The sequence below is a fragment of the Geotrypetes seraphini genome, chromosome 3 (assembly GCF_902459505.1).
Source record: "Geotrypetes seraphini chromosome 3, aGeoSer1.1, whole genome shotgun sequence".
NCBI lineage: Eukaryota > Metazoa > Chordata > Amphibia > Gymnophiona > Dermophiidae > Geotrypetes > Geotrypetes seraphini.
The window spans coordinates 26,620,635-26,764,813 of record NC_047086.1 but is presented as its reverse complement, the minus strand read 5'-3'; the positions used below and the strand labels follow the sequence as shown (position 1 = coordinate 26,764,813).

At 43.6% G+C, this 144,179-nt stretch overlaps 1 protein-coding gene across 2 annotated transcripts; it reads left to right on the top strand.

Annotated features, from left to right (window-relative positions):
- The first annotated feature begins 48,366 nt into the window (after positions 1–48,366).
- Positions 48,367–130,246, top strand: CNR1 (cannabinoid receptor 1). 2 transcript variants are annotated; one of them, XM_033935937.1, is made up of 3 exons: positions 48,367–48,851; positions 50,744–50,788; positions 126,246–130,246. In XM_033935937.1, exon 3 carries the CDS (start codon positions 126,302–126,304, stop codon positions 127,685–127,687), a length of 1,386 nt encoding a protein of 461 aa, XP_033791828.1. In that variant the 5' UTR covers positions 48,367–48,851; positions 50,744–50,788; positions 126,246–126,301; the 3' UTR covers positions 127,688–130,246. The 2 variants fall into 2 exon arrangements, with proteins under 2 accessions (XP_033791828.1, XP_033791827.1); XM_033935936.1 differs by lacking the exon at positions 50,744–50,788.
- The last annotated feature ends 13,933 nt before the right edge of the window (positions 130,247–144,179 follow it).

Below are 144,179 nucleotides of genomic sequence, written 5' to 3'. Positions count from 1 at the left end.
GCCTTTGATTGGGGGATGAGTAAAGAATGCCTGTGTTCTCCTAGGTCTGAATGTGTTGTTCCGGATCGGGCGATCGTTCAGGTAGATCAGTCCATCGCCATTTAGGGCTTTGAATAGTGTGCAGTAGAATTTGAAGAGTATACGTGCTTGTACTGGGAGCCAGTGTGTGTCTAGTTATGCGGCGATAATGTGGTCGAATTTTTTCAGTAAGTATATCAGTCTGAGAGCTGTATTTTGCACTGTTTGTAATTGTTTTATCATGATGGTGGGGCATGGTAGGTATAGGATGTTGCAGTATGTAAGTAGTTTCTTTTCCCTATTACTAAATAACTTCCCCTCCTTTTATGAAGCTGCGTTAGTGTTTTTTTATCACTGGCCATGGTGTTAAAAGCTCTGATGCTCATAAAATTCCTATGAGCACTGGAACTTTTACCACCATGGCCAGTGATAAAAAAACGCTATCGCAGTTTCATAAAAGGACGGGAAGTTATTTAGTAATAGGGAAAAGAAACTACTTACATACATATGACTAGTAATAGTTAACTGCTTAAAATATTCCGGTTACTGCAGAGAATGACACAGGGACAAATTTGTCCCCCTCCTAGCAGAGTCTATCTCCATCCCCATTCCATCCCCGTGAGCTCTGTCTCTGACCCATCCATGCGAGTCTGTCCTCATCTGCACAAGTCTTGAACATGTATGATTTTAAAGTGTCCGAGGCTTGTGCAGATGAGGATGGAGCTTGCAGGGACAGGGCAGGACCATGGAAAGAGCTTGTGGGGACAAGGCAGAGATGGAGACACTTCATGGGGACGGTGACCAATTTATCCTCATGTCATTCTCTACCAGTGAGAACTGCTAGCGAAAAATAACTGAGAGCTGTCCTGGGTCCTGAAACACATATAAATACATTTTATTGAATGTGCAACTATGCATGAATACTTTCACAGAGAATAAAATATTTAAATAATATCTAAAACAAAACTAGCTGCATGCAAATTTGAATAGTATCATGATAAATATATGTATAAAACACATTTCTGCTCTCACAGAAAAAAGAGAAGGTGGCAAATTGTGGGAAACAAAAGAAAATAGAGAAAAGTAAGAGCTATTATTTTAAATCTTTGATAACAACAGCAAAGTGTTTGAGGTGCTGGCAGTCAGATATGGTGAATCATGAGAATTTTATTTCCTGCAGTGCTTTTAAAAATTACTAAGAGAACTTTAACTAAAAATAGGTTATAGTGAACAAAGTTTTCCTGACAAGAACAAAACAAAATCAATAGGGAAAAATCATTCAGTCTGAGAGGGAGAGAGAAATTGTGAAAATTCAGATGCCATGGTAGAATAAAATATTATCAGAGAGACTGGAGAAGACTGAAATTTTGAGACTGAATAAAATTAAAACAATCTCATTGAAGAGTGATTAAAGCAAAGATACTTACCTGTAGCAGGTGTTCTCTGAGGACAGCAGGCATAAATTCTCATATGTGGGTGATGTCATTAATGTAACCTGGTATGGACACCATCAAGTGTACTATCACTTTAAATTTTAAGGCAGTGCCTGTACTGAGTGCATGCCGGTGCCTTCCCACCCGACATTGGCTCAATGGACCTGCAGTTCCAACAACAAAGCAAGAAGCCAATTAGGGGAGGTAGGCAGGCTGTGAGAATATATGCCTGCTGTCCTCAGAGAACACCTGCTACAGGTAAGTATCTTTGCTTTCTCCAAGGACAAGCAGGCATTATATTCTCACATGTGGGACTTCCAAGCAGCAAGGATCATAATTATGGAAAAGTATAATGGTTGAATAAAACATGATCCTGGAAAAAAACCAAAAAGGTTGGTGGGAAAGTTGGTGCTCAGGAAGTAATCTCTTAAATTTATTTGTATATTTTAATTTTATTCTTTTTTATTTCTTTTATATTTTTCTTTATTATTTGAATTGTACCTTTCTCTCACAATTCTTGGAATTTTGTTATATCTTTTCTATTTTAATAATTGTTTACTCAGGTACTTTAGCTAGATTGTGAACCCTTGGGACAAATAGGGAAGGTCTAAATACCTATATTTTATTGTAAACTGCTTAGATCTGTAATATGCTTAAGCGGTATATCAAATGTTAATAAAACCTAAACATAAATAGATTTTGCAGAACTGCTTGCCAAATCGACTGTCTCTTTTGAAATTTTGACCTAAACCAGACATATCAAACTCTGGCCCACGGTGCATTAAAAGTTGGCCCGCCAGACATTTACCTTTTTTACTTTAATCTGGCCTACTGGCACGAACTGCTCCTGCTGCTCTTCATGAATGTCTGCCTTCACCTGGTCTCCTCTTCAAATTAGCCTGCTGAGGATCGCCAGCTGGCTGTAGCAAACCTCGCAGGCTGCTGTCAACCTCGTAAGCACATTCCCTCTGATGCGATCCCAAATGTCAGATGAGGGGTGGGACCATGGCAGAGGGAACATGTTACTGAGGTCGACGGTGGCCTGCGAGGTTCACTACAGCCGGTCAGTGATCCTCAGCAGGCTGCTTTGAATAGGAGACCAGGAAGACGGAATGGAGGGAGGGTAGGAATAGCGGGCCCAATCTGAAGGTGAGACAGGGAAGAAGGGGGAAAACATGCAGGTCTTCAGGACAGGGGGCAGGCCCTGGTGTAGAAGTAACCAGAGGGAGAGAAGGAGGGGTCCAGATGTTCAAATGCTGGACTAAGGGGAGGGGAAGAAATAAAACAAAGGAGAGGGAGAGAGATGGTGAAAATGAGATGGAGGGAGGGAAGGAACAGAAAGGGAGAGAAGTTGGACACAAGGGTTGGTGTGGAGGGGGGATACAGATACTGGATAGGAGGGTAGTTGAGAAGAGAATGGGAGAGGTGGTGAATCCTAGGGTGGTGGGTAAGGAGGGAGAGATGCTGGATGAAAGATTAGTTGAGAAAAGGAGAGATGGTGGATCTGGGGATGATGGGGTCCATCACTGCAGCTACAGGGATGGGGATGAAAAAAAGGAAAGATGCCAGACCTCTGGGGGAGGGAAGAGAAACGGAAGGGGAGAACAGAGATGGAAAATGGATGGTTAGCACTGAGAAAGAAGAAAACGACAAATGGGCAAGAGACCCTGGCAAGCAAGTTATCAGAAGACAACCAGAGCCTGGGACCAACAAAAGGTAGAAAAAAATCATTTTATTTTCTGTTTTGTGATTACAATATATCAGATTTGAAATGTGTATCCTACCAGAGCTAGTGTTATTTTGTTTACACCACAGGGCCGGCATGGGGTTGGAGACGTTGTAACCCTATACTTCTATTAAGACTAAGGGATCCTTTTACGAAGGTGCGCTAGGGTTTTTAGCACACGCACAAAATCACCACGTGCTATAGCGCGCGGTAGCTGAAAATCTACCGCCTCCTTTGTAAAAGGAGCCCTAAGCCTTAGTCACTTAGGGGTCCTTTTATTAAGGTGTGCATTTAGCGCGCACTAAATCAGTTAGTGTACCTTAATAAAAGGACCTCTAATTATCTTAATTAAAAATTCTGCCCACGACTTAGCCTTTTTTTCAGATTTCGGCCCCTTATGTGATTGAATTTGACACCCCTGATCTAAACAGTAGTGTAAAGTAAGATATAAATCAAGGACCAAATGGCCGTTTTGCATAAGAATGTGTCCTCAATTAAAGTAGAGCGGGAAGGAGCTACTGAAGCCGCCAAAGCTCATATATTGTGAGCTGTGACATGGCATTGTAGCATCAGTCAAGCTTGAGTATTCACAAAGGAGATACAGTCTGCTAGCCAAGTGGTGATGGTTCTCTTGGTAACAGGAGCTCCAAGCCTGTTAGTGTTGAAAGCCACAAAGAGTTTGGTAGAGTTTCTGTGAGGTAGTATGATGGAGCACGTTTGTAGTCTAAAGTGTGGAGAGTTGCTTCATCTAAATGGAAATGTGGATTTGGGAAGAAAACCAGAACTATGAACTGAGATGGAAATCTAAGGTGACTTTAGGCAGAAACTTGGGATGTGTCCAGAGCGCTTTTCTGTCATGGGAAAAAATCTTGTATAGGGAGGATATGATACAAGTACTTGAAGTTCATTAACCCACCGTGCAGACATTAGGGCTATGAGAAAGACTACCTTCCAATTAAGAGGTTTGAGGAAGCAAGTCATGAGTGGTTCAAAGATAGGCTTTATGAGAGCAGAGAGGACTATGTTAAGATCCAAGGCTATAGGAGGTGCCTTAAGTGTTAATGAGTAATTGTTGGGATATAGGAGAAAGCCATCATTCTGAATGAGCAGAATTGGAAATGGTTGTATTTTGTAGAGTTCCTGAGCTGAAAGCTCTAGAAGGAGTAGGAACCAAGGTTGATGCAGCTGGCGAGGTGCAATGAGGATCATGATGCCCCAATCCTGGTGAAGTTTGAGTAGAATTTTCCCAATAGAGGGAATGCATATAGGAATCTGTTTCCCCAGTTGAGGAAGGTATCTGATTCCAGGTGATTGGGAGCATGTAGTCTGGAGAAGAAGAGTGGAAGTTTATTGTTCTGAGGGAAAGCAAAAAGATCTATATCTGAAGTCCCCCATTTGAAGAAAATCTGACATACCCAACTCTTCCTCGCCTTGACCCTTCCACCTCGCCCCCTAATTCCAAGGCCCGAAACTAATTATACTTTCCACCTTGAATCTCATGTACTGACATAATGTATCTTTATTGTAACCCACCTGCACCCCATGTACTGACAAAACGTATCTTTATTGTAACCCATGTACTGACTAAATGTATCTTTATGGTAACCCACCTGTATCCCTTACACTGACAAAATGCACCTTGATAGTAAACCACTTGTATTGTAACCCACTTTCATCCCATGTACTGACAAAATATATCTTTACTGTAACCCACTTGTATCCCATGTACTGACAAAATGAATCTTTAATGTAAACCACTTGCATCCCATGTACTGACAAAATGTATCTTTATTGTAAACCGTTTCTATCCCATGTACTGTCAAATGTATCTTTATTGTAAACCGCTTCGAACTTCACGGTATAGCGGTATATAAGAAATAAATTATTATTATTATTATTATAGGACATAAATGCTTTGAGACCATGTGTGTGGCTGAAGAAGTCTGCTGAGTTTGTCTGCTAACACATTTTGCTTTCCTGCCAGATAAACTGCGCAGAGAAAGATGCCATAAGCAGTCACCCAAGTCCAAATCTGAATAGCTTCCATGTGCAGAGGGTAAGATCTCATGCCCCCTTTTTGTCAAATAGAACATGGAAACTTTATTGTCAAACTGGATGAGAACTATTTGGTGAAGGAATGTTCTGAGAGCATTGCATATTTCTCAGAGTTTGAGAAGATTGATATGGAGATTTTTCTTTTTTTTTTTAATTCTTTATTCATTTTTAAACTTTCATCAAGTGTACAAAAATTCATAATAAACACAATTAATCTGAGCACTTGAACATCTTATAATTATAATCTATAAATACAAATGTAACCCTCTCCCCACCCTCCCTCAAAGCCCATTATTCATTATAAAATCATAAATTTGAAACCCTCCCCCTTCCTAATACTATATGGTGTAAAATTAATAGAAAAATGGCATTTAATCATGACAAAAAGATGTTAATGGCTCCCATATTTTAATAAAATTTTTATAATTTCCATTCTGTACCACTAATGATCTTTCCATTCTATATATGTGACATAATGAATTCCACCAAAACTTAAAATTAAGCCTACTTTGATCTTTCCAGTTATTAGTAATATGTTGGATGGCAACTCCAGTCATGATCATTAACAGTTTATTATTACTCGATGATATCTGACTCTTTTTTTCTCATGGACATTCCAAATATCACAGTATCATAAGATAACGCTACATGGTTTTCCAATAAACAATTTATTTGATCCCAGATTGAGTTCCAGAAGGCTAAGATATGGGGACAGTAAAACAAAAGATGATCCAAAGTCCCTACATCTAGATTAATGCCAGCATCTATTAGACAAGGAACTTTTTCTCATGAGAAGACCAGACTCCCTGAGTTGTCAAGATGTTGTCAAGATGAACCTCCCAGGCTAACATCAAAGCATCTGTGGTGAGGAGTTTCTGATAAACAGGAGGCTGGAAGGACAGACCTTGGGAAGGTAACGGAGGTCTGAGGTGACTTGGAGCAGAAAGAGATTTTGCTTTTGACTTTTTAAAGAGTAAAGAGGTAGATTTACCTCTTAAGACAAAAGGAAAAAGATCTTCTTAGTGCACATTCTTATGTATTGTTGAAAGTGTAAACAATATTTTATCTAGAAAAAAAAATACAGAAATAGCAGGTAATATTCAAAAGAAAATTTTTTTTTCTACAAAATGGATAAAAGTGGGTAAAAACTACTTGAAAAAATTGGGGCCCCTCTACTAAGCTGCAGTAAGCACTAATGCATGCTTACCTCAGGTTAAAATGGCATACTGTGGGTGCACTGAGGCATCTTGCATTACGTTTGAATGTGAGCACACTATTGGAGCATGTCTAAGGGCAGAGAGTACATAGGTCTGCATTAATCAGTTAGCATAGGTACATTATCGTGTGCTAGCTGATTAGTGTAGGATTAGAATGTGAGCTCTTGCCACTTACAAAATAGATGGCAGTAAGGAATCATGAGCTAATTTTTGTTAATGGCCACATGCTAACGGTGATACAAGTGAAGGGCCATTAAATTTAAAAAAATGGAAAATTGGCTATTTTCCAGCCATGGCAAAATGTGGTCAGTACATGGAAAAGACTCACATAAGAACACACTGCCACCTTCAGTCACAGCTTAGTAAAAAAAAAAAAATCTCTTTTATCTTTAAGTACATAATTTTAAATTTGCTCTCATCCTAGGTTTAGGATTCTTTAGAAGACTTATCTTGGCATTTCCTTATATATTCTAACTCGGGGTAGATAATGCTGCACAGCAATTACTAGACCTGTAACTTTTTTTTTTTTTTTTGCTTTACTGTCCTTATGAAAATGGGGTTCCTTTCCCTGTTAACCTTTTGTAAACCGCACTGATATTAAAGGTAAGAGTGGTCTATAACGAAGATAGAAAACCGAGAGTAGGATTGACACAAAGTTGTTAAATCACAAGAGGACCTTGAGAGACTGGGAGACTGGGCATCAAAATGGTAGATGACATTTAATGTGAGCAAGTGAAAAATGATGCATGTGGGGAACCTGAACTATAGGTATGTGATTCAGGGATTCATGTTAGAAATCACCGCTCAGAAAAAGGATCTCGGTGTCATCGTTGAGGATACGTTGAAACCCTTAGTTCAGTGTGAAGAGGTGTCTATAAAAAGCAAAGAGAATGTTAGGAATTATCAAGAAAGGAATGGAAAACAAAGATGAAAATATTATAATGCCCTTGTATCACTCCATGGTGTGGCCACACCTTGAATACTGTGTGCAATTCTGGTTGCTGAGTCTCAAAATAGATACAGTGGAATTAGAAAAAGTACAGAGAAGCACAATGAAAATGATAAAAGGTAAATGATAAATGATAACTTCCCTATGCGGAAAAGCTAAAGCTGCTAGGGTTCTTTATTCTGGAGAAATGATAGTTCAGGGGAGATATGATGGAGGTGTATAAAATTCTGAGGGCCAGATTCTCAAAACTTACCATGCCCTTAATGATGGTCACTAAACTGGTTCCAGCCAGTTTAGCATGCCAGTATTTTAATGGCTGATATCAGAACACCTCACTGTGGTCTTTTCTGAGCTTCCTAGCAGTCTCCGACTCTGCCATGCAAATGTAGCACAACAAAGTCATTAATATTAAAATGGTAGTAAAATGAGCTCATTAATATTTAAAGGAGCACTGAGTGATTTTCTATCATTGCCAGGTAATTCCCTAACCTTGTTGTGCCACATTTGCGGGCAAAATTTTCCAGCAGGGTATGAGCTGTTGTAGCCTTACAGAAAAGTAAGACTTGATAGCTCAGACCCCACCCCCTAATTTAAAAAAAAACAAAACTTTTTCTCTCCAGCCAGCAAGCCCATCAAAATTGTGGGCTTTCCCCTTCCCAGTGCATCCTGGGATGCATCAGGGAGGGGTCTAAAAATATATTTATTTACTCATTGTGTAATTAAACTCTGGAATTTGTTGCCAGAGAATTTAGTATAAGCAGATAGCTTAGCAAGGTTTAAAAAAGGTTTAGATCATTTCTTAAAAGAAAAGTTCATACACCAGTATTGACTTGGAGAAACTCACTGCCTATTCCTAGGATAAGCAGCATAAAATCTGTTTTACTTTTTCAGATCTTGCCAGGTACTTATGAATTGGGTACTTATGAACTGGGTTTGATGGACTTTCAGTCTGTCCCAGTATGGCAACTCTTATGTTCTAAAGGTTCTGATTCAGATAAAAGTACACTGAAATCAGCTAAATTATATTTGTGGAGAACTATAGGTGGCTGAACTGCTATTCAGCCTCCTAGAGAAATTTTAATCATGACCTTGGTCCCTCAAAGAATAAATCTGATTGTGAACCCAGTTCCCACTCCATGTGCAGACACTATGTAGTTGCCTAGGCACACACTCAAAACCAGGGGATGCACATTTTGTAATTTTATTCTAATATTTCTTTTTTTTATCATGTGATCTAGTGCTGAAGTGAATGTATTCCCTCAATCCTTTTCCTTAACATCACCACCTCACATCTCTGTTTATTTATAATTAAAAGTTTTATAAACAAAACATTAAACCTATATGTTGATTTTGTTTATAACCCTGTGGAGGACATGCACTATTATGTTTTTGCTCTTCTAAAGTAGATTTTAAGTGGACATCACTTTCCCCATGTCTAATTTTGAAGAAGCTGGTGAAAAATTGTTTTAAGTTTCACATCTGTGCTATTTATTTTAAACAAACAACTGAAAGGTGGAACTAGCAACAGAGAAATGCAGCTTGAAGAGGAAGATAGTTAGATATTCACCCTTTATATCATCATCATCAGCAAGCTTCAGAATTCAGTCCTATGATCTTATTTTAATTTTACTGTAAAACTATGAGACTATGCTTTTCTCCGTTTATAAATTACATTTTGGATCTTTTGTGGACTTGAGCTGATTTAAGTTAATTGGTATCCCCGAATTTATAATGTTGTGGTTTTTATTTTCTTGACTTAAAGCTTTCTGTACAAGTAAATCTTGATTTGTATTTTGAAAATTGAATAAATAAATAATTAAAAAAATTAAAAAAAAAACTATGAGACCTCAGAAAATAAACTGGATAATTCCAGTTTGTTTTGTTGTATGAATTTATAATGTTCACCATATCTTGGTGATGAATATTTAATCAGTTGTATGTAAACTGTAAATAAGATTTTATACCATTATAAATGATTCCACCCTCAGGCTATGGGATGAGTTGGCACTGTAGTCTACAGCAGGATAAACCAGTGACGTAGATATGGAGAACAAGGGTATATCTGGAAATCTGCAGGTTGGAGCATGGTGCCAGACATATCCTCAGAGGATTCTGAGTATCTGGATCAATAGCCTTCTTTACAACCCTTTGAATTCTTTCAAACTATTCTCTCTTCTTATTCTGAACAGTTTTTTTTTTTAAATTGCTGTTTATTTGTTAACCTCAAATGTCCAAATGAAAAAAAATAGTGACATTGAGTTCTCCTATTATACAATCAGTCATTTAACGTTGCCTATGTGCTGACCAGGATAAATTAAAATATAAAGGTAAATGTAAATATGTAGTTCACAGTCATTTCTTCACAAAGCCCTAATCAGTTCAATTCAGATTAATTTATATAATGTTTGCAATTTGCCTTTTTCATTATGACCCATAGAAAGTGATATAAATTGATTTGGTAGCATGCCTTAAAATGTTAAGGAGGATGTTTACTAAATCTATGAAATAGCTAACTTGGGCATTAGTGTACTATAGGTGTTAGTTTGAATCTGTGCTAATGGCTTCCACTCAGCCCCGGCAATGCCTTGGTGGGGATAGTCTTGGTGCTCCTTCCCCCATCATGCATGCACCTTCATTTCTTCTCCACCATATCTCTAGCTCTTCACCAGCGTAAGCAGCAATTCTAACCTGTTGCTTGCACCAGCATTGTCTCTCCCTCTGTCACCTCCGGGTACTGCACCTAGGAAGTGACATCAAAGGGAGAGCCGACGCCAATGCGAGCAGCAAGTTGGTGATAATGCTTGTGCCCGGAAAGTTAAAGAGGTATGGGGAAGGGAAGGGGAATGCACGAGTGGTGGTCGTGGTGGAGGTGGGGTGGGGGTGGGGGAAGGAGTGGGGGGGCTGAGAAGAGGGTGGGTGAGAGGCACCACTAAAGAAGGAGTCAAGCCCCTTGCAATATGTCTCTGTCATTCAGAGGCATATTGCGAGGGCCTTGACCCCGACCTTGGTCTCTCATGGAAGATTAGGTTTATACCTTTGATAATCTTCTTCCTGTTAGTTCCTGGAGGATTCCATACGCTAGGTGTTCAATCCCAACCCTCAGTCCGCTATGCGGTAAATAAACATTGATCTGGCGCCCATCTGGTGCAATCAATGTCCACATCCAATAAATTAAGGGTTGGGGAGTCCATCCCAATCGATTTTGAGTCAAATCAAGAGGTTTTTAAGAGAGAAATAGAAGTTAAAAAAAAGATCGATTTTAAAATCCAAGATGGTCGCCATCACAAATTCACATTGAAAACAGCAAAAATTAACAAAAAAACGAAAATAAAAAATAGCAAGTTAGGGTCTTGGGAGTGGGGACCTGAATCCTACCCACAGAAACTGAAAAATGAAGAATCCTACCCACAGAAACTGAAAAATGAAGTTTAATTTGATCCACAAGCTACCCCCGAAGCTCCCAAGGAAATAATGGAGGTACTCACAGTTTCTGTAGTGCCTTTGTCAGTGTTTTTAAAGTAGCTGAGTGGAGAAAAAGGACCTTCTGCCTCAGAAACAGCTCCAAATGCACAGAATTGAAGATCTTCAGACTGCCAGTTGGCCAGAGACTGATTACAACCTCCGCCCCTACGCATCCTCTACCATGTGACTGGAGACAGGAAAGGCAGCCTGCGCCTTGAAACCCAGGTGGGTTTGAATACTTAGCATATGGAATTCATAAGGGATGTAACAGAATTCATGTTTCTGAGCATTTTTGCATATTTAAAAAAAGTTACATAAGTAAAAAGGGTGCTGCGGTTTTTGCTTTTGTATTCATTCACTTTGGTCTTACCTGGAGTAAGCAGTTTTTTCCTAGTTTTAGTTTGGGGATTTAATATGGTACCATTTCTTTACAATGGGTATCTATTCCAGAAATTATCATAAGGTGCAGAGGATATTTCCTCCTAAAAGTCATTGGAAGTAGAGGCCAGCTGAACCCCAAACCACCACCTAAATGTTAACATCTCCCAGCATTCTCCCCTCACTGCAGAGTCATTTCATCTGTTGTCCTATAAAGTGGCATTAAGAAGAAATTTTAGTATGTTGCCCTGTACCCTTCTCCTGTACATACAGTGGTGCCTCGCATAACGGACGCCTCGCACAGCGAACGCTGCGCACAACGAACTTTATGTCTTGATCCGTACAACGAACTTCGTTTCACACAACGAAGTCGCCCGAGCTGCATCCTTCCGCGCAGGCACTGCGCTTAACTGCCCTCTCTCCGCCTGGTTCCCTCTTGCCCCCCCGACTCCCCGACACGATCGGGGCAAGAGGGAGCTCAAGCCCTCTTGCCCCCCCCCCGACTCCCCGACACGATCGGGGCAAGAGGGAGTTCAAGCCCTCTTGCCCCCCCGACTCCCCGACACGATCGGGGCAAGAGGGAGCTCAAGCCCTCTTGCCCCCCCGACTCCCCGACACGATCGGGGCAAAAGGGAGCTCAAGCCCTCTTGCCCCGCCGATTCCCCAACTCCCCGACAATATCGGGCCAGGAGGGAGCCCAAGTCCTCCTGGCCACGGCGACCCCCTAACCCCACCCTGCACTACATTACGGGCAGGAGGGATCCCAGGCCCTCCTGCCCTCGACGCAAACCCCCCCTCCCCCCAACGACCGCCCCCCCCAAGAACCTCCGACCGCCCCCCCAGCCGACCCGCGACCCCCCTGGCCGACCCCCACGACACCCCCAACCCCCTTCCCCGTACCTTTCTGTAGTTGGCCGGACAGACGGGAGCCAAACCCGCCTGTCCGGCAGGCAGCCATCGACGGAATGAGGCCGGATTGGCCCATCCGTCCCAAAGCTCCGCCTACTGGTGGGGCCTAAGGCGCCTGGGCCAATCAGAATAGGCCCGGGAGCCTTAGGTCCCTCCTGGGGGCGGGGCCTGAGGCACATGGGCCCAACCCGACCATGTGCCTCAGGCCCTGCCCCCAGGAGGGACCTAAGGCTCCCGGGCCTATTCTGATTGGCCCAGGCGCCTTAGGCCCCACCAGTAGGCGGAGCTTTGGGACGGATGGGCCAATCCGGCCTCATTCCGTCGATGGCTGCCTGCCGGACAGGCGGGTTTGGCTCCCGTCTGTCCGGCCAACTACAGAAAGGTACGGGGAAGGGGGTTGGGGGTGTCGTGGGGGTCGGCCAGGGGGGTCGCGGGTCGGCTGGGGGGGCGGTCGGAGGTTCTTGGGGGGGGGCGGTCGTTGGGGGGAGGGGGGGTTTGCGTCGAGGGCAGGAGGGCCTGGGATCCCTCCTGCCCGTAATGTAGTGCAGGGTGGGGTTAGGGGGTCGCCGTGGCCAGGAGGACTTGGGCTCCCTCCTGGCCCGATATTGTCGGGGAGTTGGGGAATCGGCGGGGCAAGAGGGCTTGGGCTCCCTTTTGCCCCGATCGTGTCGGGGAGTCGGGGGGGCAAGAGGGCTTGAGCTCCCTTTTGCCCCGATCGTGTCGGGGAGTCGGGGGGGCAAGAGGGCTTGAGCTCCCTCTTGCCCCGATCGTGTCGGGGAGTCGGGGGGGCAAGAGGGCTTGAGCTCCCTCTTGCCCCGATCGTGTCGGGGAGTCGGGGGGGGCAAGAGGGCTTGAGCTCCCTCTTGCCCCGATCGTGTCGGGGCGTCGGGGGGGCAAGAGGGCTTGAGCTCCCTTTTGCCCCGATCGTGTCGGGGAGTCGGGGGGGCAAGAGGGCTTGAGCTCCCTCTTGCCCCGATCGTGTCGGGGAGTCGGGGGGGCAAGAGGGCTTGAGCTCCCTCTTGCCCCGATCGTGTCGGGGAGTCGGGGGGGGCAAGAGGGCTTGAGCTCCCTCTTGCCCCGATCGTGTCGGGGAGTCGGGGGGGGCAAGAGGGCTTGAGCTCCCTCTTGCCCCGATCGTGTCGGGGAGTCGGGGGGGCAAGAGGGCTTGAGCTCCCTTTTGCCCCGATCGTGTTGGGGAGTCGGGGGGGCAAGAGGGCTTGAGCTCCCTCTTGCCCCGATCGTGTCGGGGAGTCGGGGGGGCAAGAGGGCTTGAGCTCCCTCTTGCCCCGATCGTGTCGGGGGTGCCAGGGACCACACGGAGTCACCCACCGTACCACCCGATTCGGGTAAGCGCAGGTATCGGTGGGTGGCTTATTTGCGGGGGGGTGCCTTATTTTACATTTTTTTCTAAAAAGGGGGGGCTATCTTATTTGATGGCCCTGCCTTATCATCGGGGAAACACGGTAGAAAAAAAAAAAAAATGAACAGTTAAGTCCCAGTTTTTGCCGCTGAGACTCTGCCCTCTCACTGTAAAATTAGACTCTACTTAGTCTGTCTTTAAATTTAAAAAATGTGTGTTGTTTTAAAAAACAATTATGTTTTTAGATGTATCTAAATAAAAATAATAACCAAAAATTTATCTTTTTTTATGTCATCTTAGCATATTTTATGCTACAGAACGAATTATTTTTTTTAACATGTATTGTTATGGGAAAACGCGTTTCACACAACGAACGTTTCACATAACAAACTTGCTCCTGGAACCAATTAAGTTCGTTGTGTGAGGCACCACTGTACTTTCTGTTACCATAAAATCCTATCTGTAGTGCAGGGAACTGCAGAACCTATTAGTGTACATGGACTCCCAGGCCACAGGTGGAATTCTCTTGTCAGAACTTCTGTTACTACAGTCAGATTCCATTCTAAAGGACATGGCAGAAGACCTGGATGACAAAATGGTAGCAGCACTCTGGTGCCTATGAAAATTTAAGAACATAAGAATAGCCTTATTGGGTCAGACCAATGGTCCATCAAGCCTAGTAATTCATTCTCATGGTGGCCAATCCAGGCACCTAGTACCTAGCCAAAACCTAAGGAGTAGCAACATTCCATACTACCGATCCAGGGCAAGCAGTGGCTTCACCCATATCTTTCTCAATAACAGACTATGTTTTCCTCCAGGAAATTGTCCAAACTCTTCTTAAAACCAACTAAGCTATCCACTCTTACCACAACCTCTGGCAATGCGTTCCAGAGCTTAACTATTCTCTGAGTGAAAAATTATTTCCTCCTATTAGTTTTAAAAGTAACCTCGAGTGTCCCCTAGTCTTGGTAATTTTTGACAGAGTGAAAAATCGATCCATTTGTACCCATTCTATTCCACTCGGGATTTTGTAAACTTCAATCATATCTCCTTTCAGTTATTTCTTTTCCAAGCTGAAGAGCTCTAACCTTTTTAGTCTTTCCTCATAATATTGAAAGCAATTGCCTATGCCTAAATCCCCAGGCCTGCCTCCATTCTTCTTCTGTTAATTATGGTATAAGCACAAAGAATTCCTGTATGGAAAGAAAATGGAATCAAAACATCATAGTTGTGCTTAAGCGGCAGATCCAGTTGTTGGGATGTAAGGCTAGTGCTGGGCAAACTACTACAGTCTGTGTCCCAATTATAGCTCGATAAATTACTACTAATAATAATCATTTCTATAGTGCTTCTAGATGTATGTAGTGCTGTACACATTATATGCAGGTACTTTTTCTGTCCCTAGTGGGCTCTCTGTTTGGACTAGAACGGGCTTCAACGGCAGCTCCAGTAACTGAAAATTAAGCCATTGCCAGGCATACTTCTATGGGCTATGCTCTGAAAATAGCATGAACAGATCAAAATCAAGTATGCATCTGTTATCATATTTACTTGTATACTAGGAGTTTATCTTGGGCAGGCTGGATGGACCATGGAGGTCTTTATCTTCCATCAGCTACTGTGTTATACTTTATGTAACTCTTTATAACTTTGAAGATAGACATTATACTGTGGTAATCCAGCCTACAATTTACTTGTGTATTCTAACATCATCATCCTTAGTTCATTTTGCTCTGACTTCATGTAGGGATCATAATTCTCACAAGCTCATCACAAAGTATTTAGTTAGTTCAATAAAAAAGTATCACCTATAATTTATTTGTTGACATATATAATTTATAATGGTGACATCCATTCAATTTTCATTTAGTCAAACAAATTCTAAAGTTATCAGCCATATGACAAATTGTTCCATTATGATAATATGCACCTTTACTTAAGACTGAATGCATTTTTTGCACAGAAACATCTTTAAGTCACAGTATATATATTTTTGTGCTGATTTAGATGTACGAATGATAGATAACCTGTATCCTCATTACTGATTTATAGTTCAATGATAAAGACACTTGCAGGAAGAGAATACTTTTCTGAAGGTTTATAATACTCCTATTGAAGGGAATGTAGTATAACAGAAGCAATTGAGAAGCTGAAAATAGTTAATGAGGGGTTTCCTCTATACTCAGAGCTCACAAACAGCAGTGATTTTCTTTGTATTAGAAGGAACAAAACGATGACTTTGGAAATCCATATTTCCAAGGTGAGAAAACTCCTATCCTGACTAATCCACTCATGCCCCTACTAGGTAACCAAGTTATCAACCAAGTAGACTGCTAACAGTTCCATTCTAGTCATTCAATAGAGACATAGTGTGGTGCTGATTGGGAAGCACTTGAGGGTCACATGACCACCGGAAGTCCTGTTCCAATCACTCAATAGTAACGCACTGAGGTGCTGATTAGGCAGCACATGAGAGTCAACGGCACTTTTATCTTATTCACTCGGCTCTCTGTGTTTGAGTGCTCAGTGTTGTTGTTTTCTCTTGCAGAGTCCCGTTCCAGTTATTCAATAGGGATGCACCATGGTGCTGATTGGGCAGTGTTTGAAGGTCACATGACCGCCAACATAAGAAGATCCCTTTAAATCTTACACTGTGGTAGTGGTTCAAGCTGAAAGAGTACTCCTTGGCATGCTCCGGTAAAGGTGGGGGAGGAACTGTGCCTAGCAATTGCTCAGAAGAGCAATCGTTAGCACAGCTCCTCCTCCTGCCTGTCAAAAAAAAAAGCAGTCCCTGCTCTCCCTCTTTGGGATGGGCCACTACTAGCATCTCTGCATTATGGTCCATCATCTTCTTTCCCTCCGTTCCCCTCCCCATCATCTTCTTTCCCTCCGTTCCCCTCCCCTGTGTTTGTGCAGAGCCTTCCTTAATCCCTCCTCCCCGGCACGCCACAATTTCCAGCGGTATATGTGCATACTTAGGTTGTGCTGTTAATGGCTCCGTCAGTCCCTCCTCTTCTAATGTGGAATGTTTTTGAGGGGTGGAACCGGCATAGCCTAGACCAGTGGTCTTTGTTAATTTTTAAGGGTCGTTTTGGATCCTAAAGGACTGAAGGAGAGCTCACAAATCTTTCTACTTGAGGAAATAACACCAATAAAACTTCACGACATTAATTCCTACCAGAAAACCTAGCCTTGGCCACATGTGCATAACACAGATAAATCCTATGCAAATACAGGACTACAAACTAAAAGTCCTAATATACCCAAATAAAAACCCTAAGATGCCAATATGATGAAACCTTCCGTTCAATGTGCGACAGCAGCCAAAAAAAGCAAACAAGATGCTAGGAATTATTTTAAGAAAGTATTATTAACAAGACTAAGGATATTATAATGCCTCTGTATCACTCCATGGTACGACCTCACCTGGAGTATTATGTTCAATTCTGGTCATTGCATGCTCACTAGTCCTAATATTTTTGGAAAGAGTAAACAAGCAGTTCACATTAACCTTTCCATTTCACTCAGTATTTTATAGACCTCTGTCATATCACCCCTGTCTCTTTTCCAAGCTGAAGAGCCCTAGCTGCTTTAGCCTTTCCTCATAGGGAAGTCATACCATTCTTTTTATCATTTTCATCACCCTTCTCTGAACCTCTTCTAATTCTGTTATATCTTTCCTGAGATATGACAAACAGAATTGCAAACAGTATTTGAGGCAAGGCCATACCATAGAATGATACAAGGGCATTATAACATTTTCATCTTTGTTCTCCATTCCTTTCCTAATAATTCCTAACATTCTATTTGCTTTTTTAGCTGTCACACATTGAGCTGAGGGTTTCAACATATCATTGCCCTTTTCCTGGGCAGTAATGCCTAACATAAAACCCAGCATCATGGGTTCCTCTTTCCCACATGCATCATTTTGCACTTGCTCAAATTAAACGTCATTTGCCATTTGATGTCCTATCTCCCAGTCTCACAATGTCCTCTTTCAATTTTTCACAATCCTCTTACGATTTAACAACTTTGTGTCATCAGCAAATTTAATTATCCCATTAGTTATTCACATCTCTAGATCACTGATAAATATGTTAAAAAGTAGTGGTCCCAGCACAGACACCTGAGGAACTGCACTATTTACCCTTCTCCATTCAGAATATTGACCACGATTTCCCCGTGCCAGTCCAGTCTGAGTTTTGCAGAACGAAAAGCAGGCAATCAGCCAGTTGAAAATCATTCTCATGAAGACAGGATACCTGAACTGGGTTAAATCAAAAGAAAAGTGAGGGAGAAAAACACTGCAGCTTTGACCGATGAATTAAGGAGGACAAAAAAACGCTTACATTCCAAAGTATACAAAGCAAGGGCTCCCGTAGGAGCATGAGGCGCAGGAAAAAACACAGACAGAAGAACTGACTGAGTGAGATGAAAACCATCAAGATGCAGAAGAGGCTTTGGACATGTACAAAGAACCACCTTGACATGATGAAAAACTGTGAAGAATGAATCTGCTAGTAATGCATGTAACTCACCGACCCTCCTGGTAGAGGTGAGAGTAAGCAAGAAACACAAGTTGAGCTGATGCCATTGTTAAAAATGGTGTAAAGAGACTTGTTAACATTCATGAGTAAGCCTCAGCCCCACCACTCCGCCACTGTTCTATCTCATGATTGCGGGGAGAATTATGTGGCACTTCATCACTGGCTGCTCATAACGATTGTATTTATCATTTTTAATCAATTTGTAAATATTTTCTAAAAAGTATTTCAATACTAATTTTATTTGTGAAGTAATATATATACTTAGCTTATGTCAGCCAACGCCTGGGAGTCTAACCCGACATGTTTCGCACCTACTGGCACTGTATCAAGGGTCTCCCTGTGTACAGTAAAAAGGAAGCCGTTAGTACCTCTTTATGTCTAACCGCCCCTACTGTTTAGCCCTCAGCTCCTAACAATTTAAAACCTGTAAGTGCTTACCGAGGTCGCGCTTGTCATCCGACTCATATCAAGGGTAAGATGGCGGCGGCGGCCAACCTCGGGATATATATACTCTCACCTATCATTCATAACTAAGCCCCTCCCCCCGGGTCTGATTGGTCAAACCACTAACCAATAACCGAAATCCACTCTATCTCCCCATTCAATCCATAAGGTTCAACAGTATCTAATGAAAAGATGTCTCTCTGCTCACTTTCATTCAGCTTTTTTTGATCAGGAGTGCCGCTAGCGCCTCGCTGCGTCCCGACATCCCGACCTTTGCAGCATCGAACAGTGTTGCGGAAGATGCAAGGAGCAGTAGTTGCAACGCCGGAAGCTATCCAGCAGAGGGCGCCTGGACTTGACAAAACCAGAGTCGCTTCTCCTGGGCCAGACACCACACTTAGCCCCAACGTAAGAGCCCCACCCCCGCAACCCTGAGTTACCAGCTCTCCAGGGGTAGAGGAAACCCCGGAGATGGGGGAGGAACTCTCCCCAGAGGCGAGAAGTCCACCGTTGGAGAGTTTGGAAACAGAGCCCCTGGTTCAGGGTGCCTCTGTAGGACAAACCGGGGGAGAGTCAGCTATTGGAGGTGAAGAAAATCAACTGGAACAAAGTCAAGAATCAGCTTCTACAGATGGTGAGCATTTCTATACCCAGCAAAGGCTCCTCATTTTGAATAAACCAGCACAAATGACTCTTGAGTCCTTATGGGATTTAATTACAAACCTTACAAAGACTATTAGCCCCAATTTCCAATATGTCGAAGCAAAATTGATTCAACATACTAAAGAGCTTAAGGTGTTAAAAGAGAATCTGACAGTTTCAAAATCTTCTGTTCAGAAGCTTGACCAGGAACTATCATTAACTAAGCAAGTACAACAGTCCCTTGTTAAAGATCAATTGAATCTTAGGAAGAAGTTAGAAACATTGGAAAATAACGCAAGGAATAATAATTTGAGATTAATTAACTTCGCAAGATTAACGATGGTAACTCCTAGGGAGATGCTTAGGAGATACCTGGTGGAAATTCTACAAATTCCAGAGGAAACATTGCCTTTTTCCCAAGTGTATTATTTGCCTAATAAAGGAGGGAATCAACTACAGATTAAAGTAACTGATCAAGCACCATTAAATGTATCGGAAATCTTGGAAACATCAGACAGAGACAGCTATACCATCTACGATGATATTAACAGTAGCACTCTCGATTGATAAAATGTGGTTATTGAGGCTTTTCTTCAAAAATAAACAGAAAGAATTTCTTGGGTGTAAAATTCAAATGTTTCCTGATCTTTCAAGGGAAACTCAAAAGCGTTGTAGAGAATTTCTTCTCCTGAGACCTGGAGTCACTTCACTGGGGGCAACATTTTATTTAAGACATCCTTGCAAGTGTATTATTTGCCACCGTTCAGTTAAATACATTTTCTTTGAACCCCAACAATTAAGTGCTTTTTTGGCAATGTTCCGGCTAGATGAAGGAAAATCATGTGCTCAATAGTTATAGAGATGCTCCTACCTCAACATTATCTTGCTATATTATAGTATATTTTCCTTTATTTTTCGTCTATGTGTAACTTGGAATCCTAGGTTGAGGACTTGAGCAACTTAGTCAAAAGGTATGATTTACATTGTACGACGTAGTATTCTGACTAATTCACTTTCTGTACAAGCATTTGTTTACTTGGTTTGTAAATATTGAAGAGAAAACCAAAAAAAACTCTGTAGAGTGACGATGTTCCTAAATGGACTTTATTTGAAAGTGTCAGAGTTCCAAAGGTACACTGAAATCATCCATATAAAATAAATTCATCCACATAAAAATAAGTTATCCACATAAAAGCCTTAAAGGACCTAGTCTGCTAGGGATACAGGACCCAACACGGTCAGCGTTTCGACAAAAAGTCTTCTTCAGGGGTCCCTGGGGGTCATATAAAGGTGAATACGTGTGAAACAATTGTGTGGTGAGCCGGAAGTGAGACAGTGCTTGCATTTGCAATAGAAAACTTATAAATAAATAAGATATAGAATAGGGGACAATAAACTAATGCATTAAACTTTTTGTTTATAGGGATAATAGCCTTGAAGAAACCCGCCAGGGTGAAACATGTTGACTTGTTAGTCCCTGTAAACCTGACCACAAATATTAAGCTAAGTACCTAAACATCTTAAGAATCTAAATAGTAGATTTAATTTAGAATTATTTAATATTTGACCCGAAGAGGATTTGATGCATAAAGCCAGATACTATGAAATTCTTGAGTATTTGGTGGCATCTATGTATATGTTCTGTCATTTTGTTCTTTATAATGGTCTCTACCATTTTGCCTGGCACTGATTTTAGACTCACTGGTCTATAATTTCTCAGATTACCTCTGAAACCCTTTTTAAAAATTGGTGTTATGTTGGCCACTCTCCAGTCATCCGGTACTATGCTGGATGTTAAAGAAAAATTACTAACAATAGCTCTGCAAGTTCATTTTTTCAATTCTATCAGCACTCTGGGGTGTATACCATCTGGTACAGGTGATTTGTCAAATGGACCCATTACATCATCCTGGGATCTTTCTCCTTTCCTTCCCCCAGTCTGGCATCTCTCTCCTCCTTTCCTTCCTTCCTCCTCCATTTGGTCTGGCATCTCTCTGTCTTCCCTCCCCCTACCTTAGTCTGGAATCTCTCCTTCCTCCTTTCCTTTCATTACATTCCATGGTCTGGCATCTCTCTCTCCATACCTCCCCCTCCAGTGTTCTAATATCTCTCTCCTTCCTTTCCCGCCTGTCTGGGGTCTGGTATCTCTCTTCCATCCTTCCCATTCATCTCCTTGTTTGGCATCTCTTGCTCCTTCCCTTTTTTCTCCTGGAGGAATGGCATCTTTCTTTCCCTTTCTTCCCCATTCCCATGGTCCAGCAACTCTCTGTTACACTTCTCATGTGATTCTTCCCTCTCCCTGCACAAGATATGGTACTTGTCACTTTTCTTGTTCTCAGCAGTGCTGATGTAGCAGAGAAAAAGTTTCTGGGCCACTAAAGACAGCGTGTTTACTTCATTCATGATGCTGGTTGCCTGAAGAATAAGTTCAGCGCTGCTGAGAATGAGAACAGTGAGCAAGCACTGGATTTCACTAAGGCGAGTGGGGGAGGGGCACTCCGGAATCCAGATAGGTGTGAGGGCCGCCCAGGTCTCCATGGGCCACCATTGGCTCACAGGCTTTGCATTGTAAACCACTGGCCTAGACAGTGTCTCAGATTTTATGTTGCATTATTATAGGCAGTAGGCAGCTTGACCACTAAGGAAGCTATGCTGTTGAATGTTGGGTGAGGAAGGAGGCACTGCTGGATGAGAACATATCCACAAAAGGTTGCCCAGAGCCCTATAGGTATTTAAAACAGCTTTGTTTACAGGATGGTATATGGCCAAATTTCTATGATGTCACTCAAAGTTGCAACATTTTCAGTGAGCAGGTTCAGTTAGCTTGAAGCTGTGCAGATCATCTTCTTGGTCTAGCCATGCTTCCCAATCTTTTTGTGACTATGAGCCCATGATCACAGTCAAATAAAATTGTGCTACCCCCACCCCCCACACCTTTCCCCAAAGGTACAGAATAATGAGGCACATGTAGAGAACTTAGCCAGGTTGTGATCACAAAGGCAGACTTTGTGACCCCATTTAGGGTCCTGACCCACAGTTTGGGAAGCTCTGGCCCACGGTTTGTCTTCCTGAACTCAGTAGTTGGATGACATTGAAGAAAATGGACATTTTTTTTCTTTCATACTTTCTTTTAAATTCTGTCATTAAATTCTGATTTAATCTTGTCTTCAAATTAATGCTGAAACATACATTGTATATTACATCCATTCAAACACATTAAACTTTTTAATTAAACTGCCATGTTACTCACTGATGATTTTCTTGAGATCTTGTAATTTGTTAAATATCATGCTGAGTCAAATAATACCTTTCCATATCCTTCTATTCCTTCTAGTTTCTGAGACTGATGTTACTCACTGGCATATTATTAAATAGAAATATGTATTTCTGTAACTACCTAAAAACTATGCCTTTCAAAAAGGCAAGGGAGCCATCTGGGGTGATAGAAACATGCTGCTAGGTTATTAATGACTTATTGACATATGAATACATTATTCTGGCAGTGGAAATATTGCAAGTTTATCTCTGTAACTTGATATGAAAGTACTGTATGTTCAGATCATATCTATTTCCCATCTTAAAGTCAAAAGGCTACTTGAACCCAGAGAGAGAAAGAGAGGGAGAGAGAACAGAATTGCATCTCCCTCTATTCAATTGCTAGTTGATCTCACAGCAAAGATTAAAAAATAAAAGGCATGTGAACAGTTCTAATACTCTAACCCACCTGGTTTTGCTTTCTAATGAGCAAGAGTGAAACATGGCATAGAAAAGTAATTACAGTTTGATAGGTGCACATGAAAGTTTATATGGGATTCAACTAAGTGGTGTTTCCTTATTTCCTGAAGGAGTTAAGTCTATAACAGTATGCCTACTTTACTTTAAATAATAGCAGCATAACAGGTGAAATATATGTTCATTATATAGCATAAGAACATAAGAATTGCCGTTGCTGGGTCAGACCAGTGGTCCATCATGCCCAGCAGTCCGCTTTCGCGGCAGCCCCTAGGTCAAAGACCAGTGCCCTAACTGAGACCAGTCCTACCTGCATATGTTCCGGTTCAGCAGGAACTTGTCTAACTTTGTCTTGAATCCCTGGAGGGTGTTTTCCCCTATAACAGCCTCCGGAAGAGCGTTCCAGTTTTCCACCACTCTCTGGGTGAAGAACTTCCTTACGTTTGAATGGAATCTAACCCTTTTTAACTTCAGAGTGTCCTCTCGTTCTCCCTACCATGAAGAGGGTGAACAACCTGTTTTTATCTACTAAGTCTATTCCCTTCATTATCTTGAATTTTTCGATCATGTCCCCTCTCAGCCTCCTTTTTTCAAGGGAGAAGAGGCCTAGTTCCTCTAACCTCTCGCAACTTCTCCAGCCCCTTAACCATTTTAGTCACTCTTCTCTGGACCGTTTCGAGTAGTACCGTGTCCTTCTTCACGTATGGCGACCAGTGCTGGACGCAGTATTCCAGGTGGGGGCATACCATAGCCCGGTATAGCAGCATGATAACCTTCTCCGATCTGTTCGTGATCCCCTTCTTAATCATTCCTAGCATTCTTATTGCCCTTTTCACCGCCGCCACGCATTGCGTGGACGGCTTCATCGATTTGTCGACCAGTGCTCCCAAGTCTCTTTCATGGGGTTCTCTACAAGTACTGCACCAGACATCCTGTATTTGTGTATAAGATTTTTTTACCAACATGCATCACCTTACACTTATCCACATTAAACCTCATCTGCCATGTCGCGGCCCATTTCTCGAGTGTGTTTATGTCCTGTTGCAGGCTATTAGTTGAAGCAGCTATAGCTGAGCTGCTTCAACTAATAGCCAATCTGTTGATCAAATCGGGAAGGATTCCTTGATTACCTTCGGATGGATGCCATCCGGTCCCAGGGATTTATCATTTTTAAGCCTATCAATCTGCCTGCATACCTCTTCTAGACTGACCGTCAACCCTTTCAGTTTCCCATCTTCGTTTCCTGCGTATAGCCTGTCAGCTTCCAGTATGTTGTGTATATCCTCTTCGGTAAATACCGATGCAAAAAATGTGTTTAGTTTGTTGGCGATGTCTTTGTCCTCCTTTAACACTTCCTTTATTCCATAGTCATCCAATGGCCCCACTGCTTCCTTCGTGGGTTGTTTCCCCTTAATATAGCGAAAGAATGGCTTGACGTTTTTCACCTCTTTGGCTATTTTTTCCTCGTAGTCTCTTTTGGCCCCTCTTTCCACCTTATGGCACCTGCTTTTATGCTGCTTGTGCTTTTTCCAGTTTTCGTCCGTTATCAGGGATCCAAGAGGAAAAAGAACAAGGAACCGGCGTGGCTCTGATCGCTTGCTTCACCGCTACAGTGAGCCACGCCGGTTCCTTGTTCTTTTTACTCTTGGATCCCTGATACGTGGTATATATAGATTTTGCGCCTCGGTGACTGTGTTCTTAAAAAGGGACCATGCTTGCCCTAGTGTTTTTACAGTGCTTATCCTCTTCTTAATCTTCTTCCCCACCATGAGTCTCATCCCTTCGTAATTCCCTTTTTGGAAGTTCAGTGCTGTGGCCGTCGTTCTGGATCGATGTTTCGCCCCCGTGTCCAGGTTGAAGCAGATCATACCGTGATCACTGGTTCCCAGCATCCCATCTACTTCTACACCTAGTCCATTTAGAATTAAGTCCAGAATTGCTTTCCTCTCGTATTTTCCTTGCCAAATTGTTCCAGGAAGCAATCACCTACAGCATCCAGGAACTTAGTCTCCCTACCGCAGCTGGAGGTGCCTAGGTTCCAGTCTATCAGAAATACATATTACATTATATTATCTAGTATTTCTATCCTGCCCATATTAGTTATAGTTCAGGTTAGTTCACAGAATAAGAATCTGGATGCAATCTTCCAGGAATTCTAACCTTGGGTTTGTGTATTCACCTAGCTAGAGTGGTAGGAACCAGGTACAAAAACAGATATATTTATTGTCAAGACCAGGGCTGGGACTGGAATGATCCAGGACTTGAATTAAGCAGTTATCAGACCAATAAAATACTTCACTCAATAACTCAGCTGATGCCAAGATATGATGTTCTGAGTCAATGCTAAACTTAGGGCTCCTTTTACAAAGTAGAGGTTTTCACTGTGGGCCTACAAGGTATATGCTCTGACTCTCATAGGAACTCCATGAATGTCAGAGCATTTACCTTGCTGGCCCATGGTAGAAAACTCTACCAAAGCTCTATAAAAGCCAGTGTTTTATCTTTTAAAGCAGGGGTATCCAACCTGCGGCCCGAGGGCCTCATGCGGCCCCATGAAGTATTTTGTGCGGCCCCGGTCGAGGGCGATGCAGTGTTTTCCTCTGCTGTCCCTGGGTGTTTACCGTCTTGCCGGCTCCCTCCTCTGTCTTGCTGCAGCGTTTGCGCGGCCCCAGAAACATTTTTTTTGGCCAATGCTGCCCAGGGAAGCCAAAAGGTTGGACACCTCTGTTTTAAAGTCACTTATAAAGGTGACAGTAAAAGAAACAACAGAGTAACAATTGTAACTAAAATATTTGACAAAGTCTCTCAAACACTTCTCTCCACTCACTTTATACCTTATGTCCTACCACTGTGGGTGGCAAAGTTTAAATATAGTTTTCCTTATCCTTGTTCCTGCTGCAGGAGCAGACAAGAAGATTAAAGCCTATAGTCACCGTGCATTTAACAATGGTACTAAACCACTGTTAAATGCACAGATTTTACCACTCAATTATTATAACGGCTCACCATGGCTTTCCCGTGCTTTCTAGCAGCCTCTAATTGTACTATACAAATGCAGTACAATGAGATCATTATTAAAACTGTAGTATACTGATGTCATTAATAATAAAATGACCTCTCTGGGTAATTTTCAAAAAGGATCACCATTCCATTTACATGGAATCGGGGACTATATTTACCGGTAGGGTCTGAGCTGTTGTAGCCTTACTTTCTTGTCAATGCCTGAGCACTGATTGGCTCAGGCACTGACAGGAAAATAAAGCAGCTCAGACCCACCACCAGTCCTGAAAGGTGCAATAAAAATGGCTACTGACCTTTATGTGAGGAAAATAAATAAAAACAAAAGAAAAAGGAAACCAATATGGTTTTCTAAACTAATGGCAGAGAAAATAAAGACAAAAGAGTTGGCATTCATAAAATATTTTTTTAAAACCTCAAGAAGTACAGAAAGGACTACCAGGTGAAACTGAAAGAAGCCAAGAGAGGTATATGTCTAGTGTAAGTGCAAACGGAAGAGCATATGGCTAGAAATGTAAAAAGGTCTTTTTTAGACAGGATATTTTCATTTCAAGCAAGTAAACAACAGTCCTGGTTGGGTAACTATATTAACGGAACCATGTTATCTTACGGTGCCTTCTGAAAAGAAATTAAGACAGTATTATTTGATAAATTTATCTCTTAATTCGATGTTTTTATTCTTAACATAATAATTTTACTGTGTTAATTTAAATTTTTATTGTCTTTTTAGTTAATATGCTGTATTCTCATTTTAATATTTTGTACTTCACTGATTGTCCAGTTTTTCTCTCTTGTGTAAACCGCCTAGAATTCTTTTGATGTGGCGGTATACAAAAATAAAGTTATGTTATGTTATGTTAAAATTATTTTCAGATATATTAGTGAAAGGAGGAAGATGAAAAATGGTATTGCGAGACTAAAAGATGCTATGAACCGATATGTGGAGAGTGATGAAGAAAAAGTAAACATGCTAAACAAATACTTTTGTTCTGTGTTCACAGAAGAAAATCCTAGAGAAGGACCAAGATTGTCTAGCAAAGTTACACACACAAATGGAGTAGATACTGCACTGTTCACGGAAGAAAGTGTTTATGAACAACTTGAAAAATTGAAGGTGGACAAAGCATTGGGACTGGATGGGATCCATCCCAGGATATTGAGGGAGCGCAGAGAGGTTCTGGTGGATTCTATTAAAGATATCCTATGTGAAGGATACCATCAAATTTTTGGAGATGGGAGTGGTTCCTGGGATTAGAGAAAAGCAGATGTGGTCTCTATTCATAAAAGTGGTCGCAGAGATGAAGCAGGAAACTACAGGCCGGTAAGCTTCATTTTGTTTGTTGGAAAACTAATGGAAGCGTTGCTAAAAGAAAGGATAGTAAAATTCCTGGAATCTAATGGGTTGCAGGATCCGAAGCAACATGGTTTTACTAAGAGTAAATCATACCAAATGAATCTGATTGAATTTTTTGATTGGGTAACCAAAGAATTGGATCATGGGCATATGCTAGATGTAATTTACTTAGATTTCAGCAAAGCCTTTGACACAGTTCCTCGTAGAAGGCTCTTGAACAAACTTGACAGGCTGAAGTTAGAACCCAAAGTGGTGAACTGGATTAGAAACTGGTTGACAGATGCCAGAGGGTGGTAGTTAATGGAATTTGCTCAGAGGAAGGAAAGGTGAGTAGTGGAGTCCAAGATTCAGTACTGGGGCCAATCATGTTCAATATATTTGTGAGCGACATAGCTGAAGGGATAGAAGGAAAGGTTTGCCTTTTTGCGGATGATACCAAGATTTGTAACAGAATACACACCAAGGAGGGAGTGGAAAACATGAAAAAGGATCTGCAAAATGTAAAGGAATTGTCTAATATCTGGCAACTAAAATTCAGTGCAAAGAAGTGCAGAGTAATGCATTTTGGGATTAGAAATCAGAAGGAGTCATATGTGCTGGAAGGTGAGAGGAGGATATTCATGGATGGGGAGAGGGACCTTGGGGTGATAAGTGTCCGAAGATCTAAAGGCACAGAAACAGTGTGACAAGGCAGTGGCTGTTGCCAGAAGGAACCTAGGCTGTATAGAGAGGCGTAACCAGTAGAAGAAAGATGGTATTGATGCTCCTGTACAGGTCGTTGGTGAGACTCCACTTGGAGTATTGTGTTCAATTTTGGAGACCATATCTGGAAAGGACATAAGAAGACTTGAAGTGGTCCCATGAAAGGCGACAGAAATGGTAGGAGGTTTGCACCAAAAGATTTATGAGGAGAAACTGGAAGCCCTGAATATGTATACTCTAGAGGAAAGGAGGGATAGGGGAGATATGATTCAGATGTTCAAATAATTGAAATGTATAAACGTAAAACAAAATCTTTGCCAGAGAAAGGAAAATGGTAAAACCAGCGGACATAATTTGATGTTGAGGGGTAGTAGACTCAAGAGTAATATTATGAAATTCTTCTTTACAGAGAGGGTGGTTGATGCCTGGAATGCACTCCTATGGAAGGTGGTGGAGAGGAAAATGGTGACAGAGTTCAAAAAAGCATGGGATGAACCCAGAAGATCTCTAATCAGAAAATAATGGGTATATATCGAAGAACTAAGGCCAGTACTGGGCAGACTTGCACAGTCTAAGTCCTGTATATGGCCATTCAGATGAGGATGGGCTGAGGAGGGCTTCAATGGCTAAGAAGGTTTAGATAGGCTGGAGTGAGCTTTGATGGAGAATCCAGTAAATGAAATCTAAGCACACTACCGGGCAGAGCTCTGGGTTTCTGGCCCAGAAATATCAAAGAAAAAGGACTATTTAAATTACATTATTAATTTATAGAGCATATACGTTTGAGCAGGCTGGATGGACCATTCGGGTCTTTATCTGCCATCATTTATTATGTTACTATGTGAAGGATACCAGAACAACAGAACAAATGAGGTAGGTATTGAATCATGTAATGCTAACATAATTGTTTCAGTACTGTGATGGTTGTGAAAGTCACCTGGTAAGGATGAAGTATGTTGGTGTCCTCAGTAAATTAAGTGAACTTGTTTAAAATCTATTTTAACATAAATCTTTGAAAAAATAGAAGATTAGAAACAGGACGAAAGTTGTTTTTTTTTAATCTTTATTCATTTTCAAATCAAATAAGTGCATAAAAATATATCATAAAAATAATTTCAATATAGCACTATATTATCTAACATATGAACTATAAGGGGCGTGGCTTAGCGCGCACACAAAATGGAAGTGTGATCGCGACGCTCCTCCGACCTGGGCAACGGTTATTTAGTCAAAAATAAGATACCTTACTTTTTTCAGCTTCAAAGAAGTGTAGTGCGGTGCAGGAGCACGGAAAGTACACAAGCTAAAAACGAAACCAGAGGGGTTGCTAAGCGCCAAAAGCTGGAACAAATTACTCCTTCAAAGGTTCCTTTTCCGGCAGGACGAAAGTTAACATAGTAAATGACACCAGGCTTTGAGCCACCTATTGAAGTCTTCTTTCTTCTCCCTTTCCATATATAGGCAGTACTTCTGAAAAAGCTACAGTCTTTACAAAAGGTTTTAAGCCCTCCACTAGCTCCCAAAAAGCTTTCTGCACTACAAGAGGGGAGTTGTTGGCCAGGTCATTTGTTCCAAATGGATAACAATATCCAGCTTTAGAATTCTTAGTTTTCTCCCTAATTATAGACAGTATTTGTTTGGTACTCCTGGTAGCCGAGGATCCTGGGAGACACTTCACTATTTTAGGCTCTGATGATGGAATCCCATATGAGCAATAATTTTCTGGTTTGAGCTTACTTACTTTTCCTTTATGAGTATTTTTCTTCATGAGTTACCTTCATTGTATCCGGTTCCATTTCAGTTCTTTCTTGAGCACTGCAATACTCTAATGGAACAAAATAATTCTATAGGTGTAACTGTGAGGGTGGATGTTTCTGTGTTACATGTCGCAGTCTACCTAACCCTACTGTGATCCATTTATTCCTTGATTGCATTACTTTTTAAGGCAGTGGTGGTAAATTGGTATGACTCTGGAAGCTGCTTTGATTGCATCCAATTCCTGTTTAAGATTACAGAGCTCCTCCTTAATACTAGAAAGCTGAGGATAGATGGGGCAAACCCTAAGTCTCCAGATGGTGTGCCTTGGAACTAAATAATGACTGCACTGAATAAAAGTCATCCTGACTGGTTGGAATGAGTATTGACTGAGGAGTTTTCCTTATTATTGTGTGGTCTATATATGTGTAGCAAACCCTAGGTTGGGTGGAGTATGGGGAGGGAGGGATTATAAGTTATAATGAGTCAGCCAAGTCCCCCCCTTCAATCTACACTGGAGGAAGGGCAAGCCCTCATAACACAATCAAAATCTGCTGGTATCTAATTTTTCCCTTTACAGCCAAAAAATCCCCAATAAATGTACAGTACTCCCCCGCAAATTCGTGATCCGTGATTCGTGGACTCAGTCATTCGTGGTATTTTTTCACTGCCTCTTCCGGGAACTAAAGTCAGGCTAAACCAATCAGGAGCTGTTTTGGCGCACCAGATAGCGTATCAAAGCAGTTCCTGATTGGTGTAGCATGACTTTAGTTCCCGGAAGAGGCGGTCAGAAAATACCACGAATGACTTACATAGACACCTGCCGCCGTCCCTAATTTGCAAGCTCCAAGGATCAGTGACAAACAAAGTTCCCCACATCCAGGTGAGTATAACAGGAAAGCTGTTCCTCACCTGGATGAGCACTCTGCAGATAACCAGGTGAGGAACAGCCAGCACTCTGCAGCACTCTGCAGATAAAGTCACAAGTTCACTAACAATTTGATTCCTGAGATTCCCCAGCTTCTCAGAACATTATTTAGCTCAGCACACCTTGCATATATTTCAATGTCGTGAATGACTTACTTACATCGCAGCCCTCTCCTGCTTCCGATCCGCTCCTAAACCGCGTCCAATATTTGCAGTTTTTCAAAATTTGCAGGTGCTCCTGGAACGGAACCCCCACAAATTTCAGGGCAGTACCGTATGCTGTATAGCAGGTTCCTGCCCAATAAATCAGCTGCAAGACTTGATATGCTACCTATTCAAGCTCTGGCAATGGAAAATAAACCTTACTGAGCTAGTCTACATTTCAAGAAACAAAGTTTGAAAAGTTTAGAAAAATTAGCAGCATGAAAAACGAGTCAGTTTGAAAAGTTAGCTAGAGAGGGAGAGAAAGCTTTTCTGTTTTTGTTTTTGAGGAAGGAGAGGTCTAGGTTTGAAAACAGAGCAGTACACTACAATATATAGAGTCAACACAATTTAACTAAGTAATTAAAATTTAGAGACTAGATATTAGGTAGCAAACCCTATAACCAGACAGATTAAAATTTTTTTTAAAATCTTTATTCATTTTCAAATCAAACAATAAGTGCACAAAAATATATCATAAAATTAATTTCCATATAGCACTATAGTATCTAACACATAAATCTAATAGTGTAAAATCCCCATCCACCCACCCTTCATCACATTCTCAACTAAAATGGAATATACTATATTATACAACATATTATAACATATTGTATTAAATTACATCCCAAATCCACCCTCCCCCTTGAGTGTGCTAGATAAAACTAAGAATGAAAATGAAAAGGAACAGAAAAGAAATGATGTCTATTCATCACAATACTTTTCCAATAGCCCCATATCTTTATAAAGTTATTATATGTCCCTTTTTGTACCGCAATTGCTCTTTCCATCTTAAAAATATGGCATAACGAATTCCACCAGAATGTATAATTAAGATTCTTGTGATTTTTCCAATTATTGGTAATATGTTGAATGGCAACCCCTGCCATAACTAATAAAAGTTTATTATTATGTGACGAGATTACAATTAAGAATAAAATCAAAGAACACTTATCAGTTGTGGTTCAGGTCTTTCAATGAGAGTGCATGGATGTAATTCTGCAGATAAACTGCTAGTAGCCAAAAGGCAGTCTAGATGAGGTTAAAGAAGAGGACACACTAGAGCTGATTTCCAAAGAGGGACAGGACCTTTGCCAAGGCTGTGATAAATCAAAGGGGATAGTAATGTAAATAAATGTTGTAATAGTTTTTTAAATAAGGAAGATGGTCAAGGGTCAGTGGCTGGAGCAGAAGAGTTTAACAGTGAGATAGCATGTAGAAAGTCCTGCGAGTCAGGGAGTTGAAGGAAGACCGTAACAAGAGGCAATGAGGGTCTAATGACATCAATAATGTCAATACTGCTGAAATGTTATCAGAAACATAGAAACATGGATGGCAGATAAAGGCCAAAAGGCCCATCGAGTCTGCCCATCTATAGAAACCATTATTTCTGCCTCTATCTAAGGTAAGTATTATGATCAAATATATTTTATTGAGCTCAGCAAAAACACCAAACAGAGAAACAAAACTAAGTACAGACAAGCTCAACTTTTTAGATTACAGAACCCCGTCCCTACACATCTCCTCCCCCTCGAGCAACCCCACCCCACCCCCAAACAAACCCCCCCCCAAAGCACCCCCTCCCCACTGAGTCCTCCTTCCAAGTACAACATTAGCAAAGAGAAAACACAAAAGGAAACAGGCATACCAATTGCAACATAATGGGACAGAAAACAGAGATTCAACAGTTAAGCAAACGGCTGCGAGCCAAAGGACTCATGGTAGTCCAAAATGGTTCCCAAGTGCGTTGAAAGATGCAGCCTGGGAGAAAGGAAAAGTCCATCACATCTCTCCTTTCCCACATCAAGAGAGTAATCATCTGAAGCGCCAAAGGGAGTAATCCGGAGCGTCATCCTCAAGCTATTTCAACAAGATACATTTCAGGGCAACGACTGTCCACTTAAGGAAAGCAGCAGCCCCCCTTGTACGAGGGTAATAATGGGGAACAGCTCCAAATAAGAACAAAGGGGAGCGTTGGATTGTAATGTTCCAAATGCACTCCACAAAAACAAAAATGGCATTCCAAAAATCTTGAAAATCAGGGCAAGTCCAGAACATATGTCCCAAGCCCGCTTCTGGAGCCTGGCATTGAAGACAGGCAGCGGTCTCACGAAGTCCAGATAGATAAGCCCTCTTAGGAGAAATGTACAAACGGAAGACCAACTTATACTGTTGCTCCCAAAAGGTGGTATATTTTCGAAAGGCAGGCAACCTACGGACAGCCTGCAAAAGCACATCATCAGGCAATTCTACTGCAAGGACACGAGCCCAAGCATCTCGCAATTTAGAATGATCAAACAAGGGGGGACTCATCCTTCAAATGGCGATGATGGAATTTAAGGGGAACAGGAAATTGGGAATCAATGGTAAAAACCGTAGACAGTATCTCTTGACAAGAGATCTGCAAAGAACGAGAAGGTAAAGAAGAAATGTAATGTTGAATTTGCATGTAAGCAAAATAATCAGTGGGTGGGAGATCAAATTTGTCTCGCAGTTGTACAAAAGACTTAAGTTTGCCATCATCATCAACCAATTGAAACACATAATGAATGCCCCTTGTTTCCCACCGAGCAAAACTTGGCCCATCTATCCCAGGTAGGAAGGAGCTATTAAAGCAGATAGGCAGAAAAGGAGTTATAGAAGCAGAAAGAGCGTGGTATTTACAGACCCAGCGCCAAACCTTCCGCAAGGGACAGTGGAGCGCCTTCGTAGAGAGAGGCTCAGGCAAAAGAGAAGGAAGAGAATGAAGATATGCACTAAAGTGAGTAGATCGAACAGGAAAGTTCCAAAGAAGTGTTGGTGAACGCTGAAATACCCCTGAAAAAATCATTAATGTGGTCCATGCCACATCCAATAGTCAGATAGCGAAGGTTCAACAAACCCAGTCCACCCTTGTACCACAGAGCTGCCGCCCATTTGTAAGGCAGTCGAGGCTGCTTCCCAGTCCAAAGAAATCTCTGAACCAAGCGTTCCAGTCGTCGTTCATCTCGAGAAGTCAAATAAAGAGGAAGGACCTGAAAAACATATAGCCAACATGGGACAATGAGCATGTTATAAAGATGCACCCGACCTAAAAGTGAAAAGGGAAGAGTTCCCCATAGCTGTAGTTTATTCTGAAGGGCCTGGAACAATGGTTCCACATTCAAACGATACAGACTAGATAAGTCCTGAGAAATAAAGACCCCCAAATATTTCAAAGTAGAGTCAGCCCAATGAAGAGGAAAGACACCCCTCCATGTGGTACGTAATTCAGGGGGAAAAGGCAAGGCAAAGGACTTATCCAAATTAAGAGACAGACCAGAATAAAAGCCAAATTCAGAAATGAGGTCCAATGCCATCGGTAAAGAATCTTCAGGCCTAGTAAGAATCAAAAACACGTCATCCGCCAATGCTAAGGTCTTTAACTCTACCCCATCAACATGAAGGCCCTGTACCGCCGCAAACCCCCGAAGAGTGCAAAGCAACAATTCTAAAGAAAGTAGAAACAGCAATGGGGAAAGGGGGCAGTCCTGCCGGGTACCACGAAGGATGGGGAAAGAATCCGTGCGTGTCCCATAAACCAGAAGAGAAGCCCTCGGGTTAGAGTAGAGAGTGCGTATTGCATTAAGATAAAAACCACTCAACCCAACATGTTCCAGGGTACGAAACAAGACCAATGGACACTATCAAAGGCTTTAGAAGCATCTAAACTGACAAACAAAGCCGGAATCTGGTGAGATTGACAGTGAGCTAGTGCAAAGAGAACCTTACGGACATTACAAACTGATTGACGTCCCCAGACAAACCCGACTTGATCCTCATGAATAATCTTAGGGAGATGGGGAGCGAGACGGTCGGCCAACATGCGCGAAAGGAGCTTAAGATCCACGTTGATCAAGGAGATGGGATGATAGGAACCCGGTGAGTCAGCCTCCTTACCAGGCTTCAGCAATAAAGAGATAAGGTCCTCATTAGCATAATGCGGAAAGGAGCCCTGAGCAATAGCAGCGTTGAAATAAACCAGCAAGGGACCACAGAGATGGGAAGAAAGAAGACGGTAAAAATCTCCCGAAAATCCATCCGGACCTGGGGCCCTATCGGAGTGGAGAGCTTTGATAGCTGATTCTAATTCAGCCGCTCTAAATGGACTATTGAGGGAAGACACTACTTCCTCTGGCAGGCGAGGAAGTCCAGAGGACTGAAGGTAGTCTGTCATTAAGTCCGGAGAGACATCACCAGGAGCATCATATAAATGTCTAAAAAAATCAAAAAGAACTGCTGAGACGTCAGCCGTATTAGTCACCATACCCCCACCCTGGGTCCGAAGAGACAAGATCGGTTTCCTACTAGTCTCAACCTTTACCAATCATGCCATAAGGCGCTCAGGCTTGTTACCAAAACGTTGGAAGCGGTGTTTATGGAAAGCCACCCATTTTTGAGAACGGGAATGAATTAACGAATTTAGAGCCTCTTGGGTAGACAAATTGCGCTCTTGAGCCTCCCTTGAGGGATTCAAATTAAACGACCGCTTAGCTACTTGTAAGACCCATTCTAAGGCAATGATACCTCTGTGAATACGTTTGTTGCGAGCACTCAGAAAAGAAATATGTCCCCGAATCACTGTCTTGGTGGCCTCCCAAAACAAAATAGGATCATCCATATGGGGAGCATTATTAGTAGAGTAATCCTCCCATTGGGCCTGCAAAAAGGTTTGAAATTCCTTGTCCTGAGCAAGATAGAACGGAAAACGCCAGAATGATGTCCGAAGATACATGGCATCCAGATGAACATCTACCCAAATCGGGGTATGGTGAGAGGAATCAAAATATGCCTCCCCCACCCAGGAATGGCCCAACTTAAGATGTTCCGCGTCAGTCAGTCGAGTTTCCTGTAAGCAAGCAATATCTGAGTGATAACGATGCAGAGCAGCTAATATTTTGGACTGCTTTATCAGTGACGTAATGCCCCCAACATTCCAAGAGGTAAGCCTAAAGGGGGTACTCAGGTCAGAAAGTCAGGAAAATAGCAAAATAGAGAAGAAAAAAGAAAAAGTATGAGACTACTCCAGGAGCCCAGCCACCCCCAAGAGCAGTGGTGCCAAACATATGGCATAAATGTAAATGATTTATAATCATAGCTCTTTACTGACTTCAGTTTACATAAAGTCCCTGTGTTTGGTCTTAACGAAACATATGGCATAGCCTGAAAAGTTGAACAAAAGCAAGGCACGTTCCTAAAAAACTGGATATACATACTGAAGGAGTACCCCCACCCCCGAAAACCCAATCCACTCCTACCCAAACACCAGCCCCACCCTCCCAAACCAATCCCCCCATAATCCCAACCACAATCTCACACCCCGTCCGACGAACGTGGAGTGGAGAGGGAGTCATGTTATGATGTGAACAGGGCCCCCAGTCCCCCCAACCCCACCCACCCCAGACACACCCCACCAGGATCACATCTGAAACAAGAACCCCACACGCACACTCACACCGAACCAGCCACTCCACATACTCACCCACCCAGCTACCCAAGAAGATCTCAAAATCTCAATAAAGCCAAAACAAGTGTGGAGACAAAGGCGCATCGTCTCCAAAAGGCCTCCAGAGATCACCATAGCCCTCCAAAAAGCCTATCCGGAAACTATCTCCAGATCTCGCACGCTTCCACCCCTCAAAATCCACACACACATAGTGGCCAACCATGCATTCCCAACACTATACAGGCTAAACCAACCCAGATTCAAGAACATTACGCCATTCAAGCAAGTAGACATGCCCCCCCTGGGGAGACCAATCCCAAACCTAGCATACCCAAGCAATCAACCCCCAGACTCAATCACAGACCCCAGAAACATACCACAAGCACTCTGAAACCAAAAAATCTCCTAAACAAGTCAGTCCAGTGAGGGCTCCAGGAGTCCAAGGATGCCCCCACTCCACCAAATTGTCAGGCACCCAAAGGATAGCAGCAAGTAAGGGCCGCAACCACGGAATCACACTGCTACCACTGGGCTCCCAACTAGGCACTGAGGAGAAGGAAACAGCTCTTGCAAGGGAGCCTAAGACCAAAGCTCATTCAGGATGAAGAGGTAGACCCCCCAAAAAGAAGGGCCAACAAGCAATCCAGGAGAGCAGAGACTTCAAATAAGCAGGAACATCAGCGACGAGACCTGGAACATCATGGGGCCGATGAAGGCCCAGACTCCCCCGGAAGAGCATCCAAGTATGCCTGTGCATCCTCCGCCGAGGTATAGCTATGCCACCTGGTAGCCGTCCAAATCCTCAATAGCGCAGGATATAATAGCTGGAAACGCTGTTTGCGGTTAAACAAGGCGAAGCAAACTCGGGAAAACCGGCGCCATCGTTCCTGTAACGCAGGGAAGTAGTCCTGGAACAGACGGACCGGAGCCCCCTCATAAGTAAGAGTGTTGCGCTTCTGTCGATAGCGTCGCATGAGTTCCGTCTTATGAGCCGAGTTGTGCAACTTGAAAATGGTGACTCGGGCGCGGGTATGGTCCTTGACACGCCTGCCAAGGCGGTGAGCTCGCTCCAGCCTCAGAGGTCCCATGCCAGCAGGGAGCGGCAACTCCGCCTGAAGCCAGGATTCCAATGTAGTAAGCAGGCGACAGTCTGACACCGCCTCCGGCAGACCGATCAGACGCAGGTTATCGCGTCTCGATCGGTTCTTTAAATCTTCAATTTTATCTGCCTGACGCATAAGCTGTTCTTTGAGTGACACAAGATCCGCCGCAGAGGCGGAATGGGCGTTCTCCACGTGCGCTACTCTGGTCTCCAACTCGCCGGTATGTCGGGTGGTGTCCGTCAGGAGAGATTCGAGCGAGGTAAGTTGGTTGGAAAGCTGGTCAAAGCGGGCATCCAAAGCCCTCACCACTGATGCAGACAACGCCTCAATGTGAGCACGGAACCCATGTCAGCCACCGCCGCCATCTTAGGGTCAGGCCGTGAGGCTCTCGCCTCCCGATCTTTGGCGTTGCGGGTCGTCTTACCGCTCATAGTCGGGCTACAAGGCATCAAGAACTTATCCATGCACCATAGGAGCAAGAAACGTGGTGCAGAGGCGTCAACAAAAGGTAGGCAAGGAGCGGAGGGACCCGGAGCCCCGGAGCTCGAGCAAAGCACATCTTGCTCGGCTCAGCACATCACGTGACCCCCTAAGGTATTATTTATATACCACTTAAAGTCTAAGAGGTTTACATTCAGGTACTCATGAATTTTTCCCTATCTGTCCTGGTGGGCTCACAGTCTATCTAATGTACCTTGGACAATGGAGGATTAAGTGACTTGCCCAGAGTTACAAGGAGCAGCAGGAGATTTGAACCCACAACCTCAAGGTGCTGAGGCTGTAGCTCTAACCACTACACTACACACTCCCCTTGTATATCTACAATATAGGAAAGAGGAACTTGAACTATAGCTATGTGATGCAGCCATGTTAGGAGTCACTGCCCAGGAAAAGGATCTAGGTGTCATTGTTGAAGATATGTTGATACCCTTGGCTCGATGTGAGGCGGTGGTTAAGAAAGCAAATAGAATGTTAGGAATTCTCAGGAAAGGAAAACAAAGATGAAAATGTTATAATGCCCTTTTATCGCTCTGTGGTACAGTCACTGTGTGCAGTTCTGGTCACTATATCTCAAAACAGATATAGCAGAATTAGAAAAGGTGCAGAGAAAGGTGACAAAAATGATAAAAGGGATTTGATGACTTCCTTATGAGGAAAGACTAAAGCAGCTAGGGCTCTTAAGCTTGGAGAAGAGAAGGCTCAGGGGTGATATGATAGAGGTCTATAAAATACTGAGTGGAGCAGAAAGGGTAGATGTGAATTGCTTGTTTACTCTTTCCAAAAATACTAGGACTAGGGGGCATACGATGAAGCTACTAAGTAGTAGATTTAAAACAAACCGGAGAAAAAGCAGTTATTTACCATAACAGGTGTTATCCAGGCAGATATTCTCACACATGAGTGATGTCATCGATGGTGTCATTGCAACTTTAAGTTATAGAAAGTTTGCGATAAGCCTGCACCGCACATGCGCGAGTGCCTTCCCGCCCGACGTAGGCACGTGGTCCCTCAGTTAAGACAAGCCAGCTAAGAAGCCAACCAGGGGAGGTGGGTGGGTTGTGAGAATATCTTCCTGCTGTCCCTGGATAACATCTGTTATGGTAAGTAACCCAGGAGAAGTTATCCCAGGAGAAGCAGGCAGCATATTCTTACATATGGGCAACCTCCAAGCTAACTAGAAAGGGATGGTGGGAGAGTTGGCCTTTAAGAAAATAAATTTTGTAATACTGACTGGTCGAAGTGCCCATCCCGTGTGTGGAGAAAGGCTCCAGACAATAATGCGAGGTGAATGTATGAACTGAGAACCAGGTGGCAGCTTTACAGATTTCCTCAATTGGAGCAGATCTAAGGAAAGTAACAGAAGCTGCCATAGCTCGGACTTTGTGAGCTGTGACATGACTCCCCAGGTGCAGCCCAGTCTGAGCATAGCAGAGCGATATACAGGCCGCTAGCCAGTTGGAAATTGTTTTCTTGGAAACAGGATGCCCCAACTTGTTAGGATCAAATGAGACAAAAAGTTGGGGAGATGTTCTATGTGACTTTGTCCTGTCGATGTAATAAGCCAAAGCATATTTATAGTCCAAAGTATGCAGCGCCATTTCTCCAGCATGAGAATGAGGCTTAGGGAAAAAACTGGGAGAACAATCGACTGATTGAGATGAAACTCCATGACCACTTTCGGTAGAAACTTAGGATGTGTTCGTAGAACCACTTTATCATGGTGGAAAATTGTGAAGGGTGGATATGCTACCAACGCTTGCAACTCAATGACCCTCCTAGCAGAAGTGAGCGAGATAAGAAAAACAACTTTCCAGGTAAGAAATGGTGGCTTCATCAACTTGGAAAGAACTACATTAAGGTCGCAGACTACAGGAGGAGGTTTGAGAGGTGGTTTCTCATTGAAAAGTCCTTTCATGAATCTGTAGACCAAAGGATTAGCAGTAAGAGGTTTTCCCTGTACTGGCATGTGAAAAGCTGTAATAGCACTGAGGTGGACTCTGATAGATGTAGATTTGAGTCCAGAGTCAGACATATGAAGAAGATAATCCAACACAAAGTCCACTGACGAGGAAGTAGGATCGTGATGATGAAGAAGACACCAGGAAGAAAACTGAGTACACTTTTGTTGATAACATTGTTGAGTGTCCGGTTTCCTGGAGGCGTCAATAATATTACGTACAGGCTGAGAGAGATATATAGTAACATAGTAGATGATGGCAGATAAAGACCCAAATGGTCCATCCAGTCTGCCCAACCTGATTCAATTTAAATTTTTTCTTCTTAGCTATTTCTGGGCAAGAATCCAAAGCTCTACCCAGTACTGTGCTCGGGTTCCAACTACCAAAATCCAGCAAAACCTGCTCCAGTTCATCTGCACCCTCCCAGCCATTGAAGCCCTCCCCAGCCCATCCTCTCCCAAACGGCCATATACAGACACAGGCCGTGCAAGTCTGCCCAGTACTGGCCTTAGTTCAATATTTAAGATTATTTTCTGATTCTAGATCCTCTGTGTTCATCCCACGCTTCTTTGAACTCTGTCACCATTTTCCTCTCCACCACCTCTCTCGAGAGTGCATTCCAGGCATCCTCCACCCTTTTCGTAAAGTAGAATATCCTCCTAACATTGCTCTTGAATCTACCACCCCTCAACCTCAAATTATGTCCTCTGGTTTTACCAATTTCCTTTCTCTGGAAAAGATTTTGTTCTATGTTAATACCCTTCAAGTATCTGAACGTCTGAATCATATCTCCCCTGTCCCTCCTTTCCTCTAGGGTACGCATATTCAGGGCTTCCAGTCTCTCCTCATACGAGTTCTGGCATAAGCCTCCTATCATTTTTGTCGCCCTCCTCTAGACCGCATCAAGTCTTCTTACATCCTTCGCCAGATATGGTCTCCAAAACTGAACACAATACTCCAAGTGAAGCCTCACCAATGACCTGTTCAGGGGGATCAACACCTTCTTCCTTCTCTTTATATAGCCCAGCATCCTTCTGGCAGCAGCCATTGCCTTGTCACACTGGGGTTTTTTTGCCTTTAGATCTTCAGACACTGTCATCCCAAGGACCCTCTCCCCGTCCGTGCATATCACCTTCTCACCTCCCAGCATATACAGTTCCTTCTGATTATTAATCCCCAAATGCATTACTCTGCATTTCTTTGCACTGAATTTTAGTTGCCAGGCATTAGACCATTCCTCTAACTTTTGCAGATCCTTTTTCATATTTTCCACTCCCTCTTCGGTGTCTACTCTGTTACAAATCTTGGTATCATCCGCAAAAAGGCAAACTTTTCTTTCTAACCCTTCAACGATGTCACTCACAAACATATTGAACAGGATCGACCCTAGCACCGAACCCTGAAGGACTCCACTACTCACCTTTCCTTCCTCAGAGCGACTTCCACCTTCTGGCATCTGTCTGACAGCCAGTTTCTAATCTAGTTCACCACTTTGGATCCTAACTTCAGCCCTTCAAGTTTGTTCAAGAGCCTGTTATGAGGAACCGTATCAAAGGCTTTGCTGAAATCTAAGTAAATTACATCTAGCATAGGTCCTTGATCCAGCTCGCCGGTCACCCAATCAAAAAATTCAATTAGGTTCATTTAGCACGATTTACCTTTTGTAAAGCCATGTTGCCTCGGTTCCTGTTAATCCATTAGATTCAAGGAAGGATACTATCCTTTCTTTCAGCAACACTTCCATTATTTTTCCAACAACCGAAGTGAAGCTCACCAGCCTGTAGTTTCCCGCTTCATCCCTGGGACCACTTTTGTGAATAGGGACTACATCCTCTCTCCTCCAGTCCCCAGGAACCACTCCCGTCTCCAGAGATTTGTTGAATAAGTCTTTAATAGGACCCGCCAGAACCTCTGAGCTCCCTCAGTATCCTGGGATGGATCCCGTCCGGTCCCATCGCTTTGTCCACTTCAGTTTTTCAAGTTGTTCATAAACACTTTCCTCCGTGAACAATGCAGAATCTACTCCATTTTCTCGTGTTACTTTTCCACACAGTCTCGGTCCTTCTCCAGTATTATCTTCCGTGACCACAGAACAGAAGTATTGTTTAGCACGTTTGCTTTTTCCTCATCACTCTCCACATATCGATTCCCAGCATCTTTTAGTTTAGCAATTCCATTTTGCATCTTCCTCCTTTCACTAATATATCTGAAAAAAATTTTGTCTCCATTTTTTACATTTTTAGCCATTTGCTCTTCCGCCTGAGCTTTCGCCAGATGTATGTCTCTCTTGGTTTCTTTCAGTTTCACCCGGTAGTCCCTTCTACACTCTTCTTGGGTTTTTTTTTAATATTTCACGAACACCATCTCTTTTGCCTTTATTTTCTCCGCCACTAGTTTGGAGAACCATATTGGTTTCCTTTTTCTCTTGTTTCTACTCTATGTTTATAACCTAACTAATTTATTTTTCTCAAGTACTTTAGCAAGAATGTGAGCCTTTGGGACAGTCAGGGAACTCTAAGTACTTTCTCTTCATCTTAATTAATCTTACTTATTGCATTTCTTCTGTTTCTACTGTAAACCGCTTAGAACCTCACGGTACAGCGGTATATAAGAAATAAAATTATTATTATTATTAATTATTATTATTATTTTTATTTATTTTCTTCACATTAAGGTCTGTAGCCATTTTTATCACTCCTTTCAGCTTAGACCACTGTCTTTCCACTTCTCTTATGTCCTCCCATCCTAACAGCACTTTCTTCAGTTACTCTCCCATTTTATTAAAGTCCGTTAGTTTGAAATCTAGGACTTTAAGTATCGTGTGGCCGCTCTCCACTTTAGCCATTATATCAAACCAAACCATTTGATGATCGCTACTTCCCAGGTAAGCACCCATTCGAACATTAGAGATACTCTCTCCATTTGTGAGGATCAGATCCAATATTGCTTTTTTCCTCGTGTGTTCCATCACCATTTGTCTGAGCAGAAAGTCAGATGAATTCAGATGTAAGAAGTCAGATGTAAGTCAGATGAATTCAGCCCAAGAGAAACCAAGCTGTCAGGTTAATATGTGCAGGTTGAGATGTAGAAGAGATCCCAGATGCTACATAAACAGAGTAGGAAAAAGTTACAGAGGAATTGGCTCCCTGGAGCTGAGCTGAAGTAGAAGGGAGAACCAATGTTGCCTGGGCCACCGAGGAGCAATGAGAATCATTGTGGCTGATTCTCATTTGAGTTTGAACAGAGGTTTTGCTCGAGGCACCTCGACAGTATGCTCAGACTGGCTCGCAGAAAGCAGGGCCGAGGCAGGAGCAAACTTGGCCAAAACCGAGGTAAGCTGCGTGGCCAAGATGGCTTGCAACATGTCCTCGAAGACAGGCACCGAGACCAATGACTTTGGTATGGAAGGTGCAGCAGTGCGCTCCATAGAGGGCGACCTCAAGGATGAGTATTCCCTATGTTTGGAGGCACGCTTGGAGGGAGGTCTCATAGAGGCCGGCACAACTGCACTCATTGCCTGGATTGCCTGAGACTCAGCTGGAGGCTTCTTAGGTAGCGTACCTGCGGAGGAAAGAGGAGACCTTAAGAGGCACAGCAGACAAGGCTTTCGAGGTCGAGGTCGACTTGCTTGAGGTAAAGGACTTGGACGACGAGGCCGTCACTGGGGCTGAGGCCGAGGCCTTTTTGGCAGACTGCTCCATATGGCCAAAGAACTCCAGAATTTTGGCACGACGTCTGTGAAGGGCTCATTTCTGAAGGGTAGCACAGCGCAGGCAGGACTCAGGACAATGTTCGGGTCCCAAACACTTTATACACCATTGGTGGGGGTCGGTTAAAGAGATAGCCCGGCCACACTGGCTACACTTTTTGAATCCGGTAAGAGGATGGGACATAGAAGAAAAATACAGCCGCAGCCGAACGAGGGCCAGCGGCAGGGCCTAAGCCTAAGTCTCGCTGGATGAAAACCGACTAAGAAAAAAATAAAAGATATATACATATATATATATTTTTTTGGGAGACGCACTGCACAGCGACTAAGTAGAAATGAAAGAAAAGGAAAGAAAAAACAGCAGTGCGAGAAGGCAAAAATTGAAAAACGGCATACGAGGGCTGTTCAAAAATTATCAGACCTTTATTCATAAAAAATACTCGTATTCAGATACAACAATTTTATACTAATCTCTTTCAAAATAGTCCCCTTAGGCTGCCACACACTTCTTTCAATGGTTCTGCCACTGTCGGAAGCGGCGCTGGAAAGTCTCTTTTGAGATTGCTCGCAACTTGTCCGTTGCATTCTACATGATGTCTTCTCTTGACTGAAAATCTGGTCCCTTTCAGGGGCATTTTCAGCTTGGGGGAAAAAGCCAGAAGTCACACAGAGCCATGTCAGGAGAGTAGGGAGACTGAGGAATCACAGGTTTGGCCAGGAAACTCCATATCAAATGTGAAGAATGGGCGGGTGCATTATCGTGATGGAGCTGCCAATTGCCCGATGCCCACAGGTCTGGCCATTTGCATCTCACAGCATTATGAAGGCGACACAGAACATCTTGGTAGTGATGGTTGGTGATGATTGTGCTGTGTGGTTCGTACTCGTGATGAACCATGCCACTGGAGTCAAAGAAGACGGTCAGCATGATTTTGACATCGCTGCGGATCTGCTTTGCTCTTTTTGGCCTCGGGTATGTTGAATGCTTCCATTGTGATGACATCAACTTGGTTTCTGGGTCGTACCCATAAGCCCAGGACTCATCGTCAGTGATCACTGTGCTGAGGAAATTGGGATCACTGTTCAGTTTCCAGCATGTCCTGTGCAATCTCCAAACGGATTTGCTTCTGCTCGATCGTTAGCAGCTTTGGCACGAACTTCGCTGAAGCCCAAATCCTCACTCAAAATGGAATGAACGGATTCAATGCTGATGCTCGCCTCGTCTGAAAGTTCTCTGATCATGATTCGATGATCCTGCATCCCAGGGTCCTCACTTGGTCAATGAAGATCTAATTTCTGGATATTGAGGGCCTGCCAAAACGTGCTTCACTCTCTACTGATGTGCGGCCATCTCTGAAGCAGTTGTACCACTCCTTTATCTCCCATTGCTTCGTCCCCTGTTGAATCTTGCAGATCGTTTCCACTTGGGAATCGCCAAGCTTTACACAAAATTTAATGCAGTAATGTTGTTCAACTTTTTCTGTCATTTTATAAAAAAAGAAAATCCGACAGCGCTCACTTACACTTCCTTACTCATCGACAATCTGTTGGCGACAGCTTCTGTAGGCGGGAAAATATTTAATCATGCGCATTAGGGTCGCCTACATACTGTACCAAAACACGCCTCCCTAGCTTTATTTGTTTATGCAAGAAAAATTAAGGCCTGATACTTTTTGAACAGCCCTCGTATGACTTACTATCTGGGAAAAAAATACTGTAGGGATGAGAAGGGGGTAGCATATAAAAATTATCAAAAACGAAAGATGAATATCCGGGCAATGCCGAGTGATCAGCTAGTTTATAATACAATAACACAAGTGTTTCTGTGTAGATATGTAAAGGGGGTGTGGCTTTGGGAGAGCAGGGGTGGGTCAGAGGCATTCCCTTAAAACGCACAGTGTTTTAGAATATTGCACATTCACACCAACCTGCACACTGGGATTTATACTTGATTTCATTGGGTGTAATTCCTCACATCCATAATTGAGTGCAGCGAATTTAGAGAATGACAGTGGGACAGAATTTGTCCCTGTGGTTAATACAGGAAACCATCCCCATGTCATGGGACAGACAGGGAAAATGCTTAAGTACCTGATTGTAAAACCGCTTAGATAACCTTGATAGGCGGTATATAAAATCCTAATAAAACTTAAACTTAAACTTAAAAAAAAACTTAAACTTAAACTTAAAAACTTAAACTTAAAACTTAAAAAACTTAAACTTAAAAAACTTAAACTTAATTTACGGAGCGAGGGAAGAATCAAAATATGAATGGGCACAACAACTGACCCTGAAGCCTTCCATTGAAGAATGCTGGTGTAGGACTGAGGTTGAGATAAACACTAAAGAATGACACAGGATGGTTTCCCACTGTTATCTGTGGGGACGGGAAGGGGACAAATGGTGAAAAGTGTCATGCATCTACATCATTCTCTTCTTGGTTGGGCTGAGAACTTTTCAGCAGCCCCTCATATTGATGGCATATAATATTGATACTTCCAAAATGATTCATTCAAGTCGCTTGGATTTTTTTTTTTTTAAAGCACTTAAGTGGTCAGCACTAGTACTGCCCGATTCACGTCACTTTGGGTGAATCGATTTGAATCAATTAAAAAAAAAAAAAAAATCGGCCTCCCAATTCGGTAACTGACCCTCCCCCCCTTGCCCCCTAAAGCAGGAACGGCAGGCTGCTGCTAGTAGGAGGCCAGGGGGAGCACCCAGGTCTTCTGGGGGGGGGTGCACAGTCCTTCGGGGGAGGGGGGTGCAGTCCTTCGGGGGGGACGGGACAGGCTTTCAGGGGGACAGGCAGGCCTTCAGGGGTGGGATGCAGGCCTTCAAGGGGGACAGACCTTCAGGGGAGGGGGACCCTGGTGTAGAAGTATACGGAGGGAGGGAAGGGGGGGTTCAAAGAGAAGTGCATATGCCGGACTTTGGTGGGGAAGAAATAATGGGTCTAAAAACAGAGGAGAGGGAGAGAGATGGTGGACAATGGGATTTAGGGAAGGAAGGAACAGAAAGGGAGAGAAATTGGATACAAGGGATGGTGTGGAGGGGGTATAGAGATACTGGATAGGAGCGTAGTTGGGAAAAGAAAGGGAGATATGGTGGATCCTGGGGTGGTGGGGAAGGAGGGAGAGATGCTGGATGAAAGGGTAGTTGAGAAAAGGTGGATCTGTGGATGGAGATGAAAAAAAGATGCCAGACCTCCAGGGGAGGGAAGGGAAACGGAAGGGGAGGACAGCGATGGAAGGGATGGTTAGCACAGAGAAAGAAGAAAGAAGGAGACCCTGGCAAGCAAGTTATCAGAGTCAGGGACAAACAAGATTTGAATAATGACCAGGCAACAAAAGGTAGAAAAAATAATTTTATTTCTGTTTTCTGATTACATTTCAGATTTGAAATGTGTATCCTGCTAGAGCTGGTGTTAGATCGCAAACGTGAGCTAGGATTTAACAGAGAGAGGAAAAGTCTTTTTTGTTGGTTTTCTTTTGTTTACACCACAGCACCAATATGGTTAGGAGAAGGCAAAGGGGGTGAAGAGACTATAAAATAAAGCCACCAGGATGTTTGAAAAAACAAAACAAAACACCCAATTGGGCAGGAAAATCGATTCAATAGGCTGAATCTAAATTTATTTTTCCTGAATCGGGCAGTATTCGTCAGCACCACTGCAGACAGCATAGATGCTTTACAATGTCTTTCCAATAGTGTGGTGAAGCAACCTGATAAAGAGCTAAGGCAGGTCTGTTGGGGGAGGGGAGGCGGCTGCTCTTGGATGGACTACATATAAAACTGGGGAGGGGGAGAGGGCAGTGGTGACAGTTGTTGGGAGCACTTAACTTACAGTAGGTCTAACAGTGATGCCATGTCACCTGCCTAACTCATTCTTTCCCAACACACTTAGTGTTAGCCAGATGTAACAGATCAAAACCATGCTTGATGCTGTATTTAGTCTGTGAGAAGAAAACAGTGCATGGACCTGGGATTTTTTTTTTTTTTTTAAGTCTGTGATATTTCACTTTCTTCCTCCCCAGCATGCACTCAGCAGCTCTGAAGAAGGGGCAGGTGTAAAGTACGGGATGCTTTTATTAGTGTGCAACTCAGCTAATTTTTAAAAGGGAACCCATTCAGTTTCCGTTTTAAAAAAAATAATCAACAAATGCACAGGGTAAAAAAGTACCTGTATTATAGCCGAGAAAAGCGCTTCAATGTCCAATAGACGGCACATAATATGTGCCTGTTGCTGCCCCTCTCTTCTCCTGCATGCGGCAGTAACTGGTTTTCTCGGGTCTCTGCTTCTTCGAGCTGGGCATATGATGCACCTCACTATATCCAAATACATGCGGCCACCTAAAGGGACATAATGAAGGCAATCAAACCATTCTGCCTTTAAAGTCGTACGATATTATTAATAATTAAGAGTAAACCCCCACCCCCACCCATGTGGTATTAGATGAGGTAGATCGTGAGATACCATTAAGGGTGTGAGAAGAGGCACCCCGGTGTTTCCTCATCTGGGGAGGGGGGTCACGACAGGTCTGAGTTATACAGAGGGGCGTCGGGCCGCCCCCCCCACCCCACCCGAAAAGAGAGAGGAGCCCGCCACCGAGGGTCCCACAACCTGGGTACCGGGGTGTGCGTATGTGTGTGTGAGAGAAAACAGTCTGTTCCCCCTCCATCCTCTTCTCCCTCCTCACTGCTAGGCTGCGCCGGTGCCAGGACAGGAACGGCGTGACACGTGACGAGGAGCAGCTTCATAAATGGGACCCGAGAGGAGAAAAAAAAAAGAGTGGAAAAGAGAGGAAGGGGGGGGAAAAAAAGAAAGGGGGAAGGAGGAGGAGCAGCAGCCGCCAGAGAGAGAGAGATACAGTTCGAGGAGCAGGAGCGGCACTCAGCCCGGAGACACACGCCCAGGCTGCGCAGCGCGGAGGGAGACGAGGATTGTAAGGGGCGTCCAGGGGCGGCGGTTGGAGAGCCGAGCAGCGCGAGCCGCCTCGCTCCGCACCGTCGCCGGCGAGCGCGCGCGCGCCCAACTGCCCCGGCTCATGAGGCGCCAAGCGCGCGGCGGAGGCACCACCACTAGTTCTTCTAACCCCAGCGGTACCACACGCCTCTCCGCCCCGCTCCCTACGCGCTGAGCCCCGCGGGCAGGGAGCACGCGCGACTCCCCTCTCTCTCTCTCTCTCCTTCCCGGCTGCCAGTTGCGGACCTCTCGAGGACCCGGCGCCAAGAGCTCCAGAGAAGCGACCGGAGAAGCAGGAGTCGAGTTTGGGTGATGCGACGGGTAAGGAGAGGGTGCAGAGGTTGGACTGGGGAGGGGGGTGGGGGGCTCTAGTGACAATCGAGGGCTTTTGTGTCTCTTCCCCCCCCCTCTCATTGGGGTGGTTATCCTTCTTACCCCTTCTCCCCCACCCTAGCATAATGCAGATCTGCATCGGTTGTAGGAGAGCGTAAGGAAGGCAAACGAATTGAATTTGTCAAGAAGCTAAACATAAAAGCCCTTAGAGCGGAGAGGCTTGAGTAGTCGACAACCCATTGGAAGGACCAGCAACTTTCTGGACGTCGAAATGTAAAACAAACAGAACAGCAACAACAAAAAAAAAACCTTTTAGCATCTTGAAGAGAGAAAATGGTGTGTGTTCAATAACAAGAGAGAGCGCGCGCGCAATAGTACATGGTCAGGACTATTAACCGTAGGATCCGCCGAAGCTCTACATGTTGCTGGTTTGTGTGCGCAAACTCTAAGTAAATTGAGGGCAATTGGTTATTGGACGTTTGACTGTTGTGTTCTCTTTATCTATATCTATCTATAGATTTAGGTGCATATATATTTAAGCAGTATCTGCCATCATAAAGTTTTCAAACTGTAGACATAAGTAAGCTTTAGAGGATACTATAATAGGGACTAAAAGTGGGAGAAGAAACTACCAAGATCATACCTTTTAATTAGAGATGCTAATCCTTCTGCTTTCATAGGTAAGCCATTGGAACACTTTACCATTAGTTTTTCCCTAAGTGTAGATTCAGTTGTTCTACTTTGTATGAAAAATTACTCAGCATTTTCAAATTGACTAAATATGGGTATATTCTTTTATTCTTAAACATTGCTCTAAAATTAGGGGCTATTTTTTTTTTTTTTTTTAACCTTGCATGTCAATTTAATGTTGGCTAATGGAAATGCAAAAGAAGTTGCCCATCTTTGGGGTTTAGAAAAAGCTGCATTGGTACTGATTTCTGAAGCCCTTATGCTCGAAACCTTGCAGAAGCCAAACCTTCGGGTTTCCAGACGACTTTGTCAGACTATAGAGGGCTTCTGTAATCCTAATTTAGTGATAATTTACTAGGAAAAGTGTTAGTATTGATTTTTCTACTTTTTTCGTGAAGATTTGTTTCTTTAAAATACTGTACAATATAACCTCTAGCAGTGCCTTTTTCAGAAAGGTAAAATATATTTTTAGATTCAGTATAGTCTTAATAATCATGTTATATACTAAGACAGTAAATCATTTTGAAATACATGTACTTGTGTGTAGTTTCCAAACCATACATTTGAACTTGGTGGACTGAATCTATATGTTTTACAGCATATCGCAACAGCATTCTTAAGAGATCTTGTCAATGATGTGGTTTTACTTTAAAGCCTATGTTGTACATCTGGTTATCTGCTTTAGAAGAAAGTCTTTCTATCTATCTACACTTCAGTGCTAATTCCTGTATTGGAAAATATAGCACTGACAGAGCTAGAGGTTGATTTCTGTAGTGATACCTTTTTGGCAGAATTGCTACATTGCTGATATTATGAAGAAGCCATTGTGGTGAATGTGATATACTTATTTTTTTGAACCTGTTGCAAACTGGAAATTGTGAGATAGAAATAGGAGGGGGTTGCTAAAAAGTTTTCAGCCAAGCCAACCAACTTCCTAAATTCTGAGCATTATGTTGCCACTGTAGCTAAAAAGAGTGTTATCTTATTTAGTGCCAATTTGCAGAAACAAAATTTTATGTTTTGATATTGTTTCAGATCATTGATTGAACCATGTCCAGGTCATTCTCTTCTTGGTTAGGCTGAGAACTTTTCAGCAATCCCTCATAAACTCAGAATACTTATTAGGCTTTTTTTCTATTTTGAATTCTAAGATTTGGGGGTAATTTTTTTTTTTTTTTTTTTTAAATCAGTGGAGTTGGTCTGGCAAACTTTTTAACCAGTGAAACATCATGAGGGTAAGAAACAAAATATTTTCAAATTTTGTATTCTATCTGAAATAGAATATAACATTGTATATCCATTTCTCACATTTTGGGGCTCCACAGGACTGCTTTCCAATTAGGCAGTATCTGCAAATAGGTTAGTTTTACAGGTATGATGACAATAATAAACCTTGCTCCTAAGCCAAGATATACTGAGCATTGCCATGTTCTCTTAAATTTACAGCTACAGTAGTGTTTGTCTTAGTATATGCATTGTGCCAAAGAGGGATTTAATACATGTTTTGATGTTGCAAATGTCATATCCTCTACTATTGCAGATCAGGGCTTTCCTGGAATTTACTAATACTCTGACTAGAATACTGCACAAAATGCAGAATAAGTATTGTAATATCTCTCTCCAAAATAAATTTAGTTATAAAAACAACTAATATTATCTGGGACGGATGATATTTTATAAGGTTAACACATTTAAAACAAGCCCTTTTAGCAACTGCTTGAAGACTGGATTTAATTAAGAGTAAAATAATTCTTCTTAACTATATATGAGTTTCAATTTTTCACTGAACCTTGTAGAAGCTGTTTGAGGAAATGGTCATGCTAATCATGGAGTTGGCAGTCAAAGTACACAAAACTATTTAAGAGAATCCATTAAAAAATAAAAATAATCATAGCACAGAGTTCCAGTAGCTCATTTGCTCCTGTACAAGACTGGAATCTTTGTAGGTTGGAATACCAGTACATTGAATAAACGTGAAAATACAAAGTAAATGAGTGTTCAAGACCACATGAAGAAGGGATCTACTAAGATTTCAAGAAAATTTTCATATAGTGAAGTTGAATGTGTGATCCTTTTTCTTATGCCGGAGTACAGTAGTACGGTAAATAGAAAACTTGGCTTGTTTTAAACAAGGTTCTTAAAATGGAGATAAAACATAAGTCATTTTTTTAGGGAAGGAATTATTTCTTGAAAATGTGCATTGTTGTTAATCTAGTAACATTTTCAGAGTCAGATCATTGAATTTAAATGGAAACTATTGTGGCATTGCTGTACTTTTAAGTATCATGACTGCCAGAAAGCTAAGCTGATGGCTAGTCCTAGCCGTTGTTCTGTAGTTAGACTAACTGAGCTGGATAAAGGGAAATAAGGATCTGTTATTAAAATGATTTTGTGACTTAACAAAATATACCTATCTTTGTGTCACATCTTTCTCCTTTCTTTCATTGTGCAACTGAAGTTGTGAATATTATTTGACACTCTTTGATGTAGTCTCCTTGAGAGAGGTCTTTGTAGATTGCACTAAGATACTGGTCAGAGATCAAATATGCAACAAATGTTGTTCTGTGTTGAACTGGGAGGATAGAAAGAGCAAATAGGAATCAAGATGATTTATTTCCTGGTCTAAATTCTAGTTTCGAGTTAGTTTTTTGTATATAGGGAAAAATGGATGGAAATATTTAACAGCTTTTCTTCTTACATTTATTATGATATTCATGATCTATAATATTCTGGTGCATTATTTTTGGTAAAAAGAAAGTAATGTACTAGATGCAGTCATAATCTTATTTGCATTGGGGTCCTTTTATTAAGGCACGCTAACCGATTTAGCGCACGCTAAATGCTAAGGTATCCATTATATTCTAAGGGCAGCTTAGCATTTAGCTTGTGCTAAATCGGTTAGCGCGCCTTAATAAAAGGACCCCATTGTGACTTATTTCCATATAGAGGATGTAAGTAATTTCTAGAATATAACTGTCTAGCTGGTTGTAAATATAAAAAAATTGCACAATATGGAAAGTATACACTATTTGGCATTCATGTCTTCTGTTGAGTTTTGTGTTGTTTTTCTGTACCACTCACTTGGGTCATGTAATTTCAAAGCCAATGACTATCTAGATAATGATCTCTGTATAGATGAGGGAAAATGCGGGAGTCCCTCATACTCAAATGTTGTCTTGCAAATGCACCAGCATTAGCTATGGCAGTATTCCTTTACCAATACTGTGTATTATGAAAACCCAAGGAGATTTACTGTTATAGCTAATTCTGATATTTTTCATTTGCACTTTGTGGAAGTGATTCCCTAGTAATTACAGTTTATATTTGCAAAAAGTTAATATCCATCACATTAGAAAAAATATTTTGCCTAAGAAAATGAATTAGTACAATGAAAATTTGGCAAGAATGGCTTAATTTTCCAATATCTTTACCAGTCTGCTTCATGGTTTTCCTGCTTAGAAATACAAGAAATCCATGAAGCCCTACTTGAATAATTTATTTAAACTTGTTAATCCTTCGGTCAAACATGCTTCAGGCAATGTACATTTGTTCATATAAAACAATATTAAAATAATATCTTTGGTTTATATTGTACTTTTGTCAGAAGCTGGATTTTAGCCAGTTAATCTCAGTTTTGTTTAAATTTATATTTTTTGACCTATTTAATATTCTGTGTTTCAAGGGGGTAGCAAGGTAGGTTACAATCAATATTAATATGGAATAAAAGGATGGAAAACTCCATTTCATTACAAAAAAGAAAAGATAGAGACATGCTGAGTAGCCATGCTACACCCAACCAGAACCCAAGAGACTGGTGCTGGGATTATGGGTTACCAAAGGCCATGATAAACATTAAAGAAATGGGCCTTTAGATCCAGCTTGCATATATTTTGTAACTGTCGTCAATGTGCAAGGTAAGGAGCCGTGAGTTCCATAACACAGGAACCAGGAGAAAGAAGGCTGCCAATTCTAATCCAATTTATAGTCATTCCAAGTACCTATCGTATTCTAATGTAAAGGATTTATTTAGAAAACCTAAGAACTAGTGCAACATTATATTGCATTAATTTACACTTAGTACAAATCAAATGTGAAGAAAATCTGATTTGATCCAGAATTTTAAAACTGAAATGGTAGACTACCACATGCTTTATAGCACACTACTAGACGAAAGGTACATAAGAAAGTCTCTTTTTCCAAGGACCTTTCAATCTGCTATAGAACCACTTGTTGGCCATTTCATATTTGTACAGCTGGCTAGTTACAAGATGTGTGTGCAGTCCTTTTTGATCCAAACAGCTTAGCCTATTTCTTGCTTGAAAAGTAATCACATTTTCTTTTGTTTCTGGTGTGGGTTGATGTTCCATGCATGATCTGCATAAACTTCTCTTCAGTTCTGATAGAAAAATAAATCAACCTTGCAGCACAGAGCAGTTGTTAGTTTTTCTTTGCAGCCCTGCCAGGTCAGGCTTATTATAGTTCTCCAGCTTTCTTAGCTTGATTAATCAGCTCTTTTAATTGAGTCATAGTATTTACTCACTAGAAAGTGTTAGTTATTAAAGAGGATATTGAATGTGTGACTTCTCTGAGCAGGAATAACATTTACACCTGCATTTCAGGAAAGCTTTCCAAGTGTTTTCCTTGATGAATATGTAATTTAAAAAAAAGTGTTCTAGGTGAGCTAGGAGTCATTTCAGCCTACCTTCTCCAGCTTATGTTTGTTAATACTTTTAAAAAAATAATAATAAAAAAAATATAGTAAAATGGACTCTAGGTAGGACAGACAGATTGTTTCAAATAGTTTTCTGGGGGGTTTCTCCCTAAATAAGATTATCTTTGTAAATTCCAGCTTTCTATATTTATGTGGACTGATTATTTAAAGCTACTTTTAAATGAAAATGTTGTCCTACTGTTATGCAGAATGTGGGCCAGATATTCTATGCATTGTCCCATAAATGTTCAATGGAAGGAGCATCTTAAACTACATGTGATCCTTCATATCTTCAGGTGATATTTCAAAATACCATGCCATACGTTTTCTTCTATACGGCAAGTTTCGACAAGGATTCAATGCAGTTTACAACAAGATTCTAATCAACAGTCATGAACAATGAATTACATATCTGAGGAAGTAGAAATGTCTTTGCATTTTGAATTAGAGGCTTGAACAGAATAGATGAGTCTTAGTCTTTAGCATTCTCTGAGCTATGGCAGTCTTTACTGTAAGACTAGCTCTCTCTTCCAAATTCAGGTAAGGAGGCTCAGTCAAATGTAGATACAAATACTCATGTATGCCTAATGAAGACCCTGGTAAAAACTGGAATAGCTCAGGCTACTATTACAAGAGTGGTTTGAAAAGTTTGGTAAAAAAGCAAGTTAAACAACGTAGTCTCCATTGAGGGCTATACACTTAGCTCAGCGAGTTTCCAGTTTTTCATATTGTAGGAAAAATAGCTTATGAAAAAACTGGAATCTCACTGGACCAAGTGTATGGCTCTCAATGGAGACTACGTTATTTTTAACTTGCTGTTTGCTTGTAACTTGCTGTTTTTAACTTGTTGGTTTTTTTACCAAGCTTTTAAACCACCCTCCTATATTTAAATTATTTTAAAATATTTCCTGTATGTGTTAAAACTTGACAGTTGTGTTGCTCAGCTGGGGTGTTTTTAATGCATCTACCTCTTACTATTTGTTCTCAGCCCCTGATAGGATCTGAGAGGATCTTCTGACATTAAAGTGCTATTGCTAAAAAATAACTAAGCTCTAGAATTCACACAAAGCAGAATCATCTATTAAATAGGAATTCTTATGTTCTACTTACCAATTCTTTTTAAATAGTATAGGGGCCATCCTGTGAAAGAGTGTTTAGCACTTAACATGTGGTTAACTTGTGGAAACAGGCTACCATGTCATAGTGTTAAGGAGTTTTGTGGTAGTTTACCTGTTTCTATGTTTTAAACCATGCATGACTAATAGAATTAGGATTAATCTTGCATGATATAAACCAGTGGTTCCCAAACCTGTCCTGGGGGACCCCCAGCCAGTCAGGTTTTCAAGATATCCCTAATGAATATACATGAGAGAGATTTGCATATAATGGAAGTGACAGGTATGCAAATCTCTCTCATGCATATTCATTAGGGATATATTGAAAACCTGACTGGCTGGGGGTCCCCCAGGACAGGTTTGGGAACCACTGACATAAACTGTTAAATTTCCTGCTTATATATTTTTAAACATTGTACTGTATTTACTTTGTAGTTAGCTGCACTGGTTCCTATCTAGTGAAAGGGAGGGTTTGTTAGTATACAGTGGCAAAGCGAGGATAGGAGATGCCTGGGGCATTGGTGCCCCCCATTCCTCTACTGCACATGCACCTTTTTCCTTCCCCATACCTCTTTAACTTCACTGGTGCGAGCAGCATCTCCAACCTGCTGCCTGCGCCGACCTCCACTCTCCTTCTGATATCACTTCCTGGTCCTGCCAGAGTCTGAGATTCTGCAGCAAATCCATGAGACTTTTGAATACACATGCAGTGCCCTTTTGGGTCAGTAGAGGTACTGGGCACAAATGGGTTGGGATGCTACCATAATAGAAAAGAAAAAGGTCACCAGTGCTGTGACTATGAGATTCGTGTAGCTTATGGCAGAGTCTACAGTTATACCTCTTTCTTGTACTTCACCAGTGTGCAGTTTTACTTACAGAGGGCCATATTTAGTAAATGGTGTCCAAAGTTAGGTGCCATTAAGATCCACACTAAGCACCAGCTTTATAAAGGTCACTTAATGCTAAGCAACCTTTATGGAACAGTGCTTAGCTCTGATTCCCACACCCAACTTTGACCACGAGGACATAAGCCTACTGAAATAGAGTAAATGCTGGTGTGCAACTAATGGCAGTTGAGCGTATAATGATCCCATTCTATAACACTGCATCTAAAATTTTGGAATGCCCCCTATGACAATTTAGGTGTGCAATGTTATAGAATAGCACATAAGCAGATCTTTGCTTCCTTTTCATTCATACCAGATCAGTCCAGAGCAAATAGGTTATGTTCATCCAGTGGAAGGAGACAGAAAATAAAATAGACAACAAAGTAGTCCCAAGTGAATCATCCCTTAAAGGGAGCAGTGCAGCCATAAAATGTTGAGTATTTTTCTGCCTCCTAGTAGATGGATTGTGCAGTTCCTTTTAGGTGCCTGTTTCTCAGCTCCTGTCCTGGTTTCTCCCGGATATCATTTGTGTAGGAGGTCACTGCTGGTTTATTCTGCTCATCTTATTGCTTGAAAATGCCTGAGCAAGGATGATACATGGTGAACCTGAGTCCCATATCCTCCAGTTAGTGACACTTGGTGGTGCCAGGTTCCTAACCTCCTCCCCCCACCCCCATCTCTAGCCCTACTCATTCCTGTATGGCAGCTATGGTGGTAAAGTGAGGTATAGAAATGGCCTTCCTTTGACCTCTGGTGTGTGTGACTTCATTCTGACAAGTACATATCTTTAATTTCCTGCTTGTTGAGGTGTGGTTTTTTGTTTGTTTGTTTGTTTTTCTATTCCAGTACAATAGGTGTGTCATTCTGGACAAGCGGGTTATCTCCCCCTGGCCATGAGCCTCTACAGAAGGAGTCCACTCCGGATTTTTTCTGTAACCCTCCTACTCCACTGAGAGCTCTACTGCCACCTACAGTTTTTCCCTTCTGCACACAAACCGGAATGAGTGTTTCTGTTCTGCTCTTTTCTTTATTTTATTCAAGTTATTTTTGGGTTTTCTTCATTCGTTTGGTGCTTGGAGCTTCCCTGTGTGTGGGTCCAGCTCTGCATGTGCGGAGAACAAGCAGATGGTGGTCTGCAGCTGACTGGCCAATCCCTTGTGGTATCTGTTAGCCAGCCTGCAGAAACATTTTTGGAGTTCATGGCCATCCCCAGTTAGGGTGACTCACCTGCTGCTTCGCAGAGGAATGAGTTCAGGCTGTCAGGCATCCGTAGGAGGCTCAGCGGTGTCTCGCAGGGTGCCGGCTGCATTTTTACCTCCCCTGATTGTTCTTCTGTCAGTCCATGGGGGTGGGGGCTCGGTCAGACATTGTGTCTGACTAGCAGCCTGAATATTCAGCATTGGAGGAGATGTTCTTGATGAGGAAGTGATTTCTTCTCCCTTTCCAGCCACTGTTCAGAGCTGAGACAGATTGCAGCACATTGCCTGTGAGGTGAATCAGAGGAGGTGTCAGAATCTGCAGTTTTCAGTAGTCTGTGCTTGTTCCCCTTCCCAAAAAATCCTAAATTCACCAGTTTTTGCATTTAATTTCATTGGTTTTCAAGCATTTTTTGGTGCCAAAATACTGACGGTGGCCATCTTGGATTTTAGCAATCTTTTTTTTCTAAAGTACTCTGTAGCTCCAAAACTGCTAGTTTTGCCTCAAAACTTGCTGGGATGGAGTCCTTGGGATCTTTTACCAATAATTCATGCCAGAAATTTTCAAATTGTGCTCCTCAGTGTTCTTACGCCACATGCTGCACTGCACTTGCGGGAGAGGCGGGAACATCCACCTTTACTTTCTTTAACCTTAACCTTTTCTTTGTGCTCTTGGACTGAGGCAAGAGCAGCTAGCCTGGTGGTTTGGGCATTTTTTTCTTTTCTGGACCTTGAAACAGTGACTATCCTGAGCAAAAGGATGTGGAAGCCACAGAGCCCAAGAGACGCAAATTAGAGTCATCTTTGGGTGACTCTACGCTACCTGGTATGGCTTTTTCATCTGAATTAATCAATTTAATATGGAAAGCTTTTCAGGAAAGCCGTCCTACCAGGGTGAAGGCGGGCTGCGCTTTGGACACTGCATGTGAGGGCATGACCTCTCTGGGTGCATTTGCCTCGCAGTCTAACACTGCTCAGGACCTAGGAGAGTGTTTGGATGGGGACACAGATGATGATGAGTCTCTCACTGTTCCCTTATTGTCTCAAGATGTGCCTCCCATTTTAGGGGATGCATGCCCACTGTCTGGCACTTTGGAACTTGTTTTGGTTTTGGATCCTGGGGATGATCCCATGGTCTTGCGCTTCTGTAAGCCTACAGCTCTGCTGGATCTCATTTCGGAGTCCTGCATGAGCTGAATCTAGACTCAGACAGTTCCATCTACTTTCTCCTGTGGAGTGAAGGTTTAGTCTAATACTTTTCCCTGGCATCCAGACATTAATGTCTTAGGCCTAGATGCACAAAAGTCATTCAGTATTACCGACTGGATCACTGTTGGCCGATTCACTGTCCGATTCCACAACAGCGTTTGATGCACAAACAAGTTTACATGCAAACCAACCAATTCAATTGCTCAGTGAGCGATTGGCACATGCACAAACCCCTAGCAGCAGTGACAGGAAAGCAGCCTGTTAGGGCTTCTGTTTTTGGTTTTTTTAATAGCACAGATATTGTGCTGTGTTAAATACAACCTGTCCCATTGAAAAAAAAAAAAGCCCCCGCGACATGCCCTCCCATCCTGCACCAGCACCCTGAGCCACCGTCTACCTCCCCCGACCTGCCGACCCGCAGCAAAATGGCAGGAGGGATGCCCACTCCCTCCTGCCACGAAGAAACTCCCTCCCTCCCCCCCCCCCAAAAAAAAAAGGCAGGAGGAATGCCTGCTCCCTTCTTCCATGAAGGTTCCTACTCCCCCTCCAGGTCCCCCTACCCCATACCTTAAAAGTTAGAAGCAGAAGGTACTGAAAACTCCTGCTCCTCCTCCCTCAATGACGACACTGAGCCTTAGGCCCCTCCCTGGTGCATTATGTGATGCATGGAGAGGGGCCTAAGGCCCTGATTGACTCAGGCCCCTGAGGCATCTGAGCCAATCGGGGACTTCCTTAAGAAGGAGCGTAAGGAAGTCCCTGATTGGCCATTTGCTCTAATTTTCATGGCTCCAGCTGATCTTGGCAGTATTCCTCCATCACTTCCCAGAGATTCTCCCAGAATTTCAGGGAGAGGTTTTCCAGACCCAGATACAGCCAGTCTTCAGCACTCCATTCTATTTCCTCAGTCAAGAAATCATAATGATGCCAGATTGGAGGTGGTCCTTCTCAGGATAGAGGTCGGCTCTTGGACCTTCTTCAGGCATGGGTTCAGATTTCATCTGATTGCTGGGTCCTAGACATCATCCAGAGCAGCTGCAAGTTGGAGTTAACCATACATACCTCTTAAATATTGGTTTGTGAACTCTCCAGGGAGGCACCTGGACAAAGCCACTGTTCGCAGACTGATAGAGATTTCAGGCAGTACAGGCTCTATGGCCTAAGACTCGGGCTCGAGCAGATACTCCATGTACTTCATTTGTGCCAAAGAAAGGCTCTGATTGGAGACCCATTCTAGACCTTACTCATGTGAATGCAGTGCTCAGGGTCCCACATTTTCACATGGAGATGGTTCAGTCTGTCATAGCTGTGGTGACTCTGAGAGCGATCCTAGCCTCTCTAGATCTGACAGAGGCCTACTTGCATATTCTCATTTTCCCAGACCACAGATTGTTTCTCAGGTTTCTTGTCCTGGAATAGCATTTCCAATTCTCAGCCCTGCCCTTTGGCCTGGTGACAGCTCCCCACACATTTACCAAAGTGATGGTGGTGGTGGCGGCAGTCCTTACCTGGACGACTGGCTAATCCGGGCTGCCTCATTGGCCAAGGGTCAGTGCACAGTAGATGAGGTGATCCGAATCCTAGAAGGTCTGTGTTGGATTGTAACTTACTGAAAGAGCCATTTGTCTTAGACACAATCCCTGAAGTACCTGGGGGTCTGGTTCAACACAGCTGCAGGCCATGTCTTTCTTCCTAGGCACCCAGAAGAAGCTTTGGTCTCAGATACAGTGCCTTCTGACCAAGCCAGCTCCATCAGCATGGGACTTCAAGTCCTAGGTTCAATGTCGACGATAGATGTGGTTCCTTGGGCAAGAGCCCACATACGTCCCCTTCAGCAAGCATTACTCATGCATTAGATGCATTGGTCTCCGCAATAAGACTCATTACAGAAGTCTCTACCTTGGACGCTGGAGGCCTGTGCCAACATGGAGTGGTGCATCCGCTCTCAGTCCCTTACCAAGGAGATGCCCCTTCGAATAGGATCCTGGATAGTAGCGATGACAAATTCCAGTCTCCTTGGCTGAGGAGCTCATTGCAATCATCAACTGATTTAAGGGCATTGGTCGCCCACCTAGAGGAAGTGATCAATCAACCGGCTAGAGCTCTGAGCCATTCGTCTAGCTCTGGTGAAATTGCAAAAGACTAGGAAGGCCATGTGGTCTGGATCTTCTCGGACAATGCTAAGCAATGACAATATGTCAGTCACCAGGGCAGCACCAAGAGTGCCCAGTTCTGTTTGGAAGCCCGCCCGCTCTTCATCTAGGTGAAACATCATCTGCAGGTGCTCTCAGCAGCGCATGTAGCAGGAGTGGGCAATGTTCAAGCAGGCTTCCTCAGCAGACAGGGTCTAGATCCGGGTAAATGGACGCTGTTGGCATCAGCATTTCAAGCCATTGTTCACTGCTGGGGGTCAGCCATAGTTTAACTTCTTGGCAACGGCACAGATCAAAAAGGCGGTCAAGTTCTTCAGTTGATCTGAGCCTGGAAGTGCAGGTCTAGTTCAGCCGTAGCCAAGGAACAAATTTTTATACATCTTTCCTCCATGGCCCATGATAGTATGAATCCTTCAAAGAATTGCAAGTCATCAGGGAAAAGTCATTCTAGTAGCTCCAGATTGGTTATGAAAAATGTAGTATAAGGACCTGGTGCATCTTCGGTCAGGGTCTGGTCCCGGGCTACAGGTGAATCCAGATCCTCTTTCCAGGGTCCAGTGTTCAATGAGGATCCGGATTGCTTTGCTCTTGCAGAATGGCTCTTAAACACGAAATGTTAGCATGTAAAACGTACTCACCAGTGGTCATTACCACTCTTCTTATTCTAAGAAGTCGACTATGGTCTCAGCATACGCTAAAGCATAGGAGACTTTCCAACATTGGTGTGCCCATGAAAATGTGGAGCCATTTTCAGCTCTGGTATCATTGGTGTTGGCTTTCCTCCAAGCCAGCCTTGACATAGATTCACTGTGGCTTCCCTTCAAATCCAAGTCACAAGACTCTTGTTTTAGGGCTCAGGACTGAAGGTCTACTCTGGTGTCTCACCAGACACAGCCAGATTTTGACGGGGGCACCGCACGTCAGATCAACAGTCAAAGCCCAATTCCCTTCATGGGATCTAAATGTAGTTCTGAGGGGTCTGAGTCAAGCTCTGTTTGAGCCACTAAAAGAGGCATTGCTGATGGATTTGACACTCAAGACAGTTTTCCTGTAGCTGTGACCTTGGCGATATCTGGAGGTCAGCAACAAGTTTAGGCTCTCTGACCATCTTTTTGTGTTGACTCATCCAGCTAAGTGTTCCAGCTTCCAAGGCCATGATTTCCAGGTGCATCATTAGGGCCATTTCATCAGCATATATTATTGTTTGTGGGGAAACAGTCCCCTGTTTCTGCTAAGGTGTATTCAACCAAGAGTGTGTCTTCATTGTGAGCCAAAACTAGGGCGATCTCTCCGGTGGAGATTTGTAGGGTGGCAACTTGGTCCATTATACATATATTCGCTAAGTTTTATAGAATGGATGTGGTGGTGAGGAAGAACTCTGCCTTTGAGTCCTAAGTGCTGGAACAATCATCCCACCCTAGTTTTCTGGGACTGCTTTTGTACATCCCGCTTATCCAGAATGGCACACCTCTTGCACTGGGAAAAGAGATTAGGTTCTTATCTTACCTTATCTTTTCCAGTAGATAGGTGTGTCATTCTGGACCCCAGCCCTTCATTCAAGCACCTACCTACTGTCTCATTCAGATTGTTTTTCTCCAAGTCTGTAGTTTGGATGTCAGTCATCCCTTTGGGCTGTGCAGAATAGTGCACAACACTAAGTTACCCTCTGCAAATGACTTAGCGCTGAACTTTGATTCAAAAATTAAAAACCTAAGAAATAACTGTTTAACAAACGCCCCTAGTGATCACCAAATAGCTAACATACAAGGAAATTAAATACCAGCAGACATGATCTGGAGTTCCTTTCAAGATTTAGATTGGAATAACTACACCAGACTATATAACAAATACTCTAAATCTCATTGCATTCTAGACTTGTGCCCCCCAGAAATTATGAAAGCAGCGCCATTAGAATTTAAACTATCGCTGCTACACTACTTAGCCCATAACCTAAAAAAATGGGGAGTTCCTCACTAAAAACGGTCACATAATAATAACCCCAATCCTAAAAAACAGAAAAGAATCATCAGCGCTAATAACCAATTACAGACCTATAGCATCCATCCCATTCATTGTAAAAATCATGGCGGGATTGGTTCACACCCAATTGATGGAATATCTTAATCAGTTCTCTCTCCTACATGAAACTCAATCCGGTTTCAGACCCTCATTCAGTACGGAGACAGTAATTGCGGCTATCTTAGACAACCTTCGCCTATTGTTCACGCAAGGGCCTCAATGCCCTGATCATGCAATTCAATATGAGCTCTGCCTTTGATCTGGTAGATCATGGGAAAATGATACAATGCATAGACACCATTGGTATCAGGGAAGAGGTATTGAACTGGTTTCGGGGCTTCCTTACATTTTGTACCCATCAGGTATGCTTCAACTATGATCTCTCCGATACCTGGAGCAATTTATCTGGTGTGCCACAAGGGTGACCGATATCCCCATTGCTTTTCAATGTCTACATGTCCTCATTGGGCGTGCAATTAACCCAACTGGGGATAAAACTATTCAGTTACGCAGATGACTTAACGATCATCATCCCATTTGCTAACTCTATCTCAGAAACCATTCCCAAGGCATCAGAAGCTATAAAAGTGATGGAGCAATGGATGACAGACTTCAAGCTCAAACTTAATCCAGAAAAAACGAAATTCTTTGTTGCCTCTCCTCACCCACTTGACACCAAAACCCCACTATGCATCAATGAACTTAGTTACCCTATTCAGTCCACCATGAAGATATTGGGTATAACTCTGGATCAATGCCTAACCATGAAAGACCAGGTGGACTTCTTAATCAGAAAAGGTTTTTTCACTCTCTGGAAACTTAGATCCGTTAAATCATATTTTGATACGTCAGTATTCAGAATCCTGGTGCAATCCCTCATACTAAGTCAACTTGACTACTGCAACATCGCCTACTTAACTATCCCCCAAAAGAATATGCGATGCTTACAACTAATGCAAAATGCAGCGGTCAGACTTACCTTCGGGCTGAAGAAATTCGATCATGTGACACCTTATTACCGGCAGTTGCACTGGCTACCGACGGAAGCACGTGTAAAGTTTAAGTTTGCCTGCCTCTGCTTTAAAGTACTGTATGGACTAGCCCCCAAATACTTAACGGACCTTTTTTCCTTCTCCACCAACAGATACAAGAGAAGCTCACATTCGAACTTCGTTCCCCCCCCCCCCCCCCCAGTTAGAGGTTGTAAACTGAAAAAACACCATGAACATCTCCTCTCACACCAAGCAGCATTATGGGGTAAAGACCTAGAACAATTGCTCTCCCCCACCACTTACATGGAATTCAGGAAGTGCCTAAAGACATACCTGTTCCTGTTGTATCTAGACAACTGACCCATATTTCTCTCTCTCCTCAATATCGATTTTCTAGACCTTTTACCCTCTTTCGCTCACTTCTCCTATGTTCAATCATTTTGTACCTTCTCTTAATCTTTTGTAAACTGCATAGAACTTCACGATATTGTGGTATATAAACTGTTATTATTATTAATAGTATATTTCTAGCATCTGTAGGCAGCATATTCTCAACATGTGGGTGATGTCATCCACGGAGCCCCATAATGGACAGCCTCGCAAGCAGACTTGCTTGAAGAACTTTCAAAAAGTTTGCGAGTGCTGCACCGTGCATGCGTGAGTGCCTTCCCACCGAACGTAGGTTGTGTGTCTCCTCTGGGGTACCTCAGTTCTCGTTTTTCCGCGGAGCCAAGAAGCCATCTCCAGAGAGCTCTTTTTTGAAGGGTAGCACAGCACGGGCATGACTCAGGACAATGATTCTGATAGCTCATCGGTGGCCCAGACAACCATGATACTGCTTTCTACTTCAACTCGGCACCAGGGAGCCTCTACTTCTACCAGTATTTCCCTCTCTGCTTACACAGAGTTAAGGGTCTCTGCTTCATCCCAACTCGCAGTATCTACGCCTAACAGCTTTGTACCTCTCAACCTAACTGCACAGTTCTCTCAATCTGTACAGGATATTCTAGAGGCTTCCAGGAAGCCAGCCACTAAGCAGTGTTACATCCAGAAATGGACTAGATTCCCTGCTTGGTATACTATTCATCACAAGGAGCCGCAATCTACCTTCTTGTCTTCGGTTTTGCATTACCTGTTGCACTTACCTCAGTTTGGCAACAAATCCACATCCAATAGAGTCCACCTCAATGCAATTGCTGCTTTTCATCAGCCTGTCTGCTCATCCTGTGGTTTCCAAGTTTTATGAAAGGAATTTTCAATGTCAAACCACCTCTCAAGCCGCCTCCAGTGGTTTGGGATCTCAATGTTGTTCTTGCTCAATTGATGAAGCCTCTTTTGAACCAATAGATTCGACTCACCTTTAAATATCTCTCTTGGAAAGTGGTTTTTCTCATTGCGCTCACCTCTGCTAGATGAGTCAGCTACAAGCTCTAGTCGCAGATTCACCTTTCACAGTATTCCATCATGACAAGGTGGTCCTCCGTACTCATCCTAAATTCTTACCTAAAGTGGTTTCAGATTTTCATCTCGATCAATCCATTGTTCTTCCAGTGTTTTTTTCCAAAGCCTCATTCTCATCCTAGAGAAACAGCTCTTCATACGCTGGACTGTAAACGTGGTTCGGCTTTCTACTTGCAACGCACTCAACCTCACAGAACTGCTCCTCAACTTTTTATCTACCGTATTTTCACGCATATAACGCGCGCGTTATACGCGTTTTTACCTACCGCGCATACCCCTCGCGCGTTATATGCGTGAGCGCGGTATACAAAAGTTTTAAAACATAGTTCCCACCCCGCCCGACGCCCGATTCACCCCCCCAGCAGGACCGCTCGCACCCCCACCCCGAACGACCGCTCGCACGCGCTCCCACCCGCACCCGCATCCACGATCGGAGCAAGAGGGAGCCCAAGCCCTCTTGCCCGGCCGACTCCCCGACGTCCGATACTTCCCCCCTCCCCCCCCCGGCAGGACCGCCGACTTCCCGACAATATCGGGCCAGAAGGGAGCCCAAACCCTCCTGGCCACGGCGACCCCCTAACCCCACCCCGCACTACATTACGGGCAGGAGGGATCCCAGGCCCTCCTGCCCTCGACGCAAACCCCCCCCCCCCCCCAACGACCGCCCCCCCCAAGACCCTCCGACCGCCCCCCAGCCGACCCGCGATCCCCCTGGCGACCCCCACGACCCCCCCACCCCCCTTCCCCGTACCTTTGGTAGTTGGCCGGACAGACAGGAGCCAAACCCGCCTGTCCGGCAGGCAGCCAACGAAGGAATGAGGCCGGATTGGCCCATCCATCCTAAAGCTCCGCCTACTGGTGGGGCCTAAGGCGCGTGGGCCAATCAGAATAGGCCCTGGAGCCTTAGGTCCCACCTGGGGGCGCGGCCTGAGACACATGGGCCCAACCCGACCATGTGCCTCAGGCCGCGCCCCCAGGTGGGACCTAAGGCTCCAGGGCCTATTCTGATTGGCCCACGCGCCTTAGGCCCCACCAGTAGGCGGAGCTTTAGGATGGATGGGCCAATCCGGCCTCATTCCTTCGTTGGCTGCCTGCCGGACAGGCGGGTTTGGCTCCCGTCTGTCCGGCCAACTACCAAAGGTACGGGGAAGGGGGGTGGGGGGGTCGTGGGGGTCGCCAGGGGGATCGCGGGTCGGCTGGGGGGCGGTCGGAGGTTCTTGGGGGTGGCGGTCGTTGGGGGGGAGGGGGGTTTGCGTCGAGGGCAGGAGGGCCTGGGATCCCTCCTGCCCGTAATGTAGTGCGGGGTGGGGTTAGGGGGTCGCCGTGGCCAGGAGGATTTGGGCTCCCTCCTGGCCCGATATTGTTGGGGAGTCGGCGGTCCTTCGGGGGGAGGGATGTATCGGACGTCGGGGGGGGCATCAGGCTTTCAGGATGGGGACAGACCTTCAAGGGGGGACAGTGCACGGAAGTCAGGGGGGGGGAACGGAGAGTCGGGACAGCGCACGGAAAGTCAGGGCGGGCGAAAGGAGCGTCGGGCAGCATGCGCGGTATACCCGTGAGCGCGGTATACCAAAGTTTTTGTACATATCATCGTGATTTCTGCGCGCTATACCCGTGTGCGCGTTTTATACGGGTGCGCGTTATTTGCGTGAAAATACGGTACTTTAATCCAAATAAGTTGGGACATCCTGTTACCAAGCGAACAATTTCCAACTGGATGGCTGCATCTTTTTTTGCTATGCCCAGGCTGGTCTCCTTCTGCAGGGTCGAGTCACGGGCCATAAAGTTTGAGCTATGGCGGTGTCTGTAGCTTTCCTCAGATCAACTACTATTGAGGAAATCTGCAAGGCTGCCACTTGGTCCTCGGTTCATACATTCACCTCACTTTATTGTCTGGATACTTTCTCCAGACGGGATGGCCATTTGGCCAGGCAGTTTTGCAACATTTATTCTCCTAATTTGCCAACACTCCCACCATCCCATTCTGGTTAGCTTGGAGTTCACCCACATGTTAAGAATATGCTGCCTGCTTTTTCCTGGAATAAAGCACAGTTACTTACCGTAACAGTTTTATCCAGGGACAGCAGGCAGATATTCTCACAACCCACCCACCTTCCCTGGTTGGCTTCTTAGCTAGCTATCTGAACTGAGGTAACTCAAAGGAGACGCACGACCTACGTTCAGCGGGAAGTCACTCGCGCATGTGCGGTGCAGCACTCGTGAACTATTTGAAAGGTCTTCAAGCAAGTCTCCTTGTGAGGCTGTCCGCTACTGGGCTCCGTGGATGACGTCTCCCACATGTTGAGAATATCTGCCTGCTGTCCATGGATAATAACTGTTACTGTGCTTTACCTGAACTCTTTGGCATATTGTTGTTGGATTGTTCTCAGTTCATGTCTTATTTGTTTGAGTAGAACAGATTTATTTGTTGGGGTGATTTCCCATATCCCTACTTCACCTATTTTTGGTAGACCTCTTGCTTGTTTGGTGACTAACTTTAGGTGGCAGTAGAGTTCTTAGTGAAGTAGGAGAATTACAGAAAAAATCAAGAGTGGATTCCTTCTGCAGAGGCTCAAGGCCTGGGGGAGGTAACCTGCTTGTCCAGAATGACATCTACTGGAAAATATATTAGCAAGATAAGAACCTAATCTATTTTTATTGCTTATTAGTCTTAATTCTGAAACTTTTTTCTCACAACTTTATTTCCCTTCTTGGTGAGTGGATGTCTAAATATTTACCTGAGAAGGGCATTTGCTTTTCTTTTTATTGCCTGCATGACTGTTCTTTTTATCACCCATCTATTTCTTGCTCGGCGCAGTAACCACCACTTAGTCAGATGGTTCATGATCTCTTTGTAGCGCTGTTAGAGCTCTGATGTTGGCTGTTTTGGTTATAGTTGATTGAATATGCTTTCCTCAGGGTAAGCTGAGCTTTCATTAAAAAAAAAAAAAGAAGAAAAAAAAATCCCCTCTCCTGATTTTGTTTGTCGTAGCATAGTTAAACGTTCATATGTAGTGTTTTCCCTCATTGAGATTGCACTGTTTCTCTTATTGCCCACTCTTTCATGCTGGATAGCAGAGGAACATGTTTTATTCTAAGTTGGTTCTATATATTTTGAATTGTCACTATATTGTTTTAATTTGCTAGTTTTTCAGATTAGATTTTCATTCTGAATCTTCCCTGTATTACCCAAAGTTTCCACATGCTTACACTTCTTTCTTTATTGTATGGGGGTCTTAGACTGATTTCGTGGTTTCCTTATGTCACCTATCAAGTACTTTTTAATTACGATCTCTCTGATACCTGGAGCAATCCATCTGGCATGCCGCAGAGGTCACCACTATCCCCATTGCTTTTCAATGTCTACATGTCTTCATTAGGTGTGCAATTGTCCTAGCTGGGGATAAAATTATTTAGCTACGCAGATGACTTCACTATCATTATCCCATTCACTAACTCTCTCTGGGAAGTCACTCCCAAAGCAACAGAAGTACTAAATTTGATGGAGCAATGGATGACAGAATTCAGACTGAAACTTAACTCAGAAAAAACAAAATTTTTTGTTGCTTCGTCACACCCACTTGATACTAAAACATCACTATGCATCAATAAACTCAGTTATCCTATTCAATCTACAATGAAGGTATTGGGTGTAACACTGGACCAGAGCCTAACCATGAAAGACCAAGTGGACTCCATAATCGGAAAGGGTTTCTTCACTCGCTGGTAGCTTCGGTCCATTAGAGCATATTTTGATGTGTCATCATTCAGAATTCTGGTACAATCCCTCATACTGAGTCAACTTGATTACTGTAATATCACCTACTTGGCAATTTCCCTGAAGAATATGCGGCGACCACAACTAGTGCAAAATACAGCGATCAGACTGATCTTCGGGTTGAAGAAGTTCGATCATGTAACACCTTCCTACTGACTTCTGCATTGGCTACCGATGGAGGTACATGTGAAGTTTAAGTTTGGTTGTTTCTGTTTTAAGGTACTATTCGGTATAGCCCCTAAATACATAACGAACCTTTTCTCTTTCTCAGCCAACAGACATAAGAGAAGCTCACTTGAATTTTGTTTCCCCTCTGGTTAGAGGATGTAAATTTAAGACATCATCAACATCTTCTCTCACATCAGGCAGCACTATGGGGTAAAGATCTAGAACAATTGCTTACGCCTACTACTTATGGGGAATTTCGGAAACGCCTAAAAACATATCTGTTCCTGAAGTACTTAGGCATCTAACCTGCACAATCTCATTCCACAATAACTGATCCCTAGAGCTGTTAATCGCGAGCTTTTAACTTTGTTAAATCCACTCAATTTGTAGCATCTTTTAATCATTGTAAACCGCATAGAACTTCACGGTCCTGCGGTATATAAACTGTTATATTATTATTATTGTTATCAGCTATGGCATTCTCGGAGAGATTCTTTGTATGACTTATTCTGTAGCTTCCAGTTTTGTTGTAACAGCCCCTCTTGTATTCTGCTCCTACATTAATTCACTTGTAGCTGTCAGTGCTGTCTGCCTTCTATTACTTGCTATATTCCTTAGTGGCACGACAGTTATGAGTTATTTGACCTAGCCTATTTAAACCTCAACAGCCCCTTGGGGTGCATATTGGAGGCTGACAGTATACAAGCGGATTTGGGGTTTCTAAAGCTAACTGGTAGGCTGTATAGTGATATTAACCTTTTATCCTGCACAATTCCAATTCCTTTGTGCTGGACTATGGCAGTATGTTTTTACTAGTATTTTAGCCCGTTACATTAACGGGTGCTAGAAGTCTGGTCGGCTCTTGTAGTCCCTTTCCGCCACCCCCCCCCTTCCCTTTCCGCGGTCCCGACTCCAATCCTGCCGACTCCAGCAGCGTGTTTAGAGTGATGCAGACGCTGCTGGAGTTGGCAGGTTTGAAGTCGGGACCGCAGGAAGGGGAGGGGATGGCAAGGCAAAGAACTTACTTTTACCAGAGCAGGGAGCCAAGTGCTGGCGGCCAGTCCTGCCGGCGAGTGTAGTTAGGTGGTATAAGGCTGGGAACCCACGCATGCGCACTCCTGCCACCACGGACCTACATCTCACGGAACAGGGAAAATGGAACACGCAGGTAGGAGTGTGTATGCGCGGCTAGGATTTTATTATATAGGATGCTGGCAGCTGTCAGCATCTTTTATGTTGTAGCTACCTTCCTATCCAGCACAAAATAATGTTCTCTTACGTAATGATATGGTGACATCCTCTGATATATTGTAAGAACATTAGAATAGCCTTACTGGGTCAGACCAATGGTCCATCAAGCCCAGTAGCCCATTCTCATGGTGGCCAATCCAGGTCACCAGTACCTGGCCAAAACCCAAGGTGCAGCAATATTCCATGCTACCAATATAGGGCAAGCAGTGGCTTCTCCCATGTTTTTCTCAATAACAGACTATGGACTTTTCCTCCAAGAGCTTGTCCAAACCTTTCTTAAAACCAGCTATGCTATCCACTCTTACCTCATCCTCTGGCAACACATTCCTGAGTGAAAAAATATTTCCTCCTATTGGTTTTAAGAGCACTTCCCTTTAACTTCGAGTGTCCCCTTGTCTTTGTAATTTTTGACAGAGTAAAAAATCGATCCACTTGTAACCGTTCTACTCCACTCTGGATTTTGTATACTTCAATCATATTTCACCTCAGCCGTCTCTTTTACAAGCTGAAGAACCCTAACCATTTTAGTCTTTCCTCATACGAGAGGAATTTACAATCTTGGTCGCTCTTCTTTGAACCTTTCCTAGTGCCACTATATCTTTCTTGAGATAAGGAGACCAGAATTGAACGCAATACTCCAAATGAGGTCGCACCATGGAGCGATACAGGGGCATTGTAACATTCTTAGTCTTGTTAACCATTCCTTTTTTTAATTATTCCAAGTATCCTGTTTGCTTTTTTGGCTGCCACTTCACATTGGGTGGAATCATCGTATTGTCTACAATGATACCCAGATCCTTTTCTTGGGCGCTAACCCCCAAGGTGGACTCTAGCATCCGGTAACTGTGATTCAGGTTATTCTTCCCAATGTGCATCACTTTGCATTTGTCCACATTAAAATTTAATTTTTCATTTGGACGCCCAGTCTTCCAATTTCCTAAGGTCTGCTGGCAATTTTTCACAATCTGCATGCATTTTAACAACTTTGAACAGTTTAGAGTCATCTGCAAATTTAATCATCTCACTCGTCATTCCAATTTCCAAATCATTTATAAATAAGTTAAACAGCACCGGTCCCAGTACATACCCCTGTGGCACTCCACTGTTTACTCTCTTCCATTGAGAACAATGACTATTTAACCCTACCCTCTGTTTTCTATCCGATAACCAATTCCTAATCCACAACTGAACTTTGCCACCTATCCCATGACTCTTTAATTTTCTCAGGAGCCTCTCGTGAGGAACTTTATCAGAAGCTTTCTGAAAATCTAGATACACTATATCAACTGGCTCACCTTTATCCACATGTTTATTCACACCTGCAAAGAAGTCAAGCAAATTTGTGAGGCAAAATCTCCCTCGGCTGTAGAAGCATCTTCTGGTGCTACATACTTATTGAGATAAATTCTTCCTTATTCAGGATCAATGTGTCTTTCTGTTGTGGGTAGCAAAGTCCTCCTCTGCTTTGTGATGTCGGCATTCTCTGCTGCTGGATGATTAGTGGGCAGCAAACCTCTTAGGAAGTAAGTTAGTGGTCCATGTAATGGCAGCACCCTTAAGGAATCCATATTGGTAGCAGCCTTTGGGGAATGAATTCAGATAGCATCCTACTTGATTGCATAAGGGCAACACTCTCCTAGCTTAAGGAGTGGCAGCCTCCTGTCTGCATAGTTCAAGTAGTCTGTGGCTAGAATTAAGGCAGTGTTCTGGTAGCACATTTTTCAGCTGCATGCTGGTGACAGTATCTTGGACTGTATTTTGGTGGGATTATTTTGTGCTGTATATTAATGGTAACATCTTTAGATGAATATTAGTGGTAGTCTGAACTGCGATTTGGTGGTAGCTTCTTTGGCTGTGTTTTCTTCTGGCAACATCTTGTGCTGTACTGCCAGTACCCTTTAGGGCTGCATATTGGCAGCAGTCTCTTGGGCTGTGTATTGCCATCAGATTCATGGGCTGCTTTTTTAGTGTGGCCTCTTGGGTTATGTATTGTCAGCACATTCTAGAGCTGCCTTTGGGCAGAAATCTCTTCAGCTCCCTTTTGCCAGTAGCCTCTTAGACTGCCTATGGACAGCATCTTCTTAAGTTGCATATTAGCAATTGCTTATTCACCAGTATACTGACAGCTTTCTCTTGGAGTGTGGCCTAGAAGCAAACTATGGGCCACATGCTGGCAACACATTTTGATCTCTGCATAATAAATAGCTTCTTTGCCTTCATACTAGTGGGAACTTCTTGACCTATGTTTTAGTACCATTATCCGGGTCTGCATTGTGCCAGGATCATCCAGGACTATAGGTGTCAGAATGGGGGGAGCCCCAAGAATCCGGAGGGGGAAGAGACCACCAATATCACCCCACTCTCAACATTCTGCTGCTAATCTGTGGCAGCAAAAACAAATAAAAAGTTTAAGTATCAAGTTTATTTAGCTTGATATACCGCATATTCACAAGGCATCAATACAGTTTTCAATTTGTAAATAATACAGAGAAAGAGGGGAAGCAGGAGACAAAGCAGAAAGAGGTAGAGAGCAAATAGAGAGAGATGAACTACATAATTCATTAGGAAAGAGAAGGGGAGAGAAGAATAAAAGGTTGTGCTGCTATAGATGCTCACCCCAATTTGAATTTAATAACAAGATGAAGAAAACTTTGAAAAGAAATGTGATTGATGTGATGATGATTTGAAGCGTTCTATGGAAGGTTAAAGTTATAATTCATTGGCAGTGCATTTCACAAGTTGGACCTAATACCTAGAAATGCTCCTGTGGCTTTTAAGATCATTCACGGCATTCTTCCTCCCCTAATCCCACTATCCTTTAACTCCTCGAATCCTGACTCCACCAGACCCGCCCAAAGATATAAACTATCCTTCCCCTCTCTACACAGTATTCTCTATGCAGGTAAACTGAGAAAATCTCTTATCTTCAAAATCACAGGTCTTGGAACGACCTTACTATCCCGCTGCGGAACCTGGGCTCTCTCCAACTATTCCGCAAGCAACTGAAAACTTGGCTCTTCTCTAACATGTAATTCTATATTCCCCCTTACTCTTCCCTTCTATATATAAGCTCATGTAAACCTTTTCCTTTCTATTCTTATATTTAAGTTCTTGTAAACCGTGCCAAGCTCCACTTCCATTAAGATGATGCGTTATATAAACTTAAGGTTTAGATTAGATTAGATTAATCTGCCATAGTTAGGGTACAACTAGTGAGCAGAGTATACAAGTGGGCATGTAAAGGATGAGAACATTGTTCAAGTAGGAGAGAGTGAAATTTGTCTGATTTGAAGAAGAATTTTATAAGTTAGACCAGGGGTGCCCAATAGGTTGATCGTCAAGGCAAAGTGAGTCGATTGGAGCCCATCCCGGGGTCCGTGATAGACTCGCATTGCCTTCACAATCTACCAGCCGATCAGCTTTCCTCTCCCCGACTGCCTGGTGAAGACAGCTTCCCTCCCTTCCATTCACTCACTGCCCTCTTGCCCACAAGCGAACTGAACTCAGGCTGCGGGGCTCTAACACTGCCTGCGCTGGCTTTCCTTCTCAGATACATGAAGTTATGTCATTCCTGTTTCAGAAGAGAAGGGAAGCCGGCGTGCGCAGTGTTAGAGGCCCCCCCTCCCCCCCCCCGTGGTTCAGTTCATATAACAATGCGTGCTCTGAAACAGGAATGATGCACCCTATAAACTCTGGCCTCAGGATGAGACACTCTCGGTAGCTAGCTACAGCCGCAGACACATCCCGCGCAGCCACAGCGGCACATATCTGGACTGCCGAAGGGGCAGGACGCGGCAGCCCTGCTCTGAGCGTCGCCTTCCCGCCCTGTGTAAAGTTTCCGCTCATGTCCGCCCTCGAGGAGAGCACCGCTGAACATAAATGGGTGAGTGCCACTCTCCCCACCAACTTTTCTGTCACCCTTTCACGTACAAGAGGACATAGACTGAAGCTGAGGGGGGACAGGTCCAGGACGAATATCGGGAAGTTCTGTTTCACGCAGCAAGTGGTGGACACCTGGAATACTCTCTCAGAGGAAGTAATTGCAGAATCCACCGTTCTAGGATTTAAGGGTAAACTAGATGCACATCTCCTTAAGAGTGGCATAGAGTGATATGGGTAAGGGTAAATTAGATGCACATCTCCCTTGAGAAGCATACAGTGATATGGGGACTAAAACTATGCCAGGGTACACCTGGCGAGGCCTCCGTGTGTGCGGATCACCGGACTTGATGGACTCAGGATCTGATCCAGAGATGGCAGTTCTTATGTTCCCTAGAGCCAGAGAAGGCAAGTGGCTGCGTCCCGTTCCTTCACTGGGGCTTCTCCAGAAGGCAGGGCAAGTAGGGATTAAAAATAAAACAAAAAATATAATGCATATATATTGCTTGACCACTAGCTGGCAAGTCTGAGAGGTCCAAACTGGACCTTGTAACATGCGAGGTGATGCTGCCCTTTACCTCCAGCCTGGCTACCAAACACGGAGGCGGCAGCAGAAGCACAGTAAATGCCACGGGCTTCTGAGAAAAGGGAAGGAAAAGAGAAACCAGACCATGGAAGGAGAGAGAAGGGAAGGAGACAGATGCCAGACCAGGGGCAAGGAAGGAGAGAAAATGCCAGATAATGGAGGAGGGAGGGAGAGATAAAAGAGGAGAGCTGAAAGAATATAAATGATAATTAACATTTTCTCTGCGTACAGTGTGCTTTGTGTTTTAAAAATTTTTTTATTGTTGGTAGATAATTTTAACTTGGTCATTTTAAAAGTAGCTCACTCGCAAGTCCAAAAAGTGTGGGCACCCCTGAGTTAGACAATGTCGGACTGGTAGCCAGTGGGCTACTTATAAGAAGGGAATGACAAATTTTCTCTTACCAGTTATTAGTTTGACAGAAGTATTATCCCAGGACAAGCAGGCAGCCTATTCTCACATATGGGTGACGTCATCAGAGCCTGGATGCGGAAGCCTCGCAAGCAGACTTGCTTGTAGAAACTAGAAGTTTCAAGTCAGCCGCACCGCGCATGTGCGAGTGCCTTCCCGCCTAGCGTAGGGCGCTTCTTCTCAGTTCTGAGTTTTCCGCGGAGCCGAGAAGTCCGTCTTTGACTCTCTGCATTTAACTTTCTCACTTCGTGCCTTCTCTCACCGCGGTTTGTGTTATTTTTCTTCACGAATCGCTGTACTTACTTTATTTCTTTTATTTCTAGTAAAAAAAAAATGTATTTCTTCCATTCGGCTGCCGGGGCAGGCCTCTCGGCCGCAGCCCAGGGGCTTTGAACTTATATGTCCCGGCCAGCGACAGGCTTCAAGAAGTGTAGCCAGTGTCAACGTGCGATTTCTCTCACGGACCCACACACCAGGTGCCTCAAGTGCCTTGGGCCACAATATCATCCAAAGTCGTGCGAATGCTGTGCTACTCTTCAACCTCGAGCCCTTAAACGTCGTCTACTTTCAGTGGAGAAGCTCTTCCAGATGGATTCGACCACTTCTTCGACTCCGAAGCCGACCTCGGTCTCGCCTTCGACTGAGGGCCCTCTTGCCTCCACTGCTTGACCTCAAGCCTCATTAGACCTTCTTTGTTTGCAGCGGCTCTTTCCTCGACGACGTCTGCAGCATCTTCTCCTGTTTCCTCAGGTCAGATAGCTCAGCAGACAGTTCTACCGGTGGTGCTTAAGGTGCCTAAGACTTCTAGTCGAAGCACATTTCCACTGCCTCGGTGGAACCTCCAGCCAAGGCAGGTGGTCTGGTTTCAGATGCAGATCCATCCTTGCCAGCTTCTTTCCAGACCATTTTAGGGAGCAATTTGTTCAGCTTCCCTCTCCGGGGCGAAGTCTCCTCGATTTTCGAGATCTACTTCCAAGCACCATTCTCACCGAAGATCGAGACCTTCATCGAGGCATCCTTCCAGGCATAGTTCTTCTTCTAAGGAGCGCCCTTCTTCAACTAAGCCTCGCTCTACACATACTTCTACTAGACTACCGACTTCTCGTTCAAGACTTCCACACCTCGAAGACTCAGCGGTTTCGATTGCCTTGTCCAAGTCTCCCTATTCTTTTCATGCCTTTTTTCCAGCCGAAGCTTCATCTTCGACCCAGCTTTTGTCTCAAACTTTTACCAGATGCCTGGAGAATCCTTATGCAATTCCAGCTGTTCCAGGCAAATTAGACTCCAGATATAAAACTCTCCATTGTAAAGGATTTGAGAATTCACAGTTATCTCACCAATCCCTACTTGTGGAGTCTTACTTGAAAAGATCCCATCCTTCCAAGGTTTATGCTACCATTCCTCCTGGAAGAGAAGGGAAAACGATGGACAAATTTAAACGTCGCATCTATCAAAATGCCATGATGTCCTCTAAAGTCCTCAATTACAATTTCCATTTTGTCACTTATTTTGAGTTCCTTATGATGCCTTCGAGTTATCTGCCCAGGCGGCTGCTTGTTAGAAACATAGAAACATAGAAAGATGACGGTCTTCTGACCCCTTAAGTATAATTGTAATTATACTGTCACTCTACTGACCCGCTCGTTCAAGTCCTAGTGACCCTATCCCTTGGCATGACCTCGTAGGGATCCCACATGGGTATCCCATTTGTTCTTGAAGTCTGGGATGCTGCATGCCTTGACCACCTGCACTGGAAGCTTGTTCCAATGCTCGATCACTCTCTCCGTGAAGAAGTACTTCCTGGCGTCTCCACGAAACTTCCCTCCCCTGAGTTTAAGCGGATGTCCTCTTGTGGTCGAGGGTCCCCTGAGAAGAAAGATATTGTCTTCCACCTCGACCCGTCCCGTGATGTACTTAAATGTCTCAATCATGTCTCCCCTCTCCCTACGCTCTTCAAGAGTGTAGAGCTGCAATTTGCTCAGTCTTTCCTCGTACGGGAGACCCTTTAGCCCCTGTTCTGTAGCAACGCGTCGCCTTGCCTGGCTTCGTACCATTGACATGGATCCGAATTTTCAGGACCGCTTGGCTAATATTCCTTGTGCAAGCAATGACCTCTTCGATGAATCTATCGAGGCAGCCACCAAGAAATTGTCTGAACATGAAAAATCCTTTGCTTCTATTGTCAGACTTAAGCCAAAGCCAGCTCCTGCCAAGCCTACACGCCCTCCTCCCATTTACCAGAGGTGTTATGCTCCAAGGACGGCTCCTTACACTCGCCCTCCTCCTAAGAAACAGCAGGCTCAGAAGCAACAAAAATCTCAACCTTCTGCTGCACCTAAGGCTAATCAGCCTTTTTGACTGTTTAAAACAGAGCATAACCTCCATCGTTCTGTCTCTGACTTCTCTTCCCCCTATAGGAGGTCATCGCCATCATTTTTACCACCGATGGAAGACAATTACATCCGATCTCTGGGTGCTGTCCATCATCATCTTCATTTCACTCAAGTTCCACCAGAGCTTCCTCCAAGAGAGTATCCTTCCAGTCCATTCCAGACTGACCTTCTTCAGGAAGCTCAAGCTCTGCTTCATCTCCATGCCATCGAACCAGTTCCTTTGGAACAGCAGAATAGGGGGTTTTACTACCGTTACTTCCTTGTTCCGAAGAAGACGGGCGATCTGTGACCCATTCTGGATCTCAGGGCTCTCAACAAATTTTTAGTCAAAGAAAAATTTTGAATGTTGTCCCTGGCACCCCTTTATCCTCTTCTAGATGTAATGTAATGTAATTTATTTCTTGTATACCGCTACATCCGTTAGGTTCTAAGCGGTTTTAAGAAAATATACATTTAAAATTAAAATAAGAAGTAAGAAAGGTGCTTAATAAGTTCCCTTTCTGTCCCGAAGGCTCACAATCTAACTGAAGCACCTGAAGGTTGTTATAGAAGTGAAAAATAAAGAAGAAGATTAAGGTTAAACATTTTAACTAGACAGCATTAATCTGAATAGTACTTTGGTAGTGTAAGAGAGGAGAAAAAAGGAATAGATGTAAAAGGGGAGAACCGTTGGACAATAGAATTTTGGAGAGAATTTAAATGAAGGAGATAGAACATAATAAAGGCTGAATTAAAAACAATAGTTAAGGTTAAAGAAAATTCATAATATGATGAGAAAATAAAGTATAAATGAAAAATAGTGTCTTTAATCACAGTTTCAGCGTCATTGATGAATTAGGATCAAGCAAGCTGCTTCAAGCATCGTACGAGGGCCGTCTGACAGCGGGACACCAGGGCAGAGGTCCTCCGAATCTCGGGTAGGCAGTGATGATTAGACCAGCGCTGTTGAAGTTTTTCATGCAGGATATATGCGAGGGAGGCAAAAGCGTTGCAACAGCCACTAGGCACCGAGCTGTACTCTGGCATCGTCGGTGCTGAGGCCAACATGGAGCTCCTTCTTTGCTGCCGCTACTATCTCGCATCACCCGATCTCCCCAACTTCGGCGAGAAACCCTGGAGAAAAGCTGGGCAGATGGACGCTGGGATTTCGGAGCAAAAGCCCTCAGATCTCGGGTCGAGCAAGCGCTGAATAGGCCCATGTCGCCCGAAACCAGTTATGTAAGGGACAAGCTAAAGTGGCGAAGAGGACCGCACCGACCATGGGCCAGATTTTCCTTCTCCGGTATGATCCTCCAAACTCTCTGACAGCTGACCCCGCAGGAGTCCCCCTCCAGATCCTCCAACCGCAGGTCATCTATTGTAACGCAGTATCTGCTCTGCTCTCTCCCGGGAAGCCATTCGCCTGAGATCAGCTGTCTCCCCTTCAGCTTCCAACCAGGGGCAGATCACAGTATACAGCCGCCGATACACTGGGTCTAAGGATCCAGTTCAGGACCTCCACAACCCTAGATCTAGATCTTGATCTCAAGCAGGCCTACACTCCTATTTCTATTCATCCGAGCTCCCGTCAATACCTCAGATTTCGGGTGGGGAATCTGCATTATCAATACAGAGTGCTGCCCTTTGGCCTCGCTTCCTCCCTCAGAGTGTTTACCAAGTGCCTGGTAGTGGCAGCAGCTCTAAGGAACCATGGTCTTCAGGTATTTCCCTATCTAGATGACTGGCTCATCAAAGATTCCACATCTCAGGGGGTTATTGTAGCGACCCAATGGACTACGTGGTTCCTACAAAGTTTGGGATTCAAAATCAACTTTCCCAATTCCCAACTTCAACCTTCACAGAATCTACAATTCATCGGAGCTGTTCTGGATACTATCCAACTCAGAGCATTCCTTAGAAACATAGAAGATGACGGCAGAAAAGGGCTACAGCCCATCAAGTCTGCCCACTCTGCTTACCCACCCCCTGTGTATGCCCTAATGACCCAATTTCCTTATCTTGACCCTCGTAGGGATCCCACATGGGTATCCCATTTATTCTTAAAGTCTGGCACGTTGTCTGCCTCGGATCACCTGCACTAGAAGCTTGTTCCAATGATCAACCACTCTCTCTGTGAAGAAATACTTTCTGGTGTCGCCATGAAATTTTCCGCCCCTGAGTTTGAGCGGGCGCCCTCTTGTGGCCGAGGGTCCCTTGAGAAAGAAAATATCATCTTCCACTTCGACACATCCCGTGAGGTACTTAAATGTTTCGATCATGTCTCCCCTCTCCCTACGTTCCTCGAGAGTGTAGAGCTGCAATTTGTTCAGTCTTTCTTCGTACGAGAGACCCTTGAGCCCCGAGATCATCCTGGTGGCCGTCCGCTGAACCGATTCAATTCTGCGCACATCTTTACTGTAATGTGGCCTCCAGAATTGCACACAGTACTCCAGATGAGGTCTCACCATGGCCCTGTACAACGGCATTATAACTTCAGGCTTTCGGCTGACAAAACTTCTATTGATACAACCCAATATCTGCCTTGCCTTAGATGAAGCCTTCTCCACTTGATTGGCAGTTTTCATGTCTGCACTGATGATTACTCCTAAATCTCGTTCTGCTGAAGTCCTAGTTAAAGTTTCTCCGTTCAAGAAGTACGTCCTGCATGGATTTCCGCTTCCGAGGTGCATGACCTTACATTTCTTAGCATTGAAGCCTAGCTGCCAGGTTGAGGACCAACTTTCCAATGTAAGCAGGTCCTGCGCCATATAATTCTGTAAACTGCATTCACTTACTATATTACATAGTTTGGTGTCATCGGCGAATAGTGTTATTTTTCCTTGAAGCCCTTGAGTCAGATCCCCTATGAATATGTTGAAAAGGAGTGGACCCAGGACCGAGCCCCGTGGCACTCCACTGGTCACCTCCGATGTTTTAGAGAGGGTACCATTAACCACCACCCTCTGAAGTCTGCCACTCAGCCAATCATTGACCCATGCAGTTAGTGTCTCTCCTAACCCCATCGATTCCATCTTGCTTAGCAGCCTGCGGTGTGGGACACTGTCAAAAGCTTTACTGAAGTCCAGGTACATGACGTCCAAAGACTCTCCCAAGTCCACTTGTTACCCAGTCAAAGAAGCTGATGAGATTGGATTGGCAGGACCTACCCTTGGTGAATCCATGCTGACTGGGATCCCGAAGATTCCCTTCATTCAAGATCGTGTCCAATTTGCTTTTAATTAGTGTTTCCATGAGTTTGCACACTATTGATGTGAGACTCACCGGTCTCACTATTGATGTGAGACTCGCAGCCTCTGCCCTGCAACCCTTTTTATGCAGAGGAATGACATTGGCTAATTTCCAGTCCAGGGGAACTTTCCCCTTACTTAGGGAGAGATTGAATAGCTCAGCCAACGGTTTCGCCAGGACATCGCTCAATTCTCTGAGCACTTTTGAGTGCAAATTGTCTGGTCCCATGGCTTTGTTCACCTTGAGTCTTGCCAGTTCACTGTAAACTTCACCTGGTGTGAACTCAAAATTCTGAAACGGGTCTTCTGTGCTTTGTGTTGCCTTCAACTGCGGACCGTGTCCCGGTGCCTCACAGGTGAAGACTGAGCAGAAGTATTCATTCAGTAGTTCGGCTTTATCGGAATCTGCTTCCACGTAACTTCCGTCCGGTCTTCTAAGGCGTACTATCCCGCCTGTGTTCCTTTTTCTGTCACTAATATACCTGAAGAAGGATTTGTCCCCCTTTTTATTGTTTTTTGCCAGAATTTCTTCCACTCGAAGTTTTGCCTCCCTAACTGCCATTTTGACCGCTGTAGACCTGGTCCTATATTCTACCTTTGCCTCTCTTTTCTCCGTGCGCTTGTAGGAGAGAAACACTTTTTTCTTCTCCTTAATGAGGTGCGAGATCTCCGCGGTGAACCATTGGGGTTTATTGTTTCTTTGTCGTTTATTTACTGATTTTATGAAGCGGCTAGTTGCTTCATGTATGGTTGATTTCAGTGTTAACCACTTAGCTTCTACATCATCGGTCTCCGCTTGGTCCTGCAGCGTCCGATGGACGAAATCTCCCATGCGTGCGAAGTCTGTGCCCTGGAAATTGAGTACCTTTGTTTTCGTGTTTGATCTAGGGAAGCCTTTCCTAAGGTTGAACCATACTATGTTGTGGTCGCTGGAGGCTAGCGTATCTCCTACTGAGACCTCTTGAGACGCTTTCCCCATTGGTGAGTACCAGGTCGAGGATCGCCTGGGCCCTAGTGGGCTCCGTTACCATTTGTTTGAGATGTGCTCCCTTTATAGAGGTTAAGAGCCTCCTGCTACCGCTGGTTGTCGCTGAAAATGAGTTCCAGTCTGCATCAGGCATATTGAAGTCCTCTAGCAGTACAGCTTCTCCTCGTAGAGTGATATTCTCTATGTCTTCAATTAATTCTGCGTCCATGTCTTCCAGTTGTCTTGGGGGTCTGTATACCACAACTAGATACAGGCATTTTTCTCTGCCTCTTGCCAGGTTTACCCAGAGGGACTCCCCGGTGTACTTGACATCTGTGATCCTGGTGGTTTTGATGTCCTTTTTAATGTATAGAGCTACCCTCCCTCCTAACCTGCCCTCTCTGTCCTGACGAAGTAGATTGTAGCCTGGTATAGCCATATCCCACCCATGTGAGTCCGTGAACCAAGTTTCAGATATTGCCACCACATCTAGGTCGGCATTCCTTATTTCAGCCTCCAATTCTAGAATTTTGTTACCTAAACTGTGTGCATTGACATACATGGCCCTCCATATCTTGTGTTTGTTAAGTCCCCGTGAGGCATATCCTACCCGAGTCGGTGTGACTCCTAAAGAACTGTTTGCAATGTGGGTACTTACCTTGGACATGGAAGCGGAGTTTCGACTCACCTCATCAGGATAATTCCTTTCTGCACTAATATGTGAATGGGTACCCTCCCCCGACTTATCTAGTTTAAAGCCCTGTAAAGCAGGCGGGCTAGTCGGTGTCCGAAGATGTTCTTACCTCTGCTGGTCAGATGGAGTCCGTCCGGTCCCTGAAGTCCTTGTAGCGCTTCCCCATGGTTTAGGAATCCGAAGTTCATATACCGGCACCATCCCTGTAGCCACTCGTTCGTCCTCAGGATACGTTCATCTCTGGCTCTTCCCTTGCCTCTAACTGGGAGGATCGATGAGAAAACCACCTGCGCTCCTGTCTGCTTCAGCCTCTCACCCAGTGCTCCAAAGTCTCTGGTGATGGTGTCCGGTGTGTTCCTGGCAGTGTCGTTGGTTCCTATGTGGTCAAGAAGCATAGGAAAGTGGTCTCGGAGCGTGAGCAGTCTATCCAGACTGGTGGTGACATCTCGTATCCTGGCTCCAGGCAGACAGCAGACCTCCCTAGATTGCATATCTGGTCTGCAAATTGGTCCCTCGGTGCCCCTCAGCATGGAATCCCCGATGACTATTACTCTGCGCTTCTTTGGGGGGAGCCGGTCAGTTGTCCCTGGAGATGGAGCTGTGTGTTGGGCCTGCTCCTGTTCCTGCTCCTGTTCCTCATCGGCAGTTCCTTCCTGAAGAATCTGGAATCTGTTCCGCAGGGTGAGTTGAGGGGTTGATGTATAGCTGCCCTGTTTGTAAGAAGAAGGAGAAGATGAAGAGATTGAAAAAAAGGGGGGGGGTCTCCTATGTTTGCCCGTGGAGGAGGTCACCAGCTGCCAGGAGTCAGTGCCACTAGCCATTTCCTGTATCCCAATTGTTGATTTCAAAGCTGATGATTTGGGTGTCTCGAGGATGGACTTGTCATGGGCCTGCTCGGTGTTTTGGGACAGCTCCTGGACGACTCCGTCGATGTAGGCCTCATCCTCTCGGATGCTTCTCAGGTGTATCACCTCCTCCCTGAGGCTCCTTAGTTCCTGCATGAGATCTCCATCCAGCTGCGCGGCCTCTTCTGTCTGTGTAGAGACTGTAGTGTAGCGCTGGGGAATGGTCTCGGTCTGCACAGAGACCTCTGTCCACCGTCCTGGGTCCTCCTCCTTCTGCACGCAGTCCGTGGTCGCTTCCTGGATCCCCATAGCGACTGGAATACTGGTTTTGATTGTAGACTTTGCGCTTCTTGTTCTCCCTGCCATTGCTGAGTTGTAATTGAGGTCTGCCTGTCAGTAAGGTAGAGAATTAGGAAAATTAGAAAAATCTGTCTGGAAGCTCTCCTTCAACTCTGTCATACAGTGTCTTCCCGCTCTTCCATCTCAGCGAGACACATGATGGTACTACTAGGTCACATGGCCTCCACAGTATATGTGACTCCTTTTGCCAGACTTCACCTTAGAATTCCTCAGTGGAACCTGGCATCTCAATGGACGCAGGTTTGCGACCCATTTTCTAGACACATAACAGTCATTCCTTCATTGAAGCAGTCTCTCCGTTGGTGGATGCTCTCTTCCAATCTCTCCAGAGGCTTGCTTTTTCAAACGCCCCCCCCCCCCCAATCAAAAGGTTCTCACAACAGATTCTTCGACCTACGCTTGGGGCACTCATCTCGATGGTCTCCGTACACAAGGCCACTGGACCAGTACGGATCGTCAATGTTGCATCAATCTGTTGGAACTCGGAGCGATTTTCAAGGCTCTCAACGCTTTTCAGCATCTTTTTCACGACCAGGTAGTCCTCATTCGGACAGACAACCAAGTTGCCATGTTTTATGTCAACAATCAGGGAGGAACGGGATCTTCCTTCCTTTGCCAAGAAGCTCTGAAGGTTTGGGACTGGGCAATCTGCCACAACACCTTCCTCAAAGCTGTCTACATCCAAGGAGCGAAAAATTGCTTGGCGGACAACTTGAGTCTTCTGCACCTCACAAATGGACACTCCATTCCTTGCCTCTTCATCACATTTTTTCACAGTGGGAAATGCCTCAGATAGACCTCTTTGCAGCTCCCCACAACCACAAACTGCCTCAGTTCTGCTCCAAGATATAGTCTCTTCGCCTCAAGATAGATGCTTTTCTTCAGGAATGGACGAATCGCTTCCTCTATGCAATCCCTCCATTTCCTCTCATTCTCAAGACTCTGGTCAAGTTGAACGATCATGCCACCATGATTCTAATTGCGCCTCGATGGCTGAGACAACCTTGGTACTCCCTTCTGCTTCAGCTCAGCAGCAGTGAGCCATATCTTCTACCAGTTTTTCCATCTCTGCTTACACAGAGTCAGGGATCTCTACTTCATCCCAACCTGCAGTCTCTACACCTGACAGCTTGGTACCTCTCAATATGACTCCTCTTCAGTTTTCTCAACCTGTCAGACATTTTAGAGGCTTCTAGGAAACCTACTACTAGACAATGATATCACCAAAAATGGACTAGATTTTCTATGTGGTGTTTTTCTCATGATAAGGAGCATCAACATTCCTCCTTATCTTCTGTTTTGGATTACCTTTTGCACTTATCCACTTCTGGCCTCAAGTCTACATCGATCCAAGTCCATCTCAGTGCAACTGCGGATTTCCATCAGCCTATTGAAGGGAAACCCCTCTCTGCTCATCCGATGGTTTCCAGATTCATGAAAGGACTTTTCAGACTTTTCAATATCAAACCTCCTCTCAAACCGCCTCCTATGGTTTGGGACCTCAATGTTGTTCTTGCTCAATTGATGAAGCCTCCATTTGAACCAATGTCTACGGCTCATCTGAAGTATCTCACTTGGAAAGTGGTGTTTCTCATTGCCCTCACTTCTGCTCAAAGAGTCAGTGAGCTGCAAGCTTTAGTTGCTGATCCACCTTTCACTGTCTTCCATCATGGCAAGGTGGTCCTCCGTTCTCATCCTAAATTCCTCCTTAAAATGGTTTTAGAATTTCATCTCAACCAATCTATTGTTCTTCCAGTGTTCTTTCCAAAGCCTCATTCTCATCCTGGAGAATCAGCTCTTCATACTCTGGATTGTAAACGTGCTTTGGCCTTCTATTTGGGCCGCACCAAACCACACAGAACTACTCCTTAACTTTTTGTCTCCTTTGATCCAAACAAGTTGGGACATCCGATCTCTAAGCGTACTATCTCCAACTGGATGGCTGCTTGTATCTCATTCTGCTATGGCCATGCTGGATTACCCCTACACAGCCCATAAAGTCAGAGCCATGGCAGCTTCAGTAGCTTGCCTCAGATCTACACCTATTGAGGAAATTTGCAAGGCTGCTACTTGGTCCTTGGTTCACACTTTCACTTCTCACTATTGTCTGGATGTTTTCTCCAGAAGGGATAGCCATTTTGGCCAGAGAGTATTACAAAATTTATTCTCCTAAATTGCCAACGCTCCCACCATCCCATTCTGGTTAGCTTGGAGGTCACCCATATGTGAGAATAGGCTGCCTGCTTGTCCTGGGATAAAGCACAGTTACTTACCGTAACAGGTGTTATCCAGGGACAGCAGGCAGCTATTCTCACAACCCACCCACCTTCCCTGGTTGGCTTCTCTACTAGCTATCTGAACTGAGGAGACGCGCCCTACGCTGGGTGGGAAGGCACTCGCACATGCGCGGTGTGGCTGACTCAAAGTCTAGTTTCTATAAGCAAGTCTGCTTGCAAGGCTTCCGCATCCGGGCTCCGTCGATGATGTCAACCATATGTGAGAATAGCTGCCTGCTGTCCCTGGATAATACCTGTTACGGTTAGTAACTGTGCTTTTTGTACTAACTGTAGGCATTGAATGTCTTTGGCCTTAGATTTCCGTGGATTGAGAGAGAGATGATTTTCATGAAGCCAGGTAATTTTATCGAGTTGGAGTTCACATCGAAAATGTCTTGGTGATTAAGAGGGTCTAAAGGGTGGATGAAAGAGGTTAAACTGATTGATTGGCAAGAGTGAGACGGGGAGCCATGAAAATATTAAATATTGTGGGTGCAAGAACGGATCCCTGGAGGACCATGCAGGGGAGAGTGAATGAATGAGAAGATTGGTCAAGGAAGTGAACAGTGTACTGATGATTAGTTAGGTAAGAGGTAAACCAGGCAAATGCTGTGCTGGTACTGTAATACTGATCTGATTAAGGCGAGATAGCAGAATAGTGTGGTTGATGGTATCAAAAGTTGCTGTAAGATCAAGAGAGATGATAACTGGTTTGTGATGTTCAAAGTAATATAAAACAGTGTTTGCGATGCTAATAGGGGAAGTCTCTGTAGAGTGATGTGGATGGAAGCTTGTTTGGTTCAGATGAAGAATGTTGGGGGGGGGGGGTTCAAGGTAATTCTCTAGAATGCTAAGTATGTGTTTTCCTATGATTTTTGCATAGAATTGCAGGATGGAGATTGGATGATAGTTTTTTTGCAGTTGGTCGTGGAAAGGCTAGCATTTTTTAGTTTGGAGCAGATGGTAGCGATTTTCTAGGAGAGGGATAAAATGCCTTGCTGTAGGCTGCTGGTGACCATGGAATGTAAGAAAGGGATAAATGTAGGAAGATAAGAACATAAAAATTGCCATACTGAGACAGACCAAAGGTCCATCCAGCTCAATATCCTGTTTCCAACAGTGGTTAACCCAGGTCCCAAGTACCTAGCTATATCCCAAGTAGTAAAAAGATTTTATGCTGTTTATCCTAGGAATAAGCAGTGAATTTTCCCAAGTCATCTCAATAATGGCTTATGGACTTCTCTTTTGGTAAAATATCCAAACCTTCTTAAAACCCTTCTAAGCTACTGTAACTGATTTCACCACATTCTCTGGCAACGAATTCCAGAATTTAATTGCACGGTGTGTGAAGAAATATTTTCTCTGATTTATTTTAAATCTACTTCTTAGTAGCTTGATCACATGCCTCCTAGACCAAGTATTTTTGGAAAGAGTAAACAAGTGATTCATATCTATCCTTTCCACTCCACTCATTATTTTATAGATCTCTATCATATCACCCCTGAGCTGTCTCTCACAGATCTCGAAACTTTGTCTCAAACTTAAATCCTGCAAATGCATCCTAGATCCTTTCCCATCCTACCTTTACAAAAGCATTCCTGCGCAGGCCATCTCCTCCCTTACCAGCCTTATAAACAAAGCATTACTATCGGGCCTGTTCTCCATAGAAATGGGACACATTGCCTTATCCCCTCTTCTGAAAAAAGCCGATCTCGACCCTACTTTACCACTGAACTACTGCCCCATAGCAAATATCCCTCTCCTAACTAAACTGCTAGAGACCATAGTCGCTACTCAGCTCTCCTCTTACCTAGAAAGATTCTCCATTCTCCAACACTACCAATACGGATTCAGACCCAACTTCAGCACTGAGTCCCTCCTAGTTTCCCTAATTTCAAAGGTGCAACAACTACACTCTCGAAACAAATTTGCTGTTCTGCTACAATTTGATCTCTCCGCGGCTTTCGACGTCGTCCACCATGACATACTAATCTACCAACTTTCTAAGATAGGAAAGTCGTCCTAAAATAGTTCTCAAGCTTCCTTCGCTCTCGTTCCTACATTGTCAACACAAATGGTTCCAGGTCCGCTCCGTGGACTCCATCTTGCGGTGTCCCACAGGGTTCTCCTCTATCCCCTATTCTCTTCAACATTTACATGACCTCCCTGAAGCTCCTCAAACTTTCCCCCCTTGAAACAATCTACACATATGCGGACGACATTCTTATCCTCCTTGAAACAGACCAGAACCTCACAAACCTCCATGAGAACATTACATCATGCATAATGAGACTTCACGCCTGGTCCCTCTCGGTACAGATGAAATTAAATGAGTCAAAAACAAAACTACTCTGGCTCGGCCCTAAATTAGAATACCTGCCCACCCTCTTCACACTACCCACAGGCTCCGCTCTACACCTTGAGTTCTCTAGTAAGGTCCTCGGCATCATTATTGACTCTTCCCTCTCCCTCAACGATCACCTCAATTCCCTGGCAAAATCATGCTTTTTCAGCCTCCACATGCTGAGGAAAGTAAGATCCTACTTTCGCCAAAAACATTTCGCAGTCCTTGTCCAAGCCATCATCCTCTCTAAACTCGACTACTGTAATGCCATATATTTATGCCTAACAAAAAAAAATCTTCAAAGACTCCAGCTTATCCAGAATGCTGCAGCCAAGCTGATCTTTGCAAAACACAAATTTGACCATGTCTCCCCACTCCTAACCAATCTTCACTGGCTCCCAGTGATTCCCAGAATTCATTTCAAATGCTCCTGCCTGGCTTTCAAGATCATTCACGGCATCCTCCCTCCCCTAATCCCACTATCCTATAATGCCTCGAGGCCTGCTACCACCAGATCCATCCACAGACATAAACTATCCTTCCCCTCTCTACACGGTATCCTCTACGCAGGCAAACTGGGAAAATCCCTTCTCTCTAAAATCACAGGCCTTTGGAACGATCTCACTACCCCGCTGTGTAACCTGGGCACCCTCCAATTATTCCGCAAACAACTGAAAACCTGGCTATTCTCTAACATATAACTTTATTTCCCTGCTTATATTCCCTCTATTTATATGCTCCTGTAAATCTCTCTCCTGTTGTTTTTAAGCTTTGTAAACCGTGCCGAGCTCCACTTCCGTGTAGAAGATGCGGTATATAAACTTAAGGCTTACTTTAGTTTAGTTTAGCCATTCTTTATAGGGAAGTTGTCTCATCCCTTTTATCATTTCCGTCACCCTTCTCTGTACCTTTTCTAATATTCTGCTATATCCTTTATGAGATATAGTGACACGATATTTGAAGTGCAGCTATACCATAGAGTGATACAAGGGCATTATAACATTTTCATCTTTGTTTTCCACTCCTTTCCTAATAATTCCTAACATTTTATTTGCTTTCTTAACCACTGCTGTACATTGAGCCGAGGGTTTTATTGAATCTTCAACAGTGATCCTTTTCCTGACTCTTAATGTGAACCCTGCATTAGAGAATGACACGGTGGCGGTTTACCCGCGGCCACCGCATTTTAGCCGCGGGTCACCCGCCGAAAACGGGGAAGAAAACTAGCAGTCGCTGCGGCGACGGGGACAAGGCCATTTACCGCCCGCGGGGCGGTGAATGGTCTTGTCCCCCGCAGTGAGGCATGAAGGATCGCGCGGTCCCCGCAGCTCACACCCGCCCGCCCAATCGATTCCAGTGTCCAGCCAGCTCTCTCCCCTCTCCTCACCCCAGTCCGCAGATCCTCCTCCTCGGCGACCCGCACGCTACCAGAGAGCCGCGCACACCCGCCGCTGCTCAGCCTCGATCTTCTGCTCTGACGCAACCGGAAACAGGAAGTTGCAGCAGAGCAGAAGATCGAACACTGAGCAGCCGCGCGTGTGCGGCTCCCTGGGAATGCGCGCAGGTTGCCGAAAAAGAAAACCCACAAACCAAGTTGAGGAGAAGGGAGAGAGCCGGCCAAACACCAGGTTCGACCGGGCAGGCAGGTAGTGGCCGCGGGGACCGTGCGATCGCTAGTGTTCCCAGCTCAAATTGGAAGGAGGGAGTGAAAGGAAAAAGGCTTATATGGATGCAGCGGGGACGGTGACGGGGCGGTGAATGGGATGGCAGTGGCGGTGACGGGGCGGTGAAAGGGATGGCGGTGACGGGGCGGTGAAGGGATCGGCGGTGACGGGGCGGTGCAGAGGATGGTGGGCCGGTGACGGGGCGGTGACGGGGACAGATTTTTTCCCCGTGTCATTCTCTACCCTGCATCACTTAGCTATAGTTAGCATTCCTCTTTCCCACATGTCACTTTGCACTTGCTCACATTAAACGTTACCTGCCATTTTGATGCCTAATCTCCCAGTCTCAAAAGGTCCTCTTGCAATTTTTCACAATCCTCTTGCGATTTAACAACTTTGAACAACTTTGTGTCATCAGCAAATTTAATTATCCCATTAGTTATTCACATCTCTAGATCATTGATAAATATATGTAAAAAGCAGTGGTTGAGGGGAGGGGGGCGGCATGCTAGAGAGCCTGATGAGAATGGCAGCATAATTGCACAGTTCTCCTCATAGCAGATATAAATCATCAAACAGATTGAACCTGCCTGTTACATCGATCTCAAAAACTACCAAACAACAGTTGAACATCTTTGCTGTCACACCATCTAAATCTTTGGAGAGGTATGGCCTCGAACAAGACGGGAAAGAGGTAAGCCTGAATCTTGATCACCCTCCAAAACACCTCTCCCGATATCAGAAAATGGTGGTAGCGCCGAAATACATTACATTACTGACTTATATTCCGCCTGTACCTTGCAGTTCTAAGCGGATTACATCAGAAGATAGCTGGACATTTCCAGGAACAAAAGTTACAATTAAGAGAACTGGACATATCCAGGAAAAAGTTACAATTAAGGAGCTGGATACAATGTACAATTAAGGAGCTGGTTCATAATAAAGTTTTGAGAAGAGGGTACCAGGTAGAAGGAGAGAATAGGAAAAGTGTCGGATGATGCTGGAAGAGTACGAGGATGTTAAAGAGTAGAAACTGTCACCTTGTTGGGTCTTTGGAGGATAATACAAGTAGAGGGTGGGAGGGAGATTGCAAGAGGGGAGGAGATGGGGGTTAAGCTAGCTGGATAAATTTTTTGAATAGCAGGGTTTTGATTTCTTTACGGAACGTTTTGTAGTCAGTTGTTGCTATGAGCAGGTTGGAGATGTTGGGGTTCAATTTTGCTGCCTGTGTTGCTAGTAGGTGGTCGTACATCTTTTTGCGCTGAGTTCCCTTGAAAGGGGGGAAGGTGAATGAAGATTGGGTTCTCCTTTGCCTGGATGAGAGGTTCCGATTTAGGTGGTTATTTAGGTAGGTGGGTGCAGTTCCGTTTACTGCTTTGTATAGTAGGCAGTATAGTTTGAATTGAATGCGGGCTTGTATAGGTAGCCAGTGTGAGTCTAGGAAGGCATTAGTGATGTGATCAAATTTTCCAAGTGAGTAGATCAGTCAACTGATTGGAGGACTTGAGAGCTCTTCGGGATATTATGAATTAGATTTAGGATACTGCCGACATTTAAAGGTCTCTAATCTCACTAACGAAGTTGCACAGTTTAAAATTTGTGTTACTGAACTTGAGATGAAATTGTCTGTGGCTGAGGAAAATATCAAAACTATTCAAAAACATCTGAAAAAGATTGCATTTCTTGAGCAGGAATTTGATGATACCAACAATCGAGCGAGGTGGAACAACTTTAGGTTTAGGTGTAAGCGCTGGTCGCTTATTTGTGTGATTGTTTTATATGTATTTTTTATTATGTATGTTTATACTTGTGAGCCGCTTTGGGAAAAGTGGGTTATAAATAAAATAAAACAAAAAAAAACAACTTGAGGATATTACCTGAAGGGCAAGAAGGATCTGACATTATTAAATATATTGAAAACCTGATTTCAAAAGCTCTGGACATCTCCTTTGATAAGGCGTTCGAGATCGAAAGAACACACTGTGTGCCTGCCATGAGGTCAGTCACTGGGAAATATCCTCAACTTCTGCAGATAATGCAAAAAGCCCAGGCTATCGCCCCTGTTAAATATGACGGTAGTACTTTATTTGTGTCTGATCTCAGCAAGCGCACGGCAGATGCCCGCAAGAAGTTCTTGGCCTATCACCCGCAATTAAAGGATATTGGGGCGCGCTTTGGCATCTTCTACCATGCTTGACTGCAGGTAACCTACTGAAACTTCACCAGAGACTTTGTGAACTCATTTGTGACTTCTTAGAGTCGCAAAATCCTACTCCCATCGACAGGGCCTAACACGTAATGGCGATGTCTTCAGATGTGGCCTGGTTTCCAGTTCACATGAGATTTGCAGTACTTTCTTTGTAGAGCTGTGCTACCCTTGACACTGAATCCAGTAAGACTGATTGCTCAAATTGGGTATTCTCTTTTTTTTTTTTTAAGCTAATTGAGCATGAATTGCCTGTGTATATCTTATTATGTTGGACTTGTTGGGCTCACTGCAGCACTCGCTGCATGCCTTATTTCTTTGCATTAACAGTTCAGCTATTATAAATTACTTATTTGTAGTGTTCGTTCAGTCACTCCACTCATTATTTACTGACTAGTGATCATAGTTGTGACTGGATAGATGGGTTCTCCTGTTTCCTGTCATAATTCGTTTTTTCTTTGTCAAGATTTTCATATTTCCTCTTAATGCAAGTAAGAGTGCCCCAAAGAAAGGACACCCCTTAGCAAACTACATACGTCTTAAATAATTGATAATATCACCATTATAATATCAAACTACAACTTAGTAGCTGATGAGTTTTGTTTCACTTGTACAATCTCTGACATAGTGCTTGCAGAGACAGAGTGATCCTACATAGGTCTCAGAATACAGCATGAGATAATTGCCTAATGGCCTGTATTTGGTCTGGCTTCTTATGTTGGTTAACATTATGGCACTGTATGCATTTTCTATGATGTTTGAATGTTGGCTACTGACTAACTCTTACTGATTAGTATTACTCAGCTCAATATTGCCAATATCGCCAATATCATGGGGTCAATCTTTTTACTATATTGCTTAACTATCAATTTCCCAAATTATATATGTTCCTTTTTATTTGTTAGATTTAGAGCATTCAGCTACTACAGGCAGTAAATAAACTGATTGCTTGTATTTTTCTCTGAATCATTTTTGATGAACGAGTCATGTTAACTACTTTTGAAAATGTTTCTCTAAGTTATATATTCATTTGTGAGTATACCTGTGCACCCATCCATCTAACTGGGGCTTCCCAAGTTTTCACAACCATAGACTATTCTTGAGAAATATGTTGTACTTTTACTTTGTATTTTGTAATTCGCTGATTGTCCAGCTCTCTTCAGTGTAAACTGCCTAGAAATTATCTGATTGTGGTGGTATAGAAGAATAAAGTTATGATATGTATGGTCTGCACAGGTATTTAAGGTGCGTTTGTTGTTCCATAACCATGTTTTCTTTGTTTGATTTGAACAACTTGTTATGTTTATGCTGTGAGGGGAGATTAGCTGAGATTGGCTAGTCTTTCTCTATTACCTATAATTTGGCAACACTTGGATGGTTTTCCATGTGTCACTGCTACTAGCATAGCTTTTGTTGATGCTTTCATATTTATGAATTGATATTTAGTGCCATTGTTCCCACTGAGTACCACGAGATTCTGATTTTGGTGACTCTGACTTTTAACTATCTACACTCAAATGTCAGTTAAGATAATATCTCTAAATGTCAAAGGTCTAAACAACAATATAGTGAAAACCACTGATAGTCAACAATACACTTTCACAAAAATGGAAACTCAAAAGGGTACTGTATTTCAGGAGATATTAAGGGCTATATCTTCGGAGCTCTCCTTGGCTTTGGCCCATTTGACCTCGACCTCGCGTGCGCCGGACCAGCCTGAACGTAGTGTCGAGGCCCCTCGGGGCAAGGTGCGTCGGTCTCGGCGCCTCTCCTCCTCGGACTCCTCCTCGACTCTCGGGGCGTACGGGGTTGAAGCGCCGGTCGAGGTGTGCCTCAACCCCATCTCGTCGTTTGGCGAAACGGTCCTGGGACTCCCCCCCCCCCCCCCCCCCGAGGCGGGGTAGATCCCCGGATGGTCGCCCTGCCGGTCATCTCCGGGTTTCGGAGTTGTCTTTGTCCAATCCCCGGTTGTTTAAGTCGCCCTCCCGGTCCGGAGGCCGTGGCTTCAAAGGAGTCTCCTCCGTGTTCCTGCGGAGTGTCGCCTCGGCGTCGGCAGACCTCGGTGCCTCGGACCCCGGGGGCCTCGCCTCTGCTGCCTTCGAGGCATCTGCAGTCCTCGACCCCGCCCCTGTCCCTCAGCGGGGCTTCTTGGGGCTCGGGACAGGGCACTGAAAGGCTGCCGCATTACTCTCGGGAGGCTTCTCCCTCTTTTTTGGTGGCGCCTCGGTCTTGTTCGACCACCCCCCTCTAGGGCCAGTCGGACAGTCGCCCGTCGTCCTTCACCCGGTTTGTTCAGGACATGGGGAAGGCGCTCCATCTTGAATTCCAGTCCGACTCAAAATACACCAAGTTACATCAAGCAGCATTGTGGGGTAAAGACCTAGATCAACTGCTTTCGCCCACTACTTATGAGGAATTCAGAAAACGTCAACTGTTCCTAAAGTATCTAGACAACTGACCCACTCATCTTTTTTCTCCTCCATAGTAATTCATCAGTCCTATTAATCTCTTTCTCCTCAACAACGCATTTCCGGTCTTATTAACTCTCCTCTTCCCCCCTCTTAAATTCAATCAATTTGTACCTCGCTTAATCTATTGTAAACCGCATAGAACTTAACGGTATTGCGGTATATAAACTTTTATTATTATTATACCTTCCACCCAATGTGCCGTGGCAGCCAAAAAAGCAAACAAGATGGTAGGAATTTTTTAAAAAGGGATGGTTAATAAGACTTAAGGATATTTTAATGCCTCTGTATTGTTCCATGGTGCGCCGTCACCTGGAGTATTGCATTCAATTCTGGTCTCCTTATCTCAAGGAACATAGCAGCACTAGAAAAGGTTCAAAGAAGAGCGACCAAGGGATAAAAGGGATGGAACTCCTCTCATATGAGGAAAGGTTAGGACTCTTTTCTGTTTGGAAAAGAGAAGGCTGAGAGGAGATATGATTGAAGCCTACAAAATTCTGAGTGGAATAGAACGGGTACAAGTGAATCAATTTTTCACTCCATGAAAAATTACAAAGACCAGGGGACACTGATGAAATTGCAGGTAAATACTTTTAAAACCAATAGGAGGAAATATTTTTTCACTCAGAATAGTTAAGCTCTGCAACGCTTTGCCAGAGGTTGAGGTAAAAGCAGATAGCATAGCTGGTTTTAAGAAAGGTTTGGAAAAATTCCTGGAGGAAAAGTCCATAGTCTGGTATTAAAAAATGGGGGGGGGGGGAGCTTACCCAAGATGGCAGCTTGATATCTTCAGAGACCCAGAAGGCCTTGAGCATGCGCAGATGCTTAACGCCCAGGCAAAAGGCAAGAACTTCTTTCACCGGTACGTCTTGTGGGCTGTGTGCCTGTGCCAGATGGGGAGTAAGATTGAATGCTGTTCGGGTGGGGGTGCCGGTTCACGTGGGGGGGGGAGCGATGACTGTTCTTGGGGGGGTGTTCACAAATCGAGTCAATGCCTTAAGAAATTGGAAGACTAGGCGTCCAAGTGGCAGATTAAATTTAGTATGGACAAATGCAAAGTGATGCACATTGAGAAGAATAACCTGAATTACAGTTACCAGATGCTAGGGTCCACCTTGAGGGTTAGCACCCAAGAAAAGGATCTGGGTATCATCAGTGTTCTAGATTAATGTATTGCAAACAGTGTGTTGCGACAAGATTCCAGGTGTGCCGTGAAGAGATGAGTCAGTCACTGCTGGCACTGGTGCCAGCACTTCTCCTCCTCTCTGCCCCCTCCCCCTTGGCAATTGAGGGATTTCCGAAACCTGGCAGTTTGTCCAGATTTTGGAAGGTTCCCAAGCTCAGGGCCACATCTACAGGGCCTCTGAGCATGTGTGGATGTTGATGTGATGACAGCACTCAAATGCATGTGACATCACTGGTCAACATCCGCACATGCTCAAAGGCCCTGTAGATGCAGTCAGGAGTTTTGTGTGCTGTGGCAGACAAAGTTTTGAGACACTGTTCTAGATGATGGCTTCCATACTTTTAGCACTTCCATAGAGTCATAACTCTTAGATAGTTACCTTTTGGAACTCACATTCTCTGATGCTGCAGTTTGCTCCTTCTTTATTTTATTTTTTTCTTTATCCCAGACAACAACTCAGAAACCACAATGTTACACACAAAAAAATGAACCCCCCCCCCAAAAAAACTAACACAAAGTGGAATGGATGATCCGAATAAAAAGATCTCATTAAAAATATGGTATAATCCACAATTCTCGCTGTATTTATTGTAATCCATAAGTATGAGATGACATGGGACCCGACATGGTCTGTGTTTCAGCCTAAAAACCTTCCTCAGGGGTCCTTGAATTAAATGTAAACACATATGATTTAATATACAGTACTAATGATTGCCAGTGTGTAAATCTGTGCATGTGATCTAGCAACACGAGAACCTATTACACTGGTCAACAAGCATTTTGCTACTGGAGTTCTATCACCTGTACCTTAACAAGGGCCACATGCTGATTCTAAATCTGAAAACAGTGTTCGTCTATCCTGTTTTTAAGTTATGTATCAGTTTGTGTTCATATAATTTTCATCAATAATGCTACCGTGAAGCGTTGGTATTTTACTGTTTCTGTAACACAATATTGCATTTTATGACAGCTCATCGATCACATATACCAGTAATTTGAAAGTTTATACTAAAAAGTGATTGTGCTGCTTTTTCTACCTGTGAATTTTTATATTTTGTTTATTTTTGTCTAAGATATTATAACTATTATGAACAGATAATTTCTGTTATATCTGTGGACAATTTACTGCATAAGATCAGTCTGTCCAGCAGGCATAAGAACATAAGAATTTCCGCTGTTGGGTCAGACCATTGGTCCATTGTGCCCAGCAGTCCGCTCATGCGGCGGCCCCCAGGTCATTATTTTGGCTGTAAAGTTGGCGACCAAGATAAAGTATGGGCACCTCATGTGTGCTATACTGTCTTCTATTCCGGATTAACACAGTGGCTGAATGGGAAACAGAAGAAGATGCCTTTCACAGTACCCATGGTGTGGTGTGAACCAACAAATCATCACTCAGCCAAAATCAATGAAGGTGTTTTTGTCGGACCTGAAATCCATGAACTGATCCTTGACGATGCGTTCAAACAGAAGCTGAACCCAGCTGAATCAGTAGCATGGGAAGCATTCATGCTGGTTGTTCAGAATTTTCTTGGTAATTACAGATCAGAGAATTATGCTAAGCTTGTGGAGAACATGCTGACAGCATATCAGCTAATAGGTGCCAGATGTCACTTAAAATGCACTTCTTACATTCTCACCTTGACTTCTTCCTACCCAATCTTGGTGTTATCCCAGGACAAGCAGGCAGCATATTCTCACATGTGGGTGACATTATCTACAGAGCCCCGATGCGGACAGCCTCGTAAGCAGCCTTGCTTGTAAAACTTTAAAAAGTTTGCAACTACTGCACTGTGCATGTGCAAGTACCTTCCTGCCTGACGTAGGGCGCACGTCTCCTCAGTTCTCAGTTTTCCATGGAGCTGACAAGCCACTCATTTCAATGCTCTGCGCTAGACTTGGTTCTACTCGTGCCTTCTCTCACCATGGCTCATGTATTTTCTTTACAGGGTCGCTGTGTTTATTTGTGCGTTTCTTTCTTATTTTCTTCATGTCACGGCGGGGTCTACTCGCGGCTTCAGCCTGCGGGCTTCGATTTTGCCGCACCCGTGTTTCATTCCAGTCCCAGCCGGTCACAGGGTTATGAAGTGTAGCCTGACCACGTTTGGAGTCGGGCGCCTGCTGTTCTACACTTACCAATTGATGTCGTCGAGTCTGGAAATGGATCAGCCTTTACCTAAGGCCTTGAATCCCATTCCTGCCCCGACCTCAACTCCAGCACAGTTTTCTTCGCAGTCAAAATCTTCAACCTCAGCTTCGATCAAACCTTCCTCAATGGGGAAGTCTTCATTTTCGGGGAGCTCAGCTAACTCTTCCCCTGGAGCACCTTTAACCTTGATGTCTCTATCAGGTACGATTGCTAAGCCAACCCTTACGGACATGCCACCTCTAGAACCAGTGGGTCTGAGGATCTCTAGGACACGTGTCTCGAAATCGAGGCAACACTCTTCCTCAATGTCATCTTCCTCGGAGTCCATAGCCACACCACTTGTACTAGCTCCAGTGGTCTTGGTGCCGGCTTTGCCGAGTATGTTGGAAGTTATTCTGCATCAGGAGTTTGGTAACAAGCTTGCCAAATTAACTCCTGCCTCGACCCTGCTTCCGGCCTGAGCACTCAGCAGTAATACAAGGAGTCTAGTCCTTGAGAGTGCCTCGAGAAAAACCAACACACTCTATACAAGGAGTCAAGTTCTGAGAGTGCCTCCAGAAGTGACAATGCACTATATACAAGGAGTCGAGTCCTTCATAGTGCTTCAAGATCAATATGCACACTCTATGCAAGGAGTTGAGTCTTTGCAAGTGTCTCGAGATACATCTTCACAAGGAGCTGAGTCCTTATCAGTGTCTCAACTTCGATCTCCAACTTCCAGCCTTACCTCTACGCATAAGGCATTGCCTTCTTCGAGGCACAGGGCGAGGACTCCTCAAAGTTCCTCATTGAGGCTGCATTCGAGATCACTACCTCGTTCATCTCCACACCATCTGTAGAGGTATTCCTCGAGACCTAGGTCTTCTTCTCGAGACAGACCTTGTTTCTCGAGGCATAGATAATCCTCGAGACAGTCACCTTCCTTCTCAAGGAAATCTACAGCAGAACCATTTTCGTCAGTTGAGTCCTTCTGTGTGTTTTCATCACCAGCTTGTTCTTTTTTGCCTATGGATTCAGATCTCGGGTATCAATATTCCACAGAGGCTTCACCCTCTTTCTCTGCCATGAGACGTACTTTGAGGGGTTCTCTGTCGCCTTCGACTCAACGGGATCTCCCCTCTTCTGCTTCGGTGTCCTTTACTCAATTTTTATGCCAAAGGAGTAAAGATCTTAACATCACTTTAATGAGTAAAGATCTTAACATCACTTTGCAGTCTGATTCAACATACTCTAAAGAGTATTTAGAAAAACTGGGTATACCTCATCCTCCTGTGGATTCATTAAAATTACCCAAAAATGGCATTCTCACTCAAACTTTCAAAATAAATCTTGCTACACCATATTCCATTCCTGCTGGAAACTGGAATCTCGATATCAAATGGTTCACTATACGGGATTTGGAAAGTCTCAACTATCCCATCAATCTCTTTTTGTTGGGTCTTCCTTGAAAACAACCAATCCGGCCAAGGTGTTTACCACAGTCCCACCTGGCCGAGAGGGAAGGGCCATGGATAAATTTGGCCGACGCCTATCAAAATTCTATGATGACAAATAGAATTTTAAACTTTGTCTTTACTTCATATCTCAAATATTGGGTCAATGCTATGCCCACTTTTTTCAAGTACCTTCCAGAGCATCGCCTGACAGAGTTCCAGCATATGCATTCCACTCTGGGACAACTTCGCATACATATGGTCCAGGTTGCATATGATGCTTTTGAGATGTCCTCCAGGGCCACTGCTTTTTCGGTGGCGATGCACCGTCTCGCCTGGCTCCACACCATAGATATGGACCCAAATCTACAAGATCGACTGGCCAACATCCCATGCCAAGGCAATGAGTTGTTTGATGACTCTTGAGGCAATTACAAAGCGCTTGTCTGAGTATGAGAAGTCATTTGCATCCATCATCAGATCAAACCCGAACCTTTCCATAGATAAGGGTTATACACCTCCATCTCCCCAAAAGCGTTTCCCTCAGAAGGCAGCACCTGATTCAAGGCCGCCTCTTAAGAAACAGCAGCCTCAACAGCAGAAATGGTAGCAGCGTAAACCTCAGACTCCTGCTGCACTTAAGCTTTCTCAGTCTTTTTAACCAACTCACACAGAGAGCATAACCTTAATTCATTCTACTTCTCTCATCTCTTTTTTCCATAGTGGGTTGTCTCCATCATTTCTACCAAAGATGGGACCTCACTCTCATCTCTCTGCACTTTCTTCAGATTACAAAAGAGTATCCTTTCAATCTTTCCAGACCACCCTTCTTCAATCAAGCTTAAGCTCTGCTTTGTCTCCATGTCATCGAAGAGGTTCTTCTGAAACAGCAGAGGATGGGGCTTTACTCCTGTTACTTCCTTGTCCTGAAGAAGACGGGGGATCTGAGACCTATCCTGGATATCTGAACTCTCAACAAATTCCTTGTCAGAGATTAATTTTGAATTTTTCTATAGCATCATTGTATCCTCTTCTGGATCAAACCAATTAGTTATGCTCCCTGGATCTCAGCGGCTTACACATTTCTATTCATCCAGCCTCTTACAAGCTCCTAAGATTTTGGGTGGGAAATCATCATTTTCAGTACAGAGTACTGTTTTTTGGCCTAGATCATCTTCCAAAGTTTTCACCAAGTGCCTGGTAGTGGTGGCAGCAGCTCTGTTCAGCCATGGTCTCCAGGTATTCCCATACTTACACGACTGGCTCATCAACAATTCAACATCTCAGGGGGTTCTTGTAGCGACCCAATAGATTATTTGGTTCTTCCAACAATTGGGATTCAAAATCAACTTTCCAGAATCCTAGCTCCACCCCTCTCAAAATCCTATAGTTCATTGGAGCTGTACTGGACACTGTGCACCTCAGAGCATTCCTTCCTCAACAATGTCAGGATGCTCTCATTCAACTTTGTCACCAAGTGTCAGACCTCACTTCACTATCAGCGAGACATGATGGTTCTCCTAGGTCACATAGCCTCTACAGTTTACGTGACTCCTTTTGCCAGACTTCACCTCAGAATTCCTCAGTGGACCCTGGCATCTCAGTAGGTGCATGCTTTCAACCCACTCTCTCAGCACATTACAGTGATCCCTTCATTGAGACAGTCTCTCAACTGATGGATGCTCTCTTCCAGTCTCTCCAGAGGTTTACTGTTTCAAACTCCCCCTCATCAGAAGGTCCTCAAGACAGATTCCTCGACCTACTCTTGGGAGGCTCATTTCGATGGTCTCCGTACTCAAAGGCCACTGGTCCACCACAGATCATCAGTGTCACATAAATTAGAGAATGACACGGGGAAAAAATCTGTCCCCGTCACTGCACCGTCCCCGGCCCACCATCCTCTGCACCGCCCCGTCACCGCCGTTCCCCTTACCGCCCTGTCACCGTCACCACCATCCCTTTCACCGCCCTGTCACCGTCCCCGCAGCATCCATATAAGCCTCAGTACTGCGAAAAACCATGAAGACAGAAGAGAGTTCTGCCACTACTACTACTGCACTGAGAATCTGTTTCAGTGCCTCTGCCCTGTAGTAAAAACAGAACATAAAATAAATCAATTAACTTGTCCTCCCTTTCAATGACGTGTCCCCCATGTTCACCTATAGCTCGAATCAGGTCAATTGTGCACACTAAAAATGCAGGAGGATCTGGAACGTGAGCGCAGGCAGGCAGTGATACAAAAAAAGCAGACACCCGACCGACTGCAGTGTTCCGCCATCTCCCTCCCTCCATTTCACCTTAGAAGTAGAGTATGCCGGCTTTCTTTTTCGCCCAGCCGCATGTGCGGGTGCTCATTTGTTCAATATTCTCCTCTGACGCAACCGGAAACAGGAAGTTGCAAGAGAGGAGAAGATTGATCAACGCGAGCGCGGCTTTTTGAACGCATGTGGCTGGGCGAAAAAGAAAGCCAGCATACTCTACATCAGTGTTTTTCAACCTTTTTACACCCGTGGACCGGCAGAAATAAAATAATTATTTTGTGGACCGGCAAACTACTAGGACTAAAATTTTAAAACCCTGTTTCCGCCCCATCTCCGCAAGCTCAGTCACCTCAGTAACTATAGAAAATAGACAAATATAGTGGAAAATATAGACAGCAGATATAACTTCTCAAAACTGATACATTTTGATCACTAAATTGAAAATAAAATCATTTTTCCTACCTTTGCTGTCTGGTGATTGATTTCATGAGTCTCTGGTTGCGTTTCCTTCTGTCTGTGTATCCTTTCTTTCATTTCTTTCTTTCTGCACTCAGGCCCAAGAATTGTCCTTTTCTATTCCCTCCCTCTTTCCTTCCTATGTCCTTAGTGCCCCGGTGCCTCCTTCCCATGTCTTTAGTGCCCCAGTGCCTCTTTCCCATGTCCTTAGTGCCTCCTTCCCATGTCTTTAGTGCCTCCTTCCCATGTCTTTAGTGCCCCCAGTGCCTCCTTCCCATGTCTTTAGTGCCCCCAGTGCCTCCTTCCCATGTCTTTAGTGCCCCCAGTGCCTCCTTCCCATGTCTTTAGTGCCCCCAGTGCCTCCTTCCCATGTCCTTAGTGCCTCCTTCCCATGTCTTTAGTGCCTCCTTCCCATGTCTTTAGTGCCCCCAGTGCCTCCTTCCCATGTCTTTAGTGCCTCCTTCCCATGTCTTTAGTGCCCCCAGTGCCTCCTTCCCATGTCTTTAGTGCCTCCTTCCCATGTCTTTAGTGCCCCCAGTGCCTCCTTCCCATGTCTTTAGTGCCCCCAGTGCCTCCTTCCCATGTCTTTAGTGCCTCCTTCCCATGTCTTTAGTGCCCCCAGTGCCTCCTTCCCATGTCTTTAGTGCCTCCTTCCCATGTCTTTAGTGCCCCCAGTGCCCCCTTCCCATGTCTTTAGTGCCTCCTTCCCATGTCTTTAGTGCCCCCAGTGCCTCCTTCCCATGTCCTTAGTGCCTCCTTCCCATGTCTTTAGTGCCCCCAGTGCCTCCTTCCCATGTCTTTAGTGCCTCCTTCCCATGTCTTTAGTGCCCCCAGTGCCTCCTTCCCATGTCTTTAGTGCCTCCTTCCCATGTCTTTAGTGCCCCCAGTGCCTCCTTCCCATGTCTTTAGTGCCTCCTTCCCATGTCTTTAGTGCCCCCAGTGCCTCCTTCCCATGTCTTTAGTGCCCCCAGTGCCTCCTTCCCATGTCTTTAGTGCCCCCAGTGCCTCCTTCCCATGTCTTTAGTGCCCCCAGTGCCTCCTTCCCATGTCCCTCTCACTGCCTTCCACACTTTGTCCCACCCCCACCCCCGAAGCCTGCCTGCCTGCCTGTGCCTGTCTACCTTTCTCCCTCCCTAGCCAAAGCCAGCCTGCTGCCTCCCTGCCGCTAAAAAAAAAAAGCCTCCCTTCTTTTCCTCTTCTCTTACCGCCATGCTGCAGCTGCTAAAGCCAGAAGTCTTCTTTCCGACTCAATTCTGAAGTCGGAGAGGACGTTCTGGGCCAGCCAGGCAGCAATTGGCTGGTCCAGAACGTCCTCTCCGACGTCAGAATTGACATCGGAAAGACTTCCAGTCGGCTTTAGTAGCTGCAGCATGGTGATAAGAGCAGGAGAAAAGGAGAGGCTTTTTTTTTTTTCTTTGCGCGGACCGGCAGAAATTCAACCGGCGGTTGCTCTTCAGTTCAAAGGTGAGGTGGAGGGAGGGAGATGGCGAGGACCGTGAGATCTTGATTGCCTCACTGCGGGGACAAGTCCATTCACCGCTCCACGGGGCGGTGAATGGCCTTGTCCCCGTCCCACAGAGGCCACTATTTTTTGCTCCCCGTTTCGGCGGGTTACCCACAGCTAAATGCAGCTAGCCGCGGGTAACCGCCACCGTGTCGTTCTCTAACATAAATCTCAAAGCGATCTTCATTGCTCTCAAAGCTTTTCAGCATCTTCTCCATGATCAAGTAGTCCTCATTCGGACAGACAATCAAGTTGCCATGTACTACGTCAACAAGCAGGGAGGCACAGGATCTCTCCCTCTGCCAGGAAGCTCAAAAGGTGTGGAATTGGGCAACACCTTTCTATTCAAGGAGAGAAAAACTTGTCTGGTGGACAAATTTGAGTCGTTTTCTACAACCTCACAAATGGACACTCATTTCCTCACCTCTCCATCACATTGTTGCTCACAGCTGTTTCTTACAGACATTTTAGAAAACAGCTAAAAACCTCTCTTTTCTCCAAATACCTGACTAGCTGACTCATTCAAATATACGATTATGTTTAATGTTTATAATCTTTAGTAAACTGCGTAGAACTTTTTGGTAACGTGGTCTATAAGTATAATGTTATGTTATTTTTTCTCAATGGGGGACCCTTCAGATAGATCTCTTTGCATCTCCCCACAACAACAAACTTGCCTCAGTTCTGCTCCAGGATATACTCTCCTTATTGCCTCGAGTCAGATGCTTTTCTTCTGGAATGCACGCATCAGTTTCTGTATGCATTTTCTCCATTTCCTCTCTTTCTCAAGACACTCGTCAAACACGAACATGCCACCATGATTCTTATAGTTCCTCAGTGGCCCAGACATCCGTGGTTCTCCCTTCTACTTCAACTCAGCAGGGAGCCACTGCTTTCTACCAGTGTTTCCATCTCTGCTTACACAGAGTCAGGGGTCTCTACTTCATCCCAACCTGCAGTCTCTACACCTGACAGCTTGGTACCTCTCAACCTAACTCCCATTCTACAGTCTTCTCAATCTGTCAAGGACGTTTTAGAGGCTTCTAGCAAGCCTACCACCAGTCAATGTTACAACCAGAAATGGACTAGATTTTCTGCTTGGTGCACCATTTATCACAAGGAGCCTCAATCCATCTCCTTGTCTTCAGTTTGGATTACCTGTTGCATTTATTTCAATCGGGTCTCAAATCCACATCCATTCAAGTCCATTTCAGTGTAATTGCTGCTTTCCATCAGCCTGTAGAAGGGAAACCCCTTTCTGCTCATCCTGTGGTTTCCAGATTTATTAAAGGTCTTTTCAATGTCAAACCACCTGTCAAATCTCCTCCAGTGGTTTGGGATCTCAATGTTGTTCTTACTCAATTGATGAAGCCTCCTTTTGAACCAATGGCTTTGGCTCATCTTAAATATCTCACTTGGAAAGTTATTTTTCTCATTGCTCTTACCTCTGCTCGCAGGGTCAGCGAGCTACAAGCTTTAATTGCAGACCCACCTTTCACAGTATTCCATCATGACAAGGTGGTCCTCCGTACTCATCCTAAATTCTTACCTAAAGTGGTTTAGGAATTTCATCTCAATCAATCCATTGTACTTCCAGTGTTTTTCCCAAAGCCTCATTCTCATCTTGGAGAAACAGCTCTTCATACTCTGGACTTTAAGTGTGCTTTGGCTTTCTACTTGCAAAGAACTAAGCCACACAGATCTGCACCTCAACTTTTTGTCTCCTTTGATCCAAACAAGTTAGGACATTCGATTTCCAAGCGCACCGTCTCCAACTGGTTAGCTGCTTGCATCTCTTTCTGCTATGCTCAGGCTGGACTGCATCTACAGAGTCGAGTCACAGCACATAAAGTCAGAGCCATGGTGGCATCAGTAGCTTTCCTTAGATCTACTCCTATTGAGGAAATCTGTAAAGTTGCCACTTGGTCCTCGGTTCATACCTTCGCCTCTCATTATTGTCTGGATGCTTTTTCCAGACGGGATGGCCATTTCGGCCAGGCAGTGTTACAAAATTTATTCTCCTGAATTGCCAATACTCCCACCATCCCATTCTGGTTAGCTTGGAGGTCACCCACATGTTGAGAATAGGCTGCCTGCTTGTCCTTGGATAAGAACATAAGAATTGCCGCTGCTGGGTCATCGTGCCCAGCAGTCCGCTCACGCGGCGGCCCCTAGGTCAAAGACCAGTGCTCTAAATGAGCCCAGCCTCACCTGCATACTTATCGCAACAGGTGTTTTCCAGGGACAGTAGATAGCTATTCTCACAACCCACCCACCTCCCCTAGTTGGCTTCTCTGGTAGCTATTTGAACTGAGGAGACGCGTGCCCTCTTTTGGAGGGGGGAGGCACTTGCACATGTGGCAGTCACAAACTTTCTAAAGTTCTTCAAGCAAATCTGCTTGCAAAGCTGTCCGCATCCGGGCTACGTGGATGATGTTACTCGCATGTGAGAATATCTGCCTACTGACCCTGGATAACACCTGTTACGGTAAGTTAACTGTGCTTTACCTCCTATCCCATGACTTTCTAATTTCCTCAATCAGCTCACCTTTATCCACATGTTCATTTACCCCTTCAAAGAAATGTCAGAAGTGTGTGTGCAGCAGGGAGCACAGTGCATGGTCCCTGGCCAAGAACACAAACTAATGGTTGAATTAAAGTATGGTTGGTTTATTAGTCTTTATACTATATACTGCCTTTTACAAATTGTAGGAAAGTGGTTTACAAATAAGAAAATAAGTAAAAGAATAAAACTACAAATTATACATAGAAAAAGCATGAGTGAGTCTTTTCATAGTGTCTGTCCAAAACTAGGGCAGTGCTGCTGAATATCCCATCTGACTTCCATGACACTGTCCAGGCAGTGTTGTAGGAATCCATGGGCGGAGACAGAACAGAGTCAGCACCTGGCAATGTTCAGTGCTGATATCTGCATCACTGACTGGGCAAGTCGAGGCACTGAAAAGCAATCCTGTCTTTTCCCAATTAGCTATTTAGGTACAGCATTTAGGGCTCCTTTAACTAAGGTGTGTTAGGGCATTAACACGCGGAACAGCATGTGCTGAAATGCCGCGCGCTAGACCTTAATGCCAGCATTGAGCTGGCGTTAGTTCTAGCCACGTAGCGCGCAGTGTAGCACACGGTAATATCCTGTGTGCGCTAAAAACGCTAGTGCACCTTAGTAAAAGGAGCCCTTAATATTGACAATACCCTTGAAACTTCCAGATACTGCCGTTGACCTGGGTATTCCAGTGCTAGTACCAGATATGACCCAGCACTGAATATCTGGGTCTACATTAGCTAGCAATAATCAGTGTTTATAAAAAAAATTCTGACTGCTGCCAACTCAATATTGACCCACTAAATTACAAGTACTAGATGGAACCCACAACCCCAAGATACTATCCATTTTCCTTTCTTTAGGATCACAGTTAGTCTCATTAACCTATTTTTACATCATCTAATCTTGTTAAATATATATAACAGCCTGCCTTTGATATTTCTTTTTCACTTGGCAAGATGCTCACAGTAGAATTGGGCAGTAAGACACGACAGAACGTGGGCTGTGTTGTATTACAAGTCTAAACAGCATGTTTGGAATGAGTCCAACAGTTTGGTTGCTGAAGCTGATATTCACTGGCATGAAATACTTGCTGGAGCAACCCACTGCATAAACTCATCCCTCAATCCCTACCCCTTGTACTCTGTAGATATTTGGCATGTGAGGGTAAAAGAAAATTATATGACTAAAGTCCAGTGTATATGGAATTTATGATTCAGTTCACAGAACTGCTTTTAAATATTTTGTATATTTTGTTATGAGATGCGGTTGTAAAAGGAATTTTGTGATTGTATCCTTTGTTTTGCAGAAAACAAAATCTAGTCATGGTATGTGGGCTTGATGTGCCACTGGGACTTGTGCACATTTGTGAAGCTGAGAGCTATGCCGTTGGTAGTTTCACTACCACATGCATGAAAGCCTCCCAAGGTGGACAGGTTTCAGCGAAGATGTCAGACTAACGATATACTACCTATCTGGGCATTAGCAGATGGGCAGTATTGGAAGGTGGTGGTTTTAAAAAAGGCTTGTACAAGTTCCTGGAGTAAAAATCCATAGTCTGCTTGTCCTGGATCGGTAGCATGGAATGGTGCTACTATTTGGTTTTTTGCCAGGTACTTGTGTCTTGGATTGGCCTCCGTGAAGACAGGATGCTGGGCTAGATGGACCATTGGTCTAACCCAGTGAGTCTATTCTTATGTTCTTATCGCGTTTGATGTCACAATGGCAACAACATTGAATTTATACTGTGCAGAAGAAAGACCCAGCAATCTACTTCTGAGTTCTGCCACAAAAACTTGATAGCATTATCAAGTCACTAGGACTCGAACATGAGTCGATGGCACCTATTATTCTTTCCAGTTCAATAGGTGAGACATTCTAAATCAGTGGTTCCCAGCTCTGTCCTGGAGGACCACCAGGCCAATCGGGTTTTCAGGATTGCCCTAATGAATATGCATGGAGCAGATTTGCATATCTGTCACTTCCATTATATGCAAATCTCACTCATGCATATTCATTAGGGCTAGCCTGAAAATCCGATTGGCCTGATGGTCCTCCACGACAGGGTTGGGAACCACTGTTCTAGATAGTAGTTATTTCCCCTTAGCCAGGTGCTGCTGAAGAAGGAATCCACTCTGGATTTTTCACTCTGCCTCTGTTATACTTCATTGGACTCTCTAGCTCCACTTTCAGTTCTTTCCTTATGTATGCGTGCCTGCTGGAGTATTTGTTCTGCTCTCCCCATTTTATTATTTTTAATTTGATGTAATTTTGTCCCCTTTTTGGGTAATTTAGTGCTTGGAATGAAATTGAAGCTCTGCCTGCTTGAGAATTCACAGACTTTGGTCTGTAGCTGAGAGGCCAATCTCTCTGGGTACCTGTTAGCCAGACTGCATAGCTTTCTCTGGAGCTCAGGGCTGTCCCTGAGGTGGTCTCACCTACTGTTAATCAGGAGACAAGTGCAGGCTGTCAGGCACCCTTAAGAGGCTCGCAGCATTGCACCTCTGCCCGCACAGGAGCGTATCCATTGGTCCGCAGGGTGGAGGTGTAGTCAGACATAGGAGTCTGACTGGCAGCCCAAAGATCTGCTTTGCAGAACTATTCCCAGCATTGTGGCAGTGAATTTTCTCATCCAGCTACTATGAGAGAGCTGAAAGCAGGCTACAGCACAGATCCTGTCAGCTCACAGTGAGTACATGGGCTGACAGCCTGTGAGAGAAATAGGGAGAGTTTGAAAAGTGGGGTTTTGAGTATATCTGAATGTTCCCCTATGTTTCCCCTCCTAAAAAATCCCAAAATTGCCATTTTTAGAGTTTGGAAATGTGAAAAATATTGTGATTTTGGTGCGAATTTTCTGATGATGGCCATCTTAGATTTTTAGCGATTTTATTTTGGGGGGGGGCTCGGCACGACTGGTAATTCTGTCTGCCAGGCTACGGACCCTTTGCAGCCTAGGAAACACAAAATTTAGTCACCTTAGGGTGACTCTAAGCTCCAGGAGCTGGATGTTTTTTCTGAATTTTTTAAATTTTTTGTGGACTGAAATAGAGAATGACACGGGGTTAATTTTATCCCTGTCCCCACAGGAACTCAATTTCCCCGTCCCCCTGAGTTTTGTCTCTATCCCTGCTCTATTCCTATATTCTCTGCCCTACTGCACAAGCCTCAAACACTTATGATTTTAAAGTGAGGCTTGTGCAGGAATGAGGCAGGGATAGGAAAAGAACTGGCGGAGATGAGTTGGGAAAATTAGTTCTCATGGAGATGGACAAAACTGGCGGGGATGAGTTGGGAAAATTAGTTCTCATGGGGATGGGACAGGAAAATGAGTTCTCGCAGGGACAGGGAAAAATTTGTCCCCGTGTCATTCTCTAGTCAAACTCAGAACCAGTGTTCTTCCCCTGCACAGTCCCTATCCACCTCCACAGTGTCTCTCAGTGGTGTTGCTCCTTTGAACATGTCCTTGATTCTCCCTACCCCTGTGCTTATGCTGCCTGATCCTGATCTGGGAGGATCCTGATGCGGATGACTTGCTTGCTGACCTCCTTATTTGCAGGTGCAGCACTTCCCAGGGCGGGAGATCAAGGATTATTACATTACATTACATTACATTAGGGATTTCTATTCCGCCATTACCTTGCGGTTCAAGGCAGCTTACAAAAGATTTATGAACAGGGATTACAATGGGAGAACAATTGATTTACTAGAGTGGTAAAGAGTAGATCTTTACCACTCTAGTAAAGGAGGAGGGCGACGAAAATGATAGGAGGCTTGCGCCAGAAGACGTATGAGGAGAGACTGGAAGCCCTGAATATGTATACCCTAGAGGAAAGGAGAGACAGGGGAGATATGATTCAAACGTTCAAATACTTGAAGGGTATTAACGTAGAACAAAATCTTTTCCAGAGAAAAGAAAATGGTAAAAACCAGAGGACATAATTTGAGGTTGAGGGGTGGTAGATTCAGGGGCAGTGTTAGGAAATTCTACTTTACGGAGAGGGTAGTGGATGCCTGGAATGCGCTCTCAAGAGAGGTGGTGGAGAGTAAAACTGTGACTGAGTTCAAAGAAGCGTGGGATGAACACAGAAGATTTAGAATCAGAAAATAATATTAAATATTGAACTAGGTCAGTTACTGGGCAGACTTGCACGGTCTGTGTCTGTGTATGGCCGTTTGGTGGAGGATGGGCAGGGGAGGGCTTCAATGGCTGGGAGGGTGTAGATGGGCTGGAGTAAGTCTTAACCCTTTCAGGACCAAGGGACATATTTGTCCCATAACTTTAAAATCCTATAAATTTTGATTGAGATAGTCTACAGTTCTAAATTTGATATGTACGGATTCCATATGATACTGCCTTTATGTAAACAAACTGGTTCCGACATTCATTCATTAGCGTCGTTGCCAGATTGACGAGAAGATTCACTTGCCACACTGTCCATAACCCAGAAGTGTGATTTTTTATTAAAAAAATGATATTTCACAAAAAAAATCAATTTTTTGGCATCTGCAAGCCCTTTTTACCATAAAAATGTCGTCAAAACCACAAAAATTGGCCTATGATCCTTATGGTCCTGAAAGGGTTTTTAATAGAGATTTCGGCAGTTGGAACCCAAGCACAGTACCGGGTAAAGCTTTGGATTCTTGCCCAGAAATAGATAAGAAGAAAAAATTAAAAAAAAAAAAAAAATTTAAATTGAATCAGGTTGGGCAGACTGGATGGACCATTCGGGTCTTTATCTGCCGTCATCTACTATGTTATTTCTCTGGTTGTTAAGATGAAGGCGGCTTACAAAGATTTATAAAAGGAGGTTTCAATGGGAGCACAATTGTAATTGCTATGGTAGTAAAGAGTAGATCCTTTGTCAATTTTAGTGTTGTTAAGAGTACGTGAAGTTAGGGCTGTTTCAGGAATTTCTTGAAAAGTACAGTTTTTATTTCTTTTCTGAATGTCTTGTAGTCTGGGGTGGTCATCAGAAGGTTGGAGATCTGGTTGTCCAGTCTTGCGGCCTGAGTGGCCAGGAGGCCGTCATGTAGTTTTGATCGTTTTACTTCTTTGATCGGAGGGGGTATGAATGGGGAATGCGATTTTCTGTGTCTGGTTGTGGATACTTGGATGAGGCGGTTGTTCAGGTAGGACGGGCTGTCTCCGTTTAGGGTTTTAAATAACATGCAGTAGAATTTAAATTGTATTCGTTCTTGGATTGATAGCCAATGTGAGTTGATGTAAGCTTCTGTGATATGGTCATGTTTTCTCAATGAGTAGATGAGTCTCAAAGCTGTATTTTGGATTGTTTGTAGTTGTTTGGTCATAGTAGCAGGGCATGGAAGGAAGAGGATGTTGCAGTAGTCCAGCAGTCCTAGGATTAGGGATTGTACTATAAGCTGGAATTGTGTTTTTTCAAAAAATTTCCGGATTAGTCTCAGATTTCCCATGATAGTGAAGGATTTCTGTATTATTTTATTTATTTGCGGTTGCATGGTACAGCATCTGTCTATAGTTATTCCTAGTAGTTTTATAGTGGTTTGGATGGGGTAGTTGATTGAGTTGAGTTCTAAGTTGGCTATGGTTTGGACTTTGTCATTTTCGAGGAGGATGAATTTGGTTTTGTCTGGGTTGAGTTTAAGTTTGTGATCTTTCATCCAGGTCGTAACCATTTCTAGTGTTCGATGTAGTATATTTGTCATGGTGGACTTTGGCTGATCATAAGGTACAAGAATGGTAATGTCATCTGCGTAACTATAGGTGGTTATGCCTAGATTGTCCAGAAGTGTTCCGAGAGAGGCAGTGTATAGGTTAAAGAGGGTAGGGGATAGTGGGGATCCCTGTGGTACTCCGCAGGGGTTTGACCAAGGTTCTGATTTTTCTTTGTTTGATTTTACACTGTAGGTTCTGGATTTTAGGAAGCCTTCAAACCAAGAGTATACTTTATCTGAGATACCTATTGCATCCAATATTTGCAGAAGGATATTATCAGCTAGGTCGAATGCTGCAGTCAGGTCCAGTTGTTTGAGAAGCATTTTTTTCCCTGTGCTGAGGTGTTGTCTGATTGTGTCCATAAGGGAGCCTAGTAGTGTCTCTGTGCTGAAGTTGGTTCTGAAGCCAGATTGCATGGAGTGGAGTAGGTTATGGTCATCCAGATAGTTGTTGAGGAGTTTGGCTATTAGGCCTTCTGTAAGTTTGAAATATAGCGGTATTGAGGCACTAGGTCTGAAGTTTGATGATTGGTCTGGTGGTCCTTTTGGGTCTTTTTGGATTGAGGTGATGATGATTTCACTGAGGACAGTAGGGAAAATGCCGTCTGTGAGCATGGTTTGAATCCATTGTAGAAGTAGAGTACAGAATTTTACACTGGAGGTAGTAAGGAGATATGAAGGGAAATGGTTGAGGTCATGTGGTTGAGATTATGTGCAGGATCTTACAATCCTGCACTTATTTGAGTCTACAGCTTTGCTGGACCTTATTTCTGAATTTTTTCAAGAGTTCATTTGGTCTCTCAGCTGGCTCCATCCACTTCTTCCTCCTGGCTTTGGGGTGTGTGCTTAGTCTGCTACCTTCCCCTGACACCCTGTTATCCCAGGACAAGCAGGTAGCATATTCTCACATGTGGGTGACATCATCAACAGAGCCCTGGTATGGACAGGTGCAAAAGTGCATCAGCATTTTAAGAAATTTAGAAAGTTTGTGACTTTACGCACCATGCATGCGCGAGTGTTTTCCCGCCTGACGTAGGTGCGCAGTTCCTCAGTTCTTAGTTTTTCGTGGAACTAAGAAGTTGTGTTTTCAAACGTTCCTTTGTTTTTTTCTTTTGACTTCCCGTTTGCACGTTCTTTTTTTCCTTAATTCTTTTTCTTGGTTTTCTCCCCTTTCTTTCTTGTTTTTAAAAAAATCTGAAGTAGTTTTTTCCCCAATTCGTCGCCTTTCGACGATTTGACCAGTGGGGCCTGTTTCTTGCTTCAGTCATTGAGTTCAGTTTGGCTGAGGCGGTGCATCTGTCAATGGCCCACCCATTAACAGGTTGTCAAAAGTGTGGCCGGTGCCAAAAGACCATTTCCATCACAGATCCCCACAACTGGTGTTTACAGAGCATCAAGTTCAGTCCTATGCACGTTCTACTCTTCAAAAGCGCACCATTAAAAGCCACATTCTTCAACAGGTGTCTGAATGGAGGGGGATTTGGCATCGCAATCATCGACATCAAAAGTATTGAACACCAATGCTGTCGAATGCACCATCGACTTTGGTGTCACAAGTCATTGCACCATCTGATAAGTCAGCTAAAAAGCCAACAGGTCACTAAGGCATAGAGTCCAGTCATGCTGACCAAGTGACGACCCCTTATGTGATTTGTTTCAAAATCGAGGGCTACATCGTCATCCGAGTCATCCTTTCTGGAACCAGTTGTAGCAACATTGGTACTGGCGACTAAGCCAAAGGTACCGGTGCTTACTTTTCAACAGAAGCTCGATGCACTGTTTCGTGAGGAGTACGAGAATATGTTTTATCTCTTAACCCCGACACCAACTCCTCCGATACCAGCCCAGCCTGAGCATGACACCACGAGGCCTTCCGGAACCACTTATGCTGCATTGATGCAACATGGTACCACCGATGCTCCATCGATGCAACATCATAGATCTCAACACCGGTCATCTCGTCCATCTAGTCCTGCATCGAAGCATTGTTCCTCCAAAAACCGTTCCAGTTCCTCAAAGCATTATTCTTCTTTGAGACAGTCCAGTAAGTGTTCCTGCAAATCCAAACATTCTGAGAAGTGTAAACATCCTGAAGAACTTTCACTCTTATCTGATCAACACCGTTCTACGCGTCAGCATTGTTTTCCTTCTGTCCTTATTGATTCTGACCTGCAGTATGACTCCAATGCAGACATTTCTCATTCAACTATGGAGGCTTATGATTCTCCTGAGGCACAATCTCCATGAAAGACTCCTAGAACAACTTCTCCCACTGAGAGACTTTCTTTCACTCACTTTATTAGACAGTTGGGAAAGGATCTGTCCATAAAACTGGAGGCAGATTCCTAATATAGTGCTGAATTTTTGGAAACTTTGAACTATGACAAGCCTCTTAAGCAGCTTCTCAAACTTCCTTTACATGGAATCCTGAGAGAAACCCTCCAAAGAAACTGGGAATCTCCTCTCTCTGTTTCTGTTGCTCCTAGGAAATTGGACTGTCTCTAAGATTATTTCCAGTCCAGGTTTTGACAAACCTCATCTGTCTCATCAATCTTTAGTGGTGGAGTCTACTTTGAAAAAGTCTATTCCATCCAAAGTTTACACCTCAGTCCTGTGAGGGACATACTATGGAGAGCAGCTTTACCAAAACTCCATTTTGATAAATCGAGTCATCAATTATAACTTCTATTTTTCTTGTTACATGAAACATCTCGTCATTCAATTGTCTGCTTTTCAGAAATATCTTCCATCTCATTGAATGAAAGATTATCAGCACATTGTCAGCACTCTTACCCAGTTGAGAAAGTGCATGGTACGATCAGTTTATGATGTCTTTGAGCTGACGTCCAAGGCATCTTCTATGTCTGTGGCCATGAGAAGCTTATCCTGGCTCAGGGTTGTGGATATGGATGTTAACTTTCAAGACAGATTGACAAATATCCCGTTTAAGAGAAGAGCTTTTTGGGAACTAAATGAAAAATGTCACTCAAAAGCTCACTGGCCATGAAAAACAGTGGGATGCTTTAGTTAAACCTAACCCCAAGCCTTCCAGAGCAAGATCATTCAAGCCCTCTTCTTCATATCGGAGACCTTTTTCGGCTCCTTCCAGGCCACAACAGAAGAAACAGAAGCAACATCGTCCTCGGAAACCTCAAGCGTCTGCTCCTGCTAAATCAACTGTCTTTTTGACAGCATAGTTGCAATTCCTTTACATCAGCCTCTCCCTCAGCCAATCTCCAACTTTATTTTTATTGTTAGTAGTTGATCACCTCAGACCTCTGGGTTCTACAAATCATTCGAGAGGGTTACTCTTTTCATTTTGTCACTGTCCCTCCAGATAATCATCCAAGAGATTCTGCTTTGAACCCTCACCAGTCCTCCCTTCTTCAGGAAATTGATTCCTTTCTCCTCAATGAGAAATTTTGGATGCTCTCCCTCACCCTACTTTATCCTCTTCTCAATCAGAACAACTGGCTATGCTCCCTGGATCTCAAGGAAGCCTACACATATATTCCATTTCATCCGGCTTCCAGAAAATACCTCCGTTTTCAGATAAATCAACGTCACTACCAGTACAAGGTCCTTCCCTTCAGCCTGGCATCTTCTTCCAGTCTCCACCCCTCTTCCCTGCCTTCTCCTCTGACCTCGACTTACCTCCAGACTCATCACCGCCATATGTAACATCGCTGTATGTAACCTACAGCAAATGTAACAACTCTGCAAATGTAACCTAGCTGTAAAAATAACTTCACCGTAAATGTATCATCAAAAATGTAAATGTAGCATCGCCGAAAATGTAACTTCGCTGTAAATGTACAGTCTCTTCATCTGTTAACCGCATAGAACTTCCATGGAAATGCGGTATACAAGAATAAAGTTGTTATTATTATTATTATTATTGTAGTGGCCGCATCTCTCAGATCACATGGCCTCCAAGTCTTTCCTTACCTTGACAACTGGTTGATCAAGGCTGTTTCATCTCAGGAAGTGGTCCAAGCAACATTTCGGACCATTAATTTTCAACATGTTCTAGGATTCAAACTCAATTTCCCCAAATCACAACTCATTCCGACTCAATGTCTTCATTTCATTGGAGCTATCCTAGACACCACTCTCAGAGTGTTTCGCCCGCCGTATCGCCTTCAGGTTCTCATCCGCCTTTGTCAGCAGCTTCTTCCTCTTCAATCCATCTCTGCAAGACACATGATGGTTCTTCTGGGCCACATGGCTTCCACTGTGCATGTGACACCACTGGCACGACTACACCTTCACACTCCTCAGTGGACCCTTGCATCTCAGTGGTCTCAAGCAAAGGATCGTCTCTCACAACATATCCGTAACATCTCTTCTGCAGTCACTTCTGTGTTGGATGACCTCCTCCAATCTATCCCGAGGTCTCTTTTTTACTTACCCCCTCATCACGACGGATGCATCCCCTTATGCTTGGGGGGCACATATGGACGATCATCATACCCAAGGTCTCTGGACCGCAAGAGGGTGGAAATTTCACATCAATTTCCTGGAGCTCAGAGAGGTGTATTATGCCCTCAAGGCCTTCCATCATCTCCTCTGCCCTCAAGTCCTCCTCCTTCCCACAGACAATCAAGTGGCAATGTACTACATAAACAAGCAAAGAAACACGAACTCTCTCCTGTTATGTCAGAAGGCCCAGAAAATCTAGACTTGGGTGACGGCTCGCAACCTTTTCTTAAAGGCTGTCTACATTCAAGGGTAGAAGAATTCCCTAGCAGACAACCTCAGCAGAATTCTTCAGCCTCACGAATGGACTCTCAACTCTGCAGCTCTCCAGTCCATCTTTGCTCAATGGGGTACTCCACAAGTAGACTTGTTTACAGCTCCTCACAATCACCAGTTGCCCCAGTTTTGCTCCAAACTTTACTCTCCTCTCCGTTTGGAAGCCGATGCCTTTCTCCTGGATTGGACAGGCCTGTTTCTCTATGCATTCCCTCCACTTCCTCTCATGTCGAGAATTCTGTTCAAACTCAAAGAGAGGTGGCCATCATGATTCTCATTGCTCCTCGGTGGCCTAGGCAACATTGATGCTCCCTTCTACTTTAGCTCAGCTCCAGGGAGCCCATACCTCTTCCAGCTTTTCCTACTCTACTTACTCAGCAACAGGAATCACTTCTACATCCCAGCCTGCAATCATTGCTACCTGCCAGCTTGATTTCTCTCGGGCTGAATCCATCTGATTTACATCTCTCTCAGCCTGTTTGACGTATTCTTGATGCCTCCAGGAAACCAGCCACCCAGCAATGTTATCAACAAAAGTGGACTAGGTTTTCTTCCTGGTGTCTTCTTCATCATCATGATCCAACTTCTTTGTCAATAGATTTGATGTTAGATTATCTTCTTCATCTGCCTGACTCTGGACTCAAATCTATGTCTGTCAGAGTCCATCTCAGTGTTATTACAGCTTTTCACGTACCAGTTGAGGGAAAACCTCTCGCTGCTCATCCTCTGGTCTTCAGATTTATGAAAGGACTTTTCAATGTTAAACCACCTGTTGTCTGGGACCTTAATGTGGTTCTTTCTAGTTTGATGATGCCATCATTTGAACCAATGGCCACAGCTCATCTCAAGTTTCTCACCTGGAAAGTGGTCTTTCTCATTGCTCTTACCTCTGCAAGGAGGGTCAGTGAGTTACAAGCATTGGTAGCAGATCCACCCTTCACAGTGGTTCTATGCACGAATCCAAAGTTTCTTCCGAAAGTTGTCATGGACTTTCATTTCAATTAGTTGATTGTTCTACCAGTGTTTTTTCCTAAGCCTCATTCTCATGCTGGAGAAACCACTTTGCACACTCTGGACTGTAAACGTGCTTTAGCTTATTACATTGACCGAACAAAGCCTCATTGCTCTTCTCCCCAACTTTTCATCTCATTTTATTCAAACAAGTTGGGGCATCCTGTTTCCAAGAGAACGATTTCGAACTGGCTGTCTGCCTGTATATCATTCTGTTATGCTCAGACTGGACTGGCACTGGAGAGTCATGTCACAGCCCACAAAATTAGAGCTATGGCAGCTTCTGTTGCTTTCCTTAGATCTACTCCCATTGAGGAAATCTGTAAAGCTGCCACCTGGTCCTCAGCTCATACATTCACTTCTCACTATTGTCTGGAGTCTTTTGCCAGACAGGATGGGCACTTCGGCCAATCTGTATTACAAAATTTATTTTCCTAAAGGCCAACACTCCCACCATCTCATTCTTGCTAGCTTGGAGGTCACCCATCAGTGAGAATATGTTGCCTGCATGTCCTGGAATAAAGCACAGTTACGTACTGTAACAGGTGTTATCCAGGGACAGCAGGCAGATATTCTCACAACCCACCCACCTCCCCGGGTTGGCTTATTGGCTGGCTTATCTTAACTGAGGGACCGCGTGCCTTCGTCGGGCAGGAAGGCACTCGCACATGCGCAGTGCAGACTATCGCAAACTTTCTAAGGACTTAAAATGGCAATGCACTTTTTAAGTGGTCCGTATCGGAGCTCCATTGGTGACGTCACCCATCAGTGAGAATATCTGCCTGCTGTCCCTGGACAACACCTGTTACGGTAAGTAACTATGCTTTGTTCGGATGGAGGTTTACATCAAGGAATTATTGTCTGGGATGGGATTAGATGGGAATGTCTGGAAGGGGTGAAAATGCGGTTGGCAAAACTGAAAGGAGCAATTCTAAGGGTGACAAACCTTTTTGTGAGGCAAGTAAGTAAAAGTAAGAGGAAAAGAAGGCTGCTTTGGTTCTCAAAAGTAGTAGCTGAAAAGGTAAGGAGAAAGAGGAAGACAGGCAAAATATCTGGAAAAGTTAAGAGAGACTGGTCGTGTAGTCAGGAAAGCAAAAATGGAAGAAAAAATAGCTGACATGGTAAAACGGAGATATAAGACATTTTTTAGATATATTAGTGATAAATGGCATTGTGAGACTCAAAGGTGAAGAAGCTGATAAAGAAAAGGCAGAATTGCTTAACAAATATTTCTATTCTGTGTTCAACAACGAGCGACCTCAAAACATTTCAAAGAGAGATCAAAACCCTGCTATTCAAGAAATTTGTCCAGACACCTTAACTCTCACCCACTTTCCTCTCCTCCCTGGTTAAAATCCCCTCTCAAAGCCTCCACTTCTCTGGTAATCTTTTCCTCTTTTAAATATCAACCAAGATTACAGTCCCCTAAAATGTAAAGCTCCTGGAAATGTCCAGCTTTCACAATTGTTATCCTATTTGTAATATTGCCTAGAAATGTCCACTTATCTTATTTGTTATCGAATTCGCAATTTCTCCTGGAAATATCCAGCTTTCTTATCTCACATGTAATAAAAATTGTAACTATCCTGAAAATGTCCAGTTAGCTCTTTTGTAATCTGCCTAGACTGCAAGGTACAGGCGGAATAGAAGTCACTAATGTAATGTAATGTTCATGTCTGAAGCGCCGGGGGCGGGACCACAAAAGACAAATGTCAATAGGGATGGAGGAATAATAGACCCTGATCAATTTTCAGAGGGCTGTGTTCATGAGGAGCTAGCTAAAATAAATTTAGACAAAGTGATGGGGCTGGATGGTGTACATCTGAGGGTGCTGAAAGAACTTAGGGAAGTTCTAGTAGCTCCACTGACTGACCATTTCAACGAGTCTGTAGAGTCGGGAGTGGTACAGGAGGACTGGAGAAGGACAAAAGTGGAAGTAGGGAATTATAGGCCAGTAAATCTGACTTCTGTGGAAAGCAATTTGGCAGCTAAAATTTAATGCTAAGAAATGCAAGGTCATGCATTTGGGCTGCAAAAACCTGAGGGAACGGTACAGTTTAGAGGGTGAAGAACGTATGTGCACAACAGAAGAAGGGGTCTTGGGTATGTGATGATCTTAAGGTGGCCAAACAGGTTGAAAAGGTGACGGCGAAAGCTAGAAGGATGCTAGGTTACACAGGGAGAGATATGACCAGTAGGAAAAAGGAGGTATTGATGCCCCTGTATAAGACTTTGGTGAGACCTCATTTAGAATATTGTATACAATTCTGGAGGCCGCACCTTCAAAAAGATTTAAAAAGGATAGAGTCTGTCCAGAGGAAGACTACTAAAATAGTATGTGGTCTTCATCATAAGTCATATGGGGACAGACTTAAAGATCTCAATCTGCATACTTTGGAGGAAAGGCAGAAGAGGGGAGATATGATAGAGACATTTAAATACCTACATAATGTAAATGCACATGAGTCGAGTCTCTTTCATTTGAAAGGAATATGCAATGAGAGGGCATAGGATAAAGTTAAGAGATGATAGGCTCCGGATTAATCTAAGGAAATAGTTTTTTTACTGAAAGGGTGGTAGATGCATGGAACAGTCTCCTAGAAGAGGTGGTAGAGACAGAGACTGTGTCTGAATTCAAAAGGGCCTGGGATAGGCACGTGGGATCTCTCAGAGAGAAAGAGATAATGGTTACTTCGGACGGGAGACTAGATGGGCCATTTGGCCTTTATCTGCCATCATGTTTCTATGTTTCAACAGTCTCAAGCTTTCTACCCTCTTTCACAGCAGATTGCAATAACATCTTCACTTCGTCAATCTCTGCAGTGGTGGATGATCTCTTCAAATCTCTCCAGAGGGCTTTTGTTTCAAAGACCTCCACATCAGAAATTTCTGATCACAGATTCGTTCAAGTGTGCTTTGGAAGCTCATCTGGATGGTCATTGTACACAAGGTCACTGGCCAGCCCAGGAACAGCAATTCTTCATCAATCTGTTGGAACTCGGGGCCATTTGCAATGCTCTCAAAACTTTTCAACACATTGTAGCAAATCACGTCCTCCTAATTCGCATGGACAATCAGGTGGCAATATATTTCATAAACAAGCAAGGAGGGACAGGTCCTCTTTTTCTCTGTCAAGAGGCCCAAAGTATTTGGCACTGGGCGATTGTTCACATCATATTCCTGAATGTGGTCTATATTCAAGGAGAGATGAATTCTCTTGCCGACAATCTCAACACATTTCTCCGGTCTCGTGAGTGGATGCTCAACTCTACAGTCTTGCACCAGATATTTTCTCACTAGGAGACTCCTCAGATAGACCTGTTTGCATCCCCCCACAATCACTCCAGTTTTGTTCCAGCAGTATTCTCCCCAGTGTCTGGAAGCAGACGCTTTCCTTCTGGATTGGACTCACAAGATCCTTTATGCCAGGGGTGTCCAATGTTGGTCCTCGAGGGCCACAGTCCAGTCGGGTTTTCAGGATTTCCCCAATGAATATGCATTGAAAGCAGTGCATGCAAATAGATCTCATGCATATTCATTGGGGAAATCCTGAAAACCCGACTGGACTGCGGCCCTCAAGGACCGACATTGGACACCCCTGCTTTATGCATTTACACCAATTCCTCTCATCCTCAAGCCACTTGTCAAGCTCAAACAAGAGTCGGACCTCATGATCCTCATTACTCCTCAGTGGCCCAGACAACTGTGGTTCTCCCCACTACTTCAGCTCAATATCAAGGAACCAGTACCCCTTCAGATCTTTCCATCTCTTCTCACACAGAGTCAAGGATATCTTTTTTACATCCTAATCTCCAGTCTTTGCACCTGACAGCTTGGTACCTTTCGGGATGACATTGGCTTACACTGATCCTGTCCAGCTTGTTTTAGAGGCATCCAGAAAACCTATGCAGCAGTGCTACCAACTGAAGTGGATGCGGTTTTCTGTGTGGTGTGCTCTTCATCATTATGATGCTTCATTCTCTATATCTTCAGTATTGGATTATCTTCTACATCAGTGGTCTCAAACTTGCGGCCTGGGGGCCACATGCAGCCCGCCAGATACTATTTTGAGGCCCTCAGTATGTTTATCATAATCACAAAAGTAAAAGTTTCTTGATCATATGTCTCTTTAGCTATAAATGACAATATTATTATTAAGACTTAGCCAAAAGGAAAGATTTATAAACTATAAAGAGTTTTACCTCATGCAAAATTGTCATATTTTTTAATAAGACATTAGCTATTTTTTTCTGAGGCCCTGCAGTTACCTACAAATCCAAAATGTGGCCCTGCAAAGGGTTTGAGTTTGAGATCACTGTTCTACATTTATCCAACTCCAGTCTTAAAACCACTTCAATTAGAGTTCATCTCAGTGCTATCAATGGTTTTCATGGACCAGTCAACGGTAAACCTCTGACTATTCATCCTCTTGTATCCAGATTCATGAAAGGACTTTTTAATATCAGTCCACCTCCAGTGGTTTGGGATCTTAAGATAGTTCTTTCTAGACTCATGAAGCCTCCTTTTGAACAAATGTCTTCAACTCATCTCAAATATATCTCACTTGGAAAGTAGTGTTTCTCATCTCCTTTACTTCTGCTCATCAAGTGAATGAGGTTCAAGTGCTGGTTGTGGATTTGCCTTTTACAGTGTTCCACCATGACAAAGTAGTAATTTGCACCCATCTGAAGTTCCTTCCAAAAGTAGTCCTCAATCGATTTGTGCTTCCAGTGTTCTTTCCCAAACCTCATTCTCATCCTAGAGAAATGGCTCATCATATTTTGGACTGCAAACGAGCCTTGGCTTATTACTTACAGTGAACTCAGCCATATAGGACATCTCCTCAACTGTTTGTCTCATTTGATCCTAACAAGTTGGGACAACCTATATCCAAGAGAACTATTTCTATATGGTTGGTGGCTTGTATCATCTTCTTTTATGCTCAGACTGGGCTGCAGTTGGGGTGTTGTGTTACAGCACAGAAAGACCATGCTTTGGCACCTTCAGTGGCTTTCTTACGTTCCACTCCTATTGATGAGATCTGTAAAACTGCTACTTGGTCCTCAGTTCATACATTCACATCTTACTACTTTCTGGAATCTTTTTCCAGATGGGATGGTCACTTCAGCCAAGCAGTATTGCAAAATTTATTTTCTTAATGGCCAACACTCTCTCCATCCCATTCTAGCAAGCTAGGGAGTCCCACATGTGAGAATATGCTGCCTGCATGTCCTGGGATAAAGAACAGTTACTTACCATAACAGGTGTTGTTCAGAGACAGCAAGCATATATTCTCACAACCTACACACCTCCCTTGGTTGACTTCTTAGCTTGCTTACAGAACTGAGGTTCCATGAGCTTACGTCAGGTGGGATGGCACTCGTGCATGCGCATTACGGGAAGTCGCAAAGTTTCTAAAAACTTAAAGTGGTGATGCACTTTTAAAGCTGTCCATACCAGGGCTCCATTGATGACATCACCCACATGTGAGAATATCTGCCTGCTGTCCCTGGTTAACACCTGTTACAGTAAGTAAAAGTGCTTTTTGGAACAGACACCCTAAATTGATCCCTTTGAGAAGATCACAAAGGCCTTCCAGATGAGTATTTAGATTATTTCTTGCACAAATACTCAGAGGATGAAAGATGCAATGCTTTAAAAACTAAGCAGAGCAACGTAAACTCAATACTTTTGGTGACGGGCAGCCAGTGCAATTTATATAAAACTGGAGTAATGTGATAATTTCTTTGCGCACTGGTCAAAAGCCTAGCAGCTATATTTTGGATCAATTTCAGATGGTACAAGTTGACTTCACTTGATCCCAAAAACAAAGTATTATAATAGTCTAAATAACTAGTGATAAAAGCATGACTCAATTTAGTAAGATTCTCCATTGTCAAATCTGGTTTTAGTCTCCCTGAAGCCAAGACCTTGCCTCCGATTTAGCTCCATCTTCACAGGTTTCTGTTGTACCGATATCAGCTCTGGTCATGCTTTTATTGATACCTGCTCTGGAGGAACTGCTGATGGTCATTTTATAGGAGAAGCTGGAGTGCATCCTTGTACAGCGTGACACTAGTGCTGCTGACTATGATGCAGTGCAATCCATCTTGAAGTCCTATATTCTGCTTTTTTTTTTATCATTCGTTGATACCAATGCCCTGGGCTGGTGATATTGCAGTCATATTAGTCTAACATTACAGTACTTCACTAGTTGCCAATATCTTGACAACATAGATTTAAAATCCTTATGTTGGCCTTCAAAATTTTTCCTGGAATCTGTTAAACATATCTTGGCAGGTTCCCTGAAGGATATATTTCACAGATCCTTGTGGATAGGAGAGATTCCATGTGATTAAAGAAAGGCAGATGTGATCTCTCTTCAAAAAAGTCATAACAGAGGAGAGGTGGAAAACTACAAGTGAGTAAATCTATCCCTAGTGGTGTAATCTATCCCAAGTGTAATCTAAGGAAATACTTTTTTTTACAGAAAGTATGGTAAATTCACGGAATAGTCTCCCAGTACATGTAGTGGAGACAAAGACTATGTCTGAATTCAAGAAAGCTTGGGACAAGCACATGGGATCTCTTATGAAGAGGAGGAGATATTGGATGCTGTGGATGGGTAGACTGGATGGGCCATTTGGCCTTTATCTGCCATCATGTTTCTATGAAAAGTAATAGAGCAACATGATTTTACTAGAGACAGATTATGCCAAACAAAATCTGTATGATTTCTTAAACTGATAGCCTTTGGGTGCAGTTTCTCATAACTGAGCAGCCTGGGGTTGTGTTCCAAGGTGGTTAACTGGATAAAAAATTGATTGACTGACAAGACACCAGCATATAGAGGGGAGTGGAAAATAGTATTCATTTAGAAGAAAGAAAGATGCTTCTTTATATTTGAACTTGACATCAAAGCTGATCAACAAATTGCAGTTGCTCCAGAATACTATGGTTCGATTTATTTTTGGTCTAAAAATATACAAAAGTGTTGCATTAGCATATAAGAATCTTCATTGGTCATCAGTTGAAAGGTGAATTAAGTTTAAATCAGTCTGCATATTTCATCATATATTATAGACTGACTCTTCAAATAATCTAAGTTTGGCCTCAAAGGTTGGTCCTGGGGTTGATTCTGTTCAACATCTTTATAAGTAATATCTCTGAGGGGTTAGAAAGGAAAATGTGTTCTGATCAGATGCATGTAATTTAACCGTTAATTCAAAGAAAAGCAGCCTGATGCAAGAATTACTACAGCCTAAAATAAGATACATAATAACTCGGTTAGCCATTTTAGAATAGTGCCAATTGTTGTGTGTTTTAAAGTAAGTCTTAATTTTTTGTTGTTGTTGAAAGACTCCAGTCACAACTGAAGGGGAAGTTTGTTCCACAAAAGAGGATCAATAACTGCAAAGGCAGTTTATTTTGTCTTTTCAAATCTTATTTTAATATAGGACTGAATCAGTTACCCGAGTTTGGCTGCCAAGCCTCTTCCCTTATCTTGTTTAAAAGCAAACTGAAAACCTACTTTTTTAAAATCATTTTTATTAGAGTCAACAAGAGAAATAAGCGTGTCACAAGAAAGCTTCTTGTGAAAACATACCTTTTTGAAATCCATAATCCTATTCCCCATTGCCCATCAACCAGCCAGCAGATTAACCATTCCCCTTAACTGTATCCATGCCACCCTGTTTGTCTGTCTTATCTGTTTAGATTGTAAATGCTTTTGAGCAGGGACTGTTTTCTTTGTAACACTGTACAGTGCTGCATATATCTGGTAGCGCTATAGAAATAATAATAATAATAGTAGTAATAGAATCATGAATGCATTTCACATTTTGCCTTTCATGTACATTAATAAAAACAATCATAGGGAAAATGTGTAGACAGGAATATCTCAATAGGAGTCTATATTACAATTAGATCAGCAATAGTGTGAGAAATTAAGGAATAAAGATGTTACCCTGATACAGAAAGAAGGGAGGAAGGGAAAAGAATACAGGATTATACAATGTAAGTCATGCTGTGTAAAGTGAATGCAATAGTTGACTCTGCACAAGAGGTTATGTACTAACTTGAGGACAAGTGGGAAAAGCCTGCATGATGTAATAAGTTTCATGTAGGGCTTTACATTTTAAGAAGTAGGTTTTCTTACAACATTCTAAAGAGAGTATATTCTAAAGAGTGAGTGCTGTAATACTAAAAACACAAATTCCTAATAGATATTTTGTAGCTTATGTAAAGATCGCACGGGGCTGTACAGTATCAGAAGACATGCTAGTAGGTATATAGATAGACCAGAATAAAAGATTCTAGGGGTCAGTAACATGGTTGTAAATGCAATTCTGTAAAATACTGTTGAACATAATTTATAGAACTGTTTTTATTGTCATTTTTATTAAGATTTACCTTTGTCCCCCTACAGGATTACTTCCACTTTTTTCATTCTGTTTGAAGTCTGCTGAATTGAAGACTGAGGTTATGAAGTCAATACTGGATGGTCTGGCAGACACTACATTCCGAACAATAACAACTGATCTTCTTTACATGAGTTCCAATGATGTCCGATATGAAGATACTAAAAGTGATCTGGCCTCTAAGTCAGGCTATTTTCCACAGAAATTGCCCTTGTCTTCTTTCAGAGGAAGTCCTTTACAAGAAAAAATGACTATAGGAGATCAACTAAATGTTACAGAATTTTACAACAAGTCTGTGTCAGCCTACAATGAGGAAAATATACAATGTGGAGAGAATTTTATGGACATGGAATGCTTTATGATCCTAAACCCTAGTCAGCAGTGGGCCATTGCAGTACTTTCCCTCACACTAGGAACTTTTACAGTTCTGGAGAACCTTTTAGTATTATGTGTTATCTTGCATTCTCGAAGTCTGAGATGCAGGCCCTCTTACCACTTTATTGGCAGCCTGGCAGTGGCAGACCTTTTAGGCAGTGTAATTTTTGTCTACAGTTTTGTTGATTTTCATGTGTTTCATCGAAAAGATAGCCCAAATGTATTTTTGTTTAAATTGGGTGGAGTTACAGCCTCTTTTACTGCTTCCGTAGGTAGCCTTTTTCTCACTGCAATAGATAGATACATCTCTATACACAGGCCACTAGCTTACAAAAGGATTGTTACCCGGCCAAAGGCAGTCATAGCATTTTGTGTGATGTGGACCATAGCTATTGTAATAGCTGTGCTTCCTCTGCTGGGGTGGAACTGTAAGAAACTCAAATCAGTTTGCTCTGATATTTTCCCCCTCATTGATGAGATCTATCTCATGTTTTGGATTGGAGTTACCAGTGTACTTTTGTTGTTCATTGTGTATGCATATGTCTATATACTGTGGAAGGCTCATAGTCATGCTGTTCGAATGTTGCAACGTGGCACTCAAAAGAGCATAATAGTTCACACTACAGAGGATGGCAAAGTGCAGATCACTAGGCCTGACCAGACTCGTATGGACATCAGGTTAGCCAAAACTCTTGTCCTTATTCTAGTAGTTTTGATTATCTGCTGGGGTCCTCTACTTGCAATTATGGTCTATGATGTCTTTGGAAAGATGAACAAGCTCATCAAGACAGTGTTTGCTTTCTGCAGCATGCTCTGCTTGTTGAATTCAACTGTAAATCCCATCATATATGCTATGAGGAGCAAAGACTTGAGACATGCTTTCCGGAGCATGTTTCCTTCTTGTGACGGGACTGCACAACCTCTTGATAACAGCATGGAGTCTGACTGCCAGCATAAACATGCAAATAATGCAGGTAATGTTCATAGGGCTGCTGAAAGCTGCATTAAGAACACAGTAAAGATCGCCAAAGTGACCATGTCTGTCTCCACAGACACATCTGCTGAGGCGTTGTAAAGACCTTTAGAAATATTGTTGCAAAATATTGGAAATAATTTAAAAAGTATGAAGGAGTCTGTTCCTTTCTATACAATGTTAACACAGTTTGTCCTCTTGATCTGTACCAAGTGTTACTGACATCTTTAGGTCTGTGAGTGCTTCAGTGCTTTTGAGATAGAATTATAAAGAATGGCTATTAATTTACCTTTTGAATGGTTATCTAATAGAATAAACTGAACAAAACAGGATAAACTAATCCATATTGTTAAATAAAGATTACCTGCCTGCAATGTTTGTTTTCTGAAAATACCTCAGTGGAGTCACACACATTGATCATGTAACTCATATGTGGAACTCCATTGGTGATAGACATTGCCAGTTTCTAAGTAAAGATCCTGTAGGAATTCTCAAATAGATTCTATGATTGAAAAATAAAATGCCCTATTTCGTGTTCTTGTATAAAGAACAAAGTTTTGAACCATATTTTTCTCTATTTTATGAAATGGAATATACATCAATGAGTAGAAATTTCATGTACTAAAAAGTTCCTGTCGTGAGGTTCAGAAATTGTATTAATTTTTTTGTCTTTTGAGATTAGCTGTTTGTATGTTATTTGTATTTGTCTAATTAAGCAAAAGGGTATGACCTCACAGGAAATGTTGTAAAGCTCTTTATTTTGTGTTCAAACCATAATGAAAATACTTGTTTAAAATGTTTTGGACATCTCATACTCTGTTGGTATGTTAAAGGCTTTGTGTTTGTTTTACTGAAAATCACATTCTGTTTGGGGTTTTGCAACTGACATTCAATATTGGAAATGCAGGCCATTTTGCTTTCATGCTAATGCAATAATATTGAAAAGGTCATCACATAAGAATTGGTTTAATGTCTAAATGTGTCTGTCTTAATGAAGTTTATATTATTTTGCACTTTTATTTTTTAGTAGTGGAAAGTGTAAATGTATACATGAAGAATAGTAATAATGGTCTATTTGAGTATAAACCTTTTTGACTCTTGATGGGAAAGATTCATAATTGCAAGGGGTGGGTATGCTTCCACTCATTACTCAGGAAGATGATTAGCAGGAGAAACTATGTACTCTGAATAATATCACTGGTTAGATATGTAAATTTAAATAATATATATGAAAGTATGAGCAGCTAAACAGCTGAGGTATGGAGGTCGTCATATCACAGAACATGGGACTAGATACCTTTAACTGCCTTATTTTGCATTGCTAGCTATATATGTTATTGTATATGGATCTTATATTAAATGACATTTTCTGTTTGTTTGCTATCCCTTTGCCATCTTCCGCACACATTCATTTTTCTTGTCATTGTTGATCCTGCACCCTCCCACCTCCTCCCCCCCCCCCCCCCCCCCAGGGCTACTTTTTTTTTTGGGTCACTGATGAAAGCATTTCTAGAACAATGTGAAAAAACTTGCCTTCTGCTTTTGGGAGCTGGGTTCCTAATCATTCCAGGTAGCTTCTTGAACAGAAAACAGGAGTATCAATGGAAAGTTACTAATTTGTTTTATTCTTTCTGTATTTCCTGCAGTGGTTCTGTTATCTGGCTAAACACGATAATGTATTAATGTCAATTACTGAAATGATAAAATTGTTTGTAATTCAGCATTCATTCCCAATGTGCTGTGATATCAGTAGTGAACTGCAAAAAAGGGGTAAAATCCATTGCTTATCCTTATATAGACTACAGTGATTCATATGTGGTAACAAGAAGTAGAGATTTGATTGAGTCTTGCCTGACCCCAAATTCATCCTGTGATTAAGATCTATGTACCTATGAACACAGAATGTGGTAGGCACAATTTATGATGCTATCAAGATAAAATACAGTAAATGTCCTGTAAAGTAAAAATGTTATATATTTTAGTATGTGCCTGTCTTACACTTAATAGATTTCCTTGTCCAGGATGCCAAACCCTAGCCTTTGCTAAGAAATCTACTTGAAAAGATGAACAAAGTCTCGTCAGGATAAACTTTATTATGTGTAAGCTTTTATATAATATAAAGTGTACATTTGCTTCTGAGTACTGTACTGTGATTATGTGGGTCATAGTAATATTACTAGTACATAGCTTTGACTATGTAATCTGTAGTTCTTGTTGCACATTTTCATAGAAATCCAGTTTCAAAATTTGGCTTTTTGCAGTATACTTGGCAGACAAATTAAGGGGCTCTTTTACTAAATGTTAAGCATTTAACATGCAGTTTTCTGTGCAGTAACAAGTAGCAAGCAGTGTTAAGGGTCTTTGTTTAATTTAAGAGTAATAACTTGGTAAACCATGCATTAAGGAACGGATTCTGCCATTGGCACCATTATCGGCTGTTCACATGTCGATCACACTTCAGCACCATTGGCAGAATCTCATCCATGTCAAAAGTAGGCATTGAAAATGTAGGCCAGGGTTTTACAGGCCTACATTTATAATGCCTACCTGTGACAAGCATTGCATCTACAGAGGTACCTAGCAGCACCTACATCCATGTCTGCCATAAATCACGCCTACTTTTGTGGTATAGGCTTCGGTAGATGCCTCTATGGATGGAACTTGGACGGCGTTCTTTGTAGGTGACTACATGTTTTTTTTAATTACTTTTTAATTGGTTTTAAATGACATGGTCAATTATCACATCATTTATCACCAATTAAACCAGTTTAGTTAGGCAGGGGTAGGGTGCCTACCACCACCTAACTTATAGCGTAGTTTTGAGAATCAGGCTCTAAGTGCTTTTATGTCAAGGGGGTGGCATGGGTGGAGAGCAAGAATGGAAGGCATTTGGTATTTGACTCGCTGTATGTTGTTTGTGCTAAAGTGGAGTTAATGTAAGACCATTTACCATTTCCTAAATAGGAGGCAATAAGGCCCTGATTCTATGCAGTCTGCCTAAAGGTAGGTGACAATATCAGCACCTAATTTAACTGAGCAATAGGCTTAATCAATGCCTATATTGGCACTCAACACCTCACAATCAGCTTTAATTGGACTTAATTGAAAGTTAGGTGCCTAACTCAAAAGACTCAATTTTATAAAAAGGCTCTGATATCAGTGCCTAACTTTAGACATAGAAAAATCTGGCATAAATTAGGAAAGCCTAAATATTAGGATGCTGAGCGCCATCTAAGTGCACACTTGTGTGAACATACATGCATTGATACCAAAACTCTACCTTAGCATTATTCTGTAAATATGCTGAACCTTATATAGCGCATATTTTAGAAGTCGGTGTACATATGAGCAGTCTGGGTGGACCATAAGCAGGACTCGCAAACATAACATATGGCTACTATAAGTGCTCATGACTAAATTATAGGCATGTATTTTTGCTCTTACACTAGTGTTCTAAAGAATAATGTAGGTACCTATATTGCTGATCTCTCTTTGTTGCCTATTTATAGATGTTCAAATTATAGAATTGCTCCCATAGTATCCAGTTGTGTGATTTAAACAACCTTTTATTATCCATATAAATTTTGAAAATATATGGATAATGAAGTTATACATTCACTGTCGAACACATAACTTGCTTTGGATATCAGCCCAATTGTGAATAAGTCTATTCAGGCAGCTTCCCCTACGGAATAGGGCAAACTGACATACTCAGATTGTTTTTCAACAGCTCACTTTGATATAAATAGATCATTGTACCATTGATTTACCATTTGAGCATTACACAGAAACAGAGAAAATGATAGCCCATCTAGTCTGCCCGTGTATATTAACTACTCTATAATCCCTTTCTCTCATTCAGATCTTCTGTGCTTGTCCCGTGCTTTCTTGAAACTATGTACGCTTTTCTTTATGCTGCCTCCACTGAGAGACTGTTCCAAGCATCTATCACACTTTCCATTAAATAAAACTATTTCCTTAAGGGTCCTTTTGCTAAGCCCCGCTGAGGTTACTTGTAGCATGACTGTAAAATGGCTATGTTTCCTATTTTCTCAAGTAACGGCTACGCATTAATTTCCCCATTGGCGCATAGCCATTAACATGGGAGCACTTACCGCCACCTATTTTGTGGATATTACATTCTGACATATTCTGCCAAAGCCCTTATGAGTTCATGGTAGAAAAAAATATATTTCAATTACTGGAAACAAACTTAGTTAAACATAATTTAATGACAATCAGTATATAATATTAACAATAGAGAATAATGCATTTCAAGATGAGAATTTTTTTGACAGAAAGGTCTTTAAAAGTTTACTGAAAACAGTATATTAACCTACAGACCTAATTAAGGTCCTATTTTACTAAGCTGCGGTAGAGGTTTCTACAGTGGCCCAGAGAGACAAATACTCCACTTCTCATAGGAATTCAATGAGCGTTGGAACATTTAGCGCTCCGAGCTGTGGTGGAGACTTTTACTGCAGCTTAGTAAAAGGGGGAGGGGGATTAAAATAGGGAGATCATTCCAAATTAAAGGAGCCTGATAAAAGAAAAGGATGCCTTCCATTGAACGAAGTCTAATTGTCTTTGGTAAGAGAACTTGATGATAAAATTGTTTCCGTAGTGTGACCTGGTTTTTCTGCTAATAATGAAATCAGTTTTGGTAAGTAATATGGTATATAGCTATAGAGAATATTAAAAATCATAATGCAAAGCTTGTAATGAATCCATGCAATTACTGGTAACCAATGTAATTTAATGAAATATGGTGTAATTCTATCATATTCAGAAATGGAAAAAATTACCCTCACTGCAGTATTCTGTATGGTTTGTAATAAGAACATAAGAAATGCCTCCGCTGGGTCAGACCTGAGGTCCATCGCGCCCAGCAGTCCGCTCACGCGGCGGCCCATCAGGTCCAGGACCTGTGCAGTAATCTTTTATCTATACCCCTCTATCCCCTTTTCCAGCAGGAAATTGTCCAATCCTTTCTTAAACCCCAGTACCGTTCGCTGCCCTATAACATCCTCTGGAAGCGCATTCCAGGTGTCCACTACACGTTGGGTAAAGAAGAACTTCCTAGCATTCGTTTTGAATCTGTCCCCTTTCAACTTTCCCGAATGCCCTCTTGTTTTTTTATGTTCTGAAGAATCTGTCCCTCTCTACTCTCTCTATGCCCTTCATGATCTTGTAAGTCTCTATCATATCCCCTCTAAGTCTTCTCTTCTCCAGGGAAAAGAGACCCAGTTTCTCCAATCTCTCAGCGTATGAAAGGTTTTCCATCCCCTTAATCAGTCGTGTCGCTCTCCTCTGAACTCTCTCGAGTAACACCATATCCTTCTTAAGGTATGGTGACCAATACTGGACGCAGTACTCAAGATGCGGACGCACCATTGCCCGGTACAGCGGCAGGATAACTTCTTTCATTCTTGTTGTAATACCCTTCTTGATTATCCCCAGCATTTTATTCGCTCTCTTGGCGGCCGCTGCGCACTGTGCCGTCGGCTTCATTGTCATGTCCACCATTACCCCCAAGTCCCTTTTTTGGGTACTCTCATTCAATAACATCCCTCCCATCGTATAGCTGTGCCTCGGGTTTCTGATTCCCACATGCAATACTTTACATTTCTCAACATTGAACTTCATCTGCCATCTCTCTGCCCATTCCCCCAATTTGTCCAAGTCCCTTTGCAATTTTTCACAGTCCTCCTTTGTCCGAGCTCCACTAAATAGTTTGGTGTCGTCCGCAAATTTTATTATCTCACTCTTTTTTCAAAAATCCTTTAGCACATCCTAGTTAAACAATATTACAGTAGTTTATCTGAGAAAGACTATGGGCTCCTTTTATCAAGCTGCACTAGCAGGGTTAACGCATGCGACTTTTCATCACGCACTAACCCCCACGCTGGCTAAAAACTACCGCCTGCTCAAGAGGAGGCAGTAGCAGCTAGCGCAGCCGGCAGTTTAACGCGCGTTAAACCGCTAGCGCGACTTGATAAAAGGAGCCCTAAGTGATTGAACCACAAGTGCAAAAAAAGAATTATAATTATAATATTTCCAAACTACTCGTAATTTCCTTAAAAGACAAAATTACAATTTGCTAACCGAATTAACTTGATGCTACTCCATATTTAAGAAATTGTCTAGTTGAATGCCCAAGACTCCAGTTTGCATATCAAAAATGTTACTTTAACAAAAAAATCCAACCTAGCCTGATCCTATAGACTTAACTAGAGTTTTATCTATATTTATCTTCAATTTATGATGTATTATCCATTTCTCTACAGTCTGCATAAATATAACTGTAAACATTGTAGTTTTCAAGTGTCCTACCCAAAGATTACATCATAACATTGAACAATATTGGGAACAAGGAAGAATCTTGTGGTACCCCACAATCTATTTTCCAATCACATACAAATCAATTGGCATATGGCAATGTCGTTGTGCTAATCAATTACCACAGAACATGCCTATTCTCTACCCCAAGTCAAAAAATCTGTCATTCAAATCTTGAATTGCAATTATATATCAAATATCTATTATTTAAATATATGCAATATCCCCACTCGTAATATACATAGTTTAGGCAGTTTAAGGATCTTTGGGAAATGATGCAGTATTCTTCAACAGTATTTTTTGAAGAGCTGCTAAATTGTCATCAATCCTTAAATATGTTTCTGTACTTTGATACTTTTACATTTTTTTACTTTTAACCCTTTTTTATATATTGTAATGGGCATAATCGAAAGGGACGTCTAAGTGCGTTTACGTCCAACTCGCAAGTCATCCAAAGTAAAAAACAGCCTAGGACACATTTTTTAAAAATACGTCCAAAATTTTTTTACTTTTGAAAATCGTCTAATTATATGTCCTGCAGATCTGATCATCCAAGTCACTAAATTGTCCATCTTTATACCACATTTTCGCCTAACTTTTTGTCCAAGTCCAAAACGCCTAGAACAAGCCCTGTTGGACGTGGGAGGGGTCTGCAAAGTGATGGACTGCACACCCAGACATGCCACCTAAATAGTGGGGTACCTTACAGGGCACTGCTGTGAACTTCACAAAAAGTGTGCCATGTCTTCTTCCTACAGCTCCCTTATAGGTTACGGTAAGCCCCCCAAACCACCTCCAGAATCCCTTAGACCCACTTATCTACCACCCCAATAGCCCTTATGGTTGCAGGAGCCACTTAGATGCCAGTACAAAAGGGTTTTGGGGGTGTATAGGGCAGTGCACAAGTTGAAGTATCAATGCAGTGATTACAGGGGCTTATGGGCATGGGTCCTCCTCTCTATGGGTCTCTAACCCACCCCCAAGACGACTTAAGCTGCCTCTGTGCTAGATGACTAGGCTTTCCTATGCCAGGTGGCCAGGTGATAATGGTCTGGAGGCTGAATTTTAAAGGTGTGATTAATGTTTTTATAGGGTGGGGGGGTCGGTGATCACTGGGGTAGTGTGTGGGGGTCTGTATTATGTGTTTTCAGTGCTTATCTGGTGAGTTTAGGTGGATTTTTGTGACTTAGACCATGTTCCGTTGATCCCAGCCTGTATAACTTTCGGTTATATAGGCTGTACGACTAAGTCTAAGCCTGCCCATGTCATTCCCAACTCCCACCCTCGACACGCCTCTCGAAATGCCCCATTTAGCTTTGGTCGTTCAGTGGCACTATGAAGGCCTAGGTCATTTAGAAATACGTCCAAAACCCGTTTTTATTATCGGCACTTGGATGTATTTGGGAAATGTTCGTCCAAGTGCCGATTTAGGCTGGTTTTTGGATGCATTTCTCTTTCAGTTATGAGCCCCATACTGTACAAGTAAATTATTTATTGTTTTTAAGCTGAATAACTTATCTTTTTAATTTTTAACTTCAGCTTCAACACCACCAGCTGGGGACTTCTGCCGACATGTTTCACTGTACTGGCTTTTTCAGGGCAGTCCCCACTTGTGATTCCACCTTCTCATCTAACCCGGTTTCTCTACACCAAGCATTCCCCCAGCACTAAAAAATAAAAAGTGTGTTTTGCTACGTCCCCTCCAGATTCCATACGCTGGGTATTCAATCCCAACCCACAATCCAGAAGTTGCAGAAATCCACAAACTTTTCTGAGCACATGCTCCACCTCCCTTAGCCTTAGAGCTAGCAAACATACCCAGTTACAATTTCTGCAAGCAATCCATGCAGAAGTCTTTGCAGTTGCTTTGCTTCTTTTACTTTTTTCCACTTAAAGTTCATTTTCTCAGTGGCTTCAGTGCCTTGAAACCTCTGTCAAAGGAAAAGACGAAGTCCCACAATGCCGGACTGTTGCTTCACAGAGAAACTATGGTGGAGCCAGCCTGCTGCATGCCACCATTTCTAGACTCGGGGTCACTTCTCCTGGGAGTCTGCTTGCTTGTGACCTTGTCACGGGTTTCAAGCACAGGCTGTACACATCTGGAGTGAAAACCACCCAGGTTTCAAGGTGCAGGCTGCCTTTCCCACCCCTTACCGTGTGGACGAGAAGCTTTGGGGGCGGAGGTCATAGTCGGTGTCTAGCCAGCTGGCAGTCCAAAGATTTCAAGTCTGGATTAGAGAGTTGCGCAGGGACAGAAATCCCACCCGTCCCCGCGAGGAATCCCTCTGTCCCCGTGAGGAATCCCCTCCATCCCCACCCGTCCCCGCGAGGAATCCCCACCCGTCCCTATAAACTACAGAAATAGTTATTTCATTTAATTATGCTACTGAATTAAAGGCTCTGGTAGAAACCCATTTACAAATAAGCAAAAAGACTTTATTAATTTGGAAATATTAATTGGGAAGAATACATACTTTGTAAACGGGTTTCTACCAGAGCCTCTAATGTTTATAAATTTTTATCAACACAACTAATATACTACTTTATCCTAAAGCAAAAAAAAAAAAGAAATGGAATTTTTTTTCTTACCTTTGTTGCCTGGTTTCTGCTTTCCTCATGTTCTCATTCAATTCTTTCCATCCACTGTCTTTCTTCTCTCTGCGTCTTCCATTTGCTCTGTTACTGTGCCTCCCTTTCTCCCCCCTTCCAAATTGGTCTGGCACCCTTCTTCTCTCCGCTCCCCCCATAGTCTGGCATCTCTGTCTTCTTCCCTGCCAGCGTCTTCTCCCCACTCTCTCTTCCCCATTTCCTTTCAGCGTCCTTCTCCCCCATCTTCCCCATGTTCTGTCAGCGTCCTTCTCCCCCCTCTGTCTTCCCCATGTGCTTTCAGTGTCCTCCCCCCTCTGTCTTCCCCATGTGCTTTCAGTTTCCTCCCCCCATCTTCCCCATGTGCTTTCAGTGTCCTTCTCCCCCCTCTGTCTTCCCCATGTGCTTTCAGTGTCCCTCCCCCCTCTGTCTTCCCCATGTGCTTTCAGTGTCCCTCCCCCCTCTGTCTTCCCCATGTGCTTTCAGTGTCCCTCCCCCCTCTGTCTTCCCCATGTGCTTTCAGCGTCCTTCTCCCCCCCCCCTCTGTCTTCCCCATGTGCTTTCAGCGTCCTTCTCCCCCCCCCTCTGTCTTCCCCATGTGCTTTCAGTGTCCTTCTCCCCCCCCTGTCTTCCCCATGTGCTTTCAGCGTCCTTCTCCCCCCTCTGTCTTCCCCATGTGCTTTCAGCGTCCTTCTCCACCCCTTTGTCTTCCCCATGTGCTTTCAGCGTCCTTCTCCACCCCTTTGTCTTCCCCAGTGCTTTCAGCGTCCTTCTCCCCCCCCTCAGTTTTACCTTAAGCGCCTTTTCCTCTCCACTCCACCTTTCCTCCCTTTCTCCCTCCCTGCCCCTTACCTTTGTGGCGCTTACCCACCCGACTGACAACAGAACAGGCCCGGTCCAACAAACCTCCCTGCCCTGTAGCCGTGAATCTAAATTACCTTCTTACAGCAGCTGGAGTATTGAAGCTGCTGTAAGAAAGTAAATTTAAATTTGCGGCTACAGGGCAGGGAGGTTTTACGGACTGGGCCTGTTGTCGGTCGGTCGGTCGGGGGATCTGGCTGGCTGTGCTGCAACCGGGGCGGACCGCCCCCCGCCTTGTACCACTGCCTTTTCCCTGCCTGCCCTGCCGCAGCACACAGCCGAACGGAAGTCTTCACGATGTCAGCGCTGACGTCAGAGGGAGGGAGGGCTTTGCTTAAGCCCTCCCTCCGACGTCAGCGCTGACATCAGGAAGACTTCTGTTCGGCTGTGTGCGGCAGGGCAGGTAGGGAGACGAGCCTTGCGGCTGAATACATCCAGCCCCACAGGAACCCCGCAACCCTAGGGGTCGTCCCCACGGGATCCCCGTGACCCTAGAGGGCATCCCCACAGGATCCCTGCGACCCTAGGGGACGTCCCCACGGGATCCCCGTGACCCGAAGGGGGAACCCGCGGGATTCCCGTCGTCCCCGTTCCCATGCAGCTCTCTAGTCTGGATCCATTTTGAGCTGTTTCTGAGGCAGAAAATTATTTTCCTCCATTCTAATGCTGTTTAAAGCTGCTGACAGTCTAGCACTGTGTAAATGACTAAACCTCTATTATCTCCTATGGGAACTTTGGCGGTGGCTTGTAAAATTATTTTAAAGTCAGTTTTCACAGTTTCTGAGGGTAGGGTTCAGGTCCCTCACCTCTCCAGACCCCAAATTGCAATTTTTTATTTTAAGCTTTTGTTTATTTTTTCTATTTTTGGCGCAAATTTGTGACGACGACCAGCTTGGATTTTAAAATCAATCTTTTTTCCTAACTTTTATTTCTGTCTCAAAACTTCCTCAATTTTACACAAAATCATTTGGGATGGACTCCACAGTCCCTAATCTGTTGAATGTGGACATTGATTGCACTGGATTGGTGTCGGATCAGCGATTGTGTACTATGTGCCATAGCACGCTGGGGAGGGAGCTTCGGACTTCTCCTCAAGTAATCATGGGCTGGGGAGCCGTCCTGGATCTGTGCCTTCAAAAGAAAATCTCGCCCAGAGGCCATCCTGGAGTCTGCGTTCCGAGTCTGGGGACTCTTTTGGCATGGCGCATGTACCTCAACAGAGCCCTGCCATGGTTGCGGAGTGGTTTCACTGGATTTTATTTGGCTCCTCTGAAAGGCATATTCCTCAGACCTCGCTCATTTGGTGCAGCCTGCAGGTGCATCGGGGCTTTTTCAGTCTGTTGCACTTCTGGCAAAACTTTCTGTTCGGAATCCCTTTCATCTGGCTGTGCCAGACCTCAATTGCAGTAGTTGCCATGCAGATATTATGATTCTTCTGTCTCTTGCCACTGTCTTTATTTTGATTCAAGCTGATGACTTTGCTGAGATTGGTCTTGGCCGCCCTGAGTATCTGGATATGGGTGCTGGCCCTTCTTCGCAGATTTTTAAGCAGGCTTCTGTCCACTTCTTTATGGATGATGTTCTGAAGGAGCTCTATTTGGATTCTCCACCTTTCATTTTTCAGGCTTTGGTGGACCATTCTCTTGTGCCCTTTTTTCTATTTAGTCCACAGCTCTTTGGTTTCACAGCAATGTGATACCCCAGAAAGCTCTTTCCAATCTTCTAAAGCTATGACTATGCTTTATCACCTAGATCCTAATTTTCAGCAGGTTTGAACAGCCTGAGGTAGATCCTGCCATGACACAGGTTATCCAGCTCGCAGTCCTCCCTAGTGATGGGGGATTGAGGATTAAGGACTCTCAAGATTGCAGGGTGGATATTATGTTACAAAACATTCTTTTCTAGTGGCATCCTCAAGTAGCCAAGTGGTAGTGGCCACTTCCTTTATAGCGCATGCCTGTCATGGCCTGTGCAATGTATCCTCTGTGGAGGTGCATGCCTGTCTTCCACTGGTGATGGTCGGTGTAGATTAGGTGCCAGGCACCCTTTATAATCTCATTTGAGTTCTTAGTACATTCTCTGCTAGTGAAGTGTCTGCGTGCCGAACTCTTTGGATCCATCTTTGGACTGAGGACGCTGCCTCAAGGATCACCTTCAACAGATGTCTTTTCAAAGGCCAACTTCTTGTTGGTATAGTTTGGGATGATCTTTACACAGGTGTTGCTGAGTGCTGCCCTAAGTCACTCCCTGTGAACAAGTTTCGCTAGATGTCAGGAGGGGATCGTAGTACTCTTCATTCCTCCCACAAGTGTCATCAGGGTTACACAGGATTTTCCTCACAGAGACATTCCCAGGGCTAGGCCAGTGTTACAGCAGTTACAATGCCAGGTTTACTCAAGTTCCTATGCAGTGGCTGTGCCTAAAATGTCCAGATGACACCAGGGGTCAGGTGTGGCTTCATCATCACGATGGCTGACTTCTCAGTTTTGTCAGGATTTAACTCAACTTTTATCGGACAATTATTAGTCCTCTTTTGCCTGCCTCCAGCTTGGTTTCTCGACTATGTCAGAACAGAAGGGAGTCCAGGGTCTTCAATACTCTGCAATGCCTCTTAGATATCAGGATGCTGGAACCTTTTCCAGAACATAAATTGGGACTTAGGCGGAAACTCCTTATACTTCATCATACCAGAAAGGCTCAGAGGATTGGAGACCCATTCTGGATCTAAGTCGCTCACCCACTTCTTGCAAATTCCTTTTTTCCAAATGGTAATGGAATTCACGATGATAGCTGCTGTCTCTCCAGGAGAGTTTCTACTGTCCTTGGATATCACAGAGGCTTACCTCCATATTACAATCTAACTGGAGCATCTCAGGTTTCTGTGTTTCCATGTTCTGCAACAGCATTTCCAGTTTGCAGTTCTGCCTTTGGCCTCCCAATGGCTCCCACATTTTCATCAAAGTTATGGTAGTTGGGGTGGCTTTGTGCCAGCAGGGGGTCCAAGTCCATCCTTCCTGGGACAGCTGGTTGATCTCGGCTCCATCTCGGTTGTATGAAAGTGCGGTGGAGATGATAGTGTCTCTGCTACAGGCATTGTCAAATTCAGGAAGAGACACTTGGCATACTCCCAGTCTCTGAAGTTTCTGGGGCTTTTCTTCATCTCCAGACAGGGTCGTATATTTCTTCTCAAGGCACATAAACAGAACCTTCAACAACTGATAAGAATTCTCCTGGACAGCCTTGCTCTCTTGGCCTGGTTTTATCCTCAGGTTCTGAGGTCTTGGACAGCCTCTTTGGAAGCATTCCCTGGGCCAGAGCGCCCATGTGCTCTTTACAGTTGTCCCTCCTATCTTGGTGTTCTCTGCTGAGTTTTCCCCTTCAGATGCCGCACCTCTGGACGGAGCCAGCTAGCAGCAACTTGAGCTGGTGGCTTCAGGGGAAGACTCTCTGCCAGGGCTGGCTTCTTCAGATTTCTGAGTGGATTTCTCTTAGGATGGATACCAGTCTGTTGGGTTGCAGGTTTACCTCGGGGCCCACTCCATTCAGGGACAGGGGACCCCTGGTCCAAAATATTGATTGACTAATCATCTGAAGCTTTGGGCAATTTGGCTAGTGCTACTTGCTCTCCAGCCCCTTCTAAAAAGGACTAGCCTTGCAAGTTTCTCCGACGACACAGTAGTGGCATACATACATCATGAGGGAGCTCTAGTGTGCGCTCTCTTGGACCAGAAATATCATCTGTGTTCCACTGGGCAAAAGCACATCTTTTGGCTTTCTCGGCAGCCCATGTGGCCGGAGTCGACATTGTTCAGGCAGACTTCCTCGGCTGAAGTTTCAAGTTTAATAAAAATTTGATTTGATCGCAAAATCTTAGTTCAATGTGATTTACAAGTGCAGTACTAGTAAAATTGGGGTAAAAAAGAAAAAAACATATTGCTCAAACCAGACAATTAAGACTTCTGTGGACTGGACAAACACAAGAAGAAAAAATAAAAAAGGATTAAATACAATTTATAAATCAAATCAAAAAGGGCAAGGTATGAAACAAAAGGATGAGGAATTTTTGCTTAACTCAATTTTTGCTTAACCTCCTACTATTACTCGAACGAGCATCCTGAAAATATGAAGTATGCATAGCTCAGTTAAAAGCATCTTTAAATGGAGTCACGTGACGCAATGAGCGGGTAAAGACGGGTGCTTTATTTACTCCGGGGCTACCTGGCTTTACTGCCTATTTTTATTGTTTTTTGCAGCCGTAATTGGGGTACACGCTGTCCGGGTGCTTCACCGGATTATATGGACAGATACCTCCCTCGCTCTCAACATCCTATGTTGGCTAAAATCTCTAAAAAAGATTGCAATCGGGTGCGGCCACTGGAATCCAAGATGGCGGAGACCGGGCCAGCGATGGTGTCTCAGTTGATGGAGGCAGCTCTGAGCTATATTAAGGCAGCTGTTGCTCAGGTCTTGGGGCCGCAGGTCGATCACCTCTCATCACAAATTATTCACCTTGATCAACTTTTGTCCGAAGCAGCGACGCGCACAGCCGACTTGGAACAGCAGGTGTCATCCGTGGAAGATACATCTACCACACATACTGCGGAGTTGGCACTACAGGAGCAGGTTCGGACACAGGCGGTGAAACTTGAGGATCCTGGGTTTCCCAGAGGCGGTACCGGACGTCAATTATTGGAGGTGCTGGAACGCTGGTTGGGAGAAGAGATTCCACCATTGCCGTCTTTGGGCCCTCTTTGCCTTGAACGCGCACACCATCTTGGGGCCCAATTTGGTAGGGATGCTCGTCCACGAGTGGTAATTGTAAAACTGTTAAATTTCCGACACAAAGTGGATTTGCTCCGTAAGCACCGGGCTAAGAAAGACCTGCTGAAGTACGATGGAGCCACTATTCACTTTAAGCCAGGATTTTTCGATGGCATTACAGGAGAAGCGCAAGCCCTATTACCCACTTTGTACTAAACTAGTGGAACTCAAACAGAGTGTTCAATTCCAGTATCCAGCGTTGTTGAAGATTTGTATCAATGGGGTTTGGAAAACTTTTGATACCCGGAGACAGCTGGTGCATATATTACCACCTTGGAAACCCCTGTTTCAGGAGTCCCTTGACTAATTTGCTCTGGTACTCGTGAGTGGAGTGTCTTGTTTGGTATAGTATTTTCACCTTGCTAGAGCGCTAGTTGTTATATGACTGACTGATTAATAGGCCAGGTTGCCCCACATTTCTTGTGTCTGGTGACTCCATTAGTATCCTTCATGGTAAGGATATGTGGGGAAATTGGTTTTGGGAGGGGAGTTGGGGGGGTATGTTTGTTGGGAACAGCAGCTATGACATTTGGTTTGTATTATGTAGGCACTATTGAGTTTTGCATTTTGTTTTCCTTTGCAGCAGGCAGGTTGACAGGGAATTGTACATTTTTCTGGAGTCCTCTTAAATGGGGCTGGGCGCCTGGGGGTCCTCTTTCTAGTTTACAGGCTTATGATATACTTTTGGGAGCCCACTGGGTGATCGCCCGATTCGTATATTCTCCTGGAATATTTCAGGCATTACCTCACCAATTAAGAGGACAAAAATTCTATTTCAATTAAAACATCACAGGGTGGATATTGCATGTCTACAGGAGACTAGGCTTTCTGATCTAGAACACCAAAAATTGAGACAGGGATGAGTGGGTGAGGTGTATTCCGCTTCCTTTTCTGGGAGGCGGGCTGGGGTAGCGCTTCTCATTCGCAAGGGGTTAGCTTGTGAAGTTAGTATACTACGCCGAGATCCACATAGTAGCTATTTATTGGCCAAAGTTGTGGTACAGGGAATGGAGGTTAGGCTATTGGTGGTTTATGGCCCTAATACATATTCCCACCCTTATTTCTAGAATTTGGTTAATATGTGTATTGGAGATTCCGCGCTCCCGTTGATTGTAGCCGGAGACTTCAATCAGGTGATGGATCAGCATCTTGATAAGTCTACTTTGAGCGGTGGGATGCCGATGAGGCAGACTAAGGGGATACCATATTTATGTTGCTCCTTGGGATTATTAGACCCATGGCGACTCTTGAACCCCACCAATCATGATTATACACATCAATCTCGGGTACATCGGACGTTTTCAAGGATAGATTATATTTTAACTTCTGCACCTTTGTTCCCCCATATGGTAAATGCCCATATTGGACCATTAGAGGTGTCTGACCACAATATGATCTGGATAGATTTGCGGATGCCTGGGGGGGTGAGTGGGGGGATGTGCTGGAGATTTCCTGCTTATTTACATCAAGACCCCCAATTTTCTAAGTATCTTTTGACCAAATGGGAGGACTATTTACATTTTAACTCATCGCATCTTACTGAACCAGCTCTTTTTTGGGAAGCGGCGAAAGCTGTTCTCCGCAGTGATATTATAGCATACGTTGCAGCTCGGGCAAACGTATTTCACAGGGGATTATTACTCTAGAACGGCAATGTTCTCGTTTAAAAGCTAATTTTTTCCAACATTCTACGTCTGCTAATCAAGAAGCATACTTGACGGCGCAGACTGCTCTTAATGCCTTGATTCATGACCGGGCAACAAAATCTGTTTTATCATAAATTTCATTTTTATAAATATGGTAATAAGGCGGGAAAGCTGTTGGCTTCCATCACAAAAAATTGGCAAGGGTCCCGGTATATTTCAGCATTGTGGGACACGGAGGGCCACCACTTGACCAAGCAGGCAGAGATTTCCAATGGTTTTTATCAATGTTTTCAAACTTTTTATGCAGCTCCGGATGCCTATTCTGGTCCTGATGTGTCTGA

Coding starts and splice junctions, on each gene's coding strand:
- CNR1 (XM_033935936.1), top strand. CDS start 126,302: ATGAAGTCAATACTGGATGGTCTGGCAGACACTACATTCCGAACAATA.